This window comes from Thamnophis sirtalis, unplaced genomic scaffold, assembly GCF_051295495.1.
Source record: "Thamnophis sirtalis isolate CommonGarterSnake01/CBP01778 unplaced genomic scaffold, rThaSir2_p1.2 scaffold_14, whole genome shotgun sequence".
NCBI lineage: Eukaryota > Metazoa > Chordata > Lepidosauria > Squamata > Natricidae > Thamnophis > Thamnophis sirtalis.
The window spans coordinates 9,219,648-9,344,455 of NW_028261394.1; the positions used below are offsets into that span (position 1 = coordinate 9,219,648).

A 124,808-nucleotide genomic window follows, 5' to 3' on the forward strand; every position below is an offset into this window, starting at 1 on the left:
CAAATGTTGGTTTGTGTTTATCTCGTACATTCTCGCATTTATCATTTCATACCTCATTCTAGTCTCCATTCTATGAATCTTAGCTCATGCCTATTTTGGGCTTTCCCTTTTATATTCCAACCAGGGATGGGTTCCTGCCAGTTCTAACCTCTTCTAGAGAAGAGGTTCCATAAATCTACAGTGCCGTTTAGATTAGAACCGGTTCCAGCTCCCTCCCCCCGCCCGTCCGCACATCATCAAGATGAAGAGCGAGAGGAGGAATTCTGGGAGTTGAAGTCCACAAGTCTTAAAGCTGTCAAGTTTGAACACCCCTGGGGATTTCTTTTTCTAAAGGGTTAGGGGTGCAAGGGTCTTGTAACTTGACAGCTTTAAGACTTGCGTGTTTCAAATGCCAGAGTTCCTGAGCCAACATTTTGGTTGCTAAGCAAGAGCGTTGTTAAGTGAGTTTCACCACATTTTACAAGTTGGTCACGCCCACCCAGTCACATGACTGCCAAGCCACTCCCATCTGGTCACATGGCTGGAAAGCCACTCCCACAAAGCAGGCCACACCTACAGAAGAGGTTCTAAAAATTTTTGAAACCCACCACTGATTCCAACCATCGATAAAATTTATCCCAGATCTTATAGTATTCTGATTCATCTTCGTTCTTCAATTCCCCACATCAATTTATCCATTTCGGCCCAGATCAAGATTTTTCCTAATTATTTCCCTTTCATGTGGAGCTTCCCTGTTTTTCCAATTTTGGGCAAAGAACATTCTTGCTGATAATATGTATAATTAAAAAGATAACCCCCTTGTTTTATTTCTTGTTATCAATAAACAACTGTAATGGGGTCTGGCAGTGGGTTGTCATTTAAACAAAATTAGCGTAACCACTTTCCAAGAGCCATTAATAATCAAAATTTATTTACTCGGAGAGCCTGTTTTGCTTAAGTCAAAAATGTGCTTTGACATTTTCCGCACCTATTAACAATAATTCCCGCCCATCCTGGCACGTCTTGATTGTATCGTAAATAGATTTAGCGTGGCGTCAAATCTCTTTCCTCCCTAATTTGATGGCTCGCCAATGGCTTATTGATGCTTGATCGATACCTTCTGATGGTTAGTAGATGTGGCTTTTCAGGAGCATTGATGGATGGTGGGAAAGCGACTCCTTCTTTCTCCCTCCCACTCCCCCTTTCAAAGTTGGAGCCAAAGTGGAGAGAAAGTTGGAAGGGAAACAAAAAAAAGGGAGGTGGGGCTTGGTGGAAATTTTGAACAGTGGACTGTACAAAAATAGATTTTGTGACGGTCTCGTCATTAAACCATCTTTCCAATCGGCTTCCATGTTTCCAGTGTCTTTGTCCCAGTTTGGAAGTGAACATTTCTTGGAACTGGATATTTCTTTCAACACATACATGCTGTATTTTTCAGACTATAAGACGCACCGGAGTATAGCAATAGCAATAGCAATAGCAGTTAGACTTATATACCGCTTCATAGGGCATTCAGCCCTCTCTAAGCGGTTTACAGAGTCAGCATATTGCCCCCAACAACAATCCGGGTCCTCATTTTACCCACCTCGGAAGGATGGAAGGCTGAGTCAACCCTGAGCCGGTGAGATTTGAACAGCCAAACTGCAGAACTGCAGTCAGCTGAAGTAGCCTGCAGTGCTGCATTTAACCACTGCGCCACCTCGGCTCTATAAGACACACCATGATTTTGAAGAGGTAATTTAAAAAAAAAAAAGTTTTTGCACTGGGCAGGCCTCGTTTTTTGCAAAAAGGAGGACGTGGGGGCATGCAGAGCTTCGAGAGGCTTGTAGACAGAGGTGGGTTCCTACCAGTTCGCACCTATTCGGTAGAACTGGTTCGTCCAATCTACCGAACCGGTTAGAAGAGGTTCCACCAGTGGCCCCGGAAAGTAGGTCACACCTACAGAAGAGGTTCCAAAATGTTTTGAAACCCACCATTGCTTGTAGAGTGCTCCTGGGGGCTGCAGGGGGCAAAAACAAGCAAAAATATGGCCCCTTTTTTCCAAAAATGGGCCTTTTTTTTTTTGCAAAAAAAGGGGGGATACATAGCCTTTGGGTAGCTTGTAGAATGCTCCTGGGGGCTGCGGGGGGGGGGACGAGCAAAAAATGGCCCTCTTTTTTTTTTTTTTTTGCAAAAATGGGCCATTTTTTGCAAAAATAAAGGGGGGGCATGCATAGCCTTTGGGAGGCTGGTAGAGTGCTCCTGGGTGCTGGGGGGGGTGGGCAAAAACGAGCAAAAACACCCTGGTTTTTTTGCTCTTTTGTGCCCTCCCCAGCCCCCAGGAGCACTTTGCAAACCTCCCAAACCCATTGCACGTCCATTTTTGCAAAGAGGGCAGGGTTTCGGTAGGCCAAAAATGCTGCATTCAGTGTATAAGACACACCCAAATTTTCACCCTCTTCTTTGGGGAAAATAGGTGCATCTTATACTCCGAAAAATACGGAGTGTACCCAAAGCCTATCCTTAATCAAATAAACCTCTGATCATTAATCAAATAAACAGAATTTAGCACCTACATCGGTTGCTTACGATAGGATGTGATTCTCTGATAGGATCCAACATTTGGGCACCAAGTCATAAATGGCTAGATTTAGCTGCTATTTTAATTGCCTGCCTCATCCCCGAAGCAGGATATCACCAGGATCTCAACGGAAATCAAAACAAGCACCGAGCCGTTGGCTTCCTCTAATACCCCAGCCGGGAATGGAAGAGGGGTTTTAACCAGCCGCGATCTTGCCCAGTGGAAGGCAGAATAAAAATCGTGCCAACTGTTAAGTACGCGGTTCCCCATCTATGCCTCTTCATCAGATAACTTGCGATAATGTTGAAGTTTTTTTTTTTTTAGCTCTGCGGTGGTGTCTACGGTTCGCTCAGCAACTTCCTTGCTTCCCACTTCCGTCTAAAGCCGCCAATGCTGTTTGCTGCCTTCGAAAAATCAGAGTCAGGCTTTGATTATGATTTTTATCTGCACCTCAACTCAATATTCTGCAGCTCCTGGAGCGCTCAGTATAATCTACACTGAATCCCTTCCTCGGGTGTGCTAAGATGCATTTACATCCCTCTGGCGTTCTAAGAGGTATTGGCACCTCAGAGACTGGATTGCCATCTGTCAGAAATGATGTAGGGTCTCCTGTTTGGGAAGGGGTGGGTGGGTGTGTGGACTAGATGATCTACAAGGTCCCTTCCAACTCTGTTAATCTATTAATTTAAGAAAACAGGACATGGATCCTCCAAGATTCACCTTGCATCAATTGCAAACACAGAAAATGATGCCAATTGCAAATTGCATTAGAAGATAGCATCAATTACAGTTACAGAAGAGGTATCAATTATAAACACGGAAGAGGGTGTCAATTACAAACACAGAAGAGGGTGTCAATTACAAACACAGAAGAGGGTACCAATTACAAACACAGAAGAGGGTGTCAATTATAAACACAGAAGGTGTCGGTTACAAACACAGAAGAGGGTGCCAATTGCAAACACAGAAAATAGCATCAATTACATACAGAAGAGGGTGTCAATTACAAACACAGAAGAGGGTACCAATTACAAACACAGAAGAGGGTGTCAATTACAAACACAGAAGGTGTCGGTTACAAACACAGAAGAGGGTGCCAATTGCAAACACAGAAAATAGCATCAATTACATACAGAAGAGGGTATCAATTACAAACACAGAAGAGGGTACCAATTACAAACACAGAAGAGGGTGTCAATAACAAACACAGAAGGTGTCGGTTACAAACACAGAAGAGGGTGTCAATTGCAAACACAGAAAATAGCATCAAGTACATACAGAAGAGGGTGTCAATTACAAACACAGAAGAGGGTACCAATTACAAACACAGAAGAGGGTGTCAATTATAAACACAGAAGGTGTCGGTTACAAACACAGAAGAGGGTGCCAATTGCAAACACAGAAAATAGCATCAATTACATACAGAAGAGGGTGTCAATTACAAACACAGAAGAGGGTACCAATTACAAACACAGAAGAGGGTGCCAATTGCAAACACAGAAAATAGCATCAATTACAGTTACAGAAGAGGCATCAATTACAAACACAGAAGAAAGCGTCAAATACAAACATAGAAGAAGGTGCCAATTGCAAACCAAGAGAGGATGCCAATTGCAAACCGCACCACAAACTCAGCTCCCTGGTACTCTTAGCATCATCAAAACAGAAGGGATTAATCTTGGCGCATTTTGTTTTCATTACCAAGTCATTCAGGCGCATCGTTATAAGTGCAGCCCGGTGCTATGCGCGCAGGGCCCAAGCAGCACATTTCAGCTGAGATATGCTAATGACCCACTTGAGAACCAAATGTTGCTTTCCCTCCCTTATCATTTCCCCCCCTGGCTCTCATAACTTGAATGAGTCTGTGTACAAAATATTTGCAAACAGGAGGACGAGAACTGGGAAATCACAGCGGTGGCAATTCAATGCATTGTTTGCTCCTAGTTGCTGTAGTTTGTGCTTGCTTGCTTGCTTGATAAAACGTGAATCGAGTATCGGGGCTGCTAAATTAGCCATTTTGCAAATAACTGATAAAGGCAAGATAGGGATTAGCGTCTCCCTGCTAATTCTGCATTTCAAAGATAAACAAGACAATGCAGAGTTTACCAATTAGACAGCGTTCAAAAGTAAACACTCCCGAGTATTGAGGAATATGGAAATGAGCTCAGAACTGGAAGGAGGGTGGGGTGGCTTAATCCTTTGGGATTAAAAATAAAGTGCATCATGCAACATTTGTCATACTTAGAAACCCAGAAAGATTTAGATAGGGGATGATTGAAACAAGGAAATATACCAAATATCTATCAATCGAATGCAGTAATTAAGATATGGGTGGATCCTTCCAGAATCCAAGGTAACGTTCACTAAATATATTTAGTGATTACCTCCCAAAGACCCATTAGATCCCACAGATTAGGCCTCCTCCGAATTCCATCGGCTGGCCAATGTCGGCTGGCAACCACCCAGAGGAGGGCCTTCTCTGTGGCTGCTCCGGCCCTTTGGAACGATCTCCCCGTGGAGATTCGGACCCTCACCACCCTTCAGGCTTTCCGTAAAGCCGTCAAGACCTGGCTGTTCCAGCAGGCCTGGGGCTGCTGAGTCCCATCCCCTACTCGAATGGGTATGCGTGTTGAGACCTTTTAGACTGTTTTGTACTGTTGTTTGTTTTTGTTGTGGTTTTCCTTTTTGTATCGTCCTTCCCCCCACCTCCCTTGGTTTTGTTAGCCACCCTGAGTCCCTCGGGAATAGGGCGGCATACAAGTCGAATAAAACCTTCAAACCTTTTTTTAAAGCCATCCAGAGTCTATGAAAATGAGTGAGTGAGCCCTCCCAGAATCCGTTTTCAGTCGTAATGGCCTTCTGCAACCCTCTGCCCATAAAATGGAGCTTGGGGAGGCCAGGCACAGCCTGCCTAGGCTCTGTTTTGGGACCTCCTGTCGCCCTCTGCCAGCAAAACCGGAGCCCGGGGCCACTCCGCCTGGCCACGCCCCCTCCCCCCGAGATCAAACCCTGATAGCAATAGCACTTAGACTTAGATACTGCTTTATAGTGCTTGGCAGCCCTCTCTAAGCGGTTTACAGAGTCAGCCTCTCTTGCCCCCAACAATCTGTGTCCTCATTTTACCCACCTCGGAAGGATGGAAGGCTGAGTCAATCTTGAGCCTGGCGAGATTCGAATTGCCAAATTGCAGGCAGCCGGCAGGCAGCAGAAGTAGCCTGCAGTACTGCACTCTAACCACTGCGCAACCTCGGCTCTTTGATGCGGCCCTCAATGAAATTGAGTTTGACACCCTTGTTCTATAAGCTATCATCTAGCTTGAAAATATATCTGTGTTAAATTAAATCGTCCTAATCTCATTTTACAAAGTCCGCCAGAATCCTGCTTCCTGACACGCGCTCCCAAAATTGGGCAGCTGGATGGATGGCCTCCCCGAATTCCGAACTTAGCGTAGCATGTTGTGGGAATGTTGCTTTAGCTTGCCAGGCACATTTCACAGCTGCCAAGAATCTTTTCTTTTCTATTTCCTATGAATTTAAACCACGATTGCTCCTCGCTCGAAAATTCATTTCCCCTCCACCCAGCCGGCTGGAGTGGTTTAAGCCCGCACGCGATTTGAATGCAAGCATCAGCACATGATGCAGTAGCCAGACTGCCTTGTGATAATGTTCCTGGCACCCCCCTACCTACCCACACACACACAAACACTTCTATACCCTCACAAAAGAGGACAGTTCATCTGGAGATCTCTTTATGGATTTGTATATTGCCGTGTTTCTTTTCCACGTATAAATTACTCCCTTTCTGCCTCTCCCTACAAGGTCATCATGTCATTATCAAAACTGCATTCCAAGATGAAGCAATTGGCAAGGGACTTCATTCATCCTTCTCTCGGCTTTGCAAAGGGAGACGGTGTCATTTGAAAACATAATTTAATACCAGGAGAGGGCTCAGAAGCTGGCATTATCTTGAGCTTCACTTTTGGCTATGAATCACTGTCTTTAGCATAGAGCTACCCCATGTTCATGCAAAGACCATCACTGAAATTCACTTTCTAATACAATGAAGCTGGCTAAAATTATTTGGGGAGGAAAAAGCCACTGCAAATCCACACACACACACACACACACACACACACACACACACACACAAATCCACCTTCTATCTTCCCTATTAGCTATTCGGTCCACTCCAGAGAACCATTCCGAGCGTGGTTTTAAATTATTCTTAGTCTTTGCTTTGATCATGAATTGTTTTGCTAGTAGAGCAGTTGTAGGATTCAGCCGGTTCGCACCTATTCGGGAGAACCGGTTAGTAACTTTCTAAGCAGTTCCGAGAACCAGTTGTTGGAAGAAATATCCTTTTGGTTTTTCCCCCATTTTACAGGGCTAATCCTGTAAGGAAAGAAGGAAGGAAACATTCTAGTGTTGTTTCTAGCCTAATCTTTATTCACCTGCTTACAGAAACTACCTCTCCGGTTAACCCTTGTTATATTGTCACAGCTAAGGCGAAGCGCCCATCGACCTGAGTGATGTTGGGTTGGCCACGCCCACCCGGTCACATGACCACCGAGCCCCGCGTACCCAGCTGATCATCAGGGCAGAGAACCGGTTGTTAAATTATTTGAATCCCACCACTGAAATGGAGGTAAATAACAGGGGGGGGGGAGTAGCTTTAAACTCTCCCAATAGATTGCATATCTATACGTGCGTCTTTAGGGACAAAGGTATTGAATGTGGCTTTTTCTTTAAAAAAAGCAACATTGCAAGAAAGATGTTGAGGCTTTGGAAAAAGTGCAAAGAAGAGCAACTAAGAGGATTAAGGGCTTGGAGACAAAACAAAAAACAAAACACAGGGAGAACGGTTGCAGGAATTGGGTATGGCCAGCCAAGAGAAAAGAAGAACTTGGGAAAGAATTTGGAGCACAAATTATAAACTAACACGATCAGCAGCACTGAAAGAAAATATATACAAAATGTTTTATCGTTGGCATTTACCACCAACAAGATTGGCTAAAATGTACCCAAACATGAAGCCGACCTGCTGGAAGTGTAAAAAAGTACAAGGGACCTATTATTACATATGGTGGACCCGCCCGGAAACACAAAAATATTGGACAAAAATTTGGAAATGGGTGCAAGAAATTATAGGGGAACAGATAAAATACAAACCCGAAACCTTTCTACTGGGAATAATCAAAGGGAAATATACAAAGAAAATTAAGTACATATTAACACATCTGCTAACGACAGCTAGAATAGCATTTGCCCAATGCTGGAAACAAAATAATACCCCCTCGGATGAATTAGTGATAAAAAAACTTTGGATTGTGCAGAGATGGACAAATTAACACTGAAATTAAAAGGTAAAGAAGAGTCAGAATATTATGAAATTTGGAACAATTGGTACAAATGGCTGCAAAACAAGAATAAAATTAATTAACCCAAAAAACTATATATAAATATATATAGAACTGTGTATAAAGGTGTGTAAATATAGAAGCGAAATGTTGATGTAATGACTGTAAGGTGTTGTAGAAGGGAAAAATAATTTTAAAAATCTGCTAAAAAAAAGAAGAACTAGGGGATAACACAATAGCAGCATTCTGGTATTTGATGGGCCTCCACAAAGAAAGAGGGGAAGTCAACTTATTCTCCAAGGCACCAGAAGAGGACAAGAAACAATGGATGGGAACTAATCCAGGAGAGAAGCAATCTGGAATTAAGAAGAAACTTCCTAACAGGGAGGACAATTAACCAGTGGAACGGCTTGCCACCAGAAATTGTAGGTGTTTCAATACTGGGTGTTTTAAAGAAAAGACTGGACAGCTACCTGTCTGAAATGGTATAGGGTTATGATGGAGAATTATGGCTCACCTGCCACAGGTGGCAAGCGGAATCCTCTTTCCGGGCCCGTGAGCCATCACCTTAGTTTGAGGCAGCCGAGGTGGTGCAGTGGTTAAATGCAGCACTGCAGGCTACTTCAGCTGACTGGAGTTCTGCAGTTCGGCTGTTCAAATCTCACCGGCTCAGGGTTGACTCAGCCTTCCATCCTTCCGAGGTGGGTAAAATGAGGACCCGGATTGTTGTTGGGGGCAATATGCTGACTCTGTAAACCGCTTAGAGAGGGCTGAAAGCCCTATGAAGCGGTATATAAGTCTAACTGCTATTGCTATTGCTATCGTGCATTGCATTATGGCTATGTGTGTGTGTTCGCGCGCGATTTCAGCACTCGGTGCCAAAAAGGTTAACCATCACGGGTAGAGGGTCTCCTGCTTGAGCAAGGCCAGGGGGATTGGACTAGAAGACCTCCAAGGTCCCTTCCAGCAATATCAGCCTGGCAGCTCTCCAAGCGGGATAAGGTCTGTGACTGTAAATCCTCCCTGGAAAGGCTTTGCTGGATGTGAATGAGCAGAATTCACATTAATCAAAGGGGACTTTGTCAGGACCAGGAGTTTGCTTCCTGCTCTCAGGAAGCCTCGGTTAGAACACCAAGTTTAATATGTTTTGCTAGGCTGCCAATTACCTCCCACAGACCCGTTAGATCGCACAGGGTCGGCCTCCTCCGGGTTCCGTCTACCAGCCAATGCCATCTGGCTACCACCCGGGGGAGGGCCTTCTCTGTAGCAGCTCCGACCCTTTGGAATGAACTCCCCGCGGAGATTCGGACCCTCACCTCTCTCCAGGCCTTCCGGAAAGCCGTTAAAACCTGGCTGTATTTGAGTATTTATTAATACTTATAGGCCGCCCTTTTCCCTGAGGGGACTCAGGGCGGCTTACATAAAATGAAGGGAGGGGGGATACAGACAATAGACACAAACAATACATAAAAGTAAAATAATAAGCAACATTCATTCATCATTCGGGTGGGGGGAATTATCTTTGTCCCCAGGCCTGACGGGCTAGCCAGGTCTTAAGGGCTGTGCGGAAGGTCTGGACGGTGGTGAGGGTACGAATCTCCACGGGGAGATCGTTCCAAAGGGTCGGAGCTACTACTGAAAAGGCTCTCCTCCGTGTAGTTGCCAGTCGGCACTGACTGGCAGATGGAACTCGGAGGAGGCCTAATCTATGTGATCTAATTGTGCCGGCAGGCCTGGGGTTGATGAGTTCCCCTCCCCTCTCGACTTGTATGGTTGTATGACTCTTGTGTATTTTAATTACGTGTATTGTGTTTGTATCCGCTTTTCCCCTTTTGAGTTGTTCGCCGCCCTGAGTCCCTCCCGGAGAAGGGCGGCATACAAATAAACTAAATCTTAATCTTAATCTTCAACTTCTAGCAAGGGAATCTGGGGTTTTTAAGAGTGCCGGGATCTCCAGTTTGTCGGTCTTCCCCATTCCTCCTCCCAGATATTCTGAGAAATTAAAACGGCAATTATCACCGCTGTCGTTATCAAACCTCCAGTGCAGTCCAAGCCAAAGAGGGACGCTTTTTCAAACCCATCTTATTTCTAATCCTTTTTATCCCTAATATTTTTGCATATTGCTTCCTTCCCAGGAGCAAACCCTGACTTGTTTATTTGGAACGAGCGCTCGCATTAAGAGGCGATACGATTACCGCTGCCTCAAACCCACACGAGGCTGCGAACTAAAAGGGATCTGTGAATTCATTTGTTTTCATTAAAGCCAGACAGCAGGAAAGTGATGTCACAGGAGGAAGATTAATTTGCAAACTGAATAAATGGGGAAAACGGAGAGTGCGGGAAGGAGAGAAGGAAGAGATGAATGCTCCGGTTTGGCAAAGTAGTTTTGAAAGGAGATCGTTAACTCGCTCAGATAGACCGGATAGGGCTGAGAAGATGCCTTTTCTAGCCCTTCTGCTCACCCTGGACTTGTCAACAGTCCGACTAGTGAATCCAAGAAAAAGGAGACACTCTCAAGTACTTTGAAATCCCAAAAGCAAAACTTTATTGGAGACACCGTGTGGGTACTGAAGAATCAAAACCAACTCTGGTGTTTCCCACGCAATCCATGTACAGTTAAACAAAAGCTTCTCTTTCTCCCCACCTTTGGTTGATCTAGATTGTCCAATTAAGAATCGTCTTTTTGTTTTGAGAACTGTTCCCTTTTCTGTCAGACACCTGCATCAGCGACCTTGATGGGTTTTTGGCTGTCACGGTCCGTCTTCCTCGCTCTCCTTTCCCCCAGTTCTTTGGCAAATTGAAGAGCGAAGCGGTTCAACCTTGATAGGATCACTGAAATAATTCAAGTCCAGAAATCATCCTTCAAGACTGGAGTCCAGGTTCACTCAGTGACAGGCAGTCCTTGACTTACAACCATTCATTTAGTCACCGAAGTTACAACAGCACTGAAAAAAGTGACTAATGGATGTTTTTCCACACAACCGTTGCAGCATCCCCATAGCCATGTGATCAAAATTCAGACGCTTGACAACTGACTCATATTTATGACGGTTGCAGTGTCCCGGGGTTACGTGATCCCCTTTTGCAACAAGCAAAGTCGATGGGGAAACCAGACTCACTTAACAACTGTGTTACTAACTCAACACCTGCAGTGATTCACTTAACAGCTGTGGCACAAAAAGTGGTAAAACGGGGGCAAAACTCACTTAATGTCTCACCCAGCAGCCAAAATTGGGGGGCTCAATTGTGATCACAAGTCGGGGACTTCTCTAATCCTTCTCCTTCAATATCTTGTGCCAGCCCTACACCTCCAGTCCAGAAAAGAGACCAACATTTGTTATCTCTCAGTTTGATCGATGGTGTAAAAAAAGCTTTAATCAGATTTTTTTATTATTTTCTCCCTTCTACAACACCTTAGTCATTACATCAACATTGTCATCATCATACCTGTACATGTATATAATATTTCGCTTCTATATTTACACACCTTTATACACAGTTCTATATATATTTATATATATTGTTTTTTGGCTTAATTAATTTTATTCTTGTTTTGCAGCCATTTGTACCAATTGTTCCAAATTTCATAATATTCCGACTCTTCTTTATCTTTTAATTTCAGTGTTAATTTGTCCATCTCTGCACAATCCAAAGTTTTTTTTTTATCACTAATTCGTCCGAGGGGGTATTATTTTGTTTCCAGCATTGGGCAAATGCTATTCTAGCTGTAGTTAGCAGATGTGCTAATATGTACTTAATTTTCTTTGTATATTTCCCTTTGATTATTCCCAGTAGAAAGATTTCAGGTTTGTATTTTATCTGTTCTCCTGTAATTTCTTGCACCCATTTCCAAATTTTTGTCCAATATTTTTGTGTTTCTGGGCAGGTCCAGCATATGTGATAATAGGTCCCTCGTACTCTTTTTGAGTATGACCAACGGTTATATTGGACTAGGATCGGGCGACATGTTCCCGTCACGCTTTCAACCCAACAAAACATAAAGGAGAAAAACAGGAGAGACGTCATTTGTTATCAGAGGCTCCCCAGATGAAAAGAAAAAGAAAAAAGAGCAGCATCCTAGTTCCAAAATGCCACTCTCTGCCTTTGAATATATCCACACATCCTGTCCTTGGCAGCAATTTTGAGCTTGTCGTGACACGTCATCCCAAAAATTGCAGCAGCCAACCTGAACGGCCGTGAAGAATGAAACTCGTAACGGGTTCGAAAACAAAGGATCCTGCCTCACACCTCCAAGGCAGCCGTCACGTTTCGATTCATCCAAATTTTGCAAATCGCTTTCAAGCTTGTAAGGATCCTTCTGCCCATTGTAGTTGTGATAAAAGGACCAAGGTGGCTCCTTCCAGTTTGCTGAGTCTATTGTTTGAACGATCTCAACCTGTGTCATCCAAGTTTTCGTGTGTATGTGTCAGTGGTGGGATTCAGCCGGTTCGCACCTATTCGGGAGAACCGGTTGGTAACTTTCCAGGCAGTTCGGAGAACTGGGATCTGGAAGAAATCTTTTGTTTTTTCCCACTCTACAGGGCTAATCCTGTAAGGAAGGCAGGAAGGAAACATTCCGGTGTTGTTTCTAGCCTCATCTTTGTTGACCTGCTTACAGAAACTGTCTCTCTGGTTAACCCTGATTACATTGTAAGAGCTAAGGCGAAGCATCCATCGACGGGAGTGACGTTGAGTTGGCCACAGTCACGTGACCACTGAGCCCCGCCTACCCAGCTGGCCATTAGAGCAGAGAACCACTTGTTAAATTATTTGAATCCCACCACTGGTATGTGCGTGTGTATACACACACACATACACACACACAAACACATATATATATATGAAAACTGACACAGGTTGAGATTGTTCAATATAGAGACCTCCAAGGTCCCTTCCAACTCTGCTATTGTATTGTATTGTATTGTATTTGTTTGAGACTTGGGAGTCTCTCTGCTGATAGTATTTGTGGAGTGAGAACGTTTGACCTTTTTCTGCGGTTCTTAGACAAAGTTATTTCCAGAAGGGAAAAAATATCTAGAGGAAAGATGAAAATATTTTGAGTAGATTAGGAAAAGGAAAGACACAAAGTGTGGGCTCTTTACATACGATCTTTGTTGTTGTTAAATCGGAATGGGTTGCAAAAAGATTGTGTGGAAGATAGAAAGACCTTTTATTTATTATCCTGCCTTTATTGTTTTTATAAGGGATGTGATGGCTCAAGTGGCTAAGATGCTGAGCTTGTCGATCAGAAAGGTCGGCAGTTTGGCGGTTCGAATCCCTAGCGTCGCGTAAAGGAGTGAGCTCCCGTTACTTGTCCCAGCTTCTAGCAGTTCCAAAACACGTAAAAAATGCAAGTAGAAAATAGGAACCACCTTTGATGGGAAGGTAACAGCGTTCCGTGCGCCCTCGGCATTTAGTCATGCCATCCACATAACCACAGAGGCGTCTTCCGACAGTGCTGGCTTTTTGGCTTAGAAGTGGAGATGAGCATTGCCCCCTAGAGTCGGGAACGACTAGCACATATATGTGAGGGGAAGCTTTTACCTTTATTGGTTTTTTAACTCAATGCAGTGGATGTACGCAATACACCTCCCTCCCTCCTATTTTCTCTACAATAACTCTGAGGTGGATTGGACTGAGAAAGAGATTGGCCAAAAGTCACCCAGCTGGCTTTCCTGCCTAAAGCAGGATTAGAACTCACTATCTCCTAGCAATTGGCTCAAAGTCACCTAGCTGCCTTTCATGGCTATTTCAGGACGAGAACTCACCTTCTCCTGGTTTGTAGCTTGGTGCCTTAACCACTGGATCAAACAGGGTTCACTACCTTGCTTCATTAAATATTGAGGTCTCTCGACATGCAGAACTTTCTTAATAAAAGAAAACTATGGGAAATTAGCAAATTTCTACCCGTTGCTAGGTGCCAACTCCTAGTTGAGCAAAGAAGGATGGATGTGTCCATGTTCATTGTGGCCTTTTTGTGTGCCAGGTCTAATTCTGAATCCAACCTAGAAATGTTGGCGTTGCATGGTGTATCTTTTCTGACCCAGCATTAAGATGGATTGGACTACAGTTCCCAGAATTCCTAGCTCTTCTCAATAATGATAGAGGATTCTCTGCCCTGCAACCTAGCCCCTCCAGGACGGGCTAGGCCGCTCTACCCTTCAGCATCGGTGTCCTGGAGGTATGCTTGCCCACCTCTTCACAGGCCTTCATACCAAATAACTTAACACTTTTGATTCTCATCCAAAGAAGCAACACAGCATTAATGCAAATTTAAAGAGACTTTTAAAAAAAGAGAGAGAAAAAGAACTAGCACAAATAGGCATTTGGAAATAAAATCGTAATAGGTGTTTGCTTTCCGTGCCAATTATTTTTCCCCTCCTCCCTATTGAGATGCAAAATACAGCTTGACTTCTATGTATGAACCCTGAAGTGGTTTGGCTAAGGAGATGTCAATTAAGCCTTCCACTGAATGGTATGGAAGGATGACTCATGCGCAAACTGTCGCTTCCCCCCCATTCAATTCATGGGAGCCCACTTTTCTGTAAAAGAAAAAAAAAACACCTTTGCAATTAAAGCAGGGATATGAACTAAGGCGACTACGTAAGAGCGAGATGGCATGCTGATCAGCCAACTCCACTCCCATTGGAACTTAATTTTCTACACATTTAACCCAATGCTGGTGACCCTTTTTGGGCACGGAGTGCCGAAACGGGAGGGGTGGGGGACGGACACAGAAACCAGAAGAGCAGTTCCCCAATGTGCATGCGCGCGCTGGGAAGCTGAGCTTCCTGTTTTCCGGCATGCGCATGCGTGCCGGTCACCTGGTTATCCAGTTTCTTGCGTGCATGCGTGTGCGAAAGCCAGCTGCCCAGCACGCACGTGTGCACGCCAGAACCGGAAGAGCAACAGGCAACCGTGGCACGACAAAACCGCGCTCGACTAAAGCGCGCCCGATTAAACCGCGTCGCTGACGTCATCAACAGGGCGACAACAGCCAGCGCGGAGAAAGAAGGGAGCTTTAAATAGCGCTTTGAAAGCAAGCCAATTCAACTTAAGGTAAGGGTTAGGTTTAGGGTTAGCTTTAGGGTTAGGTTAAGGGTTAGGGTTAGGGTTAGGTTAAGGGTTAGGATTAGGTTTAGGGTTAGGTTAAGGGTTAGGTTTAGGGTTAGGTTTAGGATTAGGTTTAGGGGGGTTAGGTTTAGGGGTTAATTTTATGTTTAGCGTTTACAGCATGCTTCTGTCTCCGCGCTGTTGTCGCCCTGTTGATGATGTCAGCTACGCGGTTTCGTCGAGCGCGCTTTAGTCGAACGCGGTTTTGTGGTGGAACCACAGGCAACGGCTGGAATAATGAATTCTTCATGGCATCGTGCAAATTCTAGTTGTTCAAATCTCTTCCTGTATTCGAAGTCCTCCAGATTTGTTGGGACAACCAATACCAGTTCTGAGGGAGTCACTGGACATCACAGTTAGTGGAACGAATGGGAGGTAAAACTAGTTAAACATGGACTTCATTAAGTTGGAGGTGGGGTTGTGATCCGGCGGCGGCCTGGAGAGTTGGATATGAATATTGAATGGTAAACCATGTAAGGAACATTAGCAATCCCTTTGGATTATACATAAAGGTTAATAATAATAAAAAAGAACCAAGTTAGATACATTTAAAGTTTTGATTATTAGGGGGAAAATGTTATGATATAGGATAGGGCGGGGCATAACCTTTTCCTAGGGGGTCACAGCAACACTTGTAATAACAACACAAATAATTCATACACCATTCGAAAGCCCATCAAAAACTGAGTTTATTGACACGATTTAATAGTCAGTATGACCACCATTAGCCCTTTGAACAGCATTCAAACGAGGTGGATAAGAACACAACAAATCTTCAAACAGTTCCGTTCGATTTTCCAGATTTTTCAACACAGTTTCCAAATTCATTCTCAAAGTTTCAACCGAATATCGATTTTGACCTTGCTCCTGAATCATCAGAGCTTCCACTTCATCCTTAATCCTTAATTATGGCCCCAATGTTCTCTGCCGGATTGAGATCTGGCGAATTTCCCGGCCAGACGTCATTGCCCCAAAATTCGACATTGTTTTCCTTTAACAATTGCTGAGTCGCATTTGCATTTCCGAATCGAATTTTCCAGCCATTCTTAAAGCAAATTTAACATTTAATAGCTCATTCAATTCAGTTTTTTATGGGCTTTAAAATGAGGTGTCGCGGAAGTTGTAAACTGCTGTCGATCTTGCTGTGCCCCCCTAGGAAAAGGTTATGCCCCACCCCTGTAGTTAAATAAAAGAGGGATAAGAATAACAATGTATATATAGATTATGGGCATAACATAAGGAAAGAGTTGGTAGCAGATTCAGACAGTGAGGAGGTTGGGGAGGAACATGGACCCGTCCTGGAGGCTGGAGAAGGTTCAGACGAGGGCTCTGCGTCGGAGGCAGAGAGGGGGCCAGGGCCATCTAGGAGTTATGTGCTGCCTCGGGAGCCTCCAGGGTCTGACATCGGCAAGGCAGAGGAACAGGGGGAGCCTGTTCCCAGTGCACGCATGCGCAGGGCTGCCAGAAGGCAAGAACAGTTAAGACAAAAGGGACAAGTCGGGAGTAAGGCTTGGAGACGATTGGCCCCTCCCACAAGACATAAAGGAGGACCAAAAGTGCATGAGCCTTGGCAGGAATCAACTTTGTTCATGCTGGTCAGTTTAAATTCTGAAGCTCCGTTTTGACTCTGTGCTCCGTGCGGCCTTGCAAAGCGAATTGCCAATTAGGCAGCGTTTCAAGGGAGATAAAAGAGGGTGCTTATCAGCCTTATCCCAAAAGACTTTGTCAGACTTCTGTTGGACTCTTTACAAACTATTTGTGACTCATTGCAGGCTGTGAATGAATATAATTCACAGGCGTTGAAATAAAAAGAGGGTTTTTGGGACTAAGCGTGTGGTTTTTACTGGTTCAGGAAGTCTAGGTCAGAACAGGTGGGTTAGAGCAGTGGTCTCCAACCTTGGCAACTTTAAGACCTGTGGACTTCAACTCCCAGAGTTCCTCAGCCAGCAAAGCTGGCTGAGGAACTCTGGGAGTTGAAGTCCACAAGTCTTAAAGTTGCCAAGGTTGGAGACCACTGGGTTAGAGCATTTAGAAGTGAATCTACATGGTGTGTGGATTCCAACTTTCAGAATCCTCGGTAATAGCCATCGTAGTTGGGAGAATTACGGGAGAGAGAATCCCCACATCTGGATGGTGGCCAGCTCGCAGAAGTTTGGACTGAAATGGTCATAGTGGGCTAAAATGCTGTAGAACCAGATTTCTGCAATGAGCACAGAATTTGACCAGAGAATTGCCAAGTTCCCTTCCTGTGCGTACATTCCAGGATGCTACTTGAAAAAGATTTAGAGCCTGGAAAGAAAAAAATATAAATAGGAAATGAAGCAAATCAGGAACAAGTAGCAGCAAGAATGCCTGAGCATTAAGACTCAAATCAGACCGAGTTGGAGGTGAAAACAAATTTAATTGCTCGTCGTTCTTTCAAGCCTGACCGTAATTGATAACCCCCAACACTGCCTTTTTAGGACAGAGGCTTTCTCTTAAAAGGGCTTCTGTGACATTCAAGATACTCCATGTAAAAAAAATCATACCCGTGACAAGGCAACTCTGAATCCAGGTGTCCAGTGCAAAGGATTTCTTTGCTGTAACCCGGAGAGTCTCACTTTAGCAGCCAAGCGAAAAGAGGAGTAAGTGAAACCAACACAACTGATTGGGACATCCATTCTCACGTCCGTCTCGTCTTCTGTTTCTTGGCTTGCCTCTTGATATCCTCCAGGCCTCCTGTATCGGCCCCCGCCTGCCCCAGAGCACACACCCCTTGGAGACGGCTGGTTAACTGGAGCAGCAAGGGAATCAACTGGAGGAACAGAAAACAGGCCACGTTTTGGTCCAGGGAAAGAGAGAAGTCTACCCCAAAGACCAACATGATGCTATGATTACAAGTCATCAACCCACATTACAAAACAGTGAGAAGTTCCTTCTGGTTCACGAAGCGCGCATTAGAATGTGAAGTCCTTGGGGGTCTCTCGGCTTGACTGCTTTCTTGCAGACGTTTCAATGGCCCAATTAGGTAACATCATCAGTGCAAGAAGGGATAAGAAACAGAGCAAACTCCACTCTCTTCTAGCACTGAGGATGTTACCTAGCTGAGTCATGAAAGGTCCATGAGAAAGCTACCAAGCTCAGAGACCACCAAGCATTCCACATTTCAACCTCCAACTTACAAATATTCTCTTTCATAAGTGCATGAAAGTGTAATTGATGGTTCAATCCATCTGCCACCCCCTCCCCCAGCTCAGTAATCCCACTACCCTAAATAGACAATCATATATTCCTGGGAGGTCAAACCACTCAACCAACAGACATGAGAGCTCCGAGGGGGAAGAGGGAAAGGAGCTGAGAGAGAGAGAGAGAGACAGACAGACAGACAGACAGAGACAGAGAGACAGAAAGAGAGAGAGAGAGACAGACACACAGAGAGAGAGACAGAGAGAGGCAGAGAGACAGAAAGAGAGACAGAGACAGAGAGAGGCAGATAGAGAGAGACAGAGAGAGACAGAGAGATACAGACAGAGAGATATACACAGAGAGAGACAGATAGACAGACAGAGACAGAGGGAGATACAGAGAGAGATACAGAGAGAGAGACAGATACAGACAGAGAGAGATATACACACAGAGACACAGACAGACAGAGAGAGACAGAGGGAGATACAGAGAGAGAGAGAGAGACAGCGAGACAAAGACAGAGAGAGACAGAGACAGATACAGAGAGATATACACACAGAGAGAGACACAGACAGACAGAGAGAGACAGAGGGAGATACAGAGAGACAGAGAGAGCGACAGAGAGAGATACAGACAGAGATATACACACAGAGACACAGACAGAGAGAGACACGGACAGAGAGACAGAGGGAGATACAGAGAGAGACAGAGACAGACAGATACAGACACAGAGAGATATACACACAGAGAGACACAGAGAGAGAGAGACAGAGGGAGATACAGAGACAGAGAGACACAGAGAGAAAGAAACAGAGAGAAAGAGATAGAGAGACAGAGGCAGAGCATGGGCCATCTGTCAGCCCTCAGATAGAGACTCAACAGCCCCCAGGTCTGGAAGTGGCTGATGAGGAAGAGGAGGAACAGCTGGGTCCAGTGCCTGACATGAGCATGTGCAGAAGGCAGAGGAGAGGAGAGCAGTGGAAATCTATGGGCCGGTCCTTGGGAAGGAAGGGCCACCACTGCTAGCGAAGCCCCCACTCTAGCTTTGGGGATAAAAGGCAGGGAGAGGAGATGAATAGGTGTGGCAGGCAATTATTCATCTCCTGGAGGGACGGAGTTGTTAGCCTGCGTGATAAAACTTTTTGCAGTAGCTGCCAGCAAATAAAGGAACATTTGGAGTTCACGTCAGAGGGCTTGTCATGTTTGGGGTGCTGGGGTCAGAACAATGATGTTCATTGGGTCCCCAAGAAAGGGAAGCAACTCAACCTGAAGCACAGCCAAAACCATACTATCATAGTTACAAAACATCCTCTCTATTACCTTATCGTGGTTGTAGCCAGCTAACAAAAGCAGCAGAGTCAACGGAAGAGCGATGTAGGATCCTTGGGCAATATCCTGCTCTGGCAGTTTTCTCTGCAAAGGAAGATAGTTGTAGTCTTAGAATACTTTTGGTAGCTAAAGGCACAGAAACACCCCCCCCCCCTTGCCAAGGACAGTGGTGTTACCCATAAAATCAACGAAGACATTATATCTCCCAGGTGCAAAAAATCAGGACTATCCGTTAAGGTGCAATTCGGAAGATGTATTGCTCAAGCCCACATCCAAGAATCTATTCAACTAAAGTTCAATACTAAATTAGCACCAGATAAAGGCCAATGGAATTCGAGAGAGGGTTAGACTTGGATCCTTTGTGGGAACGCAATGATTCTAGGCTGATGACAAGCTTAACCCCACCACCACCTCAGCTCTGCCTGCCCTTCTCCTACGATATCATAGCGACTTTCTTTGCCTGGATATCCCATGGTTTGCTGTGAATAAATCTCCATTGGCTAAGTTCCTCTACCACGGCAAGGCACAAATCATGGCTGCTAGCCCACCAGTGCATGCCACAAAAGCGAGCCCACCATGGCTTTCCACTGGGGCTGACTCCCACTTTTCTCTCTCTGTGTAGCTCTCTCTGTATCTTTCTCTGTCTCACTCTGTGTGTATCTCTCTCTTTGTATCTCTCTCTCTATCTCCCTGTCTCTCTCTGTCTGTGTCTCTGTGTGTATCTCTATATCTCTCTCTGTCTCTCTCTCTCTTTGTATCTCTCTCTCTCTCTCTCTCTCTCTCTGGTCTCTGCCTCTCTCTCGCTATTTCTATCTTCCTCTATATCTCTACCTCTCTGTATCTGTCTCTCTCTCTGACTCTCTCTCTCTCTGTATCTCTATTTGTATCTCTATCTATTCTAATCTACAGTATCTATCTATCTATCATCTATCTATCTATCCATCTATCATCTATCTATCTATCTATCTATCTATCTATCTATCTATCTATCTATCTATCTATCTATCTATCTATCTATCTATCTACCATCTATCTCGTCTCTCTCTGTCTTTGTCTCTCTGTGTGTGTATCTCTCTGTTTCTGTCTGTCTGTCTGTCTGTCTGTCTGTCTGTCTGTCTGTCTGTCTATCTATCTATCTATCTATCTATCTATCTATCTATCTATCTATCTATTGTCTCTGTCTCTCTGTCTGTCTCTCTCTGTATCTGTATATCTCCCTGTCTCTGTATCTCTCTCTCTGTGTGTATCTCTTTATCACTCTCTGTCTCTCTCTGTCTCTCTCTCTCCAGAAATGTGCAGAACCTTACCGTAGGATTAAAAACCAAGGTGATGTGCTTGTGGTATCCGATGGTGGTGAATGAGACTTGAGGTAGGGTGTAGTCATACTGGGACTTGGACAAGGTGGAATCTAAAAGCACCATGTAATTCTAGCAGGAAAGGAGCGAGGGGGAGTGGAGAAAGGAGAAATAAAAAACAAAATAAAACCAGCTTAACAAAAAAGAAAGGAAGGCACCAGAATCTGAATCACATCCAGATGTTCTTCTAGGTAGGCATTTACTCCCCCACCCCAGTTGATTTTACATCATTTCAACCTGTCAGTCCGTTTGTTTGTTTATATCCTGCCTTTATTAATTTTTACAGGGCAGGGAACATATCCAACACACCTTCTCCTTCCTATTTGTCCCCACAACAGTCTTGTGAGGTGGGTTGGGCTGAGAGAGGAAGTGATTGGCTCAAAGTCAGGACTAGAATTCTCAGTCTCCTAGTATTTATTCCAAAGTCACCCCACTGGGTTTCACACCTAAGTCAGGACTAGAACTCTCAGTCTCCTGGTGTTTACTCCAAAGTCACCTCACTGGGTTTCACACCTAAGTCAGGACTAGAACTCTCAGTCTCCTGGTGTTTACTCCAAAGTCAGCCCTCTCGGTTTCATACCTAAGTCAGGACTAGAACTCTCAGTCTCCTGGTGTTTACTCCAAAGTCAGCCCTCTCGGTTTCATACCTAAGTCAGGACTAGAACTCTCAGTCTCCTGGTGTTTACTCCAAAGTCAGCCCTCTCGGTTTCATACCTAAGTCAGGACTAGAACTCTCAGTCTCCTGGTGTTTACTCCAAAGTCACCCCTCTCGGTTTCACACCTAAGTCAGGACTAGAACTCTGTATCTCCTGGTGTTTACTCCAAAATCACCCCACTCGGTTTCACACCTAAGTCAGGACTAGAACTCTCAGTCTCCTGGTGTTTATTCCAAAGTCACCCCGCTGGCTTTCATGCCTAAGGCGGGATGTATGAAGATTATTACCTCTCCATCCCGGAGCAGAGGTGGAAAATGGAAGAATAACGACTGGCCGAGTGAGACGGTGTGAACCGGATTGTCCAAGTTTTCGCTTTTGTAAAGTTTCACCTGGGGAGAAAACACACACACACGCACACACACACACACACACACACAGTTATTGTTAAATAAGAGATAAAGGTAAGGGTAAAGGTTCCCCTCGCTGTCCGAAGACGTCTCCGTGGTCATGTGGCCGGCATGACTCAACACCGAAGGCGCACAGAACGCTGTTCCCTTCCCACCAAAGGTGGTCCCTTATTTTTCTAGTTGCATTTTTTTTACGTGCTTTCAAACTGCTAGGTTGGCAGAAGCTGAGACAAGTCACGGGAGCTCACTCCATTACGCGGCGCTAGGGATTCGAACCGCCGAACTTTCTGATCGACAAGCTCAGCATCTTAGCCACTGAGACACCTGCTAGCTGTGGCTATCAGTAATTCCTTAAGAAACCTCAAATTGTTTACTCCAATGTCTAGTAGCAATTTGGAGGTTCAGTGATCGCTCCTGTTCCGGAAGCAGCAAATAGCTGAGTATTTTTATTCCCAGTTTAGTGCCGGTCATCTCCCCACCCCCCACCCCCCCGCCAACAGACACACCTTTCTGCACCCTGGAAAAAAAAAACACTGGATAATTCCTACTCGTCCTTAACTCACCCACAAGGTAGGGAGGTACTCGGAAGTGGTGATCACATTTCCGCTCAGATCAAATTGGTTGATTTGGCGAAAAGCCACGATGTTCACATTGTCGACGTCATCGCTGCCGACCTACAATTGGGAAGATGGGGGGGGGGGGGAAAGGATTACGGATCGAGAAGGGGGAAGGCTCACGAGAAACAGGAATGCCGGTCAGGTCGCGCCACCTCTTCCGGTTTGCAATTGGAAAAAAATAAAAACATTTCAACTCCTTGGTGGCTTGTGATGGGGAAGAAAGTGAAGTGTGCAATACTCTTGAGGAAGAAACTTCAGAGCTCAGGAGTCCCCAAAGGTTTTATTTTCAAAATTGAAACTTGCAGAGCGCACGCAAGGCTCAACTGAAGATAATCACCTCATTTAAAACAAAACTGGGTTAGCTTCTCCATAGCTTCCCTCTCCGACCTCCCCCAAGGAGAGTTCTTATTTTGGAACCAATTTCCCGTACGGAAAATTCTGGTTATTGGTAGCCTGTCAGGGTTGTGGCCCGCCAGCAGAGCTGGCAGCGGATTCGGACAGTGAGGAGATGGGGGAGGAACATGGGCCAGTCCTGGATTTTGGGGAAGGCTCTGATGAGGGCTCTGTGTCGGAGGCAGAGAAGGGGCCAGAGCCCTATGCCAGTTATCAGCTGCCTTCAGAGTCAGACATCAGTGAGGCAGATGAACAGCTGGAGCCTGTTCCCAGTGTGCGCATGCGCAGAGTTGCCAGATGAAGGGAACAGCTAAAGAACAGGGGTTAACGTATGAGTAAGGCCACAGGTGGACAATGAATGGCTCCTCCCAGAGGAAATAAAAGAGGAGCAAAAGGGGAGTGGAGTTTGCAGGAGACAATTCGTTCGCTTAATTTGTTGGTGACTCTCCGAGACTCCTTGCCAAGTTCTGCAGATATCGGCCTGGCACTCTCCAAGCCAGATAAGGTCTGTGACTGTAAATCCTCCCTCGAAAGACTTTGCTGGATGTGAATGAGCAGAATTCACAGTCAATTAATCAAAGGGCTTTTTATCGGGACAAGGAGTTTGCTCCATGCTCTTAGGAAGCTTCAGTCAGAACATCTAGTTTAACAGAACACCTCTCACTCACTCAGTCACTCACCCACCTGCCCATCCGCCCATCCGCCCATCCGCCCATCCATCCATCCATCCATCCATCCATCCATCCATCCATCCATCCAATTTATAAAAAGAACAGAATACCTGAATAGCCGAATGGTGTGGGAGAGCTCTTTCAATGTGATCGTTGCCTTCGGCTTTCAGTTGAATGTGATACAGGCAGGATGGCTTTTCAGGTATAAAATTAAGAAAAACAACACAAGATTAACAATCCCAAGGTCAACCATTGTCATTATGACCTACGCAACGGCTTTCGCCCCAGCCGTGACTTAACTGAATCACAACTTGTTAAAGAAGACGTTAAGCAGCTGGATTCACCTGATGCTAATCCACAAATCCGCATTTTCTAATTAAAAGAAGGGGGTTCGTCCAGCATATTATGGCTTAGTACAATGAGTAAATTCAGGGCTTTGGAGTTACAACCACCCCCTTAAAAACTGCCAGTGGCTTAACTCAAACCCAAGAGGAGCTTGCACCAATTCTGCTGTTTTTAAGCGACTCACCAGCAGACCCCGTAGCCGGAATCTCCCCTCTTCATCTGTGATGGTGTCTTCTCCGTAGATGGCACACTCCCCCTGTCCTACCGCTTCCACCGCAACCCCTTGCTCAGGTTCCCCGTTCAGAGAAGAAACGGTGCCGTAGCAGCTGGAGAAGAGGAGGAAGGTGTTGTAACTGAGGCTTCCCAAGAACATGAAGCAAACTCCTTGTCCCAACAAAAAAACCCTTTATTAATTGACTGTGAATTCTGCTCATTCACATCCAGCAAAGACTTTCAAGGGAGGATTTACGGTCACAGATCTTCTCTGGCTTGGAGAGCTGCCAGGCCGATATCTGCAGAACTTGGCAAGGAGTCTCGGAGAGTCACCAACCAATTAAGCGAACTAATGGTCTCCTGCAAACTCCACTCCCTTTTTGCTCCTGTTTTATTTCCCCTGGGAATTCATCGTCCACTTGTGCCTGACTCCCAAGTCGACCCCTGTTCTTTAGCTGTTCCCTTCGTCTGGCAACTCTGCGCATGAGCACACTGGGAACAGGCTCCAGCTGTTTGTCTGCCTCACTGATGTCTGCCTCTGAAGGTAGCTGATAACTGGCATAGGGCTCTTGCCCCCTCCAACACAGAGTCCTCGTCAGAGCCTTCCCCAGACTCCAGGACTGGCCCAGGTTCCTCCCCAACCTCCTCACTGTCCGAATCTCCTGCCAGCTCTGCTGGCTGCTGGCGGGCCACAACAGAAGGTAAGGCTCAAGTAACACCCTTGAATTAAAATGTGATGCAGTGGTTAAGGTGCTGGCCTAGAAACCAGGAGATGGTGAGTTCCAGTTCAGCCTTAGGCTTGAAAAAAAAAACAGCCGGGTGACTTTGGGCCAATCACCAGGACATGGTGAGTTCTAATCCCACCTTATACATGAAAAACAGCTGACTCTGGGCCAATCACCAGGAGACAGTGAGTTCTAGGGCCGCCTTTGGCATGAAAACCTGGCCACTATGAGCCAATCACCAGAAGATGATGAGTTCTAGTCCCACCTTAGGCATAAAAACCAAGTGACTGGGAGCCAATCACAGGTAAAGTTCTATTCCCACCTTAAACACAAAGCCAGCTGGGTGATAGTTCAGAATGTATATACAGGCGGATCTCAGCTCCTTCGCCTTCTCTTTCAACGCCATCATCTCAGAAGGCTTGGGCCTCTCATCTCTACCATCCTCCTAGCCCTTAAAAGAGGACTTATTCGCATTCTCTACATTCCTGCTCTCCGGTTCAGCTAATTCCACCAAATTCAGCCCCAATTTCCCATCCCTGAGCCCTGAACTAGCAAAAGTTCCCATTCACTGACCTGTAAGCCGTACGGTAACCAACAATGGCGATTTTCAGATTCTGTCCCTCCTGAACTTCGATCATCTGAGATGAGGGTTCGAAGCGAAACTCTTTCATCATTGGCTTGAAGTAGTACTGACCAGGACTCTGCGAAAGGAGAACCATTGGTTGACTATTATTCCCCCTCCCCTCCCTAACCTATTTACACACTCTCGAGCCAACAAAAAGGGGAGGGGGCTACAATTCAATGAAAATTTTGATTCCAATTGTAGTTGTTAAGTCAAGGAGTCCCTTTGTTGAAATGACTGTCCTTAACACCAATAAGATCTAGAAGCTTACAGCGGACTACAGAAGGAATAGCTCCTTGCTTATCAATGGAGACCGAGTGGAGCAAGTTTCCAGTTTTAAGTTTCTGGGTGTTAGCATAAAAGAGGGCATGACATGGGGGGCTCACATTACAGCACTGGTCAAAAGGGCCCAACAGAGATGATACTATCTGAGACTTCTCAAGAAACAACTGAAGGAAAAACTGCTGGTGACCTCCTATTGCTGCACGGTAGAGAGTATTTTAACTTACTGCACCTGTGTCTGGTTTGCCAATTGCACAGTGGCAGATAGGATAGCTGCTCCAGAGGGTTAAGGATAAGGTTAAGGTGCCAAGAGAATCATGGCTTGCCCTCTCCCCTCTTTGGAAAAGCTTTACAGCTCCCTCTGCCTTAAGAAAGTTCAAAAGATTCTTAAAAATCCATCTCATCCTGGGCACCCCCCTTTTTTTTAAACTATTACCACCTGGCAGACGGTACAGGATAATAAAAACAAGGATAAATAGGCTGAAAAACAGCTACTATTCTAGTCAGTTTGGGGGGGGGGGGAATGCTTAGATATCTTATTAATTGAATTTGTTTCAAAATATGTCATAAAGGCGTAATATTATTGGAGGTTTATCGAAATTGCGAATGAATGCCAGTAGGTGGTTGTGTCTTTAAATACAAATGATTTCAGATGAAAAGCACGTTTAAATAACTGTAGTTAAATGAGAATTGTGGCACATTGATAGTAAAATATATAAAGACTTTTGATTTAAAATGTACAATTCAATATGAATGATTGTGGAAGAAACGCACGAAATGTATTTTTAACCAATCGACACGCTTTCTACAAGATGTAATGAAGGATGATTCTATTTTTTTGTGTTTTTTGTTTAATTAAAACAATAAAAAACTTTTCAAAAAAACAGCTACTATTCTGTTTTAGCAGTAACTATATCGAATTCTACCGTACAGCGCAATATTAATGCAATATCGGGTTTTCAATTTCAATTATATAGAATGTAAAGAATTGGACCATAGCTCTCACCATCCCCTATGCCAAAATTCTAACTGGCTGGAGGCGGTGACCGCTGCGGGGCAACCTTTCGGAATGAGAAGCAAGTGGGTGGATTTTTTCCCTCCCTTTGGTGGCCTGGCCGAAACTGTAAATATAAAAGCCGTTACCAAGTTGGCGAACGTCAGCATGCCGTTGTCCTGAGTCAGGAGGTTGGAGCGAAAGGTACCGCCACTGAGCGAAAGGAGAACTCCTGCAAGGGGATGGCCATCTTCAGATTTAATCTGTCCAAACGAAAAATGTAAGCAATGTGCTATCGAAGCTGGTTCAGCACAGCCTCAGTGGTCCAGATTAAAGGATTAATCTGACTTTTTTTTGAAGGAAGAGGGAAGAACATCGGTGACTTCATGTCTCTTGAAGCTGAACAAGGGTTCACCCAACAGATTTCCTTCTACTCTGTAGTATGGTGGTCTCTTATTTGAAGGTCTTCAAATAGGACCTAACTTCTCAATTTCTGGCAAAGAAAAGCCAAGGAAGACATGTCTAGGGAGATTTGTTGCTTGTATTCTTACGATTTATATTGACATTGATTGCTTCCTGATTGCTTATTTGTACCCTCTGACTATCATTAAATCTTGTACCTTACGATTCCTGACGAATGTATCTTGTATTTTAATGTACACTGAGAGCATCTGCACCAAAGACAGATTCCTTGTGTGTCCAATCACACTTGACCAATAAAGAATTCTATTCTATTCTAATTCTATTCTGAATTTTTATTCTATTCTATTCCATATTTTCTATTCTATTCTATTCTTAATTTCCATTCTATTCTTAATTTCCATTTCTATTCTACAGTCCATTATTCTATTCTATTCTTAATTTCCATTCTATTCTTAATTTCTATTTCTATTCTATTCTTCATTCCATTATTCTATTGTATTCTTAATTTCCATTCTATTCTTAATTTCTATTTCTATTCTATTCTTCACTCCATTATTCTATTCTATTCTGTTATTCTATTCTTTATTCTATTCTAAATTCTATTCTATATTCTGTTCTGTTATTCTATTCTATTCTTTATTCTATTCTCTGAAGACACAACCCAAATAGTCTAAAGAAGCAAAGGGGGGGGGGGGGGGGAGTAAGCAAGGTTTCCCCAGATCATCTGGAGAAGGCTTACCTCAAAAGTGACCCCAGCAAGAGCAAAAGCTTTGAAATCTCCAACGGTCTCCTCCACGCCACTCAAAATGAACCCTTCTTTCTGAGCAGTCACGGTGTATTCCAGATCGCTGTGAAGCGGTCCCACGCTTTTCGGGGTGGGGGGGGAGGAGGGTTGGGGAGGAGGAAGACAAAGCAGAGAATCTCAATTGATGAGGGAGGAACCGGCTATCCAAAAATCCATCATTGAGGCAGGCTACACAGTCTCATCCCCCCCAAAGTCTTCCAGATGAGATCAATCTTCATGATCTGTAAAAGCCAACTCATCGAAAGCAGCGGTTCCCCCCCCCCCTCCCAAATCTTTTGGGCATCAGGTACCTGTTCCATGGAAATAGGTCGTCAGGCCTGCAATTTTATTCCTTTTAGAATTTTGGCCTGCCACACTTTCTCTTATTTCAATATGCTGTTTCATTAGCATAGTTGATGGGAGGGGGGAATAGACAGGAGTAGGACTGTGGAATGTATTGTTATCATTCTTTTCTAGAAGCCAAGGTCATCTTTTGTCTCCGCACTTTCACACCTGACCGGAAGCAGCTGGGTGTGGATGCCAGCGTGGAAGAAGAAGATTGGACCATGTGATGGATTGTGGGTGTGGGGACAAGATCATGAACTTTTAACTGGGTGGAACTGTGAGGTCATTTCCAGTATTGGGATTTCATAGCACAATGCCAAGATGTCTGATTTATTAAATTGGAATTTTAAGGATCGTTTTGCCTTGGACTCTGATTTAATTCTACATGATACTAGGAACGCTGACATAGGTTTTCCGTGGACTGGAGGGGACCTGGTTTTGCTTGCTGCCTGCATCCTGCAGATTGGGCTTCCCTTGTTAGCTTGACCTGTTTTTTTTTCTTTTAAGTCAAGGTTTTTTATTCATATACTAGCCGATAACCTGGCATTGCCCGAGTATTTATTTATAGAGGGAAAATATCCGGACCAAATGTAATTTCTAATGTTGGATTTTCCCCCTTAACAGAGGGAGCCCCCTTGTGGAAGACTGAAGCTGTTACCATGGCGACTCCAATGTGCTGTACAGTAGAAGCCAGTACGGCAGTATGGCACAACAGGCTGCATCTTAACAGAACACATACCCCTGAGGGGTGTTGGGGTGTCTTACCCCCCACAGTATTTGTCTCCAGAGAATAAGTCACCTATGTACCAAGTTTGTTTGAAATTGCTCGAGGCATTCCAGAGTTATGCTGGAACACACACATTGTGACTCAGCAGTTCTGCTGCGAGTTTTTTCGAGATATAAGATTCAGTATGCAACTGGGGCTTGTGGGAGGAAGTTTGGAGATAAAAGGACGGATGCTGCCACGCCCTAGTCGCTGGAGTCAACGTTGTTCCTTCGTGGGTTTCTTGGTTCGTACAACATTGCTTGTTACACTTGGATAAGTGGTTTCTGTTTCTTGTAACCCTGATTCAAGGCTACACTGGAGAAGTGCATTGCTTAATGTAAGATTCACTTGGATAAGTGCTCTGTATGTCTGTAACCCTGATTCATAGAGACTTTTGGAAGAAGTGTTTTGCTTTCGTTTTCTTCAAATTGAGTTGCTGTAAGAAAGATTTGTTTTCATTACGTTATCTGGTCAAAGACTTGTATTTATGTTATTTTGGGGGCTCGAAGCCAGTTTGAACTGTGAACTGATAAAGAAAAGTTCCTTTTAAGTTTAATTGCCTGCGTTTGTTCTCAAGCCGTGAAGGGGGGACAGAACATACATACATACATACATACATACATACATACATACATACATACACACACACACACACATATACAGAATACAGTATATTGTCTGGGCATTTCATTTTACAGAAGGAAAAAAAAAGTAAGATATACTGATAGTAATAATAAGAATAATACACATAATGATTCTAACCATATTTATAATTACATTAGCTTATCTATGATCCTATTAATTATATTAGAATACTTATAGCCATAAACAACATTCATATTTTACTTACACATAACAATGTTCTTTCTTCACCTAATTTCTACCTCTTATCACTAACCATTGATAAAAACCAATTCCATGTTAAATAATACTCTGTATCTCCTTTTATCTTTTATTTTCAATGTCAATCTATCCATCTCTGCATAATCCAGTATTTTCCACGGCCCGATTTCAGGCATGCCACAGACCAGTGCCGGTTCACAGATGGGGAGGTTGGGGAACCCTGGTCTAAAGGACACATTTGGTAATGGTTGAAGGGGAAGGAATATCAACTACTACCATCTATGAACACAGAATAATTGTGTTGGAAACAATCTTGGAGGTCTTCTAGTCCAGGGGTCACCAACCTTTCGAACCTCAGGGACCACTAAATTCATAATTTTAAATCCTGCAGACCACTAATATGATCTGCCTAATGACTGGCTGGGTGGGAGTGGCTAGGTGGTCATGTGACTGGGTGGGTGTGGCCAACTTGATTTCACTCACATCGAGGGGCGCCTCACCGGCCTCTACTCGCCCCTCCCCTGCCCGCCCAGGCACTTTAGGGCCCCAATAGGAAGCAGTTGTTGGAGCTAAGCAGCCACCAGGAGAAAGAGTTGGCAAAACAGCTCAGTTCCAATTGGATCTGACCGAGGAGGAGGCTCAGCAGAAGCATCTCACTGAGGACTACGAGCATTTCCAAGCAGAGGGAAGATCTGCGGGAGAGCAAGGCCAGGTACTGGCGCCTGGAGGCTCAGCGGGCTGAGATGGTCAGCCAATTCCAGGCCATGATGCAGCCCCACTGGAACGAGGCCCTCCGCCTCTTCGCCACCAGCAGTGCTTCCCTCCAGCCTTCACCCAAAGCCCCTCACCAGGAGGCTGGAGCAGACCCCAGTTGGAATTTCCTTCTCCCCCCTCCGACCCACACAAAAAGACCCCAAAGGGGGAGACTCTCTGCAGCAACACAAACGTTCATTGCACGCATCCATCCCAGGGGCCGTAGTTTGAGGACCCCTGATTTAGTGCAATATGAAAAATGCGAGGAATTTTTCTGTGGACCACCAAAATTTTCTCACGGACCACCAGTTGGTGACTACTGCTCTAGTCGAACCCCCTGGACTAGAATTTACCTGTAGGAACCTTTGTCGTCTGTGAAAACCGTGATCAGGGGGGAAGGCGCTCCTTTTTCAGAAATGATGATCTCAACTCCCTCCAATTCGGGGTGAATCTGCCCTTCCAGGAAGAGGCCCGCTTTGCCGTATATCTCTATCAGCTTCCCAGGACAGCTTTCTGAGGAAAAAAAAAGGCAGGGAGAACGATGGGTGAGGAAGTTGCAAAAACTTACAGTAGTTCTAGATCAGAATTGCGGTTTCCACAATTTTGGCCACTACTGTATACACAAGAATCTAGTCAACTAATGGTCAGCACTAAATTGGTGCCAGGCAAGAGTGGAATTCAAGGAGGGTTGGACTTAAGACTGTTTGGGAGTTCTCTGGAGTATATCTTTAAAGGTGCAAATAATCTGCTTCAGTTTGGCAAGAATCTGTCTGTCGGTTGAGGAACAATCAAGGAAGCTGCTTAGAAGTACCATATTTTGGGAGTATAAGACACACTTTCCCCTCAAAAAAGCGGGTGAGAATCTGGGTGCGTCTTATACACTGAATACAGCATTTTTAGCCACCCGAAACCCCAACCCCTTTGCAAAAATGGCCTTTAGGAAGTTTCCAGAGTGCTCCTGGGGGTGGGGAGGGCAGAACTGAGCGAAAAATGGGCCGGTTTTGGTTGTTTTTGCCCCTCCCACAGCCCCCAGGAGAACTCTATAAGCCTCCTAAAGGCCATGCATGCCTTTTGGATAAAAAATGGGCCCATTTTTGTGAAAAATGGGCCATTTTGGAGAGGTCTGGAGAGTGCAAAAACTTCTTTTAAAAATTCGCCTCTTTAAAATCTGTGTATAAGACGCACCCAGATTCTCACCCTCTTTTCTGGAGGGAAAAGGTGAGTCTTATACTCCGAAAAATACGGTAACTCTTTGTCTTTCTTGGGTTTGGGGGACTCACACTCTCCACTTTAACGAGTGATCATTCTTTCTTATTTCTAGCAGAAGGAATTATATTTTTTTCCTGATTCTCTGTTGTCCCCACTTGGGAGATGCCTTGGAAATACTGCAGAATGACTGCCAAGACTTACCACCACTGACCACGGTTTCGATGGACGGAGGGTAGAAAAGAAGCTCTTTAGAGGATGGGGTCACCGTGATTTTCTCTCCAGATCTACAAAATCATACAACAAGAGGGTTGGGCCTTAAGACTATTCAGTCCAAAATTTCCAAAGATTTGTTGTGCAACTCCTAGTGGCCCTAAATTCATAGCTAGGTGGAACATGAGTTTAGTTTATTACATTTTAAATTGCCAAGTCCCAAAAATTTAAATGGCAAACTGCATCTGGAGCCTCATACCTGGTTTAGTCTAAACCAGGGGTTAGCAATCTGAGGCTCTGGAGCCGCATGTGGCTCTTTCACCCTCTACTGTGGCTCCCTGCTGCCGGTTGGCGCCACAATTGATAGGGCTTCCAGTTAGGACAGGTAGAGGAAAAAGGACGCTATGCTAGGAGGAGACTCTATGGTGGGGGAACCGGACTTTTGGTCAGTAGAGGAAGAAGGACGCCATGCTAGGAGGAGACTCTATGGTGGGGGAACCGGACATCTGGTTGGCTCCAGAATTGAATTGGGGGAGTGGGGGGTTCCTGATAGGACCTTTGTGGCTCTTTGAGTATTTAAGGTTGTCAACCCCTGGTCTAAACTGTCATTCCAAGGCAATTTGAAGGAACCCCCTTTCAACTGCTCTGAATGTAAGAGACCAGGAGTTCTAGGCCCACTTTAGCCATGAAAGCCAGCTGGGTGACTTTGGTCCAATCACCAGAAGACGGTGAGTTCTAGTCCCAACCTTAGCCATGAAAGCCAGCTGGGTGACTTTGGTCCAATCACCAGGAGACCGTGAGTTCCAGTCCCACCCCTAAACCGGTTGAGGCCAATCACTCACTCTCTCTCTCTCTCAGCCCAACTCACACAGTTGCCCTTGTGAGGACAATAGGAGAAAGACGTCCTGTTGGACATGTTCAATGTATCATTTGTAAAAATCATAAAGGCAGAATGGAAACCAACAAACACACAAAAGGGGTTTTCTTCAACACAAGGTCAACATACCTTGCCCAATAGGAAAAGTCATAGTGGAATGGACCTAAGAGCTCCTCCACCATTTCCTGAACTGGTGGCTTAGAGCCTTCTTCATCTGGTCCTTTCTTCTCTCTCTCCTGCCGGCGAGTTTCTATTTCAGCCCTTTGCTGCTCCTGGCGTAGCTCTTGTTGGGATTTCAACGGCCCAAGCACCAAATCAGGCTCACTGTCAATCGAAGACCTAAGAGAGGGGGGGGAGGGGAAATGTTGCCTTGTGAAAGCCACTGCAGCTTCTTCAACTCAACTATTTCATCTGATGCATCAAGGACTAAATGGGATCCATCGTTCCCCAACCTAGCACTCAAAAGATGTATAGGAGACCTCCACCTCCATGTCAACGAGGAAGAGCATCCACAACATATTTAATGATCTTCTTCTGGTCTTCTACTACTTGAACTCCTTATCTAAAGAAATCATCATTCCTACATTCAAAGCAAATGAACCATCCCTGGATTATTGCAATGAAGGAACTCCCAGGCTAGTATGGCCATCAGATCAAAAATAGGGCAGTTTGGACTAGGGGAACTTGTAATATAACATATGTTTTGGCAGGAGTTAAGGACTTTGTAATTGTTGTGGCCCACCAGCAGAGCTGGCAGCAGATTCGGATAGTGAGGAGGCTGGGAAGGAACATGGGCCAGTCCTGGAGTCTGGGGAAGGCTCTGCTGAGGGCTCTGTGTCGGAAGCAGAGAGGGGGCCAGGGCCGTATGCCAGTTATCAGCTGCCTTCAGAGTCAGACATACAAGTTATTGTTGTGGCCCGCCAGCGGGCAGCAGAGCTGGCAGCAGATTCGGACAGTGAGGAGGTTGGGGAGGAACATGGGCCAGTGCCAGAGTCTGGGGAAGGCTCGGATGAGGGCTCTGTGTTGGAGGCAGAGAGGGGGCCAAAGCCATCTGGTAGTTATTTGCTGCCTCCAGAGCCCGATGTCAGCAAGGGAGAAGAACAGCGGGAGCCTGTTCCCAATGTGTGCATGTGCAGAGCTGCCAGAGGGCAAGAACAATTAAGAAAACAGGGTCAACTTGGGAGTAAGGCTTGGAGATGATTAGCCCCTCACATAAGACATAAAAGAGAAGCGAACAGAACATGAGCTTTTGCAGGAAGCAATTAGTTCATCTGCTCGGTTCAAGCTTTGAGACGTTCTGTTTGACTCTGTGCTAAGTTTGGCCTTGCTCTGCATTTGGCAGTTAGGTCTCTGGCAGCATTCCCAGGGAGATAAGGTGGATGTTTATTAACATTCCCCCTGTAAGACTGTGGCAATTCGAGCAGACATCTGCCAGAACCTTCACAGACTGTTTGTGAAGCCTTGTGGACTGTGAGTGACCATAATTCACAGCCGTATAAATAAAAGAAGGTTTTGAGGACTAAGATTGTGATTTATGCTTTCTCAGGAAGCCTAGGTCAGAAGAGTAATATTTCAAATATTGCTGCAACACATTCCCCAGAGCCTATCATTATGGACCATACTGGTCAAATGTTGTTGGTCCCAGTTCAGCAACATTTGGAGAACATCTGTCATTCCTAAGGTTCTATTAACTTCTATGAAATGAAGAAGAAAATAGAGGACTTGAAATCTAGGAGAGATAAAAGATGCCAGAATATATCTCAGTTCCTCCATCCTGGTCTATTCAAGAACCACCAATGCTGGACCAAAGATGAAACACATTTCAAGGACAGCCTCCTGAAGGCCATCAGACTCTTACCGAATGGTCACCATCACATCCATCAGTTTGTCCGTGGTAATTGTTCCAAGCACGTGGTGACGAATTGCAGTCAAGGTCAAGATACTTGGAGCGGACCTGGATCAACAACCCAACCAAAAAGTGGAATTAGAAGAAAAACCTACTCTCAAGCGTTGGCTCCCATCAGACTTTGGATACAAGAAGCCTAAATGACCTTATTGTCAGGAAACCTTTTGAAACTTCTGCAGCCTACCGTATTTTTCGGAGTATAAGACACACCCTGCAGCCTGAAACAGCTGATCATCGGGAAGCCGTGCTTAAACTGAAATGGAAAGTGATATTTGCTGTTTGCTGCAAATGAGACGAATTGCTGGGAGGCAGATTTTTTCCCCTCCTTGTTTTTCTCTCCAAAAGCTAGGTGCGTCTTATACTTCGGAGTGTCTTATACTCTGAAAAATATGGTAAATGGTTCACAACAACCCCTACAGGTTACAGAAATTAAGAAGGGAAAATGTAGTTCACTACCGTTGGGTCTCAAGTCTAAAATAGCAATAGCAATAGCAGTTAGACTTATATACCGCTTCATAGGGCGTTCAACCCTCTCTAAGCGGTTTACAGAGTCAGCATATTACCCCCAACAACAATCCGGGTCCTCATTTCACCCACCTCGGAAGGATGGAAGGCTGAGTCAACCCTGAGCCGGTGAGATTTGAACAGCCGAACTGCAGAACTGCAGTCAGCTGAAGTAGCCTGCAGTACTGCATTTAACCACTGCGCCACCTCGGGAAAAGACTGATACAGCTTATGAAAGTTTATCCATAAAATGTCAGCCTGGGTGGACCTACGTTATTCATAAAATTGTGGCCAAGGTGAGCATGGCTAATCACAAAGGGCCCATTTCCCCACAAGGCAAGTTGGCCTCTCCCACCTTCTCAACCGGAAAGGTTTTGAGACCCACAAAGGAGCAATTGTCTCACATCTGCACAAGCAGCCCTCAAATCGCTTCCTTTGGACTCCTGATGGACACCGTCCAAAATATTTCCCCATCAACCATGCTTACGTGTCGTAGGTGTAGTATTCGTGTTCAAATCGGTGGCAGGAGCGGGGTGTTACTTCATACACACCTGGAGAGGATGAACAAAACACTGCCTCGTATTTCAAAACCATTGAAGCTCGCGAGAAGCTGGCGAAGGAGTTGGACTAGTTTTTAAAAATGCACAAGTAGAGGCCGTGGGAAGGAAATTCTTCAGAGGCTCTGCCTTAACTGGCATGCTGTTAAGTCTGCTGAGAACTTTTTTCCCCCAGCTTTCAAGGTTTATATTTTTACCTTAACCGTTTCTGAAATCCACACGGTTCTTGAGTTTTGACAGCTACACAAAGACGGGGTCAACTGTCCGACTAACAAGCAAACACTCTCGGGAGGTTTGAATTCCCAAAAGTTAAAACTTTATTGGGTACACCAATTTGGTACTGAAGAAACAAAACTAGCTCTGGTTTTCCCGCGCAAATCCTCACCTGGTTAAACAAGAGTTTCCCCTTCTCCCCACCCCTGGGTGAGCGCACTGTCGAATAATGAGACGTCCTTTTGTTATGGGAACAGTCCATCTCCTTCTCAAGCACCTGCAGCGGTGACCTTGATGGCTTCCATGCTCCCACGACCGCCACATACCTTCTCGGCATTCCATTTCCCCCTTCCCTTCCCTCCCCACCCCCACCCCAGTTCTTTGGCAACTTGAAAGCATTAGGTTTTGAAAAGAAGCCAAGCGGTTCACCACTATTTCCAAACTATTTCAACCCACAGGTTCTTCTGCTGTGTTCTGATTATTAAATATGCCTCGTTCATCCAGATATTGCATCAAATGATAATTACTCCAATCCAAGTTTGCCCAAAAACCTACACCCCTATTTCTTTGGGGTTAAGAAAAACAGGTCTTCTGCCTTTTCTTCTTGACCTCAACTCCTTTCTACCCAACTGTCATCTTAAACCAGGGGTCAGCAATCTTAAACACTCGAAGAGCCACAAAGGTCCTAATCGGAAACCCTCCATTCAATTCTGGAGCTGACCAGATGTCCGGTTCCCCCCCACCATAGTCTCCTCCTAGCTCAGTGTCCTTTTTCCTCTACCTGTCTTAACCAAAAGCCCTATCAATTGTGGAGCTGACCGGCAACAGGAAGCCACAGCAGAGGGACGAAAGAGCCACATGCAGCTCCAGAGCTGCAAGTTGCCGACCCTCGTCTTAAACAGAAGTCATCAAGTCAACTTCAACAACGTACGGATCAACTCACTTTTTCTCTGATCTCATTCGGGCAGCTCCCAAACCAGAATATCTACTGAATTAATCAGAAATGGCCAGCTCTCACATTACACACACACACACACACACACACACACACAGTCAAAATATCGCAAACCAAACTGTGCTTTAGGAGTATAAAAGGAGTGCCTTTCATTTTTATGACCGTCTGACTTGACATATTTTATCTCTAAAAATATCTTCTTCATCTCCAAAATGTGATGCAAGGAAACTTATTTTGTTTTCAACTTGTCCCCCCCTAAGGATTCCTACCTGGCTTGGAGAGGCAGAACCTGTTCACACCTTTGGATAGGTTGTAAACACCAACATTTTCCAGTCCGTTTCCATCTTGGTAGAATTCCTAAAGAGCATTAAAATCCCGGTCAAAAGATGGAGAGAAGAAATAAGCTGAAGTCCTAAGCCAGAAGACATTCATGTACAGGCAGTCCTTGACTTACAATCGAGCCCCGAATTCCTGTCGCTAAATGAAACATGTATTAAGCGAACTGTGCCCCATTTTACGACCTTTCCTGCCACCGAGGTTCAGCGAATCGTTGAAAGTCGTTAAGTTAGTTAGGTGGTTTTTTAAAATGAATTTGGCTTCCCAAATGTGACTTTGCTGGTCAGGAGATCACATGGTCCCGGGACTCCACAATCATCATGAGTCACGAGTTGCTAAGTGTCTGAATTTTGATCACATGACCACGGGGAATGCTGCAGTGGTCGTTAAGTGTGAAAAATGGTCGTAGGCCAAAGTTCCGTCGTAACTTTGAAAAGCCACTAAACAAACTAGCAGTCTTCCAATATCCCAGGGGCGGCCACAAAGAAGAGGAAGTCAAACTATTCTCCAAAGCACCTGAAGGCAGGACAAGAAGCAATGGATGGAAACTAATCGAGGAGAGAAGCAACTTAGAACTGAGGAGAAATTTCCAGACAGTTAGAACAATTAATCAGTGGAACAGCTTGCCTCCAGAAGTTGTGAATGCCCCAACATTGGAACTCTTTAAGAAAACATTGGATAACCATTTGTCTGAAGCGGTGTAGGGTTTCCAACCTGGGTAGGGGGTTGGACTAGAAGACCTCCAAGGTCCCTTCCAACTCTGCTATTCTATTCTATTCTAAACTGTTTGTAAGTAGAGGTTCGTAAGAAGAAGCCTGCAGTACTGCGCTCTAACCACTGCGCCCCCAAGGCTCATGAACGGTTACATGCGTTCCATGGATTTGATTTGGTTACCTACCAAAGTAATGGCGTGGGAAAGAGAACATCGCAGCATATAACCCGTCTGGCGGAATTCGATGCCCGATACATCCTCCTCCACAACTTCTATCTCCAAGGATTTATTCTTCCAGCACCAGTCTTCTTGGATGATGCTCACTTGAAATTAAGAAAATAAAAATTGGATCATGGAAAGATAGAAGCCTCACTAACCAGCTTGGTTTCTAAGTACTGTATTTTTCAGATTATAAAATGCACTGGAGTATAAGACGCACCATGATTTTGAAGAGGTAAATTAAAAAAAAAAAGTTTTTTCCACTCTGCAGGCTTCCCGAACCCTCTGCACGCCTCGTTTTTTGCAATAAACTGCTGGCAGTTGGCAGAATTAGTCTGCAATACTGCATTCTAATTACTGTGCAGGCAGGCAGGCAGGCAGGCAGGCAGGCAGGCAGGCAGGCAGGCAGGCAGGCAGGCAGGCAGGCAGGAAGGAAGGAAGGAAGGAAGGCTGAGTCAACTTTGAGCCTGGTGAGAATTGAACTCTGGTTCCCAGAGTTAGACTGCAGTATTGCACTCTAAGCACTGTGCCATCTCCGGCCATATGAGCCCAATTGTTATTTATTTAAAATTGATATATTCATAAGGCAACTGCTTTAGATCCATTCTCAGGCATGTTTTTCGCACTCAAATAGCAACCTGCCATATGATGCAGCTGCTTTAATGAGCAGTCCGGTTCCCCCTACCATAGAGTCTCCTCCTAGCTCAGTGTCCTTTTTCTTCTACCTGTCCTAACCAAAAGCCCTATCAATTGTGGAGTAGACCGGCGACAGGGAGCCGCATCAGAGGGATGAAAGAGCCACATGCGGCTCCAGAGCTGCAAGTTGCCGACCCTTGTCTTAAACAGAAGTCATCAAGTCAACTTCAACAACGTACGGATCAACTCACTTTTTCTCTGATCTGGTTCGGGCAGCTCCCAAACGAGCAACAGAGAGAAACTGTACTGCTCTGCCAAACTGGTCCTCAGCCAAACCTCAAGATGGAAATGAGCAGAAAAGGCGTCTGATAGAAGTGCTAAAAAGATGTAAGGACATGCTAGTAGATTCTTACTTTTGTACTTGCCCGGCAGGACATTTTCAAAGGTAAAGGCCAAGGAGGTTGACTTGGCTGCAAGTTGGAGGCTTCGTTTTTCTCCCGGCCGAAGGATGGACTGAAGTATCACCATCAATTCCCCACAACCATCTGCAGGAAAGAGAAACGAGGAATGAGAACAGATGAACCACGCAACAGTGGGCTAGGTGAATTCAGTCACCTCCTCTGGACTTCTGGCTATTTTGGGATTCCAACTTCTCGGACCATGAGAAGGTGAACACCAAGCTAGTGAACTGCCCAATGCAACAGAAGCCGAGATAGGAATAGGAATAGAGTAAGAGTAAGAGTAGAGAAGAGAAGAGTAGTGTAGAATAGGAATAGAGTAGAGTAGAGATAGGAATAGGAGTAGTGTAGAATAAAATAGAGTAGAGTAGAATAGAATTAAGAGTAGAATAGAATAGAACAGAAATATGAATAGAATAGAAATAATAGAGTAGAGTAAGTAGAATTAAGAGTAGAATAGAACAGAAATAATAGAATAGAATAAAATTAAGAATAGAGTAGAGTAGAATTAAGAGTAGAATAGAATAGAATTAAGAATAGAGTAGAGTAGAATCGAATTAAGAATAGAATCGAATTAAGAGTAGAATAGAATAGAATAGAATAGAATTTATTCTATTATTGGCCAAGTGTGATTGGACACACAAGGAATTTTTCTTCGGTGCATAAGCTCTCAGTGTACATAAAAGCTATGTGATAAATCATGATCCTAGTCATCATAAAAATACTTTCATTATAAATCTTAAGATACCACACAGTGATAGAATCAACATAAATTGTACTAGGAAACTTGTCAGAGTTGCACACAATGTAACTATGTGAGACAACCCAGGAGCAAATACTGTAAACAGAGGTTTGTGTTTAAATAGTGGTTTTATCCACAAAGAATATATACATACACGTACTTTAGTCAGATCTCAAAGAAATAGCAATCAGCAATTACAGCATGGAAGCAAACATGGAGAGATGTGCCCCAACAGGGCCTCTTCTTATTACAGGCTCTTAAAGTGATATCAGCCCAAAAACCTTGCTGATTCATTTCCAGCACTACATCATTGTAGCAGCTGGTCAGCTCTTAAAACTAAATAATACCATGTAAATTGTAAAGATAAAAGCAACAAAGTTATAGTCATACGGAAGGACGGGTCACACTCTGTGTTTTTCGTGGACCGGGAGGAAAAAATAGCTTACCCAAGCAAGTGATCTTCCCGGAAACAGAAGCCAAGAACTGAGAGAAGATCACATCCATCACTGGCTTGGAAGCCACCGTAACAGGAAACACTTTGGGTTTTAAAGCAAGTCCTGCTCTCATTTCTGCATCGGGAACGATGACCTGCAAGAAAGCAACTCAGGAATCCAGGATAGATTTTGGAAAACCAAAATCCAATTTAAAAAAAACAAAAAAACTTCTAGGCGGTTCCTGTCCGCCAACAGCTCTTTTTGGTGATGTGTGCCACAATTTCTGCAATCTTTTTTACTACTGTCTTAGAACCACAGAAGATTTTCCCTGTTCCGTTGCTGCAATCAAATGCAAGTAGCAGGAATCACTCCCATGCACTGCAACATAGCAGATCTTCACGTGTGATAAACAAGGAATCCTGGCTTAAGAAATTGCATGCAGCCCACTGGTTTCTATACTCGGAAAAAGCTGGTAAACTGTTCTGACCCCCCTCGTCCCACACCAACACACAGTCCGAGCCAAAGATACGTTATGGCACTTAATTAATAGACAGACAGGTCCTTGGCAGCAAACCGGCACAGATAAGCCGTGGCAGCAATCCAGCCTACCAAGCTCACAATAATGTTCTCCGACATTAGTTCCTGCGTTGACTTCTGCAAGAGAGACGTTTGCACAAGCAGTCTTTTTATAGTCTGGAGAGGAGCCTAATTACCACCAGCTGAGTGCAATTACCTCCTGTAATTGCGTAATTGTTCCTTACGCCTATTAGCTCACTGCTCATCTAGGAACAACTCCTTTGGCTCCTCCCCACTGCTGACATCCAGAATACTCTCCCTTGTCTCCTCCCCACTGGTCCAAGGCTCAGGCGCCTCCTGATGGCCAACCAGCCTCTCTGCGCCCTGCTCGGAGTCGGAACCCTGTCCAGGGTCCTCCACATCCTCCAAAGCCGACTCATAGGGCCCCTCGCTGTCGGAGTCTGGTGGCAGCTCCAACGGCTCCTGCTGGGCCACAACAGTAAACCTATCAGGAAGGAGGCAGAGTGAATTCCCCAGGGCACTCCAAACCTTAGTCCTCTTTAGATTCTAGATTCTACCAAGAGACTGTGGAACTGTACTACTAGAGTCTGCTTTAGACTCTACTAAGAGATAAGGGACGTGGCTAAGACGCTGAGCTTTTCGGTCAGAAAGGTTGGAGGTTCGGCAGTTCGAATCCCTAGCACTGCGTCAAAGAGTGAGCGCCCGTTACTTGTCCCAGCTTCTGCCAACCTAGCAGTTCAAAAGCACGTAAAAAAAATGCAAGTAGAAAAATAGGAACCACCTTTGGTGGAAAGGTAACAGCGTTCCATGCGCCTTTAGTCATGCCGGCCACATGACCACGAAGATGTCTTTGGACAGCGCTGGCTGTTCGGCTTTGAAACAGGAGATGAGCACTGCCCCCTAGAGTCAGGAACGACTAGCACATATGTGCGAGGGGAACTTTTACCTTTACATAAGAGAACTGTGCGAACTGTAGTCCAAACGATGCAAGATTGAATAATTTACCCCTTTCCCCACCGTAGCAATCCCAAACTGAATCACAAGATATTTTTACTGCCGGTGGTGCAAAAACAAATGGAATAAATAATAAAATCAAGATGAAATGAAGAAAGGGACATGGCCCAAAAGATTAAAAGCCTCAATTTCCCTGTTTTTTTTTAAGTTTAAAAAATATATATTGATGTTAATTGTACTTAAGAGTGGCAAAATTTCAATGGAGAAACTGACCACATCCGGTAGTCAAGAAAATAAGAGAGAGAGATGGCAAAAATGTCCGTTTGCAAAGTAGAAACAAGCAGCTCTTAATCTGTTAAAAAAAAAAAAACCTTTCCTGTTTCTAGTATAAAAATCCCAAGGATGATTTGAACACTTTGGTATCATTGTATATAGTGACCATTTTATATTAGAAAGATCTTTGTATATTAAATGGATCAATAATGATGTAATGAACAATTGATATACATATGATTTGAAATACTTAGCCACTATATGGATTAACAATTAATAATGGAGAACTACTCTTCAAACTCTGGATGATTGGTGGCATTATGGCCAATTGAAAATATGAATGTATATTATAAATTAATGGGAATTCTTTGTTCTAATCTCCGTTCTTTCTCCTTGGAGATAGGTGATATTATAATACTTTAAAGACTTATTGTTATTTGATAGATAATTATGAATTCAAGGAAATAAGGATTGTTACAAATGAAAGATTATTAAGGGTAATTTGAACACATAATGCTCAATGACAGCAAAATATTCAGTTATTCTTAATCTTAAGAATTGATGCACAAAAACTTGTAACCAAATGACATGCTTGATGAAATGGAGGAAAGTTGTTCTTTTCTTGCTCTTGTTTTGTATGTGTTGTTTTGTTTTTTAAGAAAAAGAATAAAAATATATATTAAAAAAAAATCCCAAGGAAACAAGGTCCAAGATTCCATTTGTAACTGGAAAAAACAAAAGAACAGAAAAACAATAGTAAACATAGAACACACCTGAAGAACATATAATCCTGGTTTCGCCTTGAAACAAAACCCACCGCGAGCATCGGTTTCAGTGGTCATCAGCACAGCCTTATCCTTATCCTGCGGCCACATGTTCACTTTGTACTTGGTGATCTGCTTGATCGATTCGGGGAAGCGGGTCACGGAGATCTGCCCACAGACGCTGAATCTATGTTTTGTTTTGGAACAAAGGAGAAGCAGATGTGAAATTCACGTAGTGGCTAGAAACATGGCCAATTCCGCTTAGGCAGGGATGGTTCCACCACAAAACCGCGTTCGACTAAAGCGCGCTCGATGAAACCGCGTAGCTGACGTCATCACAGCGCGACAACAGCGCGGAGAAAAAAGCACGCTGTAAACGCTAAAGCTAAAATTAACCCCTAAACCTAAACCTAACCCCCCTAAAGCTAATCCTAAACCTAACCCTAAACCTAACCCTTAACCTAACGCTAAACCTAAACCTAATCCTAACCCTTAACCTAACCCTAAGCCTAACCATAACCCTTAACCTAACCCTAAACCTAACCCTAAACCTAACCCTAAACCTAACCCTAAACCTAACCCTTACCTTAACTTGAATCGGCTTGCTTTCAAAGCGCTATTTAAAGCGCCCTTTTTTCTCCGCACTCGCTGTTGTTGCCCTGATGACGTTAGTGACGCGGTTTAATCGGGCGCGCTTTAGTCAAGCGCGGTTTTGTCGTGCCACGTGCAGGGACACCTTTAAGGGGCACTCACTCTGTTACTATGATGTCAGCCAGCTGTGGGGTGTTGGGAGCAATCTTCACCGTGATAGTATCGAAGAAGAGGTGGTCTTTGTGAGCCTGGATGGTGTAGGTGCCGGTGGTGATGTTTTCAAGGCGGAAAGAACCATCCGACCGGGTCGTAACTGGAAGCGGGGGAAAAAGGAACAAGCAGGCAAAGGTGAGAAAAATAAAAGTAATCTATCCATCTGCAAAGAAACTGGGACTTAAACTTTCAGAATGCCTAGTGACTTTCCTGGCTACAGGTCGGGAATTCCAAAAATTGTTGTTGTTAGTTTCAAAGTCATGTCCAACCCATGGATGACGTTCCTCCAGGCCTTCCTGTCCTCTACCATCCTCTGGAGTACATTTAAGCTCATGCCGACTGCTTTGGTAACTGCATCCAGCCACCTCCTTCTCTGTTGTCCCCTTCTTCTTTTGCCCTCCATCATTCCCAGCATGAGGCTCTTCTCCAGGGAGTCCTTCCTTCTCATTAGGTGGCCAAAGTCTTTGAGTTTCCTCTTCAGGATCTGGCCTTCTAAAGAGCAGTTAGGGTTGATCTCCTCTAGGACTGACCGGTTGGATGGCCTTGCAGTCCAAGGGACTCGCAGACGTCTTCTCCAGCACCAGAGTTCAAAGGCCTCCATTCTTTGGTGCTCAGCCTTCCTTATGGTCCAACCTTCACAGCCATCCATTGCAACTGGGAAAACCACAGCCTTGACTAGATGCATTTGTGTTGGCAGGGTGATGTCTCTGCTTTTTAGGATGCCGCCTAGATTTGCCACAGATAGTAAGCACCTCTTAAAGCCTTTAAACCCCCCGATTTCTTCTAAGTCTTTGCAACAACGCTGCACTGACTTTTATACAACCGTTGCTTCTACAGACAATCTTTCAGGGGTGTCCAACCTTGGGAACTTTTAAGACTTGTGGATTTCAACTCCCAGATTCCCCAGCTAGCACAAGCTTACCTGAAATAGTATAGGCCCGTGATGGCAAAGCTATGGCATGTGTGCCCAAAGTGGCATGTGGAGCCATGTCGCTTGGCAGGCGGGGCGTCGCCAGTTCCTCTTCCCCGGTTTCTGGCGCGCATGCGCACATGACGATCAGCTGGGCTTTGTGAGTGCGGCAGTGCGAGAAACTGGAAAAGCTTGATGTTTGATGGTATGAGCATGCGCCAGCTGATGGCATGTGCGCATGTCTGACAGTAACCAGAAGGCTGGAGCACATGTATGTGCCGGGAACTGGAAGTTTTCCAGTGCAGGCACGCCACCCTGGGAAGCTCTTCTTTCTGGGTGTGGCCCAGACGAGCCCCTGGTTCGTGCGTGAAGTACTTCCTTTTGGGCACTCAAGAGGTGCTGTGCGTGCCGAAAAGGTTCACCATCCCTGGTAAAGGTTCTCCTGCTTGAGCAGAGGGCTGGACTAGAAGGCCTCCAAGGTTCCCTCCAGCTCTATTCAAGTCCCACCAGTCTTAAAAGTTGCCCAATTTGCACAAATTATAAACTAACACGATCAGCATCACTGAAAGAAAATATATACAAAATGTTTTATCGTTGGCATTTATCACCAACAAGATTAGCCAAAATGTACCCAAACATGAAGCCGACCTGCTGGAAGTGTAAAAAAGTACAAGGGACTTATTATCACATATGGTGGACCTGCCCAGAAACACAAAAATATTGGACAAAAATTTGGAAATGGGTGCAAGAAATTACAGGAGAACAGATAAAATACAAACCCGAAATCTTTCTACTGGGAATAATCAAAGGGAAATATACAAAGAAAATTAAGTACATATTAACACATCTGCTAACTACAGCTAGAATAGCATTTGCCCAATGCTGGAAACAAAATAATACCCCCTCGGACGAATTAGTGATGAAAAAAAAACTTTGGATTGTGCAGAGATGGACAAATTAACACTGAAATTAAAAGATAAAGAAGAGTCGGAATATTATGAAATTTGGAACAATTGGTACAAATGGCTGCAAAACAAGAATAACATTAATTAAGCCCAAAAATAATATATATAAATATATAGAGAACTGTGTATAAAGTGTGTAAATATACAAGCGGAATATTATATACATGTAAAGGTATGATGACATAACAATGTTGATGTAATGACCGTAAGGTGTTGTAGAAGGGAAAAATAATTTAAAAAATCTGCTAAAAAAGTTGCCCAATTTGAACATCCCCGATGGAGGTCAAGATGGAAACTGGCACCCACCTTTAAACTGGCTGTTCAGGATCACGGTGGCATCCGGTACGCCTTCGCCCTCGGGGCTGTTCAAAATCCTGCCGGTGACCGAGAAGCCCATGACGTGGAAGACTGGCTGAAAAGGAGGAACAGAATTTGAACCCTGTTGGGACTTTTTAATCATCTCTCCCCTTTCCGAAACTGTTCCGAATGTCCCTTTTTCCCAAAAAGTGGCCCTTCCAACGGAATTTATGCAAAGGCACTAATGCAGCTTTCCGGCAGAACCTACCTCGATTTTGAGACTATCATGCTCCACGACGAAATCCAATTTGGAAGGGGCCACGTCGAACGTAATCCTCTCCCCTCTGTAAAAGGGTATCTGGATGGAGACAGCAATGCCAGAGCTTAAAATGTCTTTTAAGGTTCAAATCCAATCTAGATCCTTCCCATCCTACTGGAGACATCTGTATATACCTAAACCAGAATCCTTTCCTATGCATGGTTAGTAACTGGGCTCGAAAATCTAGGTTTTAGGGTTGGACGGTTTGATTGTTTTGGGGGTTTATTTGGTCCACAACTAACTATCTATCTATCTATCTATCTATCTATCTATCTATCTATCTATCTATCTATCTATCTATCTATCTATCTATCCATCCATCCATCCATCCATCCATCCATCCATCCATCCATCCATCCATCCATCCATCCATCCATCCAGCATAACTCTGGAACACCTCAAGCAATTACAACCAAACCTGGTACACAGATGACTTACTCTCTGGAAACAAATACTGTGGGGGTAAGACACCCCCTAATACCCCTCGGGGTGTGTATTCTGTCAAGATACATCCTGTTGTGCCTTAAAATGGCTTCTACTGTACTGTCGTAAAATGAATTCTACTGTGCAGCACAGTGGAGTTGCCATGCTAATGGCTTCACAATAATCCACAAGGGGGCTCCCTCTGGTAAGGGGGGGGAAATCCAACATTAGAAATTATGTTTGGTCTGGACATTTCCCCCCTATAAATAAATACAAAATAAATAAATACAGGTTATTGGCTAGTGTGGAATAAAATTAGTTTACTGTGCTGTCAACACACCAGCTTTCTGAGTGAATCAGTCTGGAGAGAACGGATTAGTTCCACACTGAGTAAAATTTACTATCAAAGAGGGCTGGGGGGGAGAAGCCCAGTGTCCTTTCTCACTGATGTATTATAATCAGATTCACAGACTGATGGAAACGAAATAATTCAAGCCCTAATCACCTCAACCAAGACCTAAGAATGATTAAGGTAAGAGTCTGAGGATATAAGCAGAAATGTGGTGCAGGATTTTATTTTATTTTTATATACTGTATATAAAACCACTGGGACCAATTGCCAGTTTATTATTCAAAATTTATTAGCCTTCCAACTCCAGCGGATTCTGGGTGGCATCCAAAACTAGAGGGAGAAAAAAAAAAACCAGCTGAAAACATTCAATCAGATTTAATAACTGTAAACGCTGCTAACAGATTTCTTGCTGAGCTCGACACAACTGCATTAACACTGAAATGCATTTCCTGGGTGGAAATAATGCTTCTGGATGCCTGACACCCCTGGATGATTATTCCGTTTGATTTCATCAATGCGTACATTGTTATTGGCTAGCCGATAACTCAGCGTTGCTCGGGTATTTATTTATAGGGGGGAAACATCCGGACCAAACATAATTGCTAATGTTGGATTTTTCCCCCTTACCAGAGTAACAGTAACTCCTGGTGGAGTACTGTGAAGCTGTTACCATGGCAACTCCACTGCGCTGTACAATAGAAGCCATTTTACGGCAGTACAGTAGAAGCTATTTAAAGGCACAACAGGCTGCATCTTAACAGAACACACACACCCTGAGGGGTCTTAGGGGTGTCTTACCCTACTATTTGTCTCCAGAGAGTAAGTCACCTGTGTATTATATTTGGTTGAAATTGCTCAAGGCGTTTCAGAGTTATGCTGGAACATACACACAGAGTTATACTGGAACATACACATACATACATACGTATGTATGTATATACATACATACATACATATACATATACATATACATATACATATACATATACATATACATATACATATACATATACATATACATATACATATATATATATATATATATACATACATATATACATACACACACAAAAGAAAGGAAGAAGATAGAAGATAGGAGGAGGAGGAAGAAGAAAGGAGGAGGAGGGAGGGAGGAAGGAAGGAGGGAGGGAGAAGAAGATAGAAGACAGACAGACAGATATTGCAGGTCAGAGGACTCCTGCTGGGTGAGAAAAACAGCCCTGTCCAACTACCATAGTTTTCAGACTATAATACGAACCTTTTTGCCTCAAAAGAGGCTGAAAATCTGGGGGCGTCTTATACACTGAATACAGCATTTTTGCATCCCGAAACCCCGCCCCTTCACCAAAATGGCAGTGCAAAGCCTTTAGGAGGCTTTCAGAGTGCTCCTGGGGGCTGGGAAGGGCAGAAATGAGCGAAAAACAGACTGTTTTTTGCTCAATTTTGCCCCCACCCCATCCCCCATGAGCACTCTATAAGCCTCCTAAAGGCTATGCATGCCCTTTTTTTTAAAATGAAAAACGGGCCATTTTTTGCTCATTTGGGGGGGGGGCACCCCCCAGGAGCACTCTACAAGACTCCTAAAGATTCCTATTCATGCCCTTTTTTGGGGAAAAAGGGCCCATTTTCACAAAATAGGGAGGTTTTGGGGAGGTTTGCAGAGTGCAAAAACTTTTTTTTTTTAACTTTGCTTCTTCAAAACCTTGGTGCGTCTTATACTCCGAAAAATATGGTGACTTTCTAAATCCTCTGCAAATTCTGAAGAGAACTGATTGATGCTTTTCCCTACACGAGGCAGGATTTGGAGCAGGCTGCGTGCCGGAAGCACAATTGGAAGACGGTGCGCTGTTGAGGAAAATCTCCGGGCATCTTACTCACCACAGCATATTTGCCACTTGGCAGAGACTGGAAGGTAAAGGTACCGTCCTCTTTGGAAATGACACTGCAAAGGTAGGTGAGAGAATCTTCCCATGCGGGAAAACCATCCACTGGAGAAGAATTGCAGCCCATAATGTCCTGTGCAAAAAGATAATATTAATCCCTACAGGTGGTTCCCTTGAGTTATGGCATTAATCCGAAAGGTGATCTTCGAGTTACGACATTAATCCCTACAGGTAGGCCTCGAGTTATGACATTAATCTCAAAGGTAGTCCTCGAGTTATGACATTAATCCCTACAGGTGGTTCTGGAGTTATGACATTTATCACTACAAGGGGTCCTTGAATTGCGACATTAATCCCTACAGATAGTCCTCAAATTATGAAATTAATCCCTCCAGGTAGTCCTTGAGTTATAACATTAATCCCTACAGGTAGTCCTTGAGTTATGACATTAATCCCTACAGGTAGTCCTTGAGTTATAACATTAATCCCTACAGGTAGTCCTTGAGTTATGACATTAATCCCTACAGGTAGTCCTTGAGTTATGACATTAATCCCTACAGGTAGTCCTTGAGTTATGACATTAATCCCTACAGGTAGTCCTTGAGTTATAACATTAATCCCTACAGGTAGTCCCTGAGTTATAACATTAATCCCTACAGGTGGTCCTTGAGTTATGACATTAATCCCTACAGGTAGTCCTTGAGTTATGACATTAATCCCTACAGGGGGTGCTTGAGTTACGTGTTTATCACTACAGGTGGTCCTTGAATTGCAACATTAATCCCTACAGATGGTCCTCAAGTTATGACATTAATTTTTACAGGTAATACTCAAGTTATTACATTAAACCTTACCAGTAGGCCTCGAGTTATGACATTAATCCCTACAGATGATCCTCAAGTTATGGCATTAAATCTTACTGATAGGCCTCAAATTATGACATTAAACCTTACTGGTAGGGCTCGAGTTATGACATTAATCCCTACAGATGATCCTCGAGTTATGACATTAAACCTTACTGGTAGGGCTCGAGTTATGATATTAATCCCTATAGGTGGTCCTTGAATTATGACATTAATCCCTACAGGTGATGCTTGAGTTACGAGTTTATCACTACAGGTGGTTCTTGAATTGCGACATTAATCCCTACAGATGGTCAAGTTATGACATTAAATCTTAATGGTAGGCCCCAAGTTATGACATTATTCCCTACAGGTAGTCCTCGAGTTACAACATTAATCCCTATAGACACAGAATGGTACAATCCGTTCAGACACCCACAACAGGAGCGAATAATTAATTGGTTCCTGAACAGATTAAGCCCGTTGAATCTTCTTCCATGGAACTGCCTTCATCAAGTACTACAAGTAGCCTCCCATCGTCCAGTGCGATCCCACAGAGTTGGCCTCCTCAGGGTGCCGTCGGCCAGACAGTGTCGGCTAGCGACCCCCAGGGGGAGAGCCTTCTCTGTGGGAGCGCCTTCCCTCTGGAATGAGCTGCCCCCGGAGCTTCGTATAATCCCCGACCTCCGGTCCTTCCGACGCTCCCTAAAAAGTTGGCTTTTCCAGCAAGCCAGCCTGGCCTGAACAAAACAAAACAAATCATTGATTACTGTTAATTTTAATTTGAATTCTTTTTTTAAAAAAATGTCATTGCCATTTTTAGTTGGGTTTGGGATATCCTATTTAAATTCTTTTAAACTTTTGTATTATGTGTTTCTTTTAATGTTGTACGCCGCCCTGAGTCCTTGGGAGAAGGGCGGCATATATATCGAATAAACCTAACCTAAACCTACAAGAACCCCAAGGCGGAGAAGGGAACCGATCGACGAAGGAACTAATTAGTACTAATAGTTCTGATTCGTAACATCTGCACTGACCTCCTTTGCCACCGAAGAGGAGAAGAGGAGAAACATGACGCCTTTCATCGGCTCGCCGTCACTTCGGACCGATCCAGAGACATTGTACCCGGCCACGATGAGCGGACTGGATGCGTATGCATTGGAGCTGGTGACCCGAACGGTAGTGGTGGCCTTAAATGCCGAAAGCAACAGGTGAGAACCCAGAACCGATGCAAGATATATATCGCTGTCATCAAATCCCAGTGGCGCAAGTGGTTATAATGCAGTATTGCAGGCAAACACTGCCCTTTGCCAGGAGTTCGATCCCGACGGGGCTTACGTTTTTAACTTGCAACCATTCATTTAGTGACTGCTCGAATGTTATAACATCACTGGAAAAAAAAGGGATATGACTGCCTTGGATATGAGCCACAGTGGCGCAGTGGTTAAAGAGTGCGGTACTGCAGGCTACTTTCTGCTGACTGCCGGCTGCCTGCAACTTGGACGTTCAGATCTCACCAGGCTCAAGGTTGACTCAGCCTTCCGTCCTTCCGAGGTGGGTAAAAGGAGGACCCAGATTGTTGGGGCCAACAGGCTGACTTTGTAAACCATTTTAGAAAGGGCTGTAAAGCACTACAAAGCGGTATATAAGTCTAAGTGCTATTGTAAGGCAAAATCTACAACTCACATACTAAAACAATATACAAAGACGAGAGTTGGTGGGATTGGGAACCTCAACTCAACTTGGGAAAGTTATTTTGTGTGCATGAACCCCTGATAGCACTGTGACTGGAATGCAGCGTTGCGGGCAAACTCTGCCCACTGCCGGGAGTTCAATCCTGATGGGGCTTACGTGCGACTCAACCTTCCAGCCTTCCAAAGTCGACAAAAGGAGGACCCAAATTGTTGGAGGGCAGTAGGCTGACTCTGTAAACTACTTAGAGAGGGGCTGTAAAGCATTATGAAGTGGTATATAAGTCTAAGTGCTATTGCGATTCACCCGCTCAAAGAAAACATGAACGGCAGAAAAGGTCTATGACAGTCATGGCGAATCTTTGGCCAAACTGGAACGCTCGTGCACGCGCCCTGGAGCCCCGGAAACCCAAAGACCAGCTGGCCAGCATGTGCATTCCTGTTTTTTGGCCATTTTCATGCCATTTTTAGGGCTGTTTTCAGGCCATTTTTAGCCCGAAAATGTCCTGAAAACAGCCCAGAAAAAGGCCTGGTTTTTGCCATTTTGGGGGGGCGTTTTCCAGCGTTCCAGTGCCCATGAAGACCAGCTGCCAGAAACCAGAAGAGCAGCTGGTGATGGTGCACGTGCCCACAGAGAGGGATCTGTGTGCCACCTCTGGCATGCGTGCCATAGGTTCACCATCACAGGTCTATGAGTTGTTGTTTTTTTAATCTAATCAAGATACGGATAGCATCTCCTTAACCCCAGGGGTCAGCAAATTGCGGCTCTGGAGCCGCATGTGGCTCTTTCCTCCCTCTGCTGCGGCTCCGTCACCGGTCGGCGCCACAATTTTGAGAGGAGCTTCCGGTGGGGTTGGGGGGTGGGGAGAGAATCACAGTGTGCCAGGAGAAGACTCTATGGCAAGGGGAGGGTTTTCCAGTTGTCTCCACAATTGATAGGGCTTTTGGTTATGACAGGTAGAGGAAAAAGGACGCTGTGCTAGGAGGAGACTCTATGGTGTGGGGGAACTGAACTTCCGGTCAGCCCCAGAATTGAACAGGGGGCTTCTGGTTAGGACCTTTGTGACTTCCAGTGTTTTCTTTTCTGTGGGAAACGGGTTCAAATGGACTCTTTGAGTGTTTAAGTTTGCCGACCGCTGCCTTAACCCATCCTCTTCAGAGTGTAATGATTGGCTCCAGGCCAATAAAAATCCAGGAGACTGTTGTGTAAACAGCCAACTTCCCCATTCTTAGGGAAGAGATCCCCCACTGCACTAGTCCACAGGAAGGCAGCGAGGGACAAAACTGAAAAATCTCCACCTTGACAGTAAAGTGGCTCGATACGCAAAGGAATTTCAGCAGCGGGAATTCTCGCGACCCGGTGCGCTTTCGTTTCAATCAATCTTGCTAAAGGCAACTTGGGAGAATTGAGCTGGGAAAGAATCACTTTCCCATTGGGAGTTGGCTAAAGAGGCCGACAGTCACGCTTATTACCTCTTTCAGCGTCCAGGTGGGATGAGAAGCAAAGACTTCATATTCTCCAGGAAGCACTTTTAAAAAGGCATACCTGGAAAAAAAAGAAAAGACAGCCACATAGTCCCTTTGGGCCATTCCTGTGCATTGAAATAAAATTCAATGGATGAAATTCACTCCCCTCTCCACTTTGGAGGACCAGCAGCACAAAAAAAAATCTGTGTTCCCCGTTGGATATTCTTTAGACCTCAAATTACCACCCAGGTAATTTCTACCAGAATGGTCTTTTCTACACCTTTCTCCATCTAGATCAGAGGTCACCAACCTTTCAGATCTCAAGGGGACCAGTAAATTCGTAATTTTAAATATCGCGGACGACTAATAGGATCTGCCTAAAGACTGGCTGGCTGGGCGTGGCTAGGTGGTCATGTGACTGGGTGGGCATGGCCAACTTGATGTCACTCACGTCGAGGGGCGCCTCGCCAGCCTCTACTGGCCACTCCTCGCCTCCCTGCCCAGGCTCCTTAGGGCCCCACAGGAAGCAGAGACATTAATCCCTATAGGTGGTCCTTGAATTATGACATTAATCCCTACAGGTGATGCTTGAGTTACGAGTTTATCACTACAGGTGGTTCTTGAATTGCGACATTAATCCCTACAGATGGTCAAGTTATGACATGAAATCTTAATGGTAGGCCCCAAGTTATGACATTAATCCCTACAGGTAGTCCTCGAGTTACAACATTAATCCCTATAGGCACAGAATGGTACAATCCGTTCAGACACCCACAACAGGAGCCAATAATTAATATGATCTACCTAACGTCTGGCTGGCTAGGTGTGGCTAGGTGGTCATGTGACTGGGTGGGCATGGCCAACTTGATGTCACTCACGTCGAGGGGCACCTCGCCAGCCTCTACTAGCTCTTCCCCTCCCACCCACTCCTCACCCACCTGCCCAGGCTCCTTAGGGCCCCCACAGGAAGCAGTTGCTGGAGCTAAGCAGCCACCAGGAGAAAGAGTTGGCAAAAGAGCTCAGTTCAAATTGGATCTGACCAAGGAGGAGGCTCAGCAGAAGCACCTCACTGAGGACTACGAGCATAGGCTTTCCAAGCAGAGGGAAGACCTCCAGGGGTGCAAAGCCAGGTATTGGCACCTGGAGGCTCAGTGGGGCTGCATCATGGCCAGTTCCAGGCCATGATGCAGCCCCACTGGAACGAGGCCCTCCGGCTCTTTGCCACCAGCAACACTTCCCTCCAGCCTTTACCCGAAGCCCCCCACCAGGAGGCTGAAGCAGATCCTGAGTCAGAATTTCTGCCCCCCCCGACCCCCCAAAAAGACCCCAAAGGGGGAGACTCTCTGCAGCAACACAAGCGTTCATTGCACGTATCCATCCCAGGGGCCGTAGTTTCAGGACCCCTGTTTTAGTGCAATATGAAAAATGCAAATAACGTTTCTACGAACCACCCAAATTTTCTCATTGTCACAGACCGCCAGTTGCTGACCGCTGCGGTAGATCAGTGTTTTTCAACCTGGGAAACTTTTAAGATGTGTGGACTTCCGGCTGGGGAATTCTGGGAAAGTCCACACATCAATAAAGATGGAGAAATACTAATCTTGAGCCCATCTCATAAAACCTTTAGCTATTTTCACAGCCGCAGTTTGGAAAGAAAAGTGGGGGGGAAACACACCCGGTTTTCTAATACTGTTCAATACTTGAGAAATGGGGTTTAATTGCAAATTGTTCTGAGATCTCGACAGAGTTCACACTCACTTTCCTCCAGGCTGTGTAGTTGTGCTTTGTAAGGTCAAGCCCGTGCTGGGACTTCTGAGCACAACGAGGACTCCGGCAGGACCCAGAGACTGACCTTTGCTAAGAACCTGCAAGGAACGAATAAAAGCACCCTTTCAGCAGAGCTCATCACACGGCGCAACCCTCTGGGGACATTACATCAGCCCGGGCTTCAACCCAACCTGGTTCAGACAAACTCCTGGGATGGGAGTCTGGCAGCAACTAATAGAATACACGCTCTTGCCACAGGAACAGGAAGCTCAAGTTCAAAGCCCAGAGAAGGTAGAAATACCTCTCTCTCCCTCTCAAGTCCAGGTGGTCAGCTGCACAGGATTTCAAACCCATGCGGTCCAGTCCACCAAAAAAACCATCTTTCCAATCCATGTTTCCTGTGTCTTTCTCCCCACTTGGAACTGAACCAGATGGACGTTTCGTCCAACAAGTGGCAACGTAAGGTTCACCGACAAAAGGGTGAACGACAAAACTGCGCCCGACTAAACCGCAGTGACAAAACCGCGAGTTTTAAAGCACACTGACGAATGAGCGCTGAATTGTGCCGACAACAGCGCGGCGACAGAGGCACGCTGTAAAACTAAACCTAGCCCTAAACCTAACCCTAACCCTAAACGTAACGCTAACCCTAACCCTAAACGTAACGGTAACCCTAACCCTAAACGTAACGCTAATTCTAACCCTAACCCTAACCGTAACGCTAACCCTAAACCTAACCCTAAACCTAACCCTGAACCTAACCCTAAACCTAACCCTTACCTTAACTTAAATCGGCTTTCTGTTGATGTGCTGTTGTAAAGCGCCCTTCTGTCGCTGCGCTGTTGTTGCCACGCTGTTGTTGGCGCGTTGATGTCGCGGTTTTAGCGATGCGCTTTTGTCAGCGCGCTTTTGTCGTGCGCGCTTTTGTCGGGTCACGGCAACGTAACACAGGCAACGGTCATGAGATAAAAATTTAACAAGAGGGAGCCTTACCTTCCCGTTTACTGAGAAGCCGGTGAAAACAAAATTGATATCGCCTCCTTTAGTGCAAATGTCGTTGACACCATCAACGTGGATGTCCACACTCGTTGGCTCTGGAAAAGGAAGATCAAAACCCTCAAACGGGATCCTTTCCTGTGAAAGACTAGCCATTTCCCCTCCCCAATTCATCAAATTAAAAGTTCAAGCTCTGAACTGATTTTGCCAAACCCAATTCTTACACGCCATCTACAGGGGTCCCCAACCCCCTGGCCATGGTCTGCTTGGAACCGGGTTCCGGGAGTGGTGGGCCTCATTAGATACATGATAGCTTGTCAACTGGTAAGAAAGCATTATAATGTCCACTGAGTGATTTTAGTAATGGAAGTAAATAAGCATAGAAAGCAGATTTAGGAATCATTCCTCTTGCACATATCTGCTAGTCGTTCCCGACTCTAAGGGGCGGTGCTCATCTCCGTTTCAAAGCCGAAGAGCCAGCGCTGTCCGAAGACATCTTCGTGGTCATGTGGCCGGTATGACTCAATGCCGAAGGGGCACGGAACACTGTTCCCTTCCCACCAAAGGTTGTTCCTATTTTTCTACTCTTTCAATGAAGTGTGAATACACAATTCCCAGCCCTTGAAAAATTAAATCAAAGATTGTAAATGATTTAGACTTCAGATATTGGGCAGATCAGAAAGTCGTCTTGGGACGGGCTTCAATAGACAACAACTATAATGCACAACTATGTTTATTACAACTTAATTTATACAACGTAAACAAATACACAACTGTGATAAGCTTCAAATCAACTGGAACATTTTCTATAAAAATAGCAACTTACCAAAGCTCCACCCTAGGGGAGGCTCAATTTTAAGGACAAAATCCCCCTACACAAAGAAGAACAGGGGGAAAAAATGTAGTTATACTGTATCGTGGTTCAATAAAGAGGAAATATTCTGTTTAAGACTTTGGACAGGGGCAAAGAAAGTTCCTATTGGAGCCCCTGCTCAGTCATAGACCTAGCTACAATCATAAACTCTAAATTTCAATCCATTTTGAAATCTTATTATTTACCTTGAGAAACCTTTGCTTAAATTAAAAAAAAAATCTAGCTTTCCTGAATTTCACGGTGGATTTTCACCACCCCCAGGTACTCACATAATTACCCACCTAATTTAAATTATTACATAGCCTCTCACCTTATCATACAGAGGAATCATAAAGTAGCCATTATTTGGAGCGCAGTCAGTTTGATACTTCAGAGTGCCGTGCTTGGTGTACAATTTAATCTGCACAAGAAACATCGAAAGGAAGGAGAAAAAAAATGTTAATTATTCTGCAAAAGCTGTTGATTTACGACACTTCAGTCCTGCCATCGAGAACACAACTCTGGGCCAGGCCAATTGACAGCACCTTGTCAGGCTATAGTAATAATCTACAATTTGAAACCCATCCCAAAATGTCTTAAAAAGCTATTCCTTTCTAATTAACCCGAGGTTCTCCGACTCAAAAGTTTTTTTTGCCATAAATGGAAGAGGTCTTGGGTTGTGCAAATCCTGTTGCATTTGAATTGAACATTCAAAAATGCATCACAAATACCATTGCCTGGTGCTAATGGTTGATATGGGTTGCTGCTAGCGTCTTAGGTATTAACCAAATACCTTCTTAAAAGCATTATTATTATTATGTGTTTAATCTTTGGTGAGATTCACAGCCTTTGGGGCTGGTTGGTAGCTCAACAGCTCGAGTCCTAACCAAGGACCTAGGAACTGTTAAGGTAACGTCGGAGATTATTATTATTATTACTCTTATACTTTATCCACTAAACATGAAACTCAGTCAACTGAACATTCAAAAACGCATCACAAGTACCCTTGACTGGTGCTAATGGTTGATACTGGTTGCTGCCAGCATGCTAGGTATCAACCAAGGACCTTTTCAAGATGTACAATTTTCCAAGTAGCAGTTCCGCTGGTGTTATTGCAGGAAGCTGCAATTTGTTGATGTATCTTATAAAATTCTTGGACATGGTGCCAAGTGCCCCGATGACAATGGATATCACTGTTACATGCTTCATTCATAATCGGGTAGTTTCAATGGCCAGGTCGCAATTATTATTATTTATTACTATTATTACTATTATTTACACTTTATTCATTAAACGTGAAACTCCGTCAACTAAACATTTAAAGATATGTCACAAGTACCCTTGACTGGTGCTAATGGTTGATACGGTTTGCTGCCAGCGTCCTAGGTATCAATCAAGTACCTTCTTAAAATATAAGATGTACCGAGTAGCGCGGGGTTTTTTTTGCAGTTCCGCTGGTGTTATTGCAGGAAGCTGCAATTTGTTGATGTATTGATGTATCTTATAAAATTCTTGGGCATGGTGCCAAGTGCCCCAATGACAATGCGTATCACATTATTATTATTATTATTATTATTATTATTATTATTATTATTATTATTATTATTATACATGAAAATCAGCCTACTGAACATTCAAAAATGCATCACAAATACCATTGACTGGTGCTAATGGTTGATACGGGTTGCTGCCAGCATCCTAGGTATCAACCAAGGACCTTCTTAAAATATAAGATGTTCTGAGTAGCACAGTTTTTTGCAGTTCTGCTGGTGTTATTGCAGGAAGTTGCAATTTGTTGATGTATCTTGTAAAATTCTTGGACATGGTGCCAAGTGCCCCGGTGACAATGCGGATCACTTATTTTACATATTGTAGTAGTAGTAGTAGTAGTAGTAGTAGTAGTAGTAGTAGTAGTAGCAGCAGCAGCAGCAGCAGCAGCAATAGTAGTAATAGTAGTAGTATTGTATTGTTATATTTGTTTTACATATTATTATTGTAGTAGTAGGAGTAGGAGTATTGCATTGTTATATGTAGTAGTAGTATTGTATACTATTTATATAACAGTCTAGCATACACTTACATTATAAAAAGTCACTTCTAATTTAACCTTTAATATTAATGTTTTAACTTTTTTTTAAAAAAAAACACCTACCCTTCGTCTTTCCTGGCTCCCTCCGTCCAGCCCTCTCCCCCCTCCCCCACTGTCCTACCTAGCAGGGCGGGCGCTCACCTCGATCAGGGAGTAGTTGATCTCGACGTCGGACCTGACGAAGCCCCCGCATCCCACCACGATGTCCTCGGAACCCCCGGCCCCGGCCCAGAGGGCTCCGCACAACGCCCACCACCAGCAACCCCACGCCGGCGACCACCGTAGTCGGCGCAGCAGCATCGCGGAGCCGCCTGTCGTAACTCGCGGAGCAGCCGCGCAAGGCCGGCTAAGCGCTGACTCAGGAAGAGCCGAAGCGCATGCGCCCGCCGCGCTCGGTGGTTCCTTCGCCAGAGAGGGCAAGAGCGGCGGGACGGAAGTGAGACGCGGAAGCAGGAGGTTACTTCTCGGGCCGTGCTAGGCGGGAGAGGCCCTTTCGTCTCGGTTGCTTCGGAGGCTTCAAGAGAAGGAAACTTAAAAAGAAGAGAGAAACGTTTATAGAGCGTTGGGCTTTTGCAATTTATTTATTTATTCTATTTCTACAAAGCGTTGGGCTTTTGCAATTTATTATATTTCTACAAAGCGTTGGGATTTTGCAAATTTGCTTCCTTATCTGTTTATTCGTTTATTATACTTTTACAAAGCGTTGGGTTTTTGCAATTTATTTATTTATTATATTTCTACAAAGCGTTGGGATTTTGCAAATTTGTTTGCTTATCTGGTTATTCGTTTATTATATTTTTACAAAGTGTTGGGCTTTTGCAATTTATTTATTATAGTTCTACAAAGCGTTGGGCTTTTGCAATTTAATTGTGTATCTGTTCACTTGTTTATTATATTTCTACAAAGCGTTGGGCTTTTGCAATTTACTTATTTATCTGATTATTTGTTATATTTCTACAAAGCATTGGGCTTTTGCAATTTATTTGTTTGTTTATCTGATTATTTGTTCGTTTATTATATTTCTACAACACCTCCCATCACATCCAAGCGACTCTGGGCGTTTTACAGACTTAGAATACCTTTACCGTCCCTTTGAATGTACACCGATCGGCATACATTGAAATAAAATTCCATTGCATACAATAAAAAAGAGACTAAAAAGCATACCTTAAAATTTAATGCATGCTTTTTATTCTGTTTTTTTTTAAATTTATGAGTTAAATTTAACAAACTCTAAACAAATTAGAGTTAAGGACAAGCTTCAACTTGAGATATGAAAAAGTTAAACAAGTGAAAGGAGGACCCAGAATTTTGCTAGTTTGAAACTTTGCTCACATCCTACCTGGGTTTGCGGCGTTTCATTTATAGGGAATAGGGTGCAATTGCTTCCCTCCGCCTCATAATCAAATCATTGTTTGCTTAATGGTGGTTTACTGTTGAACTTACTACTGAGGAATGAATTTGCAGAGTGTTCAGCTGGGTCGTCAATTGAGCATGGCTCACTTCCAGCTACCTGTTCCTGAAGAGAATCGATGGGCAGGCAGGGCAGATCAATAGCTGGATGTGGAGCAGTAGATAATAATGACAGAGTTTGTGGGAAAATATCCATCAAATGCAGAAGGATTTCTGAACAAGAGGTTTGTTAAAAAGACCGCACTGTGCAAGCAGGCTGTGTTCATACAAGCAGCTCATTTTTGTGACTTTGCAGAGTGAGGTGAACTATAATCAAATGGGTTGTGTTCACAACGGGGATGTTGTAATCAAGTGAGTTGTGTTGACATTGCAAACAAACGGGTTCCTAGGATGATGCGAAGCTTCATGATGTTTGTGCCATAAATAGCAACAGCTCTTAGACTTATATGCCGCTTCACAGTTCTTTTACAGCCCTCTCTAAACGGTTGACAGAGTCAGCCTTTTGCCCCCCAACAATCTGGGTTCTCATTTTCACCCACCTTGGAAGGATGGAAGGCCGAGTCAACCTTGAGCCTGGTGAGAATCCAACTGCTGACAGTCGGCAGAATTAGCCTACAATATTGGATTCCAACCACTGTGCACCAAGGAAGGAAGGAAGGAGAAAAGGAATAGCGCTTAGACTTACATGACACTTCACTGTGCTTTTACAGCCCTCTCCAAGCGGTTTACAGAGTCATCCTATTGCATCCCCCCAACAATCTGGGTCCTCATTTGACCCACCTCGGAAGGATGGAAAGCAGAGTTGACTTGACAAAGGTTGCTGTGTGGTTCTGGAGTATTTTGGTATTTTTTGGTATTTATTGCACATTTATAGGCCGCCCTTTTCCCTGAGGGGACTCAGGGCGGCTTACAATCAAAGTAAATATATCCTGTGACCCAGTGGTGGGTTTCAAAAAAATTTGGAAGCTCTTCTGTAGGTGCGGCCTGCTTTCTGGGTCCACTGCTGGAACCTCTTCTAACCGGCTTGGTAGATTTGACGAACCGGTTCTACCTAACTGGTGCAAACTGGTAGGAACCCACCTCTGCTGTAACCCATATTTGTCATGAGAAAGGGGTTTACAGAGTCATCCTGTTCCCCCCCCCCACAACAATCTGGGTCCTCATCCCCCTTCATTGGCTGAAATTCCCAACACAATGGAGCACAAAAAAACCCTCTATGCAGCTTTATCATTTTAGTAAATAGCGCAAGGCAGTGAACATACCTAATACTCCTTCTATTTTCGCCACAACAACAACAACAACCCTGTGAGGTGAGTTGGGCTGAAAGAGAGAGACTGGCCAAAGTTACCCAGCTGGCTTTCATGCCTAAGGTGGGACTAGAACTCACCTTCTCCTGGTGATTGGCCCAAAGTCACCCAGCTGGCTTTCATGCCTAAGGTGGGACTAGAACAATCATCTAGTGATTGGCGCAAATTCACCCAGCTGGCTTTCATGCCTAAGGTGGGACTAGAACTCACCGTCTCCTGGTTTCTAATCTAGTGCCTCCACCACGAGACCAAACTGGTTCTTAATAGCCATTTATGTGGCCGAGAGAGATTTACTAGCACAAACTTAGTTGAATCTGGGTGTTCCTTCCATGGTTTTGGTTCAACCACCCTTTCTTGTTGATGTTCAGTTCAACATGTCCTTTTTCAGACCTTCCAATGCTGATTCTAGCAGGATTTACATTCTTGGCACACATGGTTGATTTATCAACTAAAGCAGGTATCTAAGCCGTGGCATCAATCCTAGACTGCTTTCCAATTTAAGAGAATCATTTACCAGTCTGGTTTATTGATTAGTTTACACCAAGCCAGGCATATAACCTTCAGTGGACTTTACTACTAAATTCCCAAAGCGCTCTTCTTTTGAAAACAGCTCATCCCCAGGAATGTCCTTCAGTGGGGTTTATTTAATTTGTGTTTCTGGTTTTCAATAATACCCCCCACACACACACACGGTATATTGTAAACTAAGATTTACAACTGAACCATTGTGGTTTATTTAACAATACATGATTAGAGAAATCAGGGCTTCATACAGTGTGGGAATCCGCCTAAGGTGCAGAGAAGAGCAACAAAGATGATTAGAGGACTGGAAACTAAAACATACGAAGAACGGTTGCAGGAACTGGGTAGGTCTAGTTTAATGAAAAGAAGGACTAAGGGAGACATGATAGCAGTCTTCCAATATCTGAGGGGCTGCCGCAAAGAAGAGGGAGTCAAGCTATTCTCCAAAGCACCTGAAGGCAGGACGAGAAGCAATGGATGGAAATTAATCGAGGAGAGAAGCAGCCTGGAACTAACGAGAAATTTCCTGACAGAACAATTAATCAGTGCAACAACTTCCAGAAGTTGTGAATGCTCCAACACTGGAAGTTTTTAAAAGAGATTGGATAACCATTTGTCTGAAATGCTATAGAGTTTCCTCCCTAAACGGGGGGTTGGACTAGAAGACCTCCAAGGTCCCTTCCAACTCTGTTATTCTATTCTATTCCAAGATGAACTGAGTTTTTCAGGTCCTAGTCGACATTCTTGTCACAAGGCTTCTGAAACAGTGTTGATAGAATCCTCTGGCGGGAGTGAATTTAGCATGGGCACCTATTTTGCAGAGCAGCTGCTATGCTATTCTCTCCCCCAAATTTGATCTATGGATTTGCTTTTACCTGTAGTGGGAGAGGAATTCTGGATGCTGAGACACCAAAAAAGGGTGCAGAGAGGATCAGCAGCGTTGATTAGGGGCCCGGAGGCTAAACCGTACGAAGAACGGTTAACCAATTTCGTTGTATTTATTTTCTGCAATGACAATAAAGACTCTGCTAACGCTTGTGGGAACTGGATTTTGTATAGCTGAATGAAGAAAAGGATGAGGGGGTGATATGATAGCAGTCTTCCAATACTTGAGGGGCTGTCACGGAGAAAACAGGATGAATCTATGCTGAGGGCAGGAGAAGTAACGGATGGAAGCCAGAGGTGGGATCAATTGTTTTTTGACTTTCCCGCCCTGTTATTCTATGTTCTAAATCTCCACCCCCCCTGGAAGGGGCAGAATTCCGCGGGGAACCAAAGAAGATAAATATTGCAGAATGGCAGCAGGCAGCAATCAGATCTGCGCAAGACAGAAGCCTCATCCTCTGATACGATGACCTGGGCGCCTGGGTTATGTAGTTCTCAGCAGAATCCAACAGCTGGACTGGGGGTGAGCAGAAAACAATTCTCCTTTCCGCTTTCTTCCTGTTGACTGATATATGCATTTCACAGTAGGTAAATTTACTCCACCAGACCGATTAGATCGCACAGAGCAGGCCTCCTCCAAATTCCATCCGCCGGCCAGTGTCGACTGGCGACTACCCGGAGGAGAGCCTTCTCTGTGGCTGCTCCGACCCTCTGGAACGAACTCCCCATGGAGATTCGCACCCTCACCACCCTCCAGGCCTTCCGCATAGCCCTTAAAACCTGGCTGTTCCGACAGGCCTGGGGCTAAAGAATCGTTGCCCCTATCTCGAATGGTATGATTGTTGCGTTTTTTAATTATGTATTGTTTTTGTGTTGTTGTTAACTGTCTGTATCTCCCTTCCCTTGTTTGAGTTGTGAGCCGCCCTGAGTCCCTTCAGGGAAAAGGGCGGCATACAAATGAAATAAAACTCTAAACTCTAAACTCTAAAACATTTAACAGGCGTAGACAGTAACTCAGGCTGGTCCAAGCGAAGAGTAATGAGCACTCTGCCCTGATCATTTTCCACGCACACATTTATGCATGCCCACTCACCAGGAGGAGAAACTGTCCATCTGTTCTCTTTCTTGTTAAAGTTTTTTCCCCCTTTCAGTTCATATTTCCTAGTTCCTTCCCCAAGTCAGATTTGGGGGTAAATAACAGAATGGAAAACCGATCTGGGGGAACGGTGAAACTGTGCCTTTTAGACTGGATGCAAGAGAGAATGGGGAGGAATAATACAAACCAAGAAACTTTGGACTTCTGAAAGTTCTTCAAAATGCTTTCTGGCTAAGACTGGGAAGGAGGTGGAGTTGGAGGACATTATCACGAGAGGCAGATCTCTGAAGGATCCCAGCGGTGTTCAAAAACAGGAAACAGATAGAAACTGCAACCCTTTGGAATAAAAAGGCAATCTAATAGTTCCTTAGCCTAGAAAAGCAGGAGAAAAGAGCCTGGACGTTTGACCATTTAAAGGTACTGAATTTTAGAACAGAATTCTTTATTGGCCAAGTGTGATTCAACACACAACGAATTTGTCTTTGGTGCATATGCTCTCAGTGTACATAAGGGGAATAAAATACATTCATCAAGAATAAAAAGATACAACACTTAGTGATAGTCAAGGTTACTAATAAGCTATCAAATCGTACTAGGAAACAAAAAACAATATAAATTGTAAAGATACAAGCAACATGGTTGTAGTCATAAGTGTGGAGAGGTAGATACTAGGAAGGAAGAGAAGAATAGTAGTAATACAGTCTTAGTAAATTATTTGATAGTGTTGTGGGAATTAGGTGTTTAGCAGAGTGATGGCATTCGGGGGGAAACTGTCCTTGTGTCTAGTTGTTCTGGTGTGCAGTGCCCTGTAGCAGTCACTTTGAGGGTAGGAATTGAAACAATTTGTGTCCAGGATGCCAGGGGTTCTGTGCATATTTTCACAGCCCTCTTTTTGACTCCTGCAGCGTACAGGTCCACAATGGAAGGCAGGTTGGTAGCAATAATTTTTTCTGCAGTTCTAATTATCCGCTGAAGTCTGTGTCTGTCTTGTTGGGTTGCAGAGCCAAACCAGACCATTATGGAGGTGCAGATGACAGACTCAAAAATTCCTCTGTGGAACTGAATCTGCGGCTCCTTATGCAGTTTGAGCTTTCTGAGTTAGCGCAGAAAGAACATTCTTTGTTTTTGCTTCTTTTTTTAATGACTTTTTTGATTTCTGCGTAGGTCTTACCTGGAAAAAAAAACATGCAATTTTCCCACATTGCTTTTGAACTTTTTTTTCTACGAATAAATACCATTAATGGTCGGTTTGGGTTTCAAATTGGGGTTGGTGTTTGAAATTGGTTGAACCGGTTTTACTGCCTTGTTAATAGCCTTTCTGGGTGGAAGCTGGGCAGTTACAGAGCACACGTTTTGAACTCCGCAGTTATGATGTTGCCATTGTGTTTTTCGCAGAACGGGAACCAGACATGGTGGATGGATCTCCCAGGATTCGCAGTTTGTTTTCAAAACACAGTTGCAGTTTGGATCCCATGTATCTACCTATGGATTTCTTTCCCCTTCTATTATCTTTATCTTCAGAAAAACCGCAGGGGATATATCAGGATGTCGGCCGTCTTCAAAGCAAAAATGGTAAGGTTGAAACCAGAGGTGGCATTCAGCCAGTTCTGACAGTTTCTGGAGAACAAGTAGTGGAAATTTTGAGTGGTTCAGAGAACTGGCAAATAGGCTGGCCATGCCCCCACTGCCTCCCAGCCGCCCAGCCGATCTTCTTTTGTTGCCCTGAACAGAAGAACGGAGCTAGAAAGCAGGTTAGTGGGGTGGGGAGGAAATCGGGATTTTGCAGTATCCTTCCCCTGCCACACCCACAAAGCCACGCCCACAGAACCAGCATCAGGTTTCCGAAAGATGCCCTAATTAATTCATTAGCCTCGAGCCAACTTTACGAGTTGACATTCGGCAGTAACAAAATTTGAATCCCACCAATGGTTCAAACCCGGGAGAAGGATTCCAGCCATCCATAAATAAACAATGTCCAATTCTTTGTTCGTTTGTTCCATTTCAGTGGCTTCCCATTTCAGTCAACGAGTCTGGCTGGCTTACCGTTCATAAAACATATTACAATAAAAAATAAAAAATAAAGACATTTAAAACAAAAACAGGGAAACCGGTAAAAACATCCAGTTCGATCTAATTGTGATTAAACATCCAATCAACTGGAAACTAATTAAGGAGAGAAGCAACCTAGAACTAAGGAGAAATTTCCTTACAGGGAGAACAATTAATCAGTGGAACAACTTGCCTCCAGAAGTTGTGAATGCTCCAACACTGGAAGTCTTTAAGAAGATGTTGGATAGCCATTTATCTGCAGTGGTGTAGGGTTTCCTGCCTAAGTAGGGGCCTGGACTAGAAGACCTCCGAGGTCCCTTCCAATTCTGTTATTCTAAGAAATCCAGTTGTGATTATTATCATGATGTTGTTCTCTTTCCACCAAGAATTGTCGAACACAAATAAGAATGGTAAAACAGTAGAAATATGGTTTTAAAACAGGGGTCTCCAACCTTGGCAACTTTAAGACTTGTGGCTGAGGAACTTTGGGAGTTGAAGTCTGTTAGGTAAGCTCCTCGTTGGGAGAGCAAGTATGTTCAGTGAAGCGTTGTGAGAGTTCTGTTGGAGAACACACAAACCAGCATACAGAAACACTGCAGTTTAAATAGGCTTTTACTTTCGTGGAAATAGAGGTATCAGTCCATCAAACAGTCATACACAGATAAGACAGTCAGTCATCAATGTCTTTCAGTTAAGGGATAATCCAAATAACATAGTCCAGTATCATATAAACAGTCCAGTACACACATTTTGCTAGCAGTTGCAAAACTGACAATAGCTCACGGCACTTTCTAACAGCCAGCTTCCAAAACACTCAGATCAGATCAGCCCAGCATCTAACAAACAGAGAGCTAGCAGTCGTTCTGGCTCCCTCTTATGGCCGATTGGGGAAAACAGCAACCAATCACATTTTACAGTATGATTTAAAGAAACAGGTGACAACATTGTTACATGATTTATATATTGCAAACCCAACCGTTAGAATTATATTCTTAATAAAGTCCACATATCTTAAAGTTGCCAAGGTTGGAGACCCATGGTTTAAAATACAGGTAGTCCTCAACTTACAAATTCGGACCAAAATTTCCATTGTTTAAGCAAGGCAGTTGCTCAGTGAGTTGTGTTTGACTTTACAACCTTTTGGCCGCAATCATTAAGCAAATCACTGCCATTGCTAAGTGAATCATGTAGTAATTAAGTGAATCTCGATTCTCTTGCTCGTTGGAAGCAAGATGGAAAGTCCCAAATGACAATCGCATGACCCACCGAGATCCTACAACCGTTATAAATACGTGATAGTTCCCAAACACGTGGATTTTGATTACCTGGGATGTTACAATGGTTGTTAAGTGTGGGGACTGGTTGTAAGTCATCTTTCTCAGTGCCGTTATGGTTTCCAACGGTTGTTAAACAAATGATTGTAAGTTAAGGACTTTCTGAAATGACAATAACATTGGGAAAAAAATGGATTTCAAATTTTTCCAACTCTGCCTTTTTTCCGTTATGTTAGATTCTTGCCCTTGCCTTATTAGTCCTGTGTTTTTCCACCATCTCATTCCTCCTTTGGGAAGCTAACCAAGGGGTTTCACCAGCAGCCGGGCTCATCATTAGCCCTACAATTCAACTGGTCACCATGGTGAGAACAATTCATTTGCCTCTATTTTTCACACACGCTTCTTTGCTCCAGAACTTCTGATCGCCCTAAAAAGTTGGCTTTTCCAGCAATAGCAATAGCAATAGCAGTTAGACTTATATACCGCTTCATAGGGCTTTCAGCCCTCTCTAAGTGGTTTACAGAGTCAGAATATTGCCCCCACAGTCTGGGTCCTCATTTCACCCATCTTGGAAGGATGGAAGGCTGAGTCAACCTTGAGCCGGTGAGATTAGAACCACCGAACTGCAGATAACAGTCAGCTGAAGTGGCCTGCAGTACTGCACCCTAACCACTGCACCATCTCGGCTCTTGCCAGCCTGGCCTGAACAAAACAAAACAAATTATTGATTACTGTTAATTTTAATTTGCATTCTTTTAAAAAATGGCATTGTAAATTTTAATTGGGTTTGGGTTATCCTATTTAATTTCTTTTTAACTTTTGTATTATGTGTTTCTTTTAATGTTGTACGCCGCCCTGAGTCCTTGGGAGAAGGGCGGCATATAAATCGAATAAACCTTAAACCTTAAACCTTGAAGGAGAAACATGATATTATTAGCCATCACGCCGGCCAGATCCATTAGCCTTGCCCAATTAGAATCCTAGCCAGAAAGAAGTACTTTTGTACTTCTTTTTTGGAAACCGTTTCAGGCTTTTTTGCTTGAGGCAGGGGGAAAAAATGAAACTTTGATTTTGGGTTTTACTGACTAGATAGGTTTGTGGTGATAGAAACGGCTAGTTTACGCTATTTTGTAAAAGTAAAAACTCGAGGTTTGTTGGATGAGGGAATGTTGGGTTTTCCCCCTTACCAGAGGGAGCCCCCTTGTGGAGTACTGTAAAGCCGATACCATGTCGACTTCACTGCGCTGCACAGTCGAAGCCATTTTACAGCAGTACGGTAGAAGCTATTGTAAGGCACAACAGGCTGTATCTTAGCAGAACACACACCTCGAGGTGTATTTCGGGTGTCTTACCCCCACAGTATTTGTTTCCAGAGGGTAAGTCATCTGTGTACCAAGTTTGGTTGAAATTGCTTGAGGCGCTCCAGAGTCAGAGGTGGGTTCCTACCAGTTCGCACCTATTCGGTAGAACCGGTTCGTCAAATCTACCGAACCGGTTAGAAGAGGTTCCACCAGTGGACCCGGAAAGCAGGCCACACCTACAGAAGAGGTTCCAAATTTTTTTGAAACCCACCACTGGCCCTTGGATATGATTATTCTACACTATCATGCTCCTATTTATAAAACTCAGTGCCTCTGTGAAAGGTAAGGATGACTACTGCGTTGGTGGTGCAATCAGAACATTGCGTTTGTTGAAGTTGTTTTAACGCAAACCAAAGATGCCTTTAAAAAAACAAGTTTACATCACATTCTTATGCATGCCAGTGCTGTGTGTGAGGTAATTTAAGGTGGTTCTGACAAGTGTCGTCGGTATCTTCATATCCGGTCACGTGGGCGGCAAGCCACTCCCACAAAGGAGGCCACACCCACAGAGTAGGTTCAAACAATTTTTGAAACCCACCACTGTCCAGAGTTATGCTGGAACATACATACATACATACATACATACATACATACATACATACATACATACACAGACAGACAGACAGACAGACAGACAGACAGACAGACAGACAGACAGACAGAGCGAGCCATTTTTATATATATAGATTTCTCCTCCATTTTAGGTCCTGGTAGTTTTTCTCACCCAGATGGAACGGATGAAAGGGGTTCAATCTTCAGGCATCTTGCTGGTCTTCTGGCTGCTGTCTCTCCTCTCTTCTAGTGTCTCCTCCAGCTTCAAACTGCGCCAAGCGATGGAAGGAGTAAGTCTGCCTCTGTCAACCTTGTGAGATAGTTCCACAAAGAAGCACAGGTGGTCCTCGACTTACAACCAGAAGTGAGGCCAGAATTTCTATTCTCAAGCAAAGCGGTTGTTTAAATGAGCCATTCCTCAGTTTATAGTAACAAAATCTTACAAGTTTGAAAGTACAGGTGGTCCTCGACTTACGACCACAATCGAGCCCAAAATTTAAGCTGTTTTAAGTGAGACATTTGTTAAGTGTGGTTTGCCCCATTTTATGACCTTTCTAGGCATGGTTGTTAAGTGAATTGCTGCAGTGGTTAAGTTAGTCCCACGGTCGTTAAGTCAATCTGGTTTCCCCCATTGACTTTGATTGTCAGAAGGTCACAAAAGGGGATCATGTGATCCTGGGGCACTGCGACCGTCATAAATATGAGTCAGTTGTCAAGCATTCAGATGTAAACCACGTGACCATGGAGACGCCACAATGGTCGTAAGTGTGAAAAATGGTCGTAAGCAGTGGTGGGATGCAACCGGTTTAACAACCGGTTTGGTGAGTGTGCGCTTTGCACGCACTTCCCGCGTGCACGCAATATTCAAAACCGATCTTTTTAAGCTTCAAAACTTACCTTCTAGGTCAGCGCCTGTGAGTAAAACAGCTGACGCGTTTCAATCCGCTGTGCCGCGTGAATCAGCTGATCTAAAAAACAGGGAAACCTAGGATAGGAAAGCACAGGGGCCGGTGGCTGGGGCCAAATCAGGGGTGGGTTTCAGCCGGTACGCACCGGTTCAGGCGTACCGGTTTGTGAAATTTAGCATGCCTCCTAGTACTTGTTCTTCCGGAGGCCCAGTACCGGAACGATCCTTCCCCTGGCTTCAGTGCTGCTCTGGGCTCCTGAAAAGCCTCTCTCTGCCCCTTCCTCTTCTTTCACAAGCAGCTTGAAAACGGAGCGCTTCTCAAAGAGAAGGAAGAAGGGAAACCTATGACCGCAATTGAGCCGAAAATTTTAGTTGCCAAGCAAGAGCATTGTTAAGTGAGTTTCACCACATTTTCCAAGTTGGCCACGCCCACCCGGTCACACGACCGCCAAGCCACTCTCACCCGGTCACATGACTGCCAAGCCACTCCCACAAAACAGGCTACAACTGCAGAATAGGTTCTAAAAAAATTTGGAAACCCACCACTGGGCCAAATGCTCACTGCAACTATCGATTCACCCAAACCACTGAATCCCATCCCTGGTCGTTAAGTGACACTTTTCAGTGCCATTGAAACTTTTTAAAAAAAAATTCCATAACCACTCTTACATCATTAATCTTACAGTGTAACATCAGGGTACAGTATTCGTGTCATCGTATTTAACAGTTACATCATTTTTAATTTATTTTTATCTTGCCTTTCCATTTCCATTTCAATTGCCTTTTAATTCAACTCCTCCCCTACACTTCTACCTTCTTTTCCAAATGATTCAATTCTCTGTTTCTTTTTCTCTATAGTCATTTTCTATCCAGTAATAAAAAACATCCCCATATCTTATAATACTCTGATTCTTCCTTCTCTTTAATTGCGAAAGTTAATCTATTCATTTCTGCACAGCCTAATATTTTTTTTAATTACCTTTCCCTCTGAGGGAATCTCTTTGCTTTTCCAATTTTGTGCAAGTACAATTCTAGCTGCAGTTATTACATGAATAATTAAATATTTATTTATTTGTTTGTTTGTTTGTTTGTTTGTTTGTTTATTAAATCGATTTATAGGCCTCCCAATCCCGGAGGTTGATGCATTTTCTTTACTATATTTCTCTGGTAAAATACTCATTGTAACGATGAGTGGTTACTAAATGAACTGTTGTAAGTCGAGGACTACTGGTACGCCTCTCCTTTCTCCCCTGTACATCCAAGAAGCTAGGGAGGGTCTCTTCGGAGACATTTCCCACACCCCATTCCTTCTGAGGGCTCAGCTGCCTCTTATCTGACGCTGCCTAGCGTGCAGCTTTTCCTCCTGTGTCCCTAAAGCCGTGGCCATAGGCCACTAGACAGTTATTAACAGAGATATATGCAATTGCTGGTCGTTACAAAAATAAGAATGGGGAGAGACTTTCAATGTAAACATTTATTTTTTTTAAACACAGGGATTCCAGGAACAGCCTTTCCAGCATCTGACTTCATACATTTACTTTGCTCTGGTTTTCTCGGAATTGCTGTTGTGCTGTTTTACAGATCCGCCACCTTTCTTTTCCAAAATTAGCAATGACTCAGTAAGTGGCTGAATTTTGGATTGCTCCTTTCTAGAGCATGGAATAGATTTTAGTCTTGTTGGTACATTTTAAAGATTCTAGACCTTAGCGCTTAAAACAGAAGAACTGATGGGTTCTTTCCGAGCTCCCTCTCTCTCCTTCCTTCCCTTTTTCTCCCCCTCTCTCCCTCTCTCCCTCTTTCTCCCTCTTTCTCTGCCTCCCGCCCTCCCGTCCTCTTTCTCCCTCTCTCTCCCACCCCCTCCCTCCCTCTCTCCCTCCCTCTCTCTCCCTCTTTCTCCCTCTCCCTCCCTCTTTTCCTCTTTCTCCCTCTCCCTTCCACCCTCTTTCTCCTTCTCTCCCCTTCCTGCCCCCTTTCTCCCTTTCCCCCTCCCTCTCCCTCCCTCTCTCTCCTTCCCTCCCTCTTTCTCCCTCTCTCCCTCCCCCCTCTCCCTCCCTCTCTCCCTTTTTCTCTCTCTTTCTCTCTCTCCCTCCCACTCTCCCTCCCCCTCCCTCCCTCCCCCTCCCTCCCTCTCTCCCTCCTTCTCCCTCTTTCTCCCTCTCCCTCCCTCTTTCTCCCTCTCCCTCCCTCCCTCTTTCCCCTCCCTCCCTCTCTCCCTCTTTCCCCTCCCTCCCTCTCTCCCTCTTTCTCCCTCTCTCTCTCCCTCCCTTCCTCTTTCTCCCTCTCCCTCTCATCCTCTTTCTCCCTCTCCCTCCCCCTCCCTCCCTCCCTCTCTCTCCCTCTCTCTCTCTCCCCCTCCCTCCCTGTTGATTTGTGCAGAGTTTGACAATTGTTCTTTTCTTTAAACATTCGCAGAATCCTTGTCCTGAATCCGGAGCCTCTTTTGTTTCCAAAATCACATTCTGGTGGTTTGCTCGGTAAGAATTCAAACAATCTCCCCTCCCCCCCCTGCGCCTTTTAAATGACAACCAATGGCTGTCCGATCCATCTGTTCAACTGAGGAAGATATTTTACCGAGTCTTTTCTCTCTCTCCAAGTTAAGCCAGGCTGCTTTCTGCAGTTAATCAAAGCCAACATCATTATGGCAAGTTGACAGTTAATATTCTGCCTCTGCAGAGAGGCAGTTTGCAGAGAAATCTGGGGGGAGCAGGGGTGGGATTGAAAATGTTAGCAACTGGTTCCCTGCCCAGTTGCTGGGTAGGCGTGACCATGGTGGGTGTGGCCTACTTCGCCTCCTGCACCACGGCAGGGTGGTGGGTTGTTTTGCCCTCCCCAGGCTCCGGAGGCTTTAAACATCCTCGGCCGGGCTCCAGTGGCGTTGTTCGGGTATTTATTTATAGAGGGAAAATGTCCGGACCAAATGTAATTTCTAATTTGGCTTTTCCCTCCTTACCACAAAGGGAGGGAGCCCCTTTGTAGAGTACTGTGAAGCTGTTATCACTGCGCTGTACAGTAGAAACCATTTTACGGCAGTACAGTAGTCATCTTTTTAAGGCACAACAGGCTTTATCTTAACAGAACACACACCTCGAGGAGTTTTAGAGGTATCTTACCCCCACAGTATTTGTTTCCAGAGAGTAAGTCATCTGTGTGCCAAGTTTGGTTGAAATTGCTCGAGGTGTTCCAGAGTTATGCTGGAACACACACACACACACACACACACACACAGCCGTTTTTATATTTATAGATCCAAGACCAAACTCAATGACAGATTAATCTGTTCCATACCATTTTTCCCTCTTTTGTGATTCATTTTTTTGTTTTCTACAGGCTGATCTGGAAAGGCTACTGGACTCCATTACAGTCAGAAGACCTGTGGTCACTAGCAAAAGAGAATTCTTCTGAAGAAATCATGGAGAAGGTCCAAGATGCTTGGGATAAACATTGTCCAAAAACTACACAGTAAGTTCCTTGAATTCGCGTCCATTTTTCTTGCTTTCCCCATTTATTTTAGGAAATCTGCAGGTAATCCTCGACTTACAACAATTAGTAGAGCAGCCATTTGAAATTACAACGGCACTGAAACGAGTGACTTACAACTGGTCCTTGCTCTTGCAACCTTTGCAGTATCTCCACGTTCAACAAAATTCAGATTCTTGGTTTGAACCCCAATGAAAAATATAATGAAATATAAGAAAGCCCGCCTTGCAAAAAAGAACAGTAGTGAATCCAGGGGTTTTTCATGCTTCGTTCATGATTCCGCTGCCCTCCCCCCCCCTGATTTTTAAATTTTATTTATTTATTTGCTTATCCATTCAATTTTTAGGCTGCCCATCTCTCCTATATATTTTTTTTTTAAAAAATTATTTTAAACACATAAACACATCAACAAAAACAAACACATGACTTAACACAACATAGGAACAAGAAGTTCCATCACATATCATACAGCAGTTCCGTATCGGTTTCTTTACAGTTAGTGTTTTCCCTTCTATACATTTCTAGCTTGCATTCATGGTTCCCTTATTCGTTATCCATTTTTATATATAATTATATATTTATTTATACTTAGCTACGTATACCAAAATATTGTTTACCTATATTGTGTTTTATATCCTTGCTGTCATTTATTCTCTTACATACAATTATAGGTATACATTCACATATTTATTCTTTTCCTTTGCCATTCTTATACTTTTGTTATTCCATTTAAAAGGTTATAATATACAGTTTGGGTTGATTTGTTTACCATCCCTAGCGCCTGTTGTAACACCACCTTATTTTCCCTTTCTTTTCTCCCTCCCTTCCTTCTCTACTTCCTTCCTTCCTCCTCTCCTATAAGATGATTCTGGACAGCTTTTAGCTCTCGGTCTCTTCCTATTCCTCTTTTAATCAGATTTTTCTTATGTGGAGAGATTTAACAATTGCCCAAATGCTGAAAAGGACACTCAAAAGATGCTCATTGTTATGTGTTTCCTGCAGAATGACCAAATTTGCGAGATTTAAAAGAAGGCCAACCCAGAGAGAAAATGCAGATGAGACTGCCATCTTGCTCCAACCGGAAGCTAGCAAAAGCAAAGAACTTCTAAAAAATTTCTGGACTGTTTTTGGAACTTATTTCCTTCTGGCGACCCTCTGTTTGATCACCTGTGATGTCTTCTTGTTTTTGGTTCCAAAGACACTGAGGTATGTGGATGTTAAACTTTGTTTCCGAAGGTGGATTAATAAAGTTCTTTGCGGGTCATCTAATCCAGGGGTGACCTTCAAATTTTTTCCCTGCCGGTTCTGTGAGCCAGGGGTGGGTTCCGTCAGCCACTACTGCCAATTTGCTGCACACGCTTGATGCACTCTGTGCGCACATGCGCAGTGCAATAAAAATTGTTTGGGGCATATCCCTCTCTCCATGTGTGCTTCCGTGCTGTAATTGCTGATTGCTGTTTGTTTGAGGTCTGACTAAAGTATGTGTAAGTATATATTCTTTGTAGAAAAAAACCCCACTATTTAAATGCAATCCTCTGTTTACTATATTTGCTCTTGGGTTCTCTCACATAGTCACACTGTGCATACTCTGACAGATTTTAGGGTCAGGTATGAAGAATCAGGACTATAGGTTAAATGGCAGTTAAGAAGTATTGCTCAAGCTTATACAGAAGAATCTAGTCAACTAATAGTCATCACTCAGTTGTCTCTAGATAACACTCAACAGAATTCAACATGGGTTGGACTTCGACTTTGTGGGAACGTAATGATTCTAAGCTGATGACCCACTTAACTCCGCCTTCCCAGTTGTACCTGCTCCTTTTCTATATTTAGAGATCCCTGGCCTATGTTATGAGCTAAAAATAAATCACATACACCTAACACAATTGACTTGGTGGCTAATTTAACCCATTTCCTTGGCTTTGACCATTCATTGAACCATGCACCAATTTCCAAACTAACCAAGATTAAATGTGCCACATTTTGTAACTTTAAAAGTAGATGCCACTCTTAGGTCATATTTCACTAGTCAAGTCAAATCAAGGACAGCCATAATCTAACTTGGAAGAAGAGAACTTTTTAAGACTCAACAGAATTCAACATGGATTGGACTTGGATTTTTGTGGGAATGTAATGATTCTAGGCTGATGACTCACTTCACTCTGCCTCCCAAGTTCTACCTGCTCTTTCCCTATATTTAGAGATCCCTGGCCTATGTTATAAGCTACAACTAAATTACATTCACCTAACACAATTAACTTGGTGGCTAATTTAACCCGGTTCTCTTTCTAGGATAGTAGAATTACTTTGATTCTTCTTGCAGTCTTTTCCTAGATTTTATCAATGACCAAGAAGCTCCTCTTTGGATAGGTTATTTCTATGCTGCTGCGATGTTCCTTTTGGCTTGTCTGCAGACACTGTTTGAGCAGCGGTACATGTATATGTGTTTCATGCTGGGCATGAGGTTAAAAACAGCCATCACAGGCCTTGTTTATCGGAAGGTAAATCATGCTCTTGGTTGACGATATTTTTTTAACTCTGTGATGCTCTTGGGAAGTACATCTAGACTAGTGGTGGGATTCAAAAATGTTCTGTGGGCGTAGCTTGGTGGGCGTGGCTTAGTGGGCATGGCAGGGGAAGGATACTGCAAAATCACCATTCCCTCCCCACTCCAGGGGAAGGATACTGCAAAATCTCCATTCCCACTCCAGGGGAAGGATACTGCAAAATCCCCATTCCCTCCCCACTCCAGGGGAAGGATACTGTAAAATCTCCATTCTCTCCCCACTCCAGGAGAAGGATACTGCAAAATCCCCATTCCCTCCCCACTCCAGGGGAAGGATACCGTAAAATCTCCATTCCCTCCCCCACTCCAGGGAAAGGATACTGTAAAATCTCCATTCCCTCCTCACTCAAGAAGAAGAATACTGTAAAATCTTCATTCTCCCCCCACTCCAGGGGAAGGATACTGTAAAATCCCACCCAACTCCAGGGGAAGGATACTGCAAAATCTCCATTCCCTCCCCACTCCAAGAAGCTTCTTCTGCTCTGATCCATTCTCATCCAAGAAGCTTCAGCTGAAGAATCTCCTTGGTTGAGAAGTGACGCCTTCAAAGAAAAAAAACAGAAAGTCCAAGTTGCCTCTTGAAAAAGCATCTTTGGGAAAATGAAGAAAGTGACATATCATAACCCCAAAACACGCAGGTAGAAGGTCAAAGCAGCTCAGAGACCTCCTTAATTCACATAAGTATAAGATGGGGGAAGAGATGATGTCCAGACTTGCTGGATTGATATCAGACATACTAGACACACCCAACTAAGACATCACCTCCATGACACGATTACATGTATTAAGTGGCTGTAACAGGAGAAGAGATTCCTGTTAAAAAGAAGATTTGCTTTTTGTTCTCTAGATCTTGGTCCTGTCCAGTGCAGCAAAAAATTCGACATCCGTGGGTGAGATTGTCAACCTGGTATCCGTTGACGTGCAGAAGCTGATGGACCTAATTATTTATTTTAATGGGACTTGGCTTGCTCCTATCCGGATCGTCATCTGCTTTGTCTTCCTTTGGCAGGTAAAACGTGCGCGCGCACACACACACACACACACACACCTCTGATTGTCTATGGAGATTCTTGGTCATCCAGGTCATCCAAAGGTGCTTTTTCAGGCACCCACTGGACTTCCTTGTTTTTCTTTGAAGGCGTTTCGCTTCTTATCCAAGAAGCTTCTTCAGCTCTGGCTAATCCATCATGATGCAGTTCACAGGCTGTGTGAAGCCAAAGCATCATTACATAAGCCATATCTCGGTAGCCCTATATAGTATACAGTCGTTTTGTATCTATTATTCAAAGATCTGGAGGGGTTTTCCTCCTTGGGATGCCGAAATAGCAATAGCAATAGCGCTTAGACTTATATACTGCTTCTTAGTGTTTTACCGCCCTCTCTAAGCGGTTTACAGAGTCAGCCTGTTTGCCCCCAACAATCTGAGTCCTCATTTTACCGACCTCGGAAGGATGGAAGGCTGAGTCAACCTTAAACTGGTTGGGATTGAACTCCTGGCAGTTGGCAGAGTTAGCCTGCAATGCTGCATTCTAACCACTGTGCAGGCAGGCAGGAAAGAAGGAAAGAAAGAAGGAAGGAAGGAAAGGAAGGAAGGAAGGGCAAGAGCATTTAGACTTATATACTGCTTCATAGTGTTTTACAGCCCTCTCTAAATGATTTACAGAGTCAGCATATTTCCCCCAACAATCTGGGTCCTCATTTTACCGACCTCAGAAGGCTGGAAGGCTGAGTCAACCTTGAGCCTGATGAGAATCGAACTGCCAAATTGCAGGCAGTCAGCAGAAGGAGCCTGCAGTACTGCACTCTAACCACTGCACCACCAAGGCTCTTATATTGATATTCAAATAATTGAATCACTCCTCGGGTTCTGTTCACCTGGCCACTAGATGTCTCCATTGGCTCATTAAAAATGGTGAGAAGCTCAGCCAAGGAAACAGACTTTCAACTTTCTCATGAATATTTAAACTCCGACACCATTTCCTTACTGTTCAGTAGAAAGAGATGCACAAACATATTCTGCATTCTCTTCATTTACATTCTGGTTTCTGAATCCATTAGCTCCTAGGACCCTCGGCCTTGTCTGCGGTTATCATATTTTTAGTTCTCTTACCTCTGAACTTTGGGATCAGCAAGAAGAGGAGCCAGCTCCAGGTAGGGCACCTAAAACCCTTCCGTTTTCTGGAAAATAAGTACATTTAATTTCCCTCCTTAGCTTGATTTTGTATCCCCTGGTGACTTCCAAAGATGTTGGCCAAGAATTCCTACAAACAACAACCAGCAGTGGGATTAAAAAAGTGTTAGCAACCAGTTCTCTGCCCGTTGCTGGGTGGCCGTGGCCATGATGGGCATGGCCTATTCAGCCTCCTGAACTACTGCCCGAGCCTCTGGGAGGGCGAAAACAGCCTTTCCCGGGCTCCAGAGGCTGGAAAAAGGCCCATTTTCAGACTTCTGGAACTTCCGGTAGGCCCATTTTTCGCCCTCCCAAGGTTCTGGAGCCTCCGGGAGAGTGAAAATGGCCTTCCCTGGGCTCCGGAGGACAGAAACGGGTCTGTTTCTGGACTCCCAGTACTTCCGGGAAGCCCGTTTTTCATCCTCCCAGAGCCTCCGTGCGGGCCCTGCCCTTACCTCGCATCAAAATGGGCTACGTGGGGACTCCTGGGAGGGGAGGAGCAGGGTGGGCGAGGCCAGCCATTCCTTCCAACTAACGGTTCAGCGAACCAGATGTAAAATTAACATCCGGTTCGACCGAACCGGTCCGAACCGGCTAAGTCCCACCCCTGACAACAACTAAAAGCCACACTAGTCAGACCTCTTGAGAGTTGCAGTCTGACGCATCTGAAGGCCTTCCAGATGTGGAACGCTGACAAGGACCACAACTCCTAACTCAGAACATAGTTTGTTTCATTGTTGTCTGTGAGCAGAGGAGAATCAGAAGCTACTGAAGGAAGTCATTGATGGACGTATATCTTTAATTTCATATCATTTGCTGGTGGATACAGAATTTTGCTTTGGGTTCTTATAAAATGTTTGATCCTGAGGTTGAACAAATTTGGGGCCCAGTGGGTAATTTCAATGTTTCAGGTAGACAACTTCTGTCCAGCTATGACTCTTGCCAGTGCCTTGTGTATTTTCCTTATAAATTTATTTACAATGTTTAAACCACTTCAGTCATGCCAGCTGGGACAATGTAAAACAAAGCAAAAGGAACTTCGAGAGGTAATATAACTTAATAATATCAGAGAAATATGAATCATCTATGATGGATCTTCCAACCAACCAAGGTCAAACACATGATTAGGAGTCGGGGGTTAGCAGTTAGACTTATATACCGCTTCATAGGGCTTTCAACCCTCTCTAAGAGGTTTACAGAGTCAGCATATTGCCCCCACAGTCTGGGTCCTCATTTCACCCACCTTGGAAGAATGGAAGGCTGAGTCAACCTTGAGCCGGTGAGATTTGAACCGCCGAACTGCAGATAGCAGTCAGCTGAAGTGGCCTGCAGTACTGCACACTAACCACTGCGCCACCTCGGGTTGATCTTCAGAGCTTATGAAATGCAAAAATGGCCAGGGCTGAGCAGATCTCCACGTGTGTTTGCGTCTGTGTGTAATGTTGTGAATGATTAGAAGTATGACTAAATATTACTATTCCAGTTGTCCTGTTGGTGCTACAAACTTGAATTTCCATCTTTCAGGAAGCTCAGATAAAGCATAAGGACAGCCGTGCAAGACTGACCAGCACCATCCTCAGTGCCCTGAAGGTCCTCAAACTCCATGGTTGGGAGAAGAACTTCCTAAGCAAAGTACTGGGCATCCGAACTCAAGAACTTCAAGCTCTCAAGATGTCTCAGTTCCTCTTCTCAGCTTCTCTTGCATCTTTCCAGTCATCCACTTTTTTGGTGAGCTGTGCAGATTGACCTGCCCAAAATGGCATATGATTGGGCTTTGAGAGGGTTTCACCTCTTCTCTTGGATGACTGGATGACTTCCACATCTTGGATGACTCTAAGCTGTCAGGAAGAGCCAACACTCCAGAAGATAGGCTTAAGATACAGAATGATCTTGACAAACTTGAACATTGGACACTATCTAACAAAATGAAATTCAGTGGTGAAAAGAGTAAGGTTCTACATTTAGGCAAGAAAAACAAAATGCCCAGGTACAGTGTAGGTGGTGCCTTGCTCAATAGTAGCAACTGTGAGAGGGATCCTGGAGTCCCAGTGGACAACCATTTAAATAGGAGCCAGCCGTGTGCAGCAGCTGCCAAAAAAGCCAACACAGTTCTAGGCTACATAAACGGATAGAATCAAGATCACGTGAAGTGTTACTACCACTTTATAAGGCCTTGGTAAGGCCACACTTGGAATACTGCATTCAGTTTTGGTCTCCACGATGTAAAAAAGATGTTGAGACTCTAGAAAGAGTGCAGAGAAGAGCAACAAAGAGGATTAGGGGACTGGAGACTAAAACATATGAAGAACGGTTGCAGGAATTTGGTATTTCTAGTTTAATGAAAAGAAAGACTAGGGGAGACATGATAGCAGTCTTCCAATATCTCAGGGGTTGCCACAAAGAAGAGGGAGTCAAACTATTCTCCAAGGCACCTGAGGGCAGGACAAGAAGCAATGGGTGGAAACTTATCAAGGAGAGAAGCAACTTAGAACTGAGGAGATATTTCCTGACAGTTAGAACAATTAATCAGTGGAACAGAAGTTGCCTCCAGAAGTTGTGAATGCCCCAACACTGGAAATCTTTAAGAAGATGCTGGATAGCCATTTGTCTGAAATGGTATAGGGTTTCCTGCCTAGACAGAGGGTTGGACTAGAAGACCTCCAAGGTCCCTCCCAACTCTGCTATTGTAATTGTAATTCTCTTGTTGCTTCTCTACAGATTTCATTCATCATCTTTGCGGTCTACACATTGTCAGATAAGACAAATATCCTGGATGCTAAGAAAGCTTTTGTTTCTCTTAGCTTGGTCAACATTCTCAATACTGCTCATTCCTTCCTTCCATTTTCCATTAATGCTGTTGTGCAGGTGAGTTTCTTTGACTACGTTGCAGCACTTGGCGTGATGGGTCCTCATTCCGGGCATCCCAGTTCTACATTTCCAAGTGGTCCTCCTGCTAGGCAGTTGCTTCAAACATTAGGACACCTCCAAATAAATCATTGCTCTTCCTCCTCATCCATCTTCCTGAGGGTTGGTTCCTGGAGATCCCAGAGCAAAGATCCCAGAGAAGAATCTAGAACCACCGTCCAAAAATGATCTAAAAGCTTGAGGGCACCTTGGATTTTTCCTAGACCAGAAGTCTCCAAATTCTTCAGGTCAATGACCCCCTTCGTAAAGTTCCAGATTGTCCATAGACTTCCTCCCCAAGCATTTGTTTTGAAAATAGTTTCATAAATGCCACTTTAATTGTTGTTACTACAAACAACAACATAAATAATAAATAAACAAGGCCAGTAACATCACATGGCTGATGGGGACAATTGAAGGCCACTCTTGTTAGCAGTTGATCATCCAACCTTGAATAATACTGTCTCAACACTAAACATCTCATCTTGAGGTCTACGGACTGGGATGGACCTCTACAGAAACCCACAAAATTATTTTTATATATATATATATATATATATATATATATATATATATATATATATATATATATATATATATATATATATATATATATATATATATATATATATATATATATATATATATATTCAAAAGTTTTATTTCTTTTAAAACAAACATTTCATCATTCCTCAATCAGTAAGACATCAAAGTGCAATTTTTTGTATGTCAAAATAATTCTAGTTTACCACCAAATTCTTGTCTAGCCTAATGCATACCCCTCCCTCCCTCTACCCTCCCCCCCAACCCCCCTCCTCCTTCCCCCCCCCGACTTCCCAGAACCCGTACACGATATGGATTTTTAACAAACACAGTCTAAAATCTGTTGAAAAAAAGAAATAAAAAAATTAATGACATTCTACATTGACCTTAGCTTCTTCTTGCTGACCTAACTTTAAACAATTTAAATCATTTCTGATCTTAAGCATAGGCTAACTGGAATTTCTTGGTCCCGTATTTATTTTGTATATAGTCAATCCATTTTTTTCCAGTCTCGTTTATATCTCTCATTTGAGTGATCTTTAAGATATGCCGATATTTTAGCCATCTCGGTTAAATTTGTAACTTTCAATGTCCATTCTTGGATTGTAGGCAAGTCTTCCTTCTTCCAGTATTGCGCCACCAACACTCTTGCTGCCATTATTAGGTGCAGAATCAAGTTAGTCTCTACTAACCCACAAAATTAATTGACACCCCCCCCAATTGACCTTTTATCATATAGACCACCTACTGACCTCCCCTTTGACTTCCAAATATTTATTGACCACTTGGATAGTCCCATTGACTCTTTGGAGGGGGGTCCATATTGATCACTTTGGAAACTCTCGTCTAAACCTTTCCTTAACTGCATGGTGTTGACGTATATTTTGTTCTAGGCAAAAGTTTCCATCCATCGCTTAGCTACCTTTCTTTCTCTTGAAGAATTAGATCAAGCTCAGGTAGACGTTGAGTCTTCAGACCGCAGTAAGTATTGGCTGAGTATTTCCAATCAGTGTATAAACGTTTGATTATTCTGAGAATTAAAGCCTATTCATCAATACGTCAGGCACATTGTGTTCTGACCTAGGCTTCTCAAGATCATGAAGCCGACTCCTTGTCCCAATAAAAACCCCTTTTATTTAGGTTCAAGGGAATTCCTCTGCAGCAAAGTTCCGGCCAACAATCTTTCATGAGATTTCACAACTAGAGACCTTGATCAGGCTTGGAGAGCTGCCAGGCCGATATCTTCCAAACTCCACGCTGTAGCAGCAATTACTTGGCATATAATCCCCGACATCCGATCCTTTCGACGCGCCCTAAAAAGTTGGCTTTTCCAACTTTTGTTCAGGCCAGGCAAGCCAGCCTGGCCTGAACAAAACAAAACAATATATTGATTACTGTTAATTTTAATTTGAATTCTTTTTTAAAAAAAAAATGTCATTGTCCATTTTAATTGGGTTTGGGATATTCTATTTAATTTTTTTTAAACTTTTGTATTATGTGTTTCTTTTAATGTTGTACACCGCCCAGAGTCCTTGGGAGAAGGGCGGCATATAAATCTAATAAACCTAAACCTAAGTCAGGAACAGATCTTCAACCTAATGAATAGAACTAATTGTCTCCTGCAAACTCCCCTTCCCTTTCGCTCCTCTTTATTCCCTATGGGAGGGGACATTCAACTGTGCCTTTACTCCCAAGTTGGCCCTTGTTCCTTAGCTGTTCCTTTCGTCTGGCAACTCTGCGCATGCACCCACTGGGAACAGGCTCCAGATGTTCTTCTGCCTCACTGATGTCTGACTCTGAAGGCAGCTGAGAACTGTTGGACGGCTCTGGCCCCCTTTCTGCCTCTGACACAGAGTCCTCATCAGAGCCTTCCCCAGACTCCAGGACTGGCCCAGGTTCCTTCCCAACCTCCTCACTGTCTGAATCTGCCGGCAGCTCCGCTGGCCGCTGGCAGGCCACAACAGGTTGGGTAGGACCAGGTTAGCCAATGCAAATCCTCAAATGTGTGAACAGGTGTGAGTGCTTGCAAGAAGGCTGAATAAGGAATGGGGAGAGCTGATACTTTGGCTTATGGCCACAGTTGCAATCAGATCTTCCATCACTAAATGAGGCGATAGTTAACAGACTCACACCTGATTTTTCTTTTACTTTCACTTTTCTGCCAGGGTTGTTAAGTGAATCACTGTGACTGTTTAGTGAATTGTGTGGTCATTAAATGAACCCAATTCCCTGTGGTGACCTTCATGTGATCCTGGGAGACTGCAACTATCACAAACACATGCTGGTGGCCAAGTGCCTTGGTCATGCGACTGGGAGGACACTACGACAGTCATAAGTGTGAGGATTTGCTTAAGTCACTGTTTTCAGTGTCATCCTAACTTTGAATGCTCGTGAAATGAATGCTCTTGAGTCAAGAACGGCCATTATTATTGTTGAGCATATGATGAGAGCTTGACAGAAGAGAATTAAACATAAACAGAGGGACAGAATCAAGATCACGTGAAGTCTTAATACCACTTTATAATGCCTTGGTAAGGCCACACTTGGAATCCGGCATCCAGTTTTGGTTGCACGATGTAGAAAAGATGTGGAGGCTCTAGAAAGAGTGCAGAGAAGAGCAACCAAGATGATTAGAGAACTGGAGGCTAGAACATATGAAGAACGGTTGCAGGAATTGGGTATGTCTAGTTTAATGGAAAGAAGGACTAGGGGAGACATGAGAGCAGTATCTCCAGGGCTGCCACAAAGAAGAGGGAGTCAAGTTATTCTCCAAAAGACCTGAAGGCGGGACAAGAAGCAATGGGTGGAAACTAATCAAGGAGAGAAGCAACTTAAAACTAAGGAGGAATTTCCTGATAGCAACAACAATTAATCAGTGGAACAACTTGCCTCTAAAAGTTGTGAATGCTCCAACACTGGACGTTTTTAAGAAGATATTGGGTATCCATTTTTCTGAAGTGGTGTAGGGTTTCCTGCCTAAGCAGGAGATTGGACTAGAAGACCTCCAAGGTCCCTCTGTTATTCTATATTCTATACACTTACAATTCACATAATTATATATGAAAATGTCTACAAGGGCATGGCAGAGGCCTCATAACTGGATGTGCCATAGCAAACCTGCTCTAATATAGAAAGTAAACCATCATCATCCCAAAATATGTGCTGATTCATGCATTTTTCTGTTAGATCCGAATTCCATCATTGTCACGAATGGAACTTTCAGCTGGTGCAGAGAAAGCAATCCGTGCCTGAAAAGGTAACATTTGATGCTCACTGACAGGAAGTTCGATCCTGACCGGCTCAAGGTTGACTCAGACTTCCGTCCTTCCGAGGTCGGTAAAATGAGGACCCAGATCGTTGGGGACAAGAGGCTGACTGATAAACTGCTTAGAGAGAGCTGTAAAGTCACTATGTAGTGGTATATAAGTCTAACTGCTATTACTATTGCTATTATTCCCTGTCCCTTTCTATTCCTCCAGATCTCCACATTGAATTTAGTCTGGCTGCTGCCAGGATCTTTCTACCCACAATACGGCTTGAAGATGACTAAGATGTACATTTTTTTTACCTTTACAGGATAAATCTTACTGTACCTCAGGGCAGTCTGTGTGTTGTGGTGGGTCACGTGGGGGCTGGGAAATCCACCCTGCTCTCGGCGTTACTTGGTGAACTGCAAAGGATCGAAGGTTCGGTAGCAATGAAGGTAAAGCACTTTAAAACAGAATGTATTCAAGGTGTGGTCAGCCTTCCCCAACTCAAGGACTCTCGGAATACGTGGACTTCAACTCCCAGAATTCTTAGCGATGTCCTCATTGGGAACTCTGGGAACTAAGCCACTTTGGAAGGTCAACCAGACCGGGACAATCTGCTTTGGGATCAGAAGTGGTATTCAGCCGGTTCGCTTCGGTTCACTCCTTTCTTCCTTCTTGCTTTTTCCTTCCTTTCTTTCTCCCTCTTTTTTTCTTCCTTCCTTCCTCCCACCTTTCCTCCTCTGTGTTCCTCTTCCTATCTTCTTTCCCTCCCTCCCTTTTCAATCATCCATTTTTCTTTCTATCCTTTTTTCCCTGGAGCCCTCCCTTCTCTCTATCCTTTCTTCTCTCTATCTTCCTCCCTCCTTCCCTCGTCTTTATCCTTTCTTCTTTCTATCCTCTTTCCCTCCCTCCCTTCTCTCTATCCGTCTTCGTTCTCTTTATCTTCCTTCCGTCCCGATGAAATGCGCGAGCACTGTGCATGCAGAGAGCCGAGGTGGCGCAGTGGTTAAATGCAGCACTGCAGGCCACTTCAGCTGACTGCTATCTGCAGTTGAGCAGTTCTAATCTCACCGGCTCAAGGTTGACTCAGCCTTCCATCCTTCCAAGGTGGGTGAAATGAGGACCCAGACTGTGGGGGCGATATGCTGACTCTGTAAACCGCTTAGAGAGGGCTGAAAGCCCTATGAAGCGGTATATAAGTCTAACTGCTATTGCTATTGCTAAGGTGGTGCGCTCATATTTGCGAACCGGTGGGGAAGGAAAGTGAATCCCACCGCTGTTTAGGATTTGTGTGTGTGTGTGTGTTTGTGTGTGTGTTGTAATTCTAGTGCTTCAGTAGTTTGAGTCACTTCAGTGGTGGCTTTCTATCGGGGGATCCATTCAAAGCAAGAGGACAACCCCAGAGGCACTGACCAATAGCTTTGGGGTGTCAGTTACAAGAAGAGGGTGAACAATCTGGGAACTTCATAAATTACTGAACTGTAAGTCCAGAAGTGGGTTCCTACCAGTTCGCACCTATTCGGTAGAACTGGTTCGTCAAATCTACCGAACCGGTTAGAAGAGGTTCCACCAGTGGACCCGGAAAGCAGGCCACACCTACAGAAGAGGTTCCAACATTTTTTGAAACCCACCCCTGGTCCTTGGATATGATTATTCTACACTATCATGCTCCTATTTATAAAACTCAGTGCCTCTGCGAAAGGTAAGGATGACTACTGCGTTTGTGGTGCAATCAGAACATTCCGTGTGTTGAAGTTGTTTTAACGCAAACCAAAGACGCCTTTTAAAAAGCAAGTTTACATCCTATTCTTATGCATGCCAGTGCTGTGTGTGAAGTAATTTAAGGTGATTCTGACAAGTGTCGTTGGCATTTTCATATCTGGGCACATGGGCGGCAAGCCACTCCCATCCGGTCACATGGGCAGCAAGCCACTCCCACAAAGAAGGCCACACCCACAGAATAGGTTCGAACAATTTTTGAAACCCACCACTGTTAAGTCATAGACTCTCTCGCCATTGGCCACTTTCAAAACTGGGCTTTTTTTGGTGGGGGGAAATGTCTGTTGGAATTCAAGAATGGCTTGGTAGGACCTCTTTTGGGAGACAGAGAAAGTTTGACCAGCCGATGGAAGTTTGCCTCCATCTCTCTCTCCTTACCAAAGTCCTCTTTCCCGTTCTGGTGACAATTTGGTGAGCTTCACTCCTTTTCTTTTTACAGGGCCCAGTAGCGTTGGTTCCCCAGATAGCATGGATACAAAATGCTTCTGTGGAAGACAATGTCATATTTGGGAGAAAAATGGAGAGGACGTGGTACAACCAGGTGGTCAAAGCTTGCGGCCTGAAGCCTGACATAGACGGTTTTCCAGCTGGAAGCCAGACAGAAATTGGAGAGAAGGTTCGTGGATCATTACCATGTTATTTATCTATCCAAAAGGAATATGGAATATACACTTGGTTGAGTAGATGGTGGTAGTGTTGGTCTTCCTCTTCCAATATTATACCATGATTAGCTTAATGGTCTTTCAACCATACAAGGTCCCTTCCAACTCTGCTATTGTATTGTATTGTATTGTATTGTATTGCATTGCATTGCATTGCATTGCATTGCATTGCATTGCATTGCATTGCATTGCATTGCATTGCATTGCATTGCATTGCATTGCATTGTAATCAAGGGGATAAGCAACTTAGAATTAGGGAGAAATTTCCTGACAGTGAGAACAATTAACCAATGGAATAACTTGCCTCCAGAAGTTGTGAATGCCCCAACACTGGAAGTCTTTAAGAAGATGCTGGATAGCCATTTGTCTGAAATGGTATAGGGTTTCCTGCCTAGGCAGGGGGTTGGACTAGAAGACCTCCAAGGTCCCTTCCAACTCTGCTATTGTATTGTATTGTACATCCTCGAATTCAACTTAAGCATAGAGAGCATTTCTTTCACATGTTTTCTACCATTAACAATATTTCTTTATTTTTTAATTAGTTATGTAACAATAACAATCGTACTACTATTCTCTTTAGTCTACTAATAGAACTCTTTCCCCTTCCGCTGAGGACTATTTTCATGCTGCCATAGGGCATCAATCTTTCTGGAGGACAAAAGCAGAGGCTCAGCCTGGCTCGTGCCGTTTATACGAAGGCCTCAGTTTACCTCCTGGACGATCCCTTGTCTGCTGTGGATGTTCCAATGGGACAGGACATTTTCAACCAGGTTCTTGGACCAAACGGCTTGTTGAAGGAAAAGGTACTTGGCATTCCAAACTCTCCTTACTTATCGGAACAGGATCTGATGCAGTACAGAGAGTCCCCGACCTACAACCACAAATGAGCCCAACATTTTTGTTGCTAAGCGGGAACAGTTGTTAAGGGAGTTTCCTCCCATTGCACGACCTTTCTTGCCCCCTTTCTTAAGCGAGTCACTATAAATTGTTAAGTGAGTGACATGGTTGCTACGTGAATCTGGCTCTTCCCACATTGACTTTGCTTGTCAGAAAATCACAAAAGGGGATCAGGTGATCCTCAAGACCAGGGGTGGGATCCTCCCGGTTTAACAACCAGCTAAGACGCTGAGCTTGTCGATCAGAAAGGTTGGCAGTTTGGCGGTTCAAATCCCTAGCACCGCGTAACGGAGTGAGCTCCCGTGACTTGTCCCAGCTTCTGCCAACCTAGCAGTTCGAAAGCACGTAAAAAATGCAAGTAGAAAAACAGGAACCACCTTTGGTGGGAAGGTAACAGCGCTCCGTGCGCCTTTGGCTTTGAGTCATGCCGGCCACATGACCACGGAGACGTCTTCGGACAGCGCTGGCTCTTCGGCTTTGAAATGGAGATGAGCACTGCCCTCTAGAGTTGGGAATGACTAGCACATATGTGCAAGAGGAACCTTTACTTTTACCTTTAATTACAGTTGTACAAGTGTAAGTGTTACAGTTGTTTTTATGGGCTTTTCACAGGAGAAGTCTCTTAGGCGTCTAGGCCTCAAAGCCTTCCTACAAGCTACTGTCAGACAAGCCAAGATTAAGCCCAGTGCTTAATATTCACCAATTGCAAAGACTTGTGACTTCAAATCCTAGTACAAAGTCAGGGTTAGATCCTATGGAGACTATAGGTAGTCCTCAACTGACTATGATGGCAACAGCATACAAAGAGAATTTATATAAAATGTTTTATAGATGGTATATGATACCTAAAAGATTAGCAAAAATGTTTAAGGATAAATCAGCTAAATGTTGGAAATGTCACCAATTGCCAGGAACATATTATCATATGCGGTGGATGTGTAGGGATGCAGGAAGCTATTGGATTAAAATACAAACATGGTTAGAGAAAATAATAGATCAATCCATAGAGTTTAAGTCAGAGGTATTTTTATTGGGTATTCTACCAGAGAAATATAGTAAAGAAGATTCGTATTTGATTGTACAAATAATAATAGCAGCTAGAATTGTATTTGCACAAAATTGGAAAGCAGACAAAATCCCATCAGAAGGAGAGCTAATAAAGAAGATATTAGATTGTGCAGAAACGAATAGGTTGACATTGAGAATAAAGGACAAAGAGGAATCAGTGTACTACAGGACATGGGAGCAATTTTATGAGTGGCTTGAAAAAAGATATAAATAGAAAGAAAAAGGAAGAAAACATGAAATAAATATCTCAGACGATGTAAGTTTGGTCACATCCTGATTGAGGCGAGATAAATATCTCAGACGACACATGATTAAATTAGGGGGAGGGGAAACAAAAAAATATCAAAATGTAAATATACAGGTGGAAAAATGATATGAATTGACAAATGTTAAATAGCAATTACAAGAATGTGTATCTAAGAATAAATTTGAAAGGAAAAATACAAAACATTTTACAAAAAAAACAACACCTTATGATGATAAAGGAGCATTAAGCATCACGGGCAATAGTGAGAGAGTCTACAGTTCAGTAATTTATGGAGTTCCCCAGATTGGTCGGCCCCCTTCTTGTAACTGACACCTCAAAGCTATTGGTGAATTACCTCAGGGATTTTCCTCTTGCTTTCCAGACTCGCGTCCTGGTGACCAACTCCATCCATATTCTACCCAAAGTAGACAACATCATTGTGATGGTGAATGGAGAAATCTCTGAGATAGGCCCTTGGCAGGAACTGATCAGAAAGCAGGGGGCATTTGCAGACTTCTTGAGGTCCCAGAACCTTGAAAAAAAAGAAGACCAGGAATTGCAAGTTACTGCTGGTCCTCCCAAAGGTCATCTATACTTGGTGGTTGATACAACTGGGTATTATTATTATCCATGAATAGACACTTGTTAGTCTTGGAGCCACTTCATGCATTCTGTGGGGATTCTGATAAAACCCTTCACACAATCTATCCCCGTATTCTTCAAAGAGCTGTTGATCCATAGCAAAAATCATCTGGAAGCTGAGATTGGTAGAAGGTAGAACCAGATCTGATAGGACAGAACAGAATAACAGAGTTGGAAGGGTCCTTGTAGGTCATCTAGTCCCACTCCTTGCTCAAGCAAGAGATCCTATTCCGTTACAGACAAATGGTTGCTCAGTCTCTTCTTAAATCTCCAGTGATTGAGCATCCACAACTTCCGAGGGCAAGCCATTCTTGGTGCTACAGTTATGGCAAGTAGGGTGTGTAGAATTATGCAGATCTGTGATTAAAAGTGGTCATGGAGAAGGGAAGGGAACAGAGGTGGGTTCCTACCAGTTCGCACCAGTTCGGTAGAACCGGTTCGTCAAATCTACCAAACCGGTTAGAAGAGGTTCCACCAGAAAGCAGGCCACACCTACAGAAGAGGTTCCAAAATTTTTTGAAACCCATCACTGACACACACACACACACACACACACACACACACACTCACACAGTGAGAGAAAGAGAAAGAAAGAAAGAAAGAAAGAAAGAAAGAAAGAAAGAAAGAAAGAAAGAAGAAAGAAAAAGTGAGAGAGAGATGAAGGAAAAAAAGGAAAAAGGGACAGAGAGACAAAAGGAAGGAAAGAGAGAGAGAAAACACATGGCCGGCAAGCCACTCCCACCAGGTCACATGGCCAGCAAGCCACTCCCACAAAGGAGGCCACACCCACAGAGTAGGTTTGAAAAAATTTTGAAACCCACCACTGGAAGGGAAGCAACAATGACATCACCGCACTAATTTGAGACACATAATAGGCATAGAAATGTTGCATGATTTACTTTTTGCAGCTCCCAAATTGGTGTATTTTCTCAACATCGGTGGGTTATTCTTCTATTTTGTCTCTATCATGTCCCTTCTGAGACTTTGGTCTATCTTGACTCCACAGATGCAGGAAACATTAAGTGGATCTCCACAACTCCTGTGACCCACCATGAAACCCCTGGAAAGTAAGTATTTTATTTCTGTATTTATATCTCAACTTTATTGTTTTTTCAAATAACTCAAGGCAGAGAACACATTTTTTCTTGTTTTCAACATGTTGGAAGAAGCTTTTTTCTGTTATTATTTTTTTTTTACTTTTGCCGCAAGCCTTTCTACATTGTGAGCCTTAGTTTTCCTCACTTCATCTTTACAGGCTCGGGCTATTTGCTGATATATTCTGCCTTAGTTATGTGCCCCCTCTTTCCACTTTTTATACTTATCCTTTGTGTCTTTCAAGATCAAGAGAAGCTTTGGCCAAGAGAGACAGCGACAAGCCAACAGAGGAAGAAGGAAGAAGCCTGATGGCAGAAGATGAGAAGCAGAAGACTGGACGGGTAAGTCTAAGGATCTTCTTATTCAGTTTGGTGGGAGGGTTGCTCCCCTTTTCGGTAGAAGTTATGGGACTTGCTGTGAGGGAGGATGAACTTCACCATTTTATTCAGTGGCGGCCCTTTTTAGCTTTCAAGGGGTTTGGGCTTTCATCCTTTGGATATTACTATAGAATAGAAAATAGAATAAGAATAAGACTAGACTAGACTAAAGAGAAGAGATGGACTAAGGATAGGATAGGATAGGATAGGATAGGATAGGATAGGATAGGGTGGAGTGGAGTGGAGTGGAGTGGAGTGGAGTGGAGTGGAGTGGAGTGGAGTGGAGTGGAGTGGAGTGGAATGGAATGGAATGGAATAGATGGAACAAGGATAGGATAGGATAGGATAGGATAGGATAGGATAGGATAGGATAGGATAGGATAGGATAGGATAGATAGAATAAGGATAGGATAGAATAGAATGGAATGGAATGGAATGGAATGGAGTAGAGTAGAGTAGAATAGAATGGAGAATGGAATGGAATAGAATAGAATAGAATGGAATAGAATGGAATGGGATGGGATGGGATGGAATGGAATAGAATAAGGATAGGATAGGATCAGATAGGATAGGATAGGATAGGATAGGATAGGATAGGATAGATAGAATAATGATAGAATAGAATGGAATGGAATGGAATGGAATAGAGTAGAATAGAATAGAATAGAATAGAATAGAATAGAATAGAATAGAATAGAATAGAATGGAGAATGGAGAATGGAATGGAATGGAACGGAACAGAACGGAATGGAATGGAATGGAATGGAACGGAATGGAACGGAACAGAACAGAACAGAACAGAACAGAATAGAACAGAATAGAATAGATGGAACAAGGATAGGATAGGATAGGATAGGATAGGATAAGGATGGGATAGAATGGAATGGAATGGAATGGAATAGAATAGAATAGAATAACAGAGTTGGAAGGGACCTTGGAGGTCTTCTAGTCCAACCCCCTGCCTAGGCAGGAAACCCTACACCACTTCAGACAAATGACAAAGGGTGCTTTGGAGAATAGCTTGACTCCCTCTTCTTGTGGCAGCCCCTGAGATATTGGAAGACTGCTATCGTGTCTCCCCTAGTCCTTTTTTTCATTAAACCAGACCTACCCAGTTCCAGATCCGGTGTTACAGATATCGTCGCAGGATGGAAGCTGCTCCCGGTGAAGCCTCCTTCTGCAATTGACCGGTGGTGTTTTTGTCAATGCCAATTCTTATTCTGGTTTCATCTCTTTGATTTAGGTGAAGATTTCAGTATACCTGGCATACCTGAGAACAGCAGGGTCGTTCTTCTGGGTTTATATTGTGCTGCTGTTTGCCTGCCAGCAAGTTTTCTCATTCTGCCGTGGCTACTGGCTCAGCCTGTGGGCCAATGACCCCCTTTCCAATGGGACGCAACCTCATACCCAGCTCCGCGTGGGCGTCTTTTTTCTCCTAGGAGTCACGCAAGGTTTGGCCCATTCCCATCTACCACTAAGCAAAGAAATATTTATTTACTTATTCAATGTCTACGGCCACCCAACTCAACCAGGGGACCAAATATATGAGCCAATACTGTATAAACACTGCTAAACCTGGATCCAAATAATTGGATTAGTGGTTAGAGTGTAGTACTGCAGGCTACTTCTGCTGCCTGCCGGCTGCCTGCAATTTGGCAGTTCGAATCTCACCAAGCTCAAGGTTATACTCAGCTTTCCGTCCTTCTGAGGCTGGTAAAATGGTATTGTTGGGGGCAATAGGCTGACTCTGTAAACCACTTAGAGAGGGGTGTAAAGTGGTATATAAGTCCAAGTACTAATTGCTCCTTTCCTTCCTTCCTTCCTTCCTTCCTTCCTTCCTTCCTTCCTTCCTTCCTTCCTTCCTTCTTTCCTCCCTCCCTCCCCCCCTCCCTCCCTCCCTCCCAGTAGTTAGAATGCAGTATTGTAGGCTAACTCTGCTCACTGCCAGCAGTTCGATTGTTACTCAGCCTTCCATCCTTCCAAGGTGGATAAAATGAGGAGCCAGATTGTTGGGGGCAATAGGCTGACTCTGTAAACCGCTTAGAGAGGGCTGTAAAGTGGTATATAAGTCCAAGTACTATTGCTCCTTTCCTTCCTTCCTTCCTTCCTTCCTTCCTTCCTTCCTTCCTTCCTTCCTTCCTTCCTTCCTTCCTTCCCTCCCTCCCTCCCTCCCTCCCTCCCTCCCTCCCTCCCTCCCAGTAGTTAGAATGCAGTATTGTAGGCTAACTCTGCTCACTGCCCGCAGTTCGATTGTTACAGGCTCAAGGTTGGACTCAGCCTTCCATCCTTCCAAGGTGGATAAAATGAGGAGCCAGATTGTTGGAGGCAATAGGCTGATGCTATAAACCGCTTAGAGAGGGGTGTAAAATGGTATATAAGTCCAAGTACTATTGCTCCTTCCTTCCTTCCTTCCTTCCTTCCTAACTTCCTTCCCTCCCTCCCTCCCCTCCCTCCCTCCCTCCCTCCCTCCCAGTAGTTAGAATGCAGTATTGTTGGCTAACTCTGCTCACTGCCAGCAGCTCGATCGTTAAAGGCCCAAGGTTGGACTCAGCCTTCCATCCTTCCAAGGTGGATAAAATGAGGACTCAGATTGTTGGGGGCAAGAGAGGCTGACTCTGTAAACCACTTAGAGAGGGCTGTGAAGCACTGTAAAGCACTATATAAGTCTTAAGTGCTGTTGCTATTGCTATTAATGTATTGCTTGTTTCTTAGCATACAATAAAACTATATTTTTTTAAAAAAATCATCCTATGCAAACGAATCATCCCTGATTTAATTCAATAATCAATCAATCAATCAATCAATCAATGTATGTAGCCACCCATCTCACTATTACGTGATGATAATCTTGATAAGGAAAAGACCTCTACTGCCTGAAACAGCTGGAATCTTTCATCCCCTGTTGCAGCCATTGGGAAATTCGGGTCGGTTGCTGCGGTGTTTATGGCCGGGATCGTGGCTTCCCGTAAGCTCTTCCGGCAACTCCTGTTGGATGTTCTCCGGTCTCCAATGGGCTTCTTTGAGCAGACTCCCAGCGGTAACCTCCTCAACCGTTTCTCCAAAGAAATGGACGCAATTGATTCCATCATCCCGGACAAGCTGAAGTCTCTGCTGGGCTTCCTGTTTAACCTTCTGGAGATCTACGTTGTGATTGTGATAGCCACACCGATGGTTTTAGTGGCTATTTTGCCTCTGTCAGCCCTATACGTTGCTTTTCAGGTACGCAGCACTTTCAGGATATATTATTATAACCATGAGGGAAAGGAGATGCTTTTTAGCCATTGCTTACAGGTTATTTGAAATGTCCCACAGTCCTGTGATCATGATTTAACAATGGTTTGCCAAAAACTGATATTCACATCCGGTTTTCAGCAAAACTACACCCATAATGAAGCATGGGAACACTTAAAAACCACGGCATTCACACCATGGTTGCAAAAAAGGTCATACAATTGGATCAGTCATGTGGCTCACTTGATTTATGACTGTTATGACTTATGACCGTAATGGACAGGCTCCTTTTCAGTCGTAACTCTGTTTAACAGTTTAAACAGTTTATTAAATTTATAGGCCGCCCAATCCCGGAGGACTCCGGGCGGCTTTACAGAAACAGAAATTAAGAGAAATTAAAAACAGATAAAAACACGACAAATTTAAAAAGACACAACATGCACCCAATCTAAGCGGGGCTGGACCTCAATCCAGAGGTCAACAGCCCCAGGCCTGCCGGAATAGCCAGGTCTTAATAGCTTTTCGGAAGGCCATGAGAGTGGGTAGGGTCCGGATCTCTGGGGGTAGCTCGTTCCATAGGGCCAGAGCGGCAACAGAGAAGGCCCTACTCCGAGGCATCGCCAGCCAGCATTGTCCAGCTGATGGCACCTGGAGAAGGCCCATCCTGTGTGATCTTATCAGTCTTAGGGAGGTGTGCGGCAGAAGACTCGAGAATTCCCTGTGTTTGTGTGTATGTGCGTGTATTTATTTATATTTCCTATTTCTAAAGCACCCATCTCCCTCAAAGAGATTTCTGTGTGTATAGATAGATCTAGATCTAGATGGATAGATGATGGATAGATGGATGGGTGGGTGGGTGGGTGGAGAGAGAGAGAGAGAGATAATGGAGGGACGGAGATAGATGGATGGATGGATGGATGGATGGATGGATGGATGGATGGACGGACAGATGATAGATAGATAGATAGATAGATAGATAGATAGATAGATAGATAGATAGATAGATAGATAGATGATGGATGGATGGATTAATGTATAGACGGATAGATGGATGGGTGGATGGATGGATGGATGGACTGACAGACGATTGATGGATGGATGGGTGGATGGAAGATAGATAGATAGGTAGGTAGATAGATAGATAGATAGATAGATAGATAGATAGATAGATAGATAGATAGACAGAGAGAGAGATATCTCTTTGAGACATATATATGTATGTGTATGTGTGTATGTGTGTATGTATATATATATATGTTCCAAAACCTCAAATAAATAAATATAAATAATATAAATATAAATATAAATATAAATATAAATATAAATATAAATATAAATATAAATATAAATATAAATATAAATATAAATATAAATATAAATATAAATATAAATATAAATATAAATATAAATATAAATATAAATATAAAAAATATAAATATAAATAATATAAATAATATAAATATAAATATAAATATAAATATAAATATAAATATAAATATAAATATAAATATAAATATAAATATAAATATAAATATAAATATAAATATAAATATAAATATAAATATAAATATAAATATAAATATAAATAATATAAATATAAATATAAATATAAATATAAATATAAATATAAATATAAATATAAATATAAATAGTATAAATATAAATAATATAAATATAAATATATATATTTGAGGTTTTGGAACCTACTATGGTTTTGGAACCTACTATGCAAACATTTTCAACCAAAAAGCAACATTTATGCAAGGAAGAGAAAGTCCTGCTTACTTTCCTCCTCCTTCTCCTTGGAGGGCATCTCTCCTACAAATATGTGCTGAAGTACCCAAATCTTCTCTCAAATGTAGGAGAGACCCTCGCATCGCAGCATCACATTCTCCCACCTCCCCTGTGCCCCCCCCCCCCAGCTCAACCTGAGCTCTCACCCAAGCCAAACTCAAGAAGGCAAGTGAATGTGGACTTCCCAACTTTAGCAGGCTCCTCTGTCTCCCCTTCTCTGAGCAGGTCTTTTTTGTCACCACCTCCTGCCAGCTGAAACGTTTGGAAGCCGCAAGCCGCTCGCCCATCTATTCCAACATCTCGGAAACCTTTGAGGGGAGCTGCCTCATTCGTGCTTTTGGAGTCCAGCAGCGTTTTATTGTCCGGAATGATGTCAACGTAGATGAAAACCACAAGGTGTCCTTCCCTGCAGTGGTCGCTGACAGGTATGAAGGATTCCCCGTGGCTGGAAGGGAGGAAGCACCATGTTCAGAGGCTGCTTGTTGGAGGTGACAATGGCAGCTCTCTTGGCCCAATGAGACTTGGAACAATGTTTTCTTTCTCTCCTTCTTTTCTCTCCACCTTCCCTTCATCCCCCCCTTTCCTTTCCTTCCCCATCCATTCTCCACCTTCCCTTCCTCCTTCCCTTCCTTTCCCCGTCCATTCTCCATCTTCCTTTCCCCCTTCCCTATCCATTCTCCCCCTTCCCTACCCATTCTCCATCTTCCTTCTTCCCTCCCTTCCCCATCCATTCTCCATCTCCCTTCGTCCTTCCTTGACTTCCCTTCCTTCTCTTTCCTTCCTCATCCATTCTCCATCTTCCTCCTACCCTTCCCACCCTTCCTTCTTTCCCTTCCCCATCCATTCTCCATCTTCCCTTCTTCCCCTCCCTTCCCCATCCATTCTCCATCTTCCTCCTACCCTTCCCACCCTTCCTTCTTTCCCTTCCCCATCCATTCTCCATCTTCCCTTCTTCCCTCCCTTCCCCATCCATTCTCCATCTCCCTTCGTCCTTCCTTGACTTCCCTTCCTTCTCTTTCCCTTCCCCATCCATTCTCCATCTTCCCTCCCTTCCCTTCCCCTTCCATTCTCCATCTTCCCTTCATCATTTCCTTGACTTCCCTTCCTTCTCTTTCCTTCCCCATCCATTCTCCATCTTCCCCCCTTCCCTTCCCCATCCACTCTCCATCTTCCCTTCATCATTCCTTGACTTCCCTTCCTTCTCTTCCTTCCCCATCCATTCTCCATCTTCCCTCCCTTCCCTTCCCCATCCACTCTCCATCTTCCCTTCATCATTCCTTGACTTCCCTTCCTTCTCTTTCCTTCCCCATCCATTCTCCATCTTCCTCCCTTCCCTTCCCCATCCATTCTCCATCTTCCTCCTTCCCTTCCCACCCTTCCTTCCTTCCCTTCCCCATCCATTCTCCATCTTCCCTTCATCCGTTCTTGACTTCCCTTTCTTCTCTTTCCTTCCCCATCCATTCTCCATCTTCCTCCTTCCCTTCCCACCCTTCCTTCTCTTTCCTTCCCCATCCATTCTCCATCTTCCCTTCATCCGTTCTTGACTTCCCTTTCTTCTCTTTCCTTCCCCATCCATTCTCCATCTTCCTCCTTCCTTCCCACCCTTCCTTCTCTTTCCTTCCCCATCCATTCTCCATCTCCCTTCGTCCTTCCTTGACTTCCCTTCCTTCTCTTTCCCTTCCCCATCCATTCTCCATCTTCCCTCCCTTCCCTTCCCCATCCATTCTCCATCTCCCTTCATCATTCCTTGACTTCCTTCCTTCTCTTTCCTTCCCCATCCATTCTCCATCTTCCCTCCCTTCCCTTCCCCATCCACTCTCCATCTTCCCTTCATCATTCCTTGACTTCCCTTCCTTCCTCTTTCCTTCCCATCCATTCTCCATCTTCCTCCTTCCCTTCCCACCCTTCCTTCCTTCCCTTCCCCATCCATTCTCCATCTTCCCTTCATCCGTTCTTGACTTCCCTTTCTTCTCTTTCCTTCCCCATCCATTCTCCATCTTCCTCCTTCCCTTCCCACCCTTCCTTCCTTCCCTTCCCCATTCATTCTCCATCTTCCCTTCATCCGTTCTTGACTTCCCTTTCTTCTCTTTCCTTCCCCATCCATTCTCCATCTTCCTCCTTCCCTTCCCACCCTTCCTTCTCTTTCCTTCCCCATCCATTCTCCATCTTCCTCCTTCCCTTCCCACCCTTCCTTCTTTCCCTTCCCCATCCATTCTCCATCTTCCTCCTTCCCTTCCCTTCCCACCCTTCCTTCCTTCCCTTCCCCATCCATTCTCCATCTTCCCTTCATCATTCCTTGACTTCCCTTCCTTCTCTTCCCTTCCCCATCCATTCTCCATCTTCCTCCTTCCCTTCCCTTCCCACCCTTCCTTCCTTCCCTTCTCCATCTATTCTCCATCTTCCCTTCCTCCTTCCTTGTCTCCCTTCCTTCCCTTCCCCATCCATTCTCCATCTTCTTCCTTCCCATCCTTCCCTTCCCCCTTCCCTTCCCTATCCATTCTCCCCCTTCCCTTCTCCATCTGTTCTCCTTGTTCCTTCCCATCTCACCCTTTTCCTATTCCAGATGGCTTGCCACCAACATTGAGATTCTGGGGAATACCATTGTCCTTTTTGCAGCTTTACTTGCTGTGGTGTACAAAGCCCATCTCAGTCCTGGCATGGTGGGCTTTTCCCTCTCCTGCGCTCTTCAGGTAAGCTCAAAGTATGATGGATCACCTGATCGCCATTTACAACCTTCCCAGCTGGTTTCCCACAAGCAAAGTCAATGCGGGGAGTCAGATTTCCTTAATGACCACAGATTTCAATTCACAACTGCAGTGTTTTGTTTGTTTCATTGGTGATTTAAAAGTTATTGTCAGCGTTCCAGAAGAACCCAACTCTAGTTGAAAACTCCAAGACAGACATTTTCTCAAAGTCCCATTTTATTAGAGCAGATATACTGGCACATCTGGGAAAACCCGAACCTGAGAGTTCCAGCTTTCCCTTCAATAAGTCGAAAGTCCAAACCCAAACCCTGCACCCATCAGTCCATCACATGGTCCAATCTCCATCCATCCCAACTCGAGACATCGCTTCAACCACTTCTCCTCCAGGTGCAGGAATACTATAACCTTGACCGAAAAGAAGAATGCTGTTATGTCTAACTACATTCCCTCTACTAAATCCCCCCACTCCTCTAATTTCCCAAATACAAGGATGTGGGAGCTTGGAAGCTTCCAGTGTTAATATGGCTTCCAAAGCTGGCAGGTATATACAGAGGTGGGTTGCTGCCAGTTTGGCCGAACCGGTTGTGGTGGTGGTGGGAAGCTCCTCCCACCCACCTGGACGCTTCTGCGTATGCACAGAAGTATTGCTCACGAGGGTGCACAAGAGAAATGTTAGTAAACCAGTTAGCAACCCATCACTGCAGCAGCGGTGAAATTCAATTTTTTTATTACCAGTTCTGTGGGCCTGACTTGGTGGGCGTGGTATGGCTTGGTGGGTGTGGCTTGGTGGGTGTGGTGTGGCTGGATTACTGCAACGCGCTCTACATGGGGCTATCCTTGAAAAGTGTTCGGAGACTGCAACTAGTCCAGATTCGAACCCTCACCACCCTCCAGGCCTTCCGCAAAGCCCTTAAAACCTGGCTGTTCCGACAGGCCTGGGGCTAAAGAGTTTTGCCCCCCTTCTCGAATGGTATGGTTGTGGTGTGTTTTTAAATTTTATATTGTTATGTCTCGTCTTTTTTATCCCCCCGTCTGTACCCCCTTCCCTGATTGAATTGTGAGCCGCCCTGAGTCCCCTTGGGGAAAAGGGCGGCATATAAATGTAATCAATCAATCAATCAATCAATGCAACCGCGCGAGCAATATGTTACACCTATCCTCCGCGAGCTGCACTGGCTACCTATTGGTCTCCGGACGCAATTCAAGGTGTTGGTTATTACCTTTAAAGCCCTTCATGGCTTAGGACCAGCATACCTGCGAGACCACCTACTGCCACACTCCTCCCAATGGCTGATAAGATCCCACAGGGTGGACCTCCTTCAGATGCCGTCAGCCAGACAATGTCGGCTGGCGGCTCCCCAGAGGAGAGCCTTCTCTGTGGCTGCCCTGACCCTTTGGAACGAACTACCCCCAGAAATCTGGACCTCACCCACTCTCATGGCCTTCAGAAAAGCTGTCAAGACCTGGTTATTCCGGCAGGCCTGGGGCTGTTGACCGCATTGTTGAGGTCTAGCCCTGACTGAAATGAATGTATCTGTTGTTGTTTTTAACTTGTCTATTTTTATTTTTTATTTTATTTTATTTCCCCTCTCTGTAAGCCACCCGGAGTCCTCCCGGATTGGGCAGCCTATAAATAAAATTAAACTTGAAACTTGAAACTTGCTTGGTGGGCGTGGCAGGGGAAGGATAGTACAAAATCTCCATTCCCGCTCCAACTACTCAAAAATTCTGCTACCGGTTCTTCAAACTACTCAAACTTTCTGCTATTGGTTCTCCGAGCTACTCAAAATTTCCGATACCAGTTCTCCAGCACCTATCAGAACCTGCTGGATTTCACCCCTGCACTGCAGATATACAAATCCCTGTTGGAAGGGACTTGTGAAATAAGAGGTGATCCAGCTTTAAAAAGTTGAGTTTTGAGAACAGTAGACAGGGGGTATGCAGCATAATAGAACTTTAGGCAATCCAGTTAAGTTCTGAGGTTTGATAGGAGCTATCAGTGGCCCGAAATCACAGTTTCCCCTTCTTCCTTGCCAGATCACTGGCGTGTTGAACTGGATGGTGCGTGCCTCAGCGGAAATTGATAACCATATCATGTCTGTGGAGAGAGTGAGAGATTATTCACAGACCCCCAAAGAGGTAAGTTTTTCTTCTCTTCAGTCACAAAATGGCTCAGCTCACTTTCTTAGTTGACCCTCAATCTCCTGTCTGCCTATCTCTCTAGCTGTCTATCTATCAGCCCGAAACTAGCAATAAATAGCAATAATAGATTTATATACCGCTCAAAGATGGGTTCCTGCCAGTTCGCACCAATTCAGTAGAACCGGTTCGTCAAATCTACCAAACTGGTTAGAAGAGGTTCCACCAGTGGACCCTGAAAGCAGGCCACACCTATAGAAGAGGTTCCAAGAGAGAGAGAGAGACAGACAGACAGGCAGACAGACTCACACAGAGAGAGAAAGAGAAAGAAAGGAAGAAAAAGAAAAAAAGAAAAAAAGAAAAAAGAAAGAAAAAGTGAGAGAGAGATGAAAGAAAAAAGGAAAAAGGGACAGAGAGACAAAAGGAAGGAGAGAGAGAGGGGGGGGAGAGGGAGAGAAAACACATGGCCGGCAAGCCACTCCCACCAGGTCACATGGCTGGCAAGCCACTCCCACAAAGGAGGCCACACCCACAGAGTAGGTTCAAAAAAATTTTGAAACCCACCACAAATACCGCTTGATAGTGATTTACAGTCCTCTCTAAGCGGTTTAGCAACCAACTTAGCAGTTCGAAAGCATGTAAAAATGCAAGCAGAAAAATAGGGACCACCTTTGGTGGGAAGGTAACAGCGTTCCGTGCGCCTTCGGCATTTAGTCATGCCGGATATATGACCATGGAGATGTCTTCGGCTTTGAAACGGAGATGAGCACTGCTCCCTAAAGTCAGGAACAACTAGCACATGTGTACGAGGGGAACCTTTACCTTTTACCTTTAAAGTAGTTTTTCAGTCCATATCTTGGGTGAGGGGGGTTGTAGTTTTGCCTCTTGGCGCGTTTGGGATTTGCTAATATGAGCTAGTATTGTTGTGGCATCTCTTTCAGGCTCCGTGGACCTTGGGTGATCATCTCCAAGGTGGCAGCTGGCCCACTGAAGGGGCAATTGAATTCAGAGGCTATAGTTTGCGATATAGGCCGGAATTAAGTCTAGCTCTGAAGAATATCAACCTAAAGATCAAACCACAAGAGAAGGTAAGACATATTCTCAACCTGGACAACTTAAAGATGTCTGGATTCAACTCCTAGAGTTCCCCAACACAAAATTGTCTGCTTACAATGTCTTACCTTTCGACGACGTCTTCAGTTTCGACCTCAATAATACACGGGCAAACAATCAATTCAAACTCAAGGTAAACCATTTCAAACTCAATTGCAGAAAATACGACTTCAGCAACAGAGGGGTCAACACCTGGAATGCTCTACCTGACTCCGTGGTTACATCCTCAAACCCACAAAACTTTAACCTTAAACTGTTTACCGTGGACCTCACCCCATTCCTAAGAGGTCCGTAAAGGGGGCATGCATAAGTGCACCAGCGTGCCTTCCATCCAGTGGTGAGATTCAAATAATTTAACAACCAGTTCTCTTCCTTAATGTCCAGCTGGGTAGGCATGGCTCAGTGATCATGTGACTGTGTGGGTGTGGCCAACTCAACGTCACTCAGGTCGATGGGCGCTTCGCCTTAGCTGTTGCAATGTCACAAGGGTTAACCAGAGAGGCAGTTTCTGTAAGCAGGGCAACAAAGATTAGCTAGAAACAACACTAGAATGTTTCCTTCCTGCCTTCCTTACAGGATTAGCCCTGGAAAGTGGAAAGAAACAAAAGGAGATTTCTTCCAACAACCGGTTCTCCGAACTGCTTAGAAAGTTAACAACCGGTTCTCCCGAATAGGTGCGAACCGGCTGAATCCCACCACTGCTTCCGTCCCTGTCCTACTGTTCCCATTTATTTGTCCTCATTTCTTTCATTCATATCCATGTTTATATTTACACCTACTATCTTGTGCAGGTTTGACCAACTAATAACTACAAATACAAATGGCAACTTTAAGTCTTGTGGACTTCAACTCCCAGAATTTCCCCCAAGCTGGGGAAAAGTTGCCAAGTTTGGAGACCCCTGATCCGATCCAAATTCTTCTTCCTTCCACTAGAAAGTTTGGTCCCTTAAAACAGTGGTCCCCAACCCCCGGTCCGCGGACCGGTGCCGGGCCGTGGAGTACCTGGCACCGGGCCGCACAGCGGCCGGGGGCCATGATCGCTGCAGCGGCCGGGGGACATGATCGCTGCAGCGCAAAGGCTCCTGGGCCGTGCGCAAAAGCTCCTGGGCCATGCGCAAAGGCTCCAGGGAAGAGAGCCCCGCGCAGGTACGCACGTGTGGCCCAAAGCTGACGTTTACCTGCGACCCTGCAGACGTCTCCCCAGTCTCCCTGCGGCTCTACAGAAAACGCCTCGCTCAGAAGACGCCCCCCCACCCCTGCGCGTGCTCAGCGGGCCACGGTAAAATTATCAAAGGCTGACTGGTCCGCGGCGATAAAAAGGTTGGGGACCACTGCCTTAAAACATCCGGCATGCAGTAGGGGTTAAGCTGTTGGATTTAGACCCGTGAGATACAGATGGAAGTCCTTACTGGACCAGTGAGTCCACAAGTATATTTGAACCGGGTTTATTTATTTTTTTAGTAAGCAAAGCTCATGAGGTGGCTGTGGTGAGAATATAATGAGAGACTCCTATATATCTGAGAAAGCGAGACAGCTAAAGGTAAAGGTTCCCCTGCACATGTGTGCTGGTCGTTCCCGACTCTAGGGGGCAGTGGTCATCTCCGCTTCAAAACCAAAGGGCCAGCACTGTCATGTGGGTGGCATGACTCAACAGCAAAGGCCCACGGAACGCTGTTCCCTTCCTACCAAAGGTGGTCCCTATTTTTCTTCTTGCGTTTTTTATGTGCTTTTGAACTGCTAGGTTGGCAGAAGCTGGGACAAGTCACGGGAGCTCACTCCGTTACGCGGCGCTAGGGATTCAAACCACCGAACTGCTGATTTGTCTGATCGACACGCTCAGCATCTTAGCCACTGAGCCACTTTATTTATAATATGTTTTATTTCCATTTCATTTCGTACAGTCACATATATACTGTGCATAAACGGGGCATATAACATTGAACAATAAACACAGCCCTCCCTCTTGTCAACAGTACCCCCCAAAATACAAACCCAATATACCACTTCAACCCACCATACACCCTTTCTTTCGCCCCCCTTCCAACTTTCCTTCTTCCTTCCAACATTCCCCTCTACCCTACTTCCCCTCCCCCTCTATCACTCTTCTCTCCCAATACACTCCCTCCCTTCCTTCTCCTCCTACCTCCAATTCTCTCTCCCACCCTCTCTACCCCTCTTTCTTCTTTCCCTCTACTCCTCCCTTCGGTGTATTTCTACTATCTATCAATATATTCAGCTTGTCTTATTTTTACACTAAAATTAAAGAGCAACAGTATACAAGTGCAATCGCGTAACTTTAAAATCTAACACATACTATATTTCCCCCCTCCCCCCCCTAAGACCCCACCTCCCTTCCCCCCCCCCCCCCCGACTTCCCAGAGCCCGTACACGGTATAGCTTTTTAACAAACACAGTCTAAAATATATTAAAACAAAGGAGATTAAAGAGGAAAAAAAAGAAAGTCAATAAGATCTCTACGTTGAACTCAGCTTCTTGCTGTTACCCAAACTTTAAGCAGTTTAACTTATTCCTAATCTTAAGCATAGGCCACTGAGCCACTTTGAAAGCAGGATAGGGAAGAGTAATTCTCTCTCGGTTTTTTCCCCCCATCAGAGGGTCCTTCTTTCTTCAATCTCTGTTTTTCTTCTTTTAGGTGGGCATCGTTGGAAGAACAGGGGCCGGGAAATCATCCCTTGCGATGGGACTTCTGAGACTTGTGGAAGCTTCTGATGGAGAGATTGTGATTGATGGAGTCAACATTGCCCAAATGGGCCTGCACAACCTGAGAAGCAAGATTACGATTGTCCCACAGGTATGAAGCCAGTCTACCACTTCCTCTTGTAATGGTTCTGTTCACCCCAATAATGATGATCTCCCAAGCCACATCTTCAACAGACACGGGTGTTTCATTCAGTCTTTCACTATGTTCAGTTGGGATCAAGATCTTTTGGCAGCCCATCTCATCATCTTGTAGGAGGTTGTCTGAGTGGACATGGGACACGGGTGGGTTCCAGCTTCTGTTACTGCTGTTTACTCAGGGATGCGCTACGTGTGAACACACAGTTCTAAAAAATTGGTTCTGTGCATGCGCAGAAGCAAAAAACAAAATGGTGGCGCCTGTGGCGCCGCTGACAGAACTGGTTCAGGGACGTGGTTGGCCGAGTTACTACCTATTTGACTGAACCAGTCTGAACCGGTAGGAACCCACCTCTGTTAATACCACTTTATAAGGCCTTGGTAAGGCCACACTTGGAATATTGCATTCAGTTTTGGTCGCCACGATGTAGAAAAGATGTGGAGACTCTAGAAAGAGTGCAGAGAAGAGGAACAAAGATGATTAGGGGACTGGAGATTAAAACCTATGAAGAACGGTTGCAGGAACTGGGTATATCTAGTTGAATGAAAAGAAGGACTAGGGGAGACATGATAGCAGTGTTCCAATATCTCAGGGGCTGCCATAAAGAAGAGGGAGTCAAGCTATTCTCCAAGGCAACTGAGGACAGGACAAGAAGCAATGGGTGGAAACTAATCAAGGAGAGAAGCAACCTAGAACTGAGGAGAAATTTCTTGATGGGTAGAACAATTAATCAATGGAACAGCTTTCCTCCAGAAGTTGTGAATGCCCCAACACTGGAAGTCTTTAAGAAGATGCTGGATAGCCATTTGTCTGAAACGGTATAGGGTTTCCTGCCTAGGCAGGGGGTTGGACTAGAAGACCTCCAAGGTCCCTTCCAACTCTGCTATTGCATTGCATTGATGGGACACCACAATGACACCAACTTGTCAGGAGTAAGTAACTTGAGTTGAATTAAGTTCAAAGCACTACAAATTTATTACATGCTGCTACTCATATGTAAGAGTCTACTAATGGTGAAGTCAAATTGGTGCTAGATGATGGTCAATGGAATTCATGGGGGGGGCTGGACGTGGGTCTCTAGTGGCTGTGGAGCAATTCCAGACTGATGGCACATTTAACCCCACCTTCGGGCTCAGCCTGCTCATTCCCTATAGAAGTCAGGGTAAGAAGGCAGCAAGAGAATTGCAACTCAATATCTACATAGGGGCACATATTCCACTTAAATCAGCTCTCCAATGTTTTTTTTTCCTTCAATGCCTTACAGAGTCCATGTCAAATGGATAAATCCTGTGACACGACAAATGCGCGCACGACAAAAGCGCGCCGACAAAACCACGGCGAGAAAACCGTGATGTCGAAATCGCGCCCACAACAGCGCGCCGACAAAACCGTACCCACAAAAGCGCGATTAGGGTTAAGGTAAGGGTTAGGGTTAGGGTTAGGGTTAGGGTTAGAATTATTACCTTGTTTTCGCGTTGTTTGTTGATGGCACGCTTTTCTCGGCGTGCTGTTGTGGGCGCGATTTCAACGTCGCAGGTTTCTCGCCACGGTTTTGTCGGCACGCTTTTGTCGTGTGCGCATTTGTCGGTGAACCGATAAATCCAAGGAAAAAAAAGTTTTGAACTAAAGGTAAATTAACTAAGGTGAATAAAGATAGTAGGCCAGCTGATATCAATCAATACTGGAAGGTGAAATGATTGTGTTGGGTTACAAATAAGAAAAAAAAATTAGTTGGGAAAGTTATCAGAAGAGGGGGGGAAATGGAGGGAAAATGTGGAAATACATCTAATAATGTTCTGACCCCCCTTCTCCGTTCAGGAACGAAAGCCAACACAGACATACAAAAAAAATGTTTTAATCAGTCCAAGCTCTTGTTGGCTGCAAGCCCAAATAAACAAAGATAATAGCTCTGGCAGAAAGCCCTATAACTCCCAAAACACTGCAAACCCGGCTTCTGTTATCAAGCCACTTATCCAAGTTGGCTTCTCTCGGTTTGTGAACGCAAACAAGACCCAGAACGAGAATGTTGACTTCTGCAACCAGGGCGTGGCATCAGCAGTCTCTTTTATCAGCAGGAGGGGATCTTGATCAGCATCAGCTGTTCGTAAGCACCTCCTGTAGTTACTCCTTTGTTCTTTACGCTGAGTAGCCCTCCGCCTGCATGCATCCTGATACAACTCCCAAATGTTTTCATGAACATTCCCTTTGATCCAATGCTCTGCCGCCACTTGGTGGCCAACCAGTCTCTCCTCGCCCTGCTCGGAGTCGAACACCCTGTCCAGGGTCCTCCACCTCCTCCAAGGCCGACTCATAAGACCCTTCTCTGTCGGAGTCTGGCGGCAGCTCCAACGGCACCTGCCGGGCCACAACAATAACGTATAGTTAAAATTATAAAATAGGGACGCTTAATGATGTAAAAATATGTAACAGCATGATGAAGATAGCGGGAAGTTTGAATCCGTCTTGCACTGCGTCCAAAAAAGAAATTGTTGGGGGGGAGAGGAAACAATTGGAATTCGTATATAAAGGTATACCTTTAAAACAAAAACCAGCAATATGGAAAACTGTTTTTTTTTCCACTTCTTTCGTTGGGAATATCATTATCAATTCCATTGATATTAAATGGGGTGTGCTAAAAGGTGGAAATGCACCACGTAAAATAGAGAATGGAGGGGAGATAAAGAGAGGGAGAGAGGGAGAAAGGAGAGAGGGAAGTAGAAGGGAGGTAAAGAGAAGGAGAGAGGGAAGCAGTGGTGGGATTCAGCCAGTTCAGCCTATTCGGGAGAACCGGTTCTTAACTTTCTAAGAGCTTCAGAGAACCGGTTGTTGGAAGAAATCTTCTTTTGGTTTTTTTCCCCACTTCACAGGGCTAATCCTGTAAGGAAGGCGGGAAGGAAACATTCTGGTGTTGTTTCTAGCTTAATCTTTATTGCCCTCCTTACAGAAACTGACTCTCCGGTTAACCCTGATTACATTGTAAGAGCTAAGGCGAAGCACCCATTGACGTGAGTGATGTTGAGTTGGCCACGCCCACACAGTCACATAACCACTAAGCCCCGCCTACCCACCTGGTCATTAGGACAGAGAACCGGTTGTTAAATTATTTGAATCCCACCACTGGAGGGAAGGTGTGGAAAGAGAGGTGAGGAGAGGGAGAGAGCAAGGGAAAGTAGAGAAGAGAGAGAAGGCAGAGGGAAGAAAGGAGGTAGGGAGGAGAAGAGGAGGAAAGCCGAAGACGAAATAGACTATAATATGGTGTACAGAAAGCAGAAGCGCAAATAAAAATGGCAGAGGCTTAATGGCAAAAAGAATTGATATACGATTGAATACTCAAAAAAATGTTTGTTAAGATGTATGGGTAAGCTTTGGATTATATTATATGTATGTTAAAAAAAACCTTTCTCAAAAAAAAAGTTTCAGAAGGAAACAGAATGTTTAATTCAACCACATCATCCACGGGAAGGGTTTTGTGGCTCCTGGTGTTTTCTGCGTGGGAAACAGGTCCAAATGGCTCTTTGAGTGGCATAGATATTTATCTGTTCTGACCCCCCTCCTCCGTTCAGGAACGAAAGCCGAAACCAACGTAAATGAGAAGGTTTCTTTTAATCAGTCCAGACTCTCGTTGGCTGCAAGCCACATAAACAAGGAGATATCCAGCAATCCAGCCTGCCAGGTTTGTTTCTTGTTAGTCCTTAACGTTGACTTCTGCAGAAGGGCGTGGCACAAGCAGTCTCTTTTATAATCAGGAGAGGATCTTAATGAGCATCAGCTGAGCGTAAACACCCCCTGTAATTACGCTGTTGTTCTTGACGCCGAGTAGCCCTTCGACGGCGTGCATCCCGGAACAACTCACAGGTGTTTTCTGGATCACTCCCTCTTGTCTCCTCCCCACTGATCCAAGGCTCAGATGCCACCTGGTGGCCAACCAGTCTCTCCTCGCCCTGCTCGGAGTCGGAACCCTGTCCAGGGTCCTCCACCTCCTCCAGGGCCGACTCATAAGACCCCTCGCTGTCGGAGTCTGGCGGCAGTTCCAACGACTCCTGCCGGGCCACAACATTTATCAAACGGTGTGTTCATCTTTCTTCATCCTCTTCACTCCTGTGCTATGGAAAACAGACTATCTTGTGTTTTTTCTCCCTCTGTGCTCAGGACCCAGTCTTGTTTGGGGGTTCTTTGAGAGAGAACCTTGATCCCTTGAATCAATGCTCAGATGAGGACATCTGGACCGCTTTGGAGCAGACCCAACTCAAGAGCTTCGTTTCAGATTTGCCAGGTCAGATGTCCTATGAGTGCTGTGAAGGAGGTGGAGATCTCAGGTATTCAAACCCCAAGGTGGAAAGAGGAAAAAATATCTCCTGCTGTGATTTGGAGTTTTTTGTTTGTGTTGTTTCTTTTTTTTTCTTTTTTTGGGAGTGATAGCAATAGCAATAGCAGTTAGACTTATATACCACTTCATAGGGTTTTCAGCCCTCTCTAAGCGGTTTACAGAGTCAGTCTGTTGCCCCCAACAATCCGGGTCCTCATTTTACCCACCTCGGAAGGATGGAAGGCTGAGTCAACCTTGAGCCGGTGAGATTTGAACCGCTGAACTGCAGATAGTAGTCAGCTGAAGTGGCCTGCAGTACTGCACTCTAACCACTGCGCCACCTCGGTTCATGGGTTCATCAATGTTTCTGACCAGCACCCCTTGCTTAGACTTGGGCTTACTCTTTTGGAATTGTTTGTAATTGGTGGGAGAGTAGATCTAGAACAGTGGTGGGTTTCAAAAATTTTTAGAACCTATTCTGTAGGTGTGGCCTGTTTTGTGGGAGTGGCTCGGCGGTCATGTGATGGGCGGGCATGACTTGGTGGGCGTGTGACTGGGTGGGTGTGGCCAACTTGGAAAATATGGTGAAACTCACTTAACAATGCTCTTGCTTAGCAGCCCAAATTTTGGGCTCAATTGTGGTCATCAATTCTCTTCCTTTTTCTTTCTTTCTTTTTCTTTCCTTCCTTCCTTTTGTCTCGCTCCCCCTCTTTATTTCTTTCTTTCTTTCATCTCTCTCTCCCACTTTCTTTTTTTCTTTTTCTTTTTTCTTTCTTTCTCTCTCTCTTTTCTCTCACTCCTTCCATTCCTTCCTTCCTTCCTTTCTTGTGTGTATCTCTCCCCCTTCCTTCCTTCCTTCCTTCCTTCCTTCCTTCCTTCCTTCCTTCCTTCCTTCCTTTTGGAACAGGTTCCAAAAGGTACACTAAATTTCACGAACCGGTTCTGGCGTACCGGTGCGAACTGGGAGAAACCCACCCTTGGTCTAGAAGCTGGCTGATATTTAAGTCCTAAATTTATTCCTAACACTAGCTGATAATTCGGCATTGCCCTGGTATTTATGTATTCCAACCCTGTATTAGACAGGAATGGCGATGTCAAGTGGCAACGTAAGCGCGGAATGGGCTGTCTTCCCTCCTTCCAGGAACGTCGCCGCACTTCCTGAAGAGGCGATGGCAAGAGCAACTTCGCCCTGAGCCCTGATTTTGGCGACAATTAAATTAGTTAAAAATGTTTTCCCTGTGTCCCCAGCAGCGTAATTTCTAATGTTGAATTTCCCCCCTTACCAGAGGGAGCCCCTTGTGGAGTATTGCAAAGCCATTACCATGGCAGCTTCACTGCGCTGTACAGTAGAAGCCATTTTAAGGCACAACAGGCTGTATCTTAGCAGATCACACACCCCGAGGGGGGTTATGGGTGTCTCACCCCCACAGTATTTTTTTTCCAGAGAGTAAGTCATCTGTGTACCAAGTTTGGTTGAAATTGTTCAAGGCGTTCCAGAGTTATGCTGGAACATACATACACACACAGAGAGAGAGAGCCATACGTGTGTGTGTGTGTGTGTGTGTGTGTGTGTGTGTGTGTGCGCGCGCGCGCCTGTCTGTCTGTCTGTCTATCTGTCTGTAAAAAAATACTGGAGGGTATCTATCTATCTTTCTTTCTTTCTTTCTTTCTTTCTTTCTTTCTTTCTTTCTTTCTTTCTTTCTTTCTTTCTTCTATTCTATGTTCTAACAGAACTCTGGAGCGCCTTGAGCAATTTCAACCAAACTTGGTACACAGATGACTTACTCTCTGGAAAAAAATACTGGAGGATATCTATCTATCTATCTATCTATCTATCTATCTATCTATCTATCTATCTATCTATCTATCTATCTTTCTTTCCTTCCTTCCTTCCTTCCTTCCTTCCTTCCTTCTTTCTTTCTTTCTTTCTTTCTTCTATTCTATGTTCCAACAGAACTCTGGAACGCCTTGAGCAATTTCAACCAAACTTAGTACACAGATGACTTACTCTCTGGAAACAAATACTGGAGGATATCTATCTATCTATCTATCTATCTATCTTTCTTTCTTTCTTTCTTTCTTTCTTTCTTTCTTTCTTTCTTTCTTCTATTCTATTCTATGTTCCAACAGAACTCTGGAATGCCTTGAGCAATTTCAACCAAACTTAGTACACAGATGACTTACTCTCTGGAAACAAATACTGGAGGATATCTATCTATCTATCTATGTATCTTTCTTTCTTTCTTTCTTTCTTTCTTTCTTTCTTTCTTTCTTTCTTTCTTTCTTTCTTCTATTCTATGTTCCAACAGAACTCTGGAATGCCTTGAGCAATTTCAACCAAACTTGGTACACAGATGACTTACTCTCTGGAAAAAAAATACTATGGGGGTAAGACACCCATAACACCCCTCGGGGTAGATAGATAGATAGATAGATAGATAGATAGATAGATAGATAGATAGATGATAGATAGATAGATAGATAGATAGATAGATAGATAGATAGATAGATAGATAGATAGATGATAGATAGATGATAGATAGATAGATAGATGATAGATAGATGATAGATAGATGATAGATAGATAGATAGATAGATAGATAGATGATAGATAGATGATAGATAGATAGATGATAGATAGATAGATAGATAGATAGATAGATAGATAGATAGATAGATAGATAGATAGATAGATGAATGATAGATAGATTTTTGTTATCCTCAAAGATAGGACCACTAAAAAGCACTTAAAATAATAGCATGGTGAACTTTTTATTTGGACCGATTGCTTTGAGGAAAGCAGTGCCCATCACTCGAGTTAAATTGCAAATGTTGTCATTTGTGGTGATTGATGCCATTTGCATAATGGCATCTTTATGTAAATGCCATAAATTGTGGCAAGCTGCACACAATTCAAATTAATGTAAATTTAAACGGGTCTCATCCGAGAGACGAGTTTGGGAGGAGAGAGATCATTTTGGGATGCAACAGATTGGTACAGTATTGGCAGAGGATGAGCGGAGGGGGAAGGACATCTTGGATGGAAGTGCAGATCGGTCACAAACAAACCCGCTAAATTAGGATGGGTTAAATCAGTGGGAGGACACATTTGCTTTCTAAAGAATTGTTTTGAAATCAGATCAATACGGGAGTCAAAGTCCAGACAGTTTAGAGTCTCCAAGATTGAGAAACTCTGGAGTAAAGGGGTAACAGTTCTGACCTAGGCTTCCTGAGAAAGCATAAATCACAATCTTAGTCCTCAAAACCTTCTTTTATTTATACAGCTGTGAATTGTGGTCATTCACAGCCCACAAGGCTTCACAAACAGTCTGTGAAGATTCCGGCAGATGTCTGCTTGCGTGGCACGACAAAACCGCGCTCGACTAAGCCGCGCCCGATTAAACCGCGTCGCTGACGTCATCAACAGGGCAACAACAGCGAGCGCGGAGAAAGAAGGGCGCTTTAAATAGCGCTTTGAAAGCAAGCCGATTCAACTTAAGGTAAGGGTTAGCTTTAGGGTTAGGTTTAGGGTTAAGTTAAGGGTTAGGGTTAGGGTTAGGGTTAGGGTTAGGGTTAGGGTTAGGGTTAGGGTTAGGGTTAGGGTTAGGGTTAGGGTTAGGTTAAGGGTTAGGGTTAGGGTTAGGGTTAGGGTTAGGGTTAGGGTTAGGGTTAGGGTTAGGGTTAGGGTTAGGTTAAGGGTTAGGGTTAGGGTTAGGGTTAGGTTAAGGGTTAGGATTAGGTTTAGGGTTAGGATAAGGGTTAGGTTTAGGGTTAGGTTTAGGGTTAGGTTTAGGCTTAGGGTTAGGTTTAGGATTAGGTTTAGGGGGTTAAGTTTAGGTTTAGGGGTTAATTTTAGGTTTAGCGTTTACAGCATGCTTCTGTCTCCACGCTGTTGTCGCCCTGTTGATGACGTCAGCTACGCGGTTTCATCGAGCGTGGTTTAGTCAAACACGGTTTTGTGGTGGAACCGTCTGCTTGAGTTGCCACAGTCTTTCAGAGGGAATGTTGATAAACACCCGCCTTATCTCCCTGGGAATTCTGCCAGAGTCTTAATTGCCAAATGCAGAGCAAGGCCAAACTTAGCACAGGGTCAAACAGAAGTTTTCAAAGCTTGAACCGACCAGATGAACTAGTTGCTTCCTGCAAAAGCTCACGTCCCATTCGCTCCTCTTTTATGTGTTATGGGAGGGGACAATCATCTCCAAGCCTTACTCCCAAGTCGACCCTGTTTTCTTAATTGTTCTTGCCTTCAGGCAGCTCTGCGCATGCACACACCGGGAACAGGCTCCCGCTGTTCTTCTGCCTTGCTGATGTCAGGCTCTGGAGGCAGCAAATCACTACCAGATGGCTTTGGCCCCCTCTCTGCCTCCGACGCAGAGCCCTCATCAGAGCCTTCCCCAGACTCTGGCACTGGCCCATGGTCCTCCCCAACCTTCTCACTGTCCGAATCTGCAGCCAGCTCTGCTGCCCGCTGGCGGGCTACAACAATAACTTGTAGTTTTTTTAGCTGTAGTTGAGCTTCAAATTCTCGCCTGTCCCATTTATCTTGGTTATTGTAGCTCAACGTTGAAAACCTCAAGTTGTTTTGCCCTAGTTTTTCAGATGTTCCTACACCTGGAAACTCCTTCTCCTTTCTCCTCCTCTTCTACAAACAATACGAGGTCCTTCTCATGATCCATGGAATAGATAGAAACATTGGGTCAAAGGTTCCTCTCCCCAATTCACTACGTAGGGCCGATCTCAGCTTTTAATTGTCCTACCATTCTTCTTCCAGTGTTGGTCAGCGGCAACTCATCTGCCTGGCTCGGGGTTTACTTCGGAAAGCCAAAATCCTGATTCTGGATGAGGCCACCGCAGCTGTGGATCTTGAAACGGACCTGCAGATCCAGGCCACCCTAAGGAGTCATTTCAAGGAGTGCACAGTTCTGACCATCGCCCACCGACTAAATGCCATGATGGAATTTGACCGGTAAGAGATGGCTTTAAATAAGATTCCCAAGACTGTTCCTAGGAACCTAGGCTTCCCCAAAAAGCAGGAGGCAGAATCCTGCTCCTGACAAAACCCCTTTTATTAAACGAATGTGAATTCCTCTCGTTCACATTCAGTAAAGGCCTGGGAAACAGTCTTTCAAAGGTGGATTTATGACCACAGACCTTATCTATCTTGGAACGCTGCCATGTAAATATTTCCCCAAATGAGGTGCTGTGCAAGGAAAGACTGGGCACAGAGTCTCTGAGATTCATGGACAGATCTTCGCACTCCTGAAACAAATCTAATTAACGAACGAACGAATTGTTTCCTGCAAAAGCCCACTCCTCTTTTATTTTCTATGGGAGGGGCCAATCACCTTCCATCTGTGGGTTTACTCCCATGTTGACCCTGATTTCTGAGTTGTTCTTTTCTTCTGGCAGCTCTGCGCATGCACACACTGGGAACAGGCTCCAGCTGTTCTCCAGTTCCGTAGGCATCTGATCACTGCCAGACGGCCTCGGCCCCGTCTCCGCCTCTGATGCAAAGTCCTCATCAGAGCCTTCCCCAGCCTCCAGGACTGGCCCATGTTCCTCCCCAACCTCCTCACTGTCCAAATCTGCGGCCAGCTCCTCTGGTCACTGACGGGCCACAACAATGAACAAAGGGGATCGTGTGACACAGACAAACCTTGGCAGCAACTCAGACAAACCTTGGCAGCAATCCAGCCTGCCAAGTTAGTTACAACAGTTCTCTTTAGTCAAAGTGTTGACTTCTGCAAAAGGGACGTGTCACAAGCAGTCTTTTTTATAGTCTGGAGAGGAGCCTCATGACCACCAGCTGAGCGCAATTACCTCCTGTAATTGCATAATTGTTCCTGACGCCTATTAGCTCTTCGATTGTGTGCATCCAGGAACAACTCACTGCTGGTTTCTGGATCACTCTCCCTTGTCTCCTCCCCACTGATCCAAGGCTCAAGTGCCACCTGGTGGCCAACCAGTCTCTCTGCGCCCTGCTCGGAGTCGGAACCCTGTCCAGGGTCCTCATAGGGCCCCTCGCTGTCGGAGTCTGGTGGCAGCTCCAACGGCTCCTGCTGGGCCACAACAGAAGTCAATATCAATAGACATCTTCAACTTTCTATCTATTATTGGTACTACCTAGTACAGGTAGCCCTTGAGTTACAATCCTTCGTTCCTTCATTTAGTGACTGTTTGAAGTGGCAACAGCACTGGTAAAAAGTTATTTAGGACCGGTCGTTGAATTGATGACCACTGTAAAATCCCCGAAGTCAGGTGATCAAAATTCAGATGCTTGGCAAACTGGCATGCAGTTATGCCAGTTGCAGAATCCACAAATCATGTGATTTGCCATTTGCAACTGCCCCAGCTGGCTTCTGATAAGCAGAGTCAATGGGGAAGCCGGAATCACTGAACAGCTGCAACGATTTGCTTAACGAATGTGGTAACAAAGGTTAAGTGAGGCAAAACTCACCATCTCGCTTAGCGATTGAAATGTTGGGTGTTGTGTATTGTACTGTGGTCAAAAGTCTGCCTGCAATAGTTCACCCATTTCTCTAAGCTTAGCAAGCTTGCATGCCATCGCTTAAGGAAACTGAGTCACTGAGGTAGCTTTTATCCACCGGTTCTTGTAGACCAAGGGCCAGCATACTGCGGCTCTGGAGCCGCATGTGGCTCTTTCCTCCCTCTGCTGCGGCTCTGTCACCGGTCGGCACCACAATTCTGAGAGGAGCTTCCGGTGGAGGGGGGAAGAGAAGCACAGTGCGCCAGGAGAAGACTCTATGGCAAGGGGAGGGTTTCCCAGTTGTCTCCACAATTGATAGGGCTTTCGGTTATGACAGATAGAGGAAAAAGGACGCCGCATTAGGAAGAGACTCTATGGTGTGGGGGAACTGAACTTCCGGTGAGCTCCAGAATTGAACGGGGGGCTTCCGGTTAGGACCCTAGTGGCTTCCGGTGTTTTCTTTTCTGTGGGAAACGGGTCCAAATGGCTCTTTTGAGTGTTTAAGTTTGCCGACCCCTGTTGTAGACTAACCTTGATTCGTTTCTCATATTTGTAGAATTTTAGTGATGGAAAACGGACAAGTGGCCGAACTTGATACCCCAGAAGCATTGAGAGTCCAGAAGGGACTATTCTACAAAATGGCGGTGGATTCAGGGCTAGTGAAGTGACTTGAGTTGGAAGAACACGCTGAACGGCTGCTTCGTTTGAAAAAGGACGTTTTCTTAATTTTCTGGCTGTGAGCAGGGAGAGCTCAACCCTTGGCTTGTGAAACAACCGATGTGTTCTCTTGCAGCATAAGTGCAAAGCAGATGGAGAACAGAAGTCAGACTCTTCCCGGCTTAATTTCAGCCTGGCCCTTTGCTGTACCACAAATAGCAGTAGAAGCAATAGCAGTTAGACTTATATACCGCTTCATAGGGCTTTCAGCCCTCTCTAAGCGGTTTACAGAGTCAGCATATTGCCCCCAACAACAATCCGGGTCCTCATTTTACCCACCTCGGAAGGATGGAAGGCTGAGTCAACCCTGAGCCAGTGAGATTTGAACAGCCGAACTGCTGAACTGCAGTCAGCTGAAGTAGCCTGCAGTCCTGCATTTAACCACTGCGCCACCTCGACTCTGCGGAATGCGGAAACCAGCATGCACTGAGCATGATCCTTTCTTGGAGCTGAACCACGCCTGGCTCGAGCAAATGTCGTCGCTGATGCCATCCCCGCTAGCCAAAAACACTGCGCAGAACAGCCTTGTATTTTGGCTTTGATCATGTCAAAGATGTCACTCATTTTACTCATAATCCCTTTCACTGCCTTGTTGCTTAGTCCCCAATTAAAGCAACGCAATTGCAGAAATAGTAAATGCTAAACTGATAAGCAAAGCCAACTTTTGTATCCTGCTGGAGACGGGTTGAAATATCAGAACGTCAGAATAGCAGAGTTGGAAGCGAGCCTTAGAGGTCATCTAGGCCAATCCCCTGCTTGAGCAGGAAATCCTATACCATTCCAGATAAGTGAATCATAGAATAGAATAGAATAGAATAGAATAGAATAGAATAGAATAGAATAGGAATAGGAATAGGAATAGGAATAGGAATAGGAATAGAACAGAAATTGGAATGAAGAACAGAACAGAATAGAATAGAATAGAATTATAGAATAGAAATTAGAATGAAGAAGAATAGAATAGCATAGCATAGAACATAACAGAATAGAATAGAAGAGAAATTGGATTGAAGAACAGAACAGAACAGAAATTGGAATGAAGAAGAATAGAATAGCATAGCATAGAACATAACAGAAGAGAATAGAAGAGAAATTGGATTGAAGAACAGAACAGAAATTGGAATGAAGAATAGAATGGAATGGAATGGAATGGAAATTAGAATGAAGAAGAATAGAATAGCATAGCATAGCATAGAACAGAACAGAACAGAACAGAACAGAACAGAATAGAATAGAATAGAATAGAATAGAATAGAATAGAATAGAATAGAATTCTTTAGTGGCCAAGTGTGATTGGACACACAAGGAATTTGTCTTTGGTGCAGAATCTCTCAGGGTACATAATAGCAGTAGACTTATATACCGCTTCATAGGCCTTTCAGGCCTCTCTAAGCGGTTTACAGAGAGTCAGCATATTGCCCCCAACAATCTGGGTCCTCATTTTACCCACCTCGGAAGGATGGAAGGCTGAGTCAACCCTGAGCCGGTGAGATTTGAACCGCTGACCTGCTGATCTAGCAGTAGCCTGCAGTGCTGCATTTAACCACTGCGCCACCTTGGTACATTCATCAAGAATCACAAGGTACAACACTCAATGATACTCATAGGCTACTAATAAGCAATCAGGAAACAATCAATATCAATATAGTGGAAGCCCAATCTCTTCTTAAAAGCCTCCAGTGATGCCTTCTTAAAAGCCTCCACCCACAATTTCTGGAGGCAAGCCATTCCGCTAGATAGTTGTTCTCATTATCAGTAAATTTCTCCTTAATTCTAGTTTGAATATCTCTTTGCTTAGCTTCTATCTGTTGCTTCTTGTTCTACCCTCAGGGGCTTTGGAGAATAGTTTGACTCCCTCTTCTTCGTGGCAGCCCCTGAGATATTGGAAGACTGCTATCATGTCCCCCCTAGTCCTTCTTTTCATTAAACTAGACATACCCAGTTCCTGCAACCGTTCATCGTACACTTTAGCCTCCTTGCTCTTCTCTGCATTCTTTCTAGAGTCTCAACATCCTTTTTGGTATATTTTTGTGTACATTGAAAACCCAATAGATGTCAGCCTCCCAGAAGATGCTATTGTCCCCTCACCTCATGTTCCCACAGTGGCTCAGTTCCCAACACACCAGTGGTGCTATTCAGCCAGTTCTATCTGGTTTGGCCGAACCGGTAGTGGTGGCAGCGGGAGGCTCCACCCACCCGCCTGGGCGTCATCACCTCCTGTTTTTGATGCTCTGCGCATGCGTGGAAGGTCCTGCGCATGCGCGGGGGGTGCACGCTTACATTTGCGAAGTGGTAGCCAAGGTAAAGTTGATTGCACCCCTGCCGCACACCTTGATCTAACTTTGAGGCAATCATCTATTGAAGCAAAAATCAACTAGCGTAGGGCAGTGGAGATGCCTTCTCATCGTCAACCCTCCCTCCCTCTCTCTCTCTTTCTCTCTCTCTCTCTCTCTCTGTCCCTCTCTGTCTCACTCCTTCTGAGCCCCTCCTCCAGCATGCAAAAAGAGCTGGAGTACTCAAGCCCTTCTTTGTAAAGAGGGGGATCTGCTTTCACTGCCCTCCTGCCTGAGAGCCGCCTCTCCAAAGGAGAGGCCCGATGTGGTTTTGCTAAGGCCGGGCTGGTTTGCAAAATCATGGAGCTACAGCAAGCGATGGTTCTGTTCTCCATATTTGGGGTTGGCATCTCAAAGCGTAAGTAGAAGGAACCATGATTCGAACCCTCACCACCCTTCAGGCCTCCCGCAAAGCCCTTAAAACCTGGCTGTTCCGACAGGCCTGGGGCTAAAGAGCTTTTGCCCCCCTCCTTGAATGGTATGGCTGTTGTGTGCTTTTAAATTGTGTATTGTTATGTTCGTCTTTTTTATCCCCTGTCTGTACCCCCTTCCCTGACTTGAATTGTGAGCCGCCCTGAGTCCCCTTCGGGGAAAAGAGCGGCATATAAATGTAATAAATCCAATCCAATCCATGGAAATCCCCCCCAACTGTGTGTGTGTGTGTGTGTGTGTGTGTGTGTGTGTGTGTGTGTGTGTCCTTCTCGGGGCGTTTGGCCAGCGATTTCATCTGATTTTCTCCAGCCACGCTATTTTAAGGGACAACTTTGTAGTATTTCATTTGGGAAGGAACTGGGCTACCAAGGTTGGTCAAAGTTGAAATGACACATTTATTTTGTTTTGTTTTATTTTATTTCGTCAAGCATGAATTAGATAACAGATATATGTATAAACAGGATTCTGAATACATGAAACAGGTACAAATACAAGGGAATATTAGGACAGGGACGGTAAGCACTCTGGTGCGCTTATGCACGGTCCTTGCAGACCTCTTAGGAATGGAGTGAGGTCCACGGTAGGCAGTCTACGGTTAAAGTTTTGGGGGTTTGGGGGATGTCACAACAGAGTCAGGTAGTGTATTCCAGGCATTGACCACTCTGTTACTGAAGTTGTGTTTTCTGCAATCAAGTTTGGAGCCATTCACCATAAGTTTGTATTTATTGTGAGCTTGTGTGTTGTTGCGGTTGAAGCTGAAGTAGTCATTGACCGTGGCACAACAAAACCGCGCTCGACTAAAGCACGCCCAATTAAACCGCGTCGCTGACATCATCAACAGGGCGACAACAGCAAGTGCGGAGAAAGAAGGGCGCTTTAAATAGCGCTTTGAAAGCAAGCCGATTCAACTTAAGGTAAGGGTTAGCTTTAGGGTTAGCTTTAGGGTTAGGTTTAGGGTTAGGTTAAGGGTTAGGGTTAGGTTTAGGGTTAGGTTAAAGGTTAGGGTTAGGGTTAGGGTTAGGTTTAGGGTTAGGTTAAGGGTTAGGATTAGGTTTAGGGTTAGGTTAAGGGTTAGGTTAAGGGTTAGGTTTAGGGTTAGGTTTAGGGTTAGGTTAAGGGTTAGGTTTAGGATTAGGTTTAGGGGGTTAGGTTTAGGTTTAGGGGTTAATTTTAGGTTTAGCGTTTACAGCGTGCTTCTGTCTCCGCGCTGTTGTCGCCCTGTGATGACGTCAGCTATGCGGTTTCATCGAGCGCGGTTTAGTCGAACGCGGTTTTGTGGTGGAACCATCATTGACAGGTAGGACATTGTAGCAGATAATTTTTTATGTATTACACTTAGGTCAGTGGTGGGATTCAAATAATTTAACAACCGGTTCTCTGCCCTAATGATTTCTTCCGACAACCAGTTCACCAAACTGCTCAGAAAGTTAACAACTGGTTCTCCCGAACTGGTGCGAACTGACTGAATCCCACCACTGACTTAGGTTGGATCGGAATTGTCTAAGCCCAAAATTTCAAGTCTGGTGGTATTTTATTATGGAGAGAGGAGTGGAGTACTCTTCTCCTGAAATATCTTCGGACTGTCTCAATTGTATTAATGTCCGATATGCAGTGCGGGTTCCAGAGAGAGAGATGATCTGTATTCGAGATCTGGGTCTAGCAAAAGTTTTGTATGCTCTAGTTTGCAGTTAAATATTACCAGAGAAGAGGCTACGCAGGATTAGGTTTACAACTCTTAATGCCTTTTTTGGCAATGTTGTTACAGGGAGAACTTAGAACTTAGCTTGAGTTTGAGATGAGTTCTCTGAGGTCCTTGACAGAGTGTGGGGGCATCTATGAGATCCTGCCCGCCCAGCTTGTATTTTGTGCCAGCCAGTTGGTCAGTCTCTCAAAAGGAGAGGCAATTTCATTTGCTCCGAATACCAGTTTTGTAAATCTTACCTAAGATACCACATCTCTGGCTTTGCAGTTTATCTTTCCCTCACTCTTCTGGTTGGTGGCCACCACCAGTCAAAACCAAAGATCACTTACCTAGTTTTGTGTGTGTGTGTGTGTGTGTGTGTGTGTGTGTGTGTGTGTGTGAAAAAATCCAAAGACTTTTTTTCTGAACAACTGGAAATCTTACATGGATGTCCTTTGATGAAAGAAGAGAAGACTGAACTGATCATTTCAGGGTTAAAAAGGGCCAGGGCAGATGTAGGGAGGAGAATAAGATGATAATTACTCCATAGAACAGCAAAAAGCATTATTCTCTGTTTTCTTTTCATTCCTTTCTTCTTTTTCTCACTCTTTTTTTTTGCATCCAAAAAGTCTAATAAAAAATACAAAACAAAAAGAAGTAGAAAATGTGTCTAGAAAAGAGTTTTCTTAAATATGTATATTAGGAAGGCTCACCCATAATTCAAAGTATTGGTATGTGGGGAGGGGATGTGAACACTCCATATTTGTGTACAAAATAACATTCAAGGAAATGTATATTAGCCAGAGTTGCATGCCTGCTCATTTTCATATGAACTTTGGGTGGTAAGGGGACTTTTAATGGGCTCACCCGAGCATTAAGGAAGGCGTGACCTGATACAGCAAACTGGACGATTTGAATTTAAGCGGAGGAAAAAAGAAAAAAAAATCAGGAGAGAATCTGACTTGAATAAATTGTTTTGTCAACGCAGATGTTGGAAGAAGTGGATTTTCCCAAACTGGCTCTTCATTTTGTCTCCTCAAAGGAACACACAGAGTAGGAATTAGCTTCCCCCCCACCACCACCACAATGGTTTATCTTCCCCTCTGAATATTGCACAAAACAGTTTTCAGCACTTGTTAAACTCCTGTTTTTATCATTCAGTGGTGAGATTCCTTTTTTTTTTACTACCAGTTCTGTGGGTGTGGCTTGGTGGGCGTGACATGGCTTGGTGGGCGGGGCAGGGGAAGGATACTGCAAAATTTCCTGATGTGAAGCCCTCCAGCTGATGATATATTGAGAATGTGGCTGAGGTCTTGGATCCCCTCCAAAGTGAATCAGACAAGTGGTTGATGCCTTAATCCTTCTGGCCTGGAAGCTGGGAGCCAGTTGTGCTTACAATAGAGGCTTGTTCTCAAAACTGTGCTCTTTCGCCTGCTCCTGAATCCATTCATCCCATCCTTGCATAAACGTGGCGGTTTCCAAGACCACCGGCATTCTGCAAATGTTATGTTGCTCCTTGAATGTTTTCCTAGACCTAAGATAAATAAACAGCCAAGTCAGAAACCCCCCCTGGCTTTCTTGTAAATGCTTTTCCGACAATTGCCGTTGGTTTGTCGTTGAAGGAGAATCCAGCAAATGTTCTGACCCAGGCTTCCCCAGCAGCACGAAGCCGAGTCCTCGTCCCAATAATCCCCTTTTATTTGATTGACAGTAAAGTTTTTCCTCTCCCATTGTCTTTCAAGATAGTTCACAATTACCGACCTTTATCAGGCTTGGAGAGCGGCCAGGCCGAGATCTTTCAGAGGCCTCAATACTTGGCAAGAATGCAGGAATGAACTAATTGTCTCCTGCAAACTCCCCTCCCCTTTCGCTCCTCTTTTATTCCCTATGGGAGGGGACATTCATCATGGCCTTACTGCCAAGTCGGCCCTTATTCCTTAGCTGTTCCCGTCATCTGGCAACTCTGTGGAATGCACACACGGGGAACAGGCTCCAGCTGTTCGTCTGCCTCACTGATATCTGACTCTGAAGGCAGCTGATAACTGTCAGACGGCCCTGGCCCCCTCTCTGCCTCCGACACAGAGCCCTCATCAGAGCCTTCCCCAGACTCCAGGACTGGCCCATGTCCCTCCCCAACCTCCTCACTGTCCTAATCTGGTGCCAGTTCTGCTGGCCACTGGTGGGCCACAACAGAGAATTTCAGCCACAAATTCTCTTGTTCGCCCTAGTGTGCAGGTAAGATGACGAAGCAAATTCTTAGTAAGAAAACACCCAAATATGAGGGACATTAATGTGCTCACCCCTTTCCATGTCCATTCACTGGTTAATCCAAATACCCACCATTTGAACTTGTGCTGTCCCTTTAAGAACTAAGCCTTCCGTTAAATCATAAAAGCATTAGACATGTTAACACCTTGAGGGACGATGGGTTAGGACCATGATGGTTGGTTTGAAGAAATAAATGGATGGAACCAGGGCAATCCTTTGGGGGGGGGGCACCCCTTCTGTTTTCTTCTTCTGAGTTGATAGCTCACTAAGGACTTCATAAAATGAGATTCCAGGAATGTAGGATGCCTTCTCTGTCTCCAAAAGATCAGAACATAATATTCCTACTGGTGTTTGCACTCCCAAGGCTAATGCCACTCTCATGCCCCTTCCAAAAATTATATTGAAATATTTAGAAATTAATAATACAATAAAAATGGGTGGAGCTTTAACTGCATCTTCATAGCTGCCATCTTCACTGTTTTGACCATATCCTTTAGACACTCATGAAGAGTTGCAAAATCTCTCTATCTAATATTCTCCAATGCCTGATCATATAATGTTATAAATTATGTATGTATGTATGTGTATGTATGTATGTGTATATGTGTGTGTGTGTGTGTGTGTGTGTGTGTGTGTGTGTGTATATATATATATATATATATATATATATATATATATATATATATATATATATATATATATATATGTTGTGACTCAGCAACAGTCTTCTGTGAGTCTTTTTGGGATGCAAGCTTAGTTATGCAGCTGGGGCTCGTTAGGGGATATTCTGGGGATAAAAGGACGGATGGTGCCACACCCTAGTTGCAGGAGTCAACGTTCCATGATCC

The 124,808-nt window shown here is 44.4% G+C and overlaps 2 protein-coding genes across 6 annotated transcripts; one reads left to right on the forward strand and one right to left on the reverse strand.

The window, feature by feature from the left end:
* Window positions 1-17,389: 17,389 nt before the first annotated feature.
* LOC106550424 (BOS complex subunit NOMO1) lies at window positions 17,390-59,199 on the reverse strand. The gene is made up of 31 exons (XM_087729340.1): window positions 58,992-59,199; window positions 57,093-57,182; window positions 56,735-56,780; window positions 55,906-56,006; window positions 54,904-55,010; window positions 53,152-53,224; window positions 51,025-51,177; window positions 49,141-49,278; window positions 46,437-46,526; window positions 46,178-46,283; window positions 43,946-44,096; window positions 43,202-43,379; window positions 40,677-40,818; window positions 39,444-39,575; window positions 38,362-38,498; window positions 37,397-37,484; window positions 35,890-35,953; window positions 34,851-34,946; window positions 33,122-33,331; window positions 32,107-32,189; window positions 31,050-31,209; window positions 27,945-28,071; window positions 26,932-27,045; window positions 25,458-25,585; window positions 24,131-24,272; window positions 23,712-23,795; window positions 22,484-22,594; window positions 21,801-21,902; window positions 20,810-20,929; window positions 19,494-19,586; window positions 17,390-17,802 (listed from the first exon to the last, which is right to left on the reverse strand). The coding sequence occupies exons 1-31, from the start codon at window positions 59,148-59,150 to the stop codon at window positions 17,671-17,673; spliced, it is 3,657 nt and encodes a 1,218-aa protein (XP_087585466.1). The 5' UTR covers window positions 59,151-59,199; the 3' UTR covers window positions 17,390-17,670.
* A 3,593-nt stretch (window positions 59,200-62,792) lies between these two features.
* Window positions 62,793-117,890, forward strand: ABCC6 (ATP binding cassette subfamily C member 6). Of its 5 annotated transcripts, none has more exons than XM_087729156.1 (31): window positions 62,793-63,500; window positions 65,469-65,645; window positions 67,633-67,758; window positions 69,462-69,599; window positions 71,710-71,835; window positions 72,629-72,690; window positions 73,544-73,675; window positions 74,696-74,899; window positions 76,017-76,194; window positions 77,107-77,268; window positions 78,318-78,410; window positions 79,954-80,157; window positions 81,148-81,294; window positions 82,770-82,857; window positions 85,063-85,132; window positions 85,453-85,579; window positions 87,346-87,522; window positions 88,204-88,371; window positions 90,163-90,364; window positions 91,429-91,489; window positions 91,762-91,858; window positions 93,138-93,345; window positions 94,803-95,113; window positions 97,145-97,344; window positions 99,483-99,609; window positions 101,662-101,763; window positions 102,705-102,851; window positions 105,530-105,688; window positions 109,883-110,049; window positions 114,814-115,008; window positions 117,086-117,890. In XM_087729156.1, exons 1-31 carry the CDS (start codon window positions 63,444-63,446, stop codon window positions 117,195-117,197), a joined length of 4,524 nt encoding a protein of 1,507 aa, XP_087585282.1. In that variant the 5' UTR covers window positions 62,793-63,443; the 3' UTR covers window positions 117,198-117,890. The 5 variants fall into 5 exon arrangements, with proteins under 5 accessions (XP_087585282.1, XP_087585284.1, XP_087585286.1 ...); XM_087729157.1 differs by lacking the exon at window positions 62,793-63,500 and adding an exon at window positions 63,682-64,490; XM_087729158.1 differs by lacking the exon at window positions 114,814-115,008.
* Window positions 117,891-124,808: the final 6,918 nt, after the last annotated feature.

What these genes read in the sequence shown, in the direction of transcription:
- LOC106550424 (XM_087729340.1), bottom strand. Translation starts at nt 59,150, where the DNA reads ATGCTGCTGCGCCGACTACGGTGGTCGCCGGCGTGGGGTTGCTGGTGG. An exon ending in TCCCCTAGGGTGGAGCTTTG is followed by an intron (nt 56,007 to 56,734) that starts GTAAGTTGCTAT and finishes TTCCTTTTCCAG; the next exon opens with AGCCAACGAGTGTGGACATC. An exon ending in CTCTGCTCCGGGATGGAGAG is followed by an intron (nt 20,930 to 21,800) that starts GTAATAATCTTC and finishes CTTTCCTGCTAG; the next exon opens with AATTACATGGTGCTTTTAGA.
- ABCC6 (XM_087729156.1), top strand. Translation starts at nt 63,444, where the DNA reads ATGACCTGGGCGCCTGGGTTATGTAGTTCTCAGCAGAATCCAACAGCT. An exon ending in CCATTAATGCTGTTGTGCAG is followed by an intron (nt 81,295 to 82,769) that starts GTGAGTTTCTTT and finishes ATTTTGTTCTAG; the next exon opens with GCAAAAGTTTCCATCCATCG. An exon ending in CCTGCAGTGGTCGCTGACAG is followed by an intron (nt 97,345 to 99,482) that starts GTATGAAGGATT and finishes TTCCTATTCCAG; the next exon opens with ATGGCTTGCCACCAACATTG.